Genomic DNA, 127,865 nt, shown 5'->3' on the forward strand with positions numbered 1-127,865 from the left:
ACCCTGTGTTTATACATTGGTGGATGATGTTAAATTCACCTTGTGCTTAGGAGACATGACCCCCCCCCCCCCCTCGCGACCCCAGCTAATGCCAGGAAGCTTAATGATCCTGGTACAAGGATTTACAGTTATCTTTCAGATGGGCTTCTACTTTCAGCTCCATGTAATGTCTCAGCAGTTTATCACATTTCAATTGCAAGCAGACATATCTCCCATCTCATTAAATCTTTTTTATTGATTAATGTGCTCTCTTCAAGAATGATTTACAATTACTGATTGCTTAATACTAGTACCCTGAATAAGTAGGTAACCATTATAAATCAGTGCAATGATCATTAATTAGTAGAGTAGTATACTTGTGTTTATTTTGACAAGCACACATATAAACAAACAAATAAAAAACAATAAACAGTAACAGACAGACACAGTGGAGCAGATGGGTGAATACTGCACACAGTGAGTGTACTGGCAGACGCAATGTCAAAATACATTGTTTATGCTGGAAGGAAATTCATTTCACACCATAAAATGAAAATGATATAGTAAAAGGCCATATGTGACCCTCCAACCAGAAGCTTTCCCGAGCTGCAAAAGAATGCAATATTGAGTCTTAAAAACAGTTCAGAGAAAGGGAAACTGCAGAATAAAACACGGTCAAGCTGCTTTCAGAGTCTGTGACCCGATTTAACCCTCGAATGAGAACAAGAGCTACTAAGGAAAAAGCCCTCTGTAACTGATTGTAGGCTGGGTGCTTTGGTCCTGGCACAACTAAGTAATCAAATGACTGATGGATACCACTAAGTTGTTTAGCAATTTGAATTGCTGCTGAAAGAGTACTAATTCATTTAAATGCAACACATTTCATGTTATCATGAACAAACTTGTGACATTTATTAAGATATCTTTAGGTTGTACCTGTTAAATGCAGCATTTAGACCATTATCCCATGACAACCTCAGAACAGTACCGTGGCTGAACACTGCTGGATCAGGCCGTATGGAAGATATGCACACCCAACAGTGTTTAATGCTCCGTGGATCTCATGCCTTGGCCACATCCTGTGGAGTCCATCATAACCTCAGTTACAAGTCACCATATCACACCCTGTGACTGCAGTCAAAAGTCAAAAATCACCATGTCCAGTCATGTGACATCCTTTCCAGTCCTATGTCTATTCTTGCATGACCTCACAAATTGAAAAATTTAGCACCAAATGTTTGGGGTGCTGTTTCTGTTCTTGGAAGCACTTTGAACAGGGACAACTCCTGCTGAAACTGTGTATGGTAATACTGTCACACCATTAAGGGAAATCTTTACTGTTAAGATATTCAGTGTAATTATGATGTTGTGAAAGAATCTGCCTTTAACCTGGAACAGAAAAATAGGTTGTATAGGTTTATCGCCCAAAAGCCAAAATTAAGAGATCTGTGATGAAGATTCTATGGTGACCATCTCTCATTGTCATTCAAGTGAAAACTGGCTCAAACAGTGCCATAATTTCATTCAGCAGTTCACAGTCTTCCCAGTAGGGAGTGGTCTGAAGTCCAACTAGATCACATGTATGGGGCCAGAAAATAACATTTTGAAAAGTGGCAAAAGCTACGATTTCTAGATTGGACATGATGTGTTCTTGGGTAAACTGGCATACTGACCAGCACTAGATACAAACCTATCACAAGGCAGTACAGGAAAAAAGCATGAGAACTCCCCACTGAAGTGACTGGAAGGAGCAGATTTTCTAGGAAAGATCATGGGGTCATTTCGGCTGTGGTAGCCAGGTATTGCAGATTGTCTCTAGGAGAGACCATGTGGTCATTTCAGTTGTGGTAGCTGGGTATTTCAGGCTGATTCTGGGACAGACCATGGAGTCATTTCAGTTGTGGTAAGTGGGTACTGCAGGTTGATTCTAGAAGAGACCATGGGGTTATTTCAGCTGTGGTAACCGGGTACTGCAAAACGATTCTGAGGGAGACCTTGGGGGAATTTCAGTTGTGATAGGCAGGTACTACAGGCTGATTCTGGGAAAGACCATGGGGTCATTTCACTTATGGTAACTCGGTACTGCAGACTGTTTCTGGGACAGCCGCACCAGCTCCTCTCGGATGGCCTTGATAAGAGAGGCAGAGGAGTGGCTGGATGGGGAAGTCTCCTCGGGGGGCACTGCTGGGTATCCTGGTCTGGTGGGGTCCAGGGGGGCTGGTGGTGCAGAGGGCTCCCTCAGTGAGGTTCTTGGCATCTGAAGAACCCAAGAGGAGGTGTACTCTGGGAAGACCGGGACCTTAGGAACACAATATGTATAGTATGTGAGCTGCCTGTTACATACTATGCATACAGCGAGCAAACAGGTCATGGGACTCATTTGGTGCCGTTTCGCATATGGATAACCACAATGATTAAATAACACCAAGAAAATTACAGGGCTGGGTCTGAAGCATTACTACCAGTGACAAACTCACCTGGTTCTGGGAAAAATCTGGTCTTAGATAGTCATCCTCTGGATGATAGTGTCCCCAGCTGGACACTCCCGTTTGGCTGGAGGAGGTTTGGTCTGTCCCAGGGTACGCGCTGATCTGGCTTGACAGGCCTACCTGTGTCAGGTGGTGAAGCTGGGTACCTTTGCAGACAGATACATTTTTCTGTGTGACTTCCCATCAATTCACTGTAGTACCTAACATAAATACACACATTTTGAAAACACTTGCAGCACAGGGTTTCTGTGAGGCAATGGTACCTGTGGTGCCTCCAACAGGCCGGGGTCTGGCAGATGAAGGCAGTTCTTCGGCATATAGACCCCTGCCTGAGTACAGGGCCAGCGGAGGTAGTGGGTCATCATGGACAGTGTCACTTGGGGGCAGGTAGCTGGAGCCCAGGTCCTGCCTAAGAAAACACACACATAGGCATTTTCCACTAACGTGGCGCTAGTGCCGGTATCAAGTTGATGCCTAATTTGGATCTGGTTCCCTGCTTTTCCATGCCCAAAAAGCTGGCTCCAGCCCTTCTCCACAGAATTGGTGGTTTGAAACTAGGAACCTGTGTACGGGGGAGGGTCTACAATGTGCCATGAACTTCAGCAGAGCCACATTTGCTGAAAACATGACTGTGGACATTGATGCTACCAAGGAAAAATTAAATCAATGATCGAATGATAAGACAAATGCTTTATTGGCAATTTGGTTGTCACCAGAAGTTCAACATAAGTTAGAAAATAGCTTAAGAAAAGTTTATGCAAAAATAGTGCTGAAAAAAGTAGTGCTGAAAAGGCAAGCTACATTTGCAGCATGGAGCATGAAGCATGAACAAATAAAAAAACTAAAAAATGATTGCCAAGACTACAGAAAAAAAAACACTCACAAAGTGGTGAAGGATGGAAAAAAAAGTTTAAAAGTTTCCCACTGTTCTCTATTCATTGTTGGTAGCTGCAAAATTCCACACAGATTTTAAAGTAGGTAACTAATGCTTACTATAAAAGATTGTTTTGACAAATGCTAATTTAAGAACCAGAACTTAAGTTAGCATTAGCCTAAACATTCTTCATCAGTAAACATTAAACTAACTCCTAATGTTACATGCCCGTAGTATGTGTACTCGCCATCTGATATACATATTGTATTTAATCAGTGGAAATATGGGCTAGTTCTCTGGACATGCCACTTCGGCACCACCGGAGAACCAGCTTCCCATCAGCACTGGCAACACCACTGGCATGGTATTAGTGGAAAAGAGGTAGGAGAGCAACACAATGCAAATGGGATGTGAACATGAGTTAATGATAACTGTGGGAGTAAACGGACCCACACGGACACACGTACCTCTGCAGCACACCCTGGACAGTAGGGGGGGACATTCCAGATTCTGCATATCTCTGCAGACACAGGTAGAGCAAAAGTGTGTAAGGGGCTGGGAGGATAGAAAGGAAGTGAAACAGACTGCATGAAGCCAGGTGAATGTCACACACTCAGTCACACACAAACATACACATACTTTGGGCATTGGCGTTTTATGATTTTTTTAGGATGGGGAGCATAAGAAGGGGCAAAATTCATACAGAATGACCAACCTTGTTATTAACCAATGACGTGTTTTAAAACAGTAAGTTTTAAATCAATTAGCGCATGACATTTTTGAAATCAATGAGTAACGGGGCATAGGGGGGGGGTGCCCTGTGGTCCCCACCCCTGTATATTCCCGTTGACCATGAGGCAGCTGTCTGTCTCTTTCTCTCTCGCTCACACACACACACACACATACACACACACACACACACACATAATATGAGCACAGACTATTGTTATTAATCATCATTGTCTGTCCCAGCAAAAAAGCACTGAAAAGAAACTATGCCATGTTAATACAAACCAATAACTCCAGTGGTTTTGTCATGTTAAGGTTATGTGTTGGTTTAATGGCATGTGGTCATTCAGGTAACACTTAGGTCCTGGGAGATGGCGCCCATGTTCAAAGCAGACAATGGCACCCAAGAAAGAACCCAAAGATGGAGCATGAAGTGCCGCTTGTGTCCACACAAAAGGACAACTACCTGCAAGCTCTGGGAAAAGTGGGCCAGAACTAATTAGTTCATCAAGTGAAATCGAGGCAGACAGACGGCTTCTCTGCTAGAGCAAAGAAGCCAGCATGTCCACACTCCACAAAGGCCTGGCAACCCCATGGAAAGGAAAGCTGCAGCTATACAACAGTCACATTTATACACTGGGGATGCTGGGGAGTGCACTACAGCATGCCATCCTGACCATGACTGCTATGCACTCCTGACTTTTGTGTCAAAGCATTTTTATTTTGGGAAACCACATCAATTTTGATATACCTTTCTTTGGAACAGTAGATAGAATGCGCACCCTCTTGGGTCAAAGGTCATGAAGAGAGTACCCACTGAGGAGAGACTGTGAGACAGCACGGGTGTGGCCAAAGCAAAGCTCCTCTCATTTCCTCACTCACCGCAGAGACGGGGCTCAGAGGCAGGGCTGTCGGGTGAGGTGGCGCCCACTGGCCATGGGGGGTCCTGGGTGGGGGGCTGGCATTGGCCACGCTAGCCTCTGAGCTGGGAGACACCAGCGCAAAGGCGTCATCCAGCAGGGAGTGCATCTGCTGCCTGGCCTCCTCGATGGAAGGCTGCGGAGGTACGTAGGGGGGAGGGGCTGTGGCAAACACATCGTCGCTGGGGGAGGGGCTCCGGGGCTCAAGTGCTTGGTCGGGGTCTGACTGTGATGACACAGAACAAGGACATTAAAACATTCCTTATCAGGAGATGCATCTGATGACCTCAGGCACGTTACTCCTCTGTTTCAGTTGGCAGTGTGTTCATTAATGTGCCATTTAACGAACCAGATGTGAAGTAAATGCCAAAATACACAGGGGGCCCAAGCCCCTTAAACTGTTCACTGTAACTAAAATCAGTATTATTGCTCATTTTTCTACCACTTTCTCACTAGTTCATGTTCAGCCCATTATATGGCGTTTAATTAGTGCTAAAACTCGCGCGTGTGGAGCAGAAAACCCATGCTCTCTACGCGCTCGCATTTGCACAGCATTCGCTCACTCGGCGTTAAATTAGTGCCAAAAGTCGAACCATGCGCGTGTGTACGCTCGCGAGCTGAAAACCCATCCTCTCTATGCGCTCGCGTTCGCTGGACCCTATCTATGCGTTCGCATCTGCACAGCACTCGCTCGCTGGACAGGATGAATTTTGATACTTTGGAGGCGGGGACAGTGGCTAATATCTCCGCTCCTTTGATTGGTTTTTTAAAAATATTGACTAGGATTGGCTATTTGCTTTGGTAGAAGATGAAGATAACTTGTCACTGACCGCTAGTCAGAGCCGGCCCAAGGCATAAGCGAACTAAGCGGCTAGTTAGGACCCCGCGGCCACCAGGGGGCCCCCAAGAGTACATGAAATTACATCGTATTTTTATTTTTATTTTTTTCATTTATATATGTGTAATATTTCAGTTGATATCATATTGGTAATGAAATCCATTTTTCAATTAAAAAAAACAACGCAATATTATTTTAACTGGCTGCTGAAGGATGCATGCACAGTTGGAGTATGACAGCCATACGATGCCTGAGGTAAGTTAACTTAAATTCATTGAAGAAGCAGCGTCACTGCAGCAAAACAATTAATAATGTCACAAAAAAGGACATATCTTTCTGGTGCAGAGAAAAGAAAACGGGAGAAATCAGAGGAAGAGAAAAAACAGCAAGATAAAGGTAAGTTAAAAAAAAAATGAGTATAAATGAAACGAGGCTAAATTGCAAGGTAATGTTACTTCTTCCGCTTAAGCGATCACCAGCGGCAGCTAACAGCTCGTCAATTCATGCTCGTGCAAAGGATGAGACGGACAAAAATTACCGATGCATAATAAAAAATAAGCTTCTGTTTTATAACTTTGGTACTGATAACAGTTTAAAGGAAAGTGGAATATTGAGGTGGAATGTAAAGTTGAGTTAGTTTGTCTTTTCATATAAAAATATCCTGTTTGTATTTGACTAATTTGTAGTTCTTTGGTATTTAGCTTTATATTTTATTATTTATTATATTATTTATTTTATTTTTAGTTGATTGTATTGCACTTTTTACATGTTGCAAAATTTTCTGACCAAAAGTAAATAAAGTGGTTAACGTTAGCCTTATATTTTATTATTTATTTTATTTGTGTTGATTGTATTGCACTTTTTACATGTTGCAAAAAAAAATTAAAGTGGTTGAAGTGTTTACAGTAAGAGCATTGTATACTAGTTTATTTTGCCACTTTTCAGTACACTACATTAAGTATGCCAACTGGTACTGCAAAACTTTGAATGTTAAAGTGCAAATTAACACCTGACTACTCCTGTGGGTTTGCTACTGTTACAATTAAAGATCATAGCAAGGGTAAAAACATTGGTATGATGTAAGCAACACAGCTACAAAAAAAAAAAATTATATTGGGTGTGTTAGATTTATAGTGTGCGAATAATAAAGGATTGACAATAATTAGTCATACTGGTGGCACAGAGGGGCCCCCAAATAAAATTCTGCTTAGGGCCCCCTGAAGGCTTGGGCCGGCCCTGCCGCTAGTGATGGGAAGTTCGGCTCAATTAATGATTGACTGTCCGTTGTAATTAATCGATTCTAAAACCGATTCTATGATTCACTTTTTTTTTTCATCTTTTTTTTGTTCAGCTTGACTATTCACAATAAAAAAAACAATATATAAAAAGCAGAAAGGGTGTCGATGCTGAATAAACACGCGTGTATATATAATTCTTGATTAAATAACCCTGATTATTTTCTTTACTTAAGCCAAATTCATGTGCATGAGTATCAAGGACTACATCACATTTAACTGCAATATTACCAATACGATCACACATACACATACAATGAGCATGAGTAAACTTGCATACGTTGTTATGTAAACGTCAAAGTTAATAAATATCTTAGTTTGTTCTTGGATGAAAGACATATAGTTTTATTATACAGAAATGCAATAATTTACTGTTGTGATAAATGATGAAGAGCTGCGTTTATTTTATTCCTTTTAACAGCGTAACTGCATTTCCGCAGTAAACGCCACGAGGGCTCTTGGGATCGGTTCGCGAACCGTTCATTTGAGTCACGTAAGTTCGATTCGTTCATCGAACAGGTTCTTTTGAGTCACCTAGTGTCCGAAAACCCGTAAGTTTAATTTGTTCATCGAACGGGCTCTCAGGGAGTTGCTGAGCGCAAAAATAATCGGTGTGCATCATTGTCTATGTACTGGACATTACTATTCTGTCATTAAAAACTCCCCACCTTACTTCCGTTAAAAGTTATTAAAGCCATAAATATCGAATATGATATATACATATCAGTGACAAGTTATCTTCATCTTCTACCAAATTAGCCACTGTTCCCGCCTCCAAAGTGTCAAAATTCATCCTGTCCAGTGAGCGAGTGCTGTGCAGACGCGAGCGCGTAGATAGGGTCCAGCGAACGCGAGCGTGTAGAGAGGATGGGTTTTCAGCTCGTGAGCGCACACGCGCTTGTGGTTCGACTTTTGGCACTAATTTAACGCCGAGCGAGCGAGTGCTGTGCAGACGCGAGCACGTAGAGAGCATGGGTTTTCTTCTTTTTTATGCGCACGAGTTTTGGCACTAATTAAACGTCATACCATTATTACTGCCAGTTATTCTGAATATTCAGTGATTCTGAATTATACACAGAAAAGTAAATGTGTCTTATCCTGTTCCTGTTATGACCAGGTAAGTTGTTGAAATGTGGATGGGTGAAATGTATGTTGTGTTTTGTATACACCAACAAATCTAAAATATATTAAAATAAAAAAATATATATTGGTAAAAAAAATACATCCTGGTTGTAGGTTCATTACTACATTTCCTGTTTTGGTACTAATGACATCCACATGATTCCATACTGTGTTTCCTGAGAAAATAACAGAACATATGGTAACTGTAATTCAAGAACCAAACATGTTTGTACACACCACATAGGCGATGTTGTTAACCCCTGGAAACTTCCTGTACATGGTGTCGTTGTCCATGGGGATAAGTCTGTCACTGTCGGTATCCACCAGGCTGCCGTTCATTGGGGACCTCTTCCTCTCTTTGGGGGACCGCCTCCCCTTGCTGATGCAGGTCACATGTCATTACCCATGAGCACCGGTTTTTCAGCATGCATCCTAGCAGCTCAGCATACTCCTAAACCCTCTCACATGTCCATCAGGCCCTCCATGACAGGGATTACAGAGGACCATCTACCTGCACACGCTCAGTATGTTACTCATTAATGACACTTTAACAAACAGCACCAAATGAACCAAGACTCCAAATGGGTATTTTATCAGAACAGGAATAAAACGGACCAATATGAATCTCCAGTTAGTAGTCAGGGGCAGACGTGTGTGAATATTCAGCTAAATTATGTCTAAAGCTCATTTTAACATATTATTGCTCAAAACCTGCTCAAAGGGTTTGTCAATAATTTTTGCTTATAGACAAGACCTCAGATTGCTGGAGGCATTTGGATTGTTAACACATCTCTATCAATATAACAGGTTTATTTGATATTGAGAGTGACTCTTACACATGGAAAAGCAGAGATCCCTGACCCACCCGATTCTCATTCAAACCCCGTACTGTAGTTTTGAAAATCACTCTGAAACTAAAAGAAGGATTTAAAGGTCGGTCTGTGACCCTTGACCTCTTCCTGGGCTCCATGTAAACGGAAGGCACATGAACATCTGGGTCCAGGATCCTGTCGAACTGCAGCTGTGCCTTCTGGTAGACATCTTTCGGCTCGAACCCATCCATGAGGTCATCCATGGTGGGAAAGTCGTAGTGTCCTTTCCTCTTGGCCCGAAGGCGGATCTTGTTGCGGTACTGCTCAATCTCAGACTTCTGCCTCAGGGCTACCCTAATCTGAACCGAAGACACTTATGTGTTATGAGACAGAATGACCCCAGTCTGCCAAGGAAATCAGTCAATGTGTTTTTTCAAATTAAATCGCTGCTCATTTCTTATTACTCTACTCTTGGGAGATATGGTAACAGTCTAAGCTGTATGACACAGCTCCAGCCCATGGCAAAGAGGCATGATGGGAGCCGAGCCTTACCTCCCTATTGATACTAGTGCTCTCCAGCACCCTCTCAATGACAGGGGGGCTGTTGGGAGCTGGTGCAGGCATAGGTTGCATGGCGATCAGCTGAATCTTGTTGGCTACCCGCCGGGTGCATTCTGAAGGGCGAGACGCACGGTCCACGTGCTCAAAGATGGAGGCTGAGGATTGCTGATCATTGGCCCCGTTGCCTGCTGAGGGTCCTGTTGTGGGGGAGTCAAAGGAGTCAGTTACGGAGATCACCTACCCACTACTCCCCTGAGAGAAAGGGGATTTGGAACAAAACTCATTTTAAAAAGTGCTTTTGATTTACTTTTTGGATTATTTGAACTGCCTGCTGCAAAATCAATTCTTTAGTTCTGTAACGCTTTATTTCTGTCACCAAGGGGAAAATGTGCCACTTTAATGCCAGTTTCCCATTCAGAATAAGATAAAGAATAATCAGGTCCAAAGTCCAAACTCAGATGACTTGCATTCTTTATTAATGATCCACCACGAGTATGGCACAATGGTTTCAGCACTATGCCTTCATCAGTGTGTGCTTCCATTCACAATAATTAAAATGTAAAGTCAATACATACAATACTTCCAATTCAAACTGGGTCATTAGTTCACCTGAAGCATATAATAATAGATACTTTTTGATCCCCATGGGCGTACAGAGCAGCCATCTGTTGTGGTGCCCAGGGAGCTGGGGGTTAAGGGTCTTGCTCCAGCACCTGCAGACGTGCCGAAGCTGGGTTCGAACTGCCAACATTCTGATTACAGGCTTAGCCCACTAAACCACGTGCTACCCCTACATTTATTAAATTACTCTTACTAATTAACTTATGTTATATTTACCACAGAGGATGATTAATGCTAAAGTAGTGGGCTAAGCACAGTAATATCTAGTCTTCCGATGTCAGAATTATATCCACTGGGACTCAAAATGGACCAAACCCCATCACAAACTACTTGGAGAGTACACAGGTTTCACATAGCTTTCACAGACCAGATGACCAGCGTTCTATCCACCAGTCATGAAGAGGAAATATTTCTTACTGATTTAATTCTCCCCTGAGTGATACAATAAGGCATAGATCAGCAGTAAGAAGAGGGAACTTGACAGAATTATTAATTTTACTGTGCTGATCAGATCCAGACCGTCAGCACTGTGAGCACAGAGCAGCACTGAAGCTCTCTGTACTATAACAGTGCAGACTAGAGGAGCTGTCTGCAAGCTCCAGAGAGCAGGAAGTGCAGAATGAGTGAGGCCCTGGCACAGACCCTCCTGTACAGCTTTACCAGGACAGACTGCTCATTGGGGGACATTCTTTAGGACTAAGTGTCCTCCATTTTTTTTTTTTACATTGTGGGGACCATTTTTCAGGTCCCCACCAAGATTTGTGAATGCAATCAAAAAAGTAAAAATTCCAAAAGTCTTGAATTTTGTTTGGTTATGGTTAAGGTAGGGGTTAAGATCGTCATGTTGTCATTAAAGTTTTCCCCCATTGAAATGAATGGAGAGTCCCTACAAAGACATAATTACAAACCTCTGTGTGTGTGTGAGCGGGTATACCTTACCTTATGGGGACACAATGTCCCCACAACGTGATGAATACCTGTTTTTTTTCTCTTATGGGGACCAGTTTCCTCAATTTAATAAAAATCTGGGACTGCAATGAAAAAACTAAAAATGCAAAAACTGTATTTTGCTTGGTTACTTATGGTTATGATTAGGGCTGGGTAGGGGTTACGGTTCTCATAGTTAGCATTAGAATTTTTCCCATAGAAATGAATGAGCGGTCCTTATAAAGATATGTTTACCCAACATGCATGTGTGTGTGTGTGTGTGTGAGAGAGAGGGGGAGAGAGAGAGAGAGAGAGAGACCCAGGATGGCCTAGTGGCACTTGCCATTTTTGGGGGGCTTCCGCAGCTGCTTCCCCTCACTGGGAGTTTCATGGATGCGGGCGTTCTCTTCGGCTGACTCCCTTCCGCTGGATGGATTGCTGCCCATAGAGTCAGCATCTGATGGGGAGATCCTGCCAAATACCAGACAATTCAAGTCACATCTCTCCAAGGAGTGGCTCCAGTGAAGACTCCATGGCCCATGGAGAGCAGGGCTTGCAGTTTACTGTGCTGGTGAGTTACCTCACAGCACTGGAGCCTGATGCTGTTACATAAGGAAATGCTACTGGCACCTTGTAACAGTATCAGCATTACCATCAACCTGCCTATAGGCTAATTAAGATTTAGGTACATCTAAATATTTAGAAGATTTTATCCAAAGCATCATACAATTCAGAAAGGAGAAATCAGACAATCCCTAGAGCCATTGGGGTTAAAGGCCTTACTCAGGGGCATAATCACAAAATCACTCTGACAAATCTGGGATTCAAATTGGTGACCTTCTGATCACAGGCACAGCATCCTAACCCACAGAGCCCCACACTGGTACACACAGTCTTATTCTCAGCCACGGTTTAGTTGGGAGGGTGCTATGGCAAGGTGCAGTGGCAGCGTTGTATCATCTTTTGTGGCTGTATGGTATTGCCTATTGTGCTGCATGGTGTTGCCAAATGTGGCTGCATCATATTGCGCAATCTGATATCATTGTGTTGATATTGTTCCTATAACATCATTGGGTGTTTCTCAGTATGTGTACTTGGGTTCTTGTGTAACCATTTTACATCATCTTCCATTGCCAAGACCAAATTCCAATACTAAGGTGGCTTAACGGTTAGGGAAGTGCATTCATAATTAAAAGATTGCAGGTTCAAATCCCTGACCAGCAAGGCACCACTGAGGTACCCTGAGAAAGGTACCACCCCCAAGCACTGCTCCCCGGGTGCTGAATTAGCTGCCCCCTGCTATGTCACATTGTCACATATGGGTTAAATGCAGAGAACATACTTGGTTGTCGTGCACTGTGCTGTGTCAAGAATGAGAACTTATCACTAAATTCTAAAATACCTGGATGTTGGTCTTGCACCGCCCCAAATATCAAGGATACATCAGTTGCATCCTCATTGAATGAGACCAATCCCATGATTCATTGCGCCCAATGTTCGTTCTTGGGAGGCGAGTTAAAAAGACCGGTCTTGCCAAGACCACAAGTACGATATTTGTGTTCTTGGTATTGAGAAACACCGATAATTAATGTTGCGGCAACATCACTGCATCGCTGCAACTGACCAAACACATTGTTGTGATGTCACAGCTTTGTGTGTCGAGGAAAAAGACTGGTAAATAGTGGGTGTTTCTCAATAAGTGTCCTTGACCGTTCCAATACTCAAGAAGTACAGAGAATGGTAAAAATCCCCGGATGCCTTTCTTGCCCCATCCCAAGTATCAAGGATAGATCAGCTGCATCCACACCAAACGAGACCAATCCCATTATTTATTTTAACTAGCCTCCCTTGAGAGGCTAGTTAGCAAGACCAGTCTTAAGACCACAAGTACAATCCTTGCATGTTTTATAATAAATTTATTATTCACCCCTCCATGAAACGCCACCTTATCACAGTGGGGTTTGTGTGCCTCTGTGATCCTAGGAGCTATGTTGTCGGGGGCAATTGCCCCCGGTAAGGTCTCCCATGGCAAATTGGTCCTAGGTGAGCAGTTAGACTAAGTGCAAATCAGACCCTCATGATGAAGGAAAATATAATGTATCATGTTATCCCACCTGGATTGGGGACACCGGGGCCTTGCCCTGCAGCCAGGTTTGGAGAGAGCTGGAGGTTGAGTGCCTGCTGGTCGGGCCTCCGCTCATGGGGCCCAGCTAGGCACAACCTGAAGGAGTAATGTGGGTCCACCCTCCTGTGGGCCCATGACCGTCAGGGGAAGCCATGGGCGTCGGGTGCAGTGTAGATCGTTGGCTACCAAAACTGGTTCTCGGTACTGGAACGTAACCTTTCTGGTATGAGAGGAGACGGAACTGGTGCGGGAGGTAGAGAGATACTGACTAGATGGGTGGGTCTGCTGATAGAACCCCTGCTGTGGTGCAAGTTTATCGATGTTCAACGGGTGAACGAGAGGGTCATCTCATTTCAACTTTGAGTTGGAGGTGGCGCTCTGCCTGTTTGTGTGTACATGCCGAACACCTGTCAAGAGAATCCAGCCTTGTTGGAGACCTTGGAAGGGGTGCTAGAAGGGACACCATTGTTCTGCTGGAAGTGGATCCTGAAGCAAGAACTCAGCAGTGGGAGGAATTTGGTGAGGCTACGGAGAAGGACTTTAGGCCTCAAAAAGATTTTAGCAAACCATTGGACGACTCAGAGGGGGAAGCCGGGCTTTGCCTATGCTGTTTGAGAACTGCTGACCTCAACTGGTGATATAGTCAGGTAGTGGAAAGAATATCTTGAGGATCTCCTGATCCACTGATACGCGTTCCATGGAGGAAGTAGAGCTGTAAGGCTCACCAGAGGTCACTGAAGAAGTCAAAAAACTTCGGTAGTAAGGCTCTGGGGGTGGATGAGATTCACCCTGAGTTCTTGAAAGCTCTTGATGTTGTTGCGCTGTCTTTGCTGATACACCTCTTCAACATTCTGTGGACATTGGGGGCAGTGCCTTTGGATTGGCACACAGGGGTGGTGGTCCCAATTTAAAAAAAAGGGCACTGGAGGATGTGTCCCAACTACAAGGGGATCCTCACTCTTCAGCCTCCCTGGTAAGATCTATGTTGGGGTACTGGAGAGGACTGTCTGTTGGTCGAGCTTGGGAAGAGATAACAGCTGGCACAACCTGGAAAAACGGTCCAGCACCATCAGAACCACCATGTGACCTTGGGATCGGGGCACATCCATGATGAAGTTGAGTGCCAGATGGGATCAGGGATGGACGGGTAAAGTCACTTAGCAGTTTTGTGGTACTCCAGTTTCAGTGGTTAGTCAGTACCTGGAAATGGTGAGCTGTGCCTTTGAACTAGTGACACCACTCCTTGAGGGCCAGTATTATGGCCAGCAGTTCCCAGTTGCTCATGTTGTAATTGTGTTCTGTGGGAGACAGTTTACGCGAATAGAAAGCACAAGGGTGGACACTCCCTTCCTCCTTCAGATACTGTGATAACACAGTCTCAGCACCAATCTCTGAGAAATCCACCTCCGCGATATCAGTTTGTGTCGGGCTGGACTGCAAAAGCACAAGCAACGAGCTGAACATAAGAACATAAGAACATAAGAAATATACAAACGAGAGGAGGCCATTCGGCCCATCGAGCTCGCTTGGGGAGAACTTAACTAATAGCTCAGAGTTGTTAAAATCTTATCTAGCTCTGATTTAAAGGAACCCAAGGATTCAGCTTGCACTACGTTATCAGGAAGACTATTCCATACTCTGACTACACGCTGTGTAAAGAAGTGCTTCCTTAAATCCAGTTTGAAATGTTCTCCCGCTAATTTCCACCTATGGCCACGAGTTCTTGTATTTGAACTAATGCTGAAGTAACTATTCGGTTGAACAGCATCCAAACCTGTTAGAATCTTATAGACCTGGATCATGTCCCCCCTCAGTCTCCTTTGCTTGAGGCTGAACAGATTTAGCTCAAATAACCTTTCCTCGTATGACATTCCTCTAAGACCAGGAATCATTCTTGTGGCCCTACGCTGCACCTTTTCTAAGGCCGCTATGTCCTTTTTAAGATATGGTGACCAAACCTGTACACAATATTCTAGGTGAGGTCTCACCAAGGAATTGTATAATCTTAGCATTACCTCCCTTGACTTAAACTCCACACACCTGGAGATATACCCCAACATCCTATTGGCCTTTTTTATTGCTTCCCCGCACTGGCGAGAATGAGACATGGAAGCATCAACATACACACCAAGGTCTTTCTCATAATCAGCTACCTTTATTTCAGTAGGTCCCATAAAATACCTGTACTTTATATTTCTGCTCCCTACATGGAGTACCTTACATTTGTCTATGTTAAATTTCATCTGCCAGGTGTCAGCCCAGTCACTAATTAAATTAAGATCCCGCTGTAGCTGCTGAGCCGCTAGTTCAGTATCTGCTACATCACCCACCTTGGTGTCATCTGCAAATTTCACCAGTTTACTGTATATATTGGTGTCTATATCATTTATGTAAATTAGGAACAAAAGTGGTCCTAAAATTGAACCCTGCGGTACCCCACTATGAACGCAGGCCCACTGTGACATTGAGCCTCTTATAACTACTCGCTGCTTCCTATCCGTTAACCAGTTATCAATCCAGGTCGCTACAGTTCCTAAAATACCTGTCGCTTTGAGTTTAAGTGAAAGCCTCTTGTGGGGAACAACATCAAAAGCCTTTTGGAAATCTAAGTAGATGACATCATAGGCCTTCTTATCATCAACTTCCTGAGTAGCTTCCTCAAAAAACTCCAACAGATTTGTTAAACAGGATCTACCTCTCCTAAATCCATGCTGGCTATCCCTCAAAATGTTATTTGAGTCCAGGTAATCTACCATTTTCTCTTTGATTATAGCCTCCATAACTTTACCAGTTATACAAGTTAGACTGATTGGCCTACAGTTTGACAAATTACTTCTATCCCCTTTTTTGAAAATGGGCGTTATGTTGGCATGCTTCCAATCAGAAGGTACCACACCTTCAGATAAGGATTTTTGAAACAGTAATGTTAAGGGTCGGCAAATAATATACCTCATCTCTTTTAACACTATAGGTAAGATGCCATCAGGGCCCTGTGATTTATTTATTTTGAGTTTAGCTAGGCTTTGCAAAACATCAGCTTCAGTTATATATATATTAGTTATAGACGATGTTGGATTAGTAATAAGAACTGGTAAGTTACTAGTGTCCTCAACAGTGAATACCCGTGCAAAACTATCATTGAACTCATTTACTATGTCAATGTCGTTTTCAATTATAAGACCCTTACTATCCTGCAGATTAGTAATTTCAGCTTTTAGAGCTCTTTTAGAGTTAAAATACTGGAAGAAACTTTTAACGTCATCCTTAGCCTCCAATGCGATCTTCCTTTCGACATTCCTTTTAGCTCATCTAATGTCATTTTTTAATTCAGCCTGTAGATTTAGATACTCTTGCTTTATTATGTCATCATCAGTTATTTTCCATCTCTGGAACAAAGCCCTTTTCCTCCTTACTTTATACTTTATTTCCCTATTAAACCACCTAGGTTGCAATTTCCTAGATTTATTCTTGCTGGAAACAGGTATGAAGTCCTCTTGCACTTGCAATAATGTGCTTTTAAAAAATTCCCATGCCTCTTCAACAGTTTTGTTATTTAACTCCATCCAGTTCACAGTTTCTAGTTTTAATCTCATACAATTGAAGTTAGCCTTCCTAACATTATATATTTTTGATTTGGACTTTGCTCTTCGGGCACTAAACTTAACCTCAAATTTAACCATGTTATGATCGCTACTGTCAAGTGGTTCTAAAACGTCTAATTTACCAATCCTGTCCTGGTTATTAGACAAAACAAGATCAAGAATGGCATCTCCCCTGTTAGGGGTGTTAACAAACTGAGTAAAAAAACAATCCTGTACTAATTCCACCATCTCAAGTTCATTTTCAGAAGAGCCAGCAACAATGTCCCACTGCATCCCCGGTAGATTAAAATCACCCATAACTACCACATCATTTTTATTGCTCATAATCCTAATATCACTGTATAACAATCTGCTTTCCTCAGCAGCTACATTGGGTGCTCTGTAACAAACACCGACAATTAGGCTATTTGAGTTTGTAGCATCTAATTTTACCCATATAGCTTCCGTACTTTTACTTATATCAGTAAGCTCCCTTGCCTGCAAGTTTTCCTTTACATATACTGCAACACCACCTCCCTTCTTACCTATACGCTCTTAATTATTATTTTATTTAAAATTTTAAACCTGATAAATTTACTACTACTTACCAGAAGAACCTCTGCCTGAACCAAGTATGAACTAAAAACAAGGCGAAATCGAAGTTGCTCTTGGGAGGTCGAAAAACCACAAAAACCCCCTCACAGCAGGCTACTGCCGGAGCGGGAAAAAAGTGGAAAATGTCCTCCCGGCCCCGACTGGCGACCGAGCAAAGCTCAGGAGCAACTGTCCTTTTCCGGCGCCGGGTAGCGATACCGACGTTAGATATTATTAGTTATAATCGCCCTGCGGGTGTTTGTTACGGAGTTTAAACGCGGACAGAAAAACGCTGCTCACGCGACACCCGCAGCTCTCTGTCGGTAATAATCGCGCTGTTAATTAACAGACAGGACAGACAAGCACTCACGCCGACCGAAATAAGAACAATAAATAGAAATAAACAGCCACCCACGTAAACAGGTAAAGCACACAAACACTCAAAACACTCCAAAAAACAATCCCAAACAATCGCTGCAGCTCAACACCACTCTCTCGCAGCAATCCCAGCAATCCTCGCAGCAATCCCAGCAATCCTTGTAGCCCTGCGAGCTCTACTACTAAGGAGTCACTAGAAGAGGTCCTTGAGGGTGTGGAGGGCAGTCTCTTCCTCAGCATTCAAATGGATGGTGGTGCGACTTGCCTGGAGGAGGGGTATGAAGGAGGTGGCCATGGAGCTGAAGCCCCGAATGAAGTGCCTGTAGAAGTTTGGAACCATTGTTGCTCCTTGACGGTGTGAGGCTAGTTCCGCACAGCCCACACCGTCTCCTCATCCACCTCTACTCCCCAGGGCTGGATCTGTTATCCTAAGAACTTACTCAATGACACGTGAAACTCACATTTCTCCCCTTTCATGAACAGGTGGTTCTTCCGGAGCCACTGAATAACCCAATGGACATAACTCACATGTTCCTCCGGAAAGCAAGAGTAGACCAGGATTACGTTGATATAGATGATGACAAGACAGTTCAGCATGTCAGAGAGAATGCAGCTCATGAAATTCTGAAAGATGGAGGGACTACTATACAAACTGTAGGGCATCAATAGATACTCAACTGACCAGTATTCGTGATGAAGGTCTTCCACTTGTCGCTGGCCCGGATGCAGTTGTAGGTGCTCCTGAGATCTAGTTTGGTGAAGACACGTGCCTCCCGTAGCTGTTCAAGGGCCAAAGTGAGCGAGGAGGAAGAGATCCTACTGACCTGGGTTTTCAGGATTTCCGGTGTGCCTGAGGACCTACAGTATATCTTAACTGGAGGTCTCGGATAGGTGTAGACAACACAGCTCAGACACAGCTTATACTGATATTAACCATTATAATGCATTATGAAGGTATCAATAGCGCATTATCAATGACAGCTTCATAGAGCATTCATAATGCATAATAAACCTGGCTATAATGCGTTATGCCTTTTTATAAATACAGTAAAACTGGTCTAAGTCGCCGGCTTGTAACTCGTCAATGTGCACAAGTCGACGCTCAAGCAAAAGTCTCGATTTTTCATAATGATGTTTCCTTTAAAATTCTTTGTGTAAATCGCCGCTTGTAATTCGTCAAATTCCCTTAGTCGTCACCTAAATCCCGGTCCCGAACAACACAAATGAATGGATTTTCCTACCTGTAAGTCGACACCCTAATCACTGCATTCCCGCCGCCTGCTTCACACGGCCTGCTTGTCACCACGGCAATGTAGAAACGGGGAAACCCCACCTATCGCACTAGTCGTTCCCTGGTCTTAAGTCTCGCGTGTATAGTGCGGTGTAGTAGAGGTATGGTGTTATATTTACTAGTCGGCAAAACGGCGAGATAGACATAAGTCGCCGAAGTGTCAACTTTATAAGTCGGCAAAACGGCGAGTTATATTTACTAGTCGACAAAACGGCGAGATAGACATAAGTCGCCAAAGTGTCGACTTAGGTGTATCTCGTCAATTCTCTAAGTCGTCACTTTTAAGCTGGTCCCGCGAGTGTCGACTTAGACCGGTTTTACTGTAGTTATATCCATGTTTATGATACTTAATGAACGTTATGATAATTATGAAGGTATCTATACCGAAAATTCTTCTTTTCAGACATTCTTTGAAAAATACAAAAAATACAGCAAACAGGATTATGAAGCTCCACCTACTTATGTTTTTGCTAATTTGCATAATGTGAAAAATCCACTTTTTTGGTCTCTTCCCACACCATTCATCCAGTTCACACAAAATTGAACTGCAGCATCTTGAGCAGACAAAGAGTTGTACGTAGGATTTTGATCAACCAAATCGTTCCGATGCTACAGACCAAGGAATTTCTTGGGCATGGCCTTTTTGCACTTAATGACCAATTTCTCATCAATAGACCATCTGATTCTCACCAAACTTGCTACATGTAGTTGAACCAACATTATAAAGCAATTCTACAAAAAGATGAAAGAGATTACATTTTGTATAACTGTTCTGGGTCAAATGACCCAACTAATTATTTAATAAAACTTTATCTACTCATAAAAATCACTGACAACAGGCAATCAAATTTCAGTAGGCTATAATTACCCATGAATATCCTCCTGAGACCCCACCCATTCATTTATGTCCATTGTAGTGGACATTTTGTTTTTGCATATATCTTTTCACTGATGTAAGGAAACATATTTATTCCTGACATGCTGTGAAATTAAAAATAAAAATACATTTGAAAAAAGATGTCTTATTTCCTCCAAAGACATAGAAATTAACCTAAACTGAAGGACACTTTTTTCCTTGGGTCTCAGGAGGATATCATGACGGGTTGACTAAGAATCATGAAATTTGGTGCCATGGTGCAACATTCCCTCCACTGTCCAGGGCTGCAAAGCAACACTGGTCAACCTAATGGTGGTGTTATAGTGCCATGTTTTACATTTTGGCTGATACAGACACTCCTCTACTTGCGAAAAAGATATGTTCTGAACGGCCATTTGTAACTTGAAATGTTTGTAAGTCGTTATTCAACATAATTTGAAGGGGTTTACGCAAGTAGAAAGAACTAGGATGCTGGGAGTACGCATGCTACGCTGCTGCACGGCGGGAGTAGTGGCCAGAAGTCGTGCTAGGCGGAATTGGCGCACAGAAAAAAAAAATGATGTTCCGGAGAGACAATGGGAGCCCAAGGAACACAATTTTGACTTACAGTCCTCTTCATTCGTATGTCTGAAAGTTCGTAAGTTGAAATTTCATAAGTAGAGGAGCATCTGTATTTTATGAATTGTCAGTCATACAATTTTTTTAGACAGTCATATCTGGTAATAAGATCATCAACCTTTGCCACTTTGATCTGAATTGGTGTAGAAATTTCGACTGCGAGCGGCAGACATTTAAACAGTGATTCATGCTGTACCTGCAAGCCCTCAGACTGGATAGTATACCAGACACATGGTACATTGCACTACTACTAACCTTCGCGGGACCTTAGGCTTTGGAGGTATTCAACACATTTGTCTATGATGACGCAGGCTATATAGACAAGTTTGAGAAGGCTATAGAGCAGTTTGTTGAATACTGTTACCCAAAAAAAAATAAAAAATCGAATAGTACATGTTTCGTTCACACATGCAGCAGCTTGCAGAGAGCTTTGTTGCTTTTGTTACAGACTTGCCTAGAAAGCTAGAATGTCCAATTTTGGAGTGTTGCTTGATTCCGTGATCCGCAATCAAATCGTGTTTGAAATTAATGACAAAAAAGTAAGAGAGAGATGGCTGCAAGAAACTGAGGTTACCTTAGTTGGAGTCATGAAGACATACTATGCTAGTGAATTAGCCCTGCACCATGTGAGAACTTTTGGTGATGGTGCAAAGGACTATGACAGCAAGGCAGAGGCCACAGTGTTCAGATGGAGGCTAAGCTACAAGAGGACTCAGAGAGTTTTACATGTAAAAGATGTGGCATTTGACACGTACATGACAGGGTTCGAAATTAACACCCGCCAACCCGCCAAATGCAGGTTAAAAATAATTTTGGCGGGTATTGATAAAAACTTACCAGCCAGTTTGGCCGGTGATGCATGAACCAATCATGCAAATCATGTCAGAGACGCTCTGGGTCGTTTGTCCCCTCCGTCCTACATTTCACATGAACACTACACTACGGGTGACGTTTTAGATACCTTTGGCAGCAGCACGCAGATACTGTACGCTTCGGTTTGCGGGTCCAATCAACGACGAGAGCGCGAAAACACAAACAAGAAATAGGAAATATCGGATGAGCAAAGAGGACTGAGCTGGACAGCGAAATAAGCTAAAATCAAAATGCTGCGGTGGTTAGGACAGACGTCAGGATCAGGAAGAGGTGAGAAGAGGAAGGAGGCAGAAGATGAAAATGTTGACAGAGCATGCGAAACAAAGAGAAGGAAGTTTAATTGTAAATGGCAGACAGGTCGTCATTGGCTAGTGTTTGATAATACAAATGCGGTCATGTTTTGTCAGATTTGCCGTGAGTACACGAAAGAAAAAAATAAAACTAACAGTTTCGTGGTGGGGATGTATAGTTAAGTTTATAACAGTTTATAACTGTATAGTTTGTTGTGTGTATTGCACTTTCTGTGCGTTTTTCATGCACTGTTAATAAAATGATCAAATTTTCATTCAGTGGCATTCATAATCTCTTATTTTCACCACGTAAAAATTTGTCTAATGGAAATTCTGATTGGCTGGTAACTTCAGAAAGTTACCAGCCACTTTGGCTGGTGATCAAAAAAGTTCATTTCGAACCCTGGTACATGAACAATGCCCAGCCTACGGAAAGGTTTGTAACAAGTGTAAGCAATGAAAATTTAGGCCTAGTAGAAAGGGGGTACTGTATGGCGTCACATTAGAGTCAAAACTCGCACGCGTAAATATGCCACTCGCGAGCGCAAAGTCAAAACTCGCACGCGTAAATATGCCACTCGCGAGCGCAAAGTCAAAACTCACACGCGTAAATATGCCACTCGCGAGCGCTAAAGTGAGACTCGCGAGCACAGGACGAAGAGCTGCGTGCGCATTCATCATAATATCCTATGGTTGCTCTCTGCGCTCGAGGGAAATTTCTGCGCTCACGTTCTGCCGGGGGGAGGTTTTGACAGTTTGGGGGCGGAGTCATGCCGTTTCTGACAGCGAACGCTATTGGCAGATGAAGTCTATCTATGTTATAAATATAATTTCACCGATTCTCATTGCCCCCTTGCCTGTTTCCCCGTCAATATAAAACAGATACAGGTACAGAACGCAGCGACACACGTTATTGGGATGCTGAGGCAGGCATTAGCTTCGGCATCTCCATACGGTAAAGTAACGTTATCATGTGTTACAAGTTTCCATAGACCATACATAATTACTATACCTCGTCATGCAACTACTTACGATGTACTGGGCCAACAATGCCAATACTCAAAACAATGTAGAGTCAGTAGTGGATCAGTATTTAGACATCTTCAAAGGTTTAGTTGTCTTACCATTCACAAATAAGATACAGCTAAAAGATTATGCTCAGCCAGTTGTTCATGCTCCCAAGTGGGTTCCTGCGCCATTACGAGACAAGCTGAAACAAGAACTCAACCACATGACATTACTGGGGGTTATAAAGAAAGCGGAAGAGCCGGAAACAGAATGCCGATATATGTATGTGTATGGATCCAAAAGACTTGAATTCCAACATAAAGAGGGAATATTACTAGATTCCAATCAAAGAGGAAATAACAGGTGAGATGGCCGGTGCACAGTTCCTTGGCAAATTGGATGCATCCCAGGGCTTTTGACAGTTAATATTGTATGTGGATAACACAAAGTACTGTACATTCAATACACTTTTGGGGTGCTACTGTTTCCAAAGGATGCCTTCTGGAATCTCTTCAGCTCCAGAGGTGCTCCATATGACCATGGAGCACATAGAAGGCATTGAAGGAGTGTATGTAGATGTGGATCTACATTAGAGCAGCAAAATGACAGGCTGATCAAAGTGCTACAAAGCATCCAGAAGTATGGATGGACACTGAACAGGGCAAAATGTCAGTTTATGTGAAGGAAATCACCTTTCTAGGTGAAAGGCTTTAAGGAGTATGTGTGGAGCCAGACAACAGCAAGGTGAAAGCAGTTGATCTTTGACAGATGAAACATCACCAAAGTGCATCTTGGGTTAAATGCCATTTTGAGGCATCAGTTCCATAGGCAAATTCATAACAAACTTGTCTGCAAAAACAGTGCATCTGAGAGAGCTGTTGCATGTCAAGTGTGAGTTCAAATGGACTATCACAAAGAAGAATGGGCACGGTTGAAAACCACTCTCAAAACAGAACCGACCCACAACAATAAAGATATCCAGTGACTCATCGAAAAATGGGATTGGGGCTCTTATTACAGATTGATGGAGAAGATTGGAGGCCAGTTGTGTGTGTGTGTCAAGAACAATGACACACACACAAGCACAAATCAGTGCTTAGGACTAGTGTATGGATTTCAGATATTATATGGCTACCAAAGTTCATGGCAGAGAAAGATCACAAGCCATTAATAGCCATTATTAGGAGGAACCTCATTGAGGTGTCACTGTGAATTCAAAGACTAATGATGAAGGTACAATGATGTTTCTGACCTAATATACGCACCAGACAAGCACACTGTGCTCGCTGACACTCTGTCTAGGCCGACAATACACAGTGAAGAACATGGTGAAAATTCCACAGAAACTGATGTGAAACTCCACATGAACCTGATCACCAAATCACTACCAGTGTCTGACATCAAATCAGCAGAAACAAAGCCAGATGTAGGGTTAGAGAGAGTCATCAAGCATCTGAATGAGGGTTAGCCTAGAGGTGAATGACAACAGTATAACAACATGAAAGGAAAGCTCTGAAAGAGTGTCGCTAATGAGCTTCTACAGAATCATCGTTCATTAGTTGCTGAGACCAGAGATGCTGAGAAGATTGCATGAAGGAGACCTAGGTAGGGAAAAATGCTAGAGGAGGGCTAGAATAGCTGTTTATTGGCCAAGAATCAATGCTGACATTGACAGGATGGTCCAAAGCTGTGAGATCTGTCTGAAACAGTAAGCAAAACAGCCAAAAGAACCTATGACAATCACAGACCTACCCAATGAACCATGGCAAAAAGTTGGAACAGACTTGTTTCACTGGGATGGAAAGAATTACCTGGCAATTGACTATTTAATTCCAGAACTTCACCAAAAGGAATGACTTTCAATATGTGACTTCAAGTCCTCTGTATTCCTAGTTAAACAGTAAAGAGAAAGGAGTACACATAGTCAAACAGCTGTTCAAGAAAGCACAAGACAATGGCTCAAATCCATATCTGACTCTTTTGAGTTTCCGAACTACACCACTGGCATGGTCTCCTGCAGAGCTTCTAATGGGACGTAAGCTACACTCCATGATTCCCTACACTACAAAATGAAATTAAAACACACTGAAACAAAGAAAAGTGTCCACAATACATAAACATAAAGCAAACTATGACAAGTCAACAAGAAAATTAGTGCCACTGGCAAGACCTGACACGATGAGAATACAACATTTGGGACAAGAAAGTCACTGTTCTGGAGGAAGTAAATCTGAGATCCTACAAGGGCAGAATGGAGGAAGAATTGAAGGAGCTTGCTGAAAACACAAGAGACGCTCAAAGAACAGACACTTGAAAATTCAAATAAAGATCCACCTTGCAGTACATCAGCTGAACCACCATCACTGCCAGATGACAGAAGAACAGCTGAGCTGACTCCCTTACCTGTGCTGAGAAGGTCTATTCGCAGTGTCAAAGCACCTGACAGGCTGAATCTTAAGAGACATGAATGGAAAAAAATTCATATGTTGGTCCTACTGTATCTGCCTAGAAGCTAAGGTTCACTGTTTTCTGTAAATGATCTAGTTAATGCTAGCTAGAATAAAAACTAGCAAACCAAAAGGACTAAGTTAAATTTAGTTAATAATAGCTAGCTAAACGAGATTTTAATTTTTTTTTATTTTAGTACTTACTTTTTTAATACATGTATGATCAGCAAGCAGCAGAGCTGGAAAAAGCTGCACTTCTAGTATTGTTTCTTTAGCTGATCTTTTTTTCCCCCAAGTTATGACATCACAACAACATGATTGGTCAGTTGCAATTATGGTCCTGATGCAACGATAATTATGATACTGTAGAAACAGCACCAACACTATTGTGTATACCACACTACCATAATAGGGGAAACCATACAGCCAGAATAAGAGATACCATACAGTCAGAATAGGTGATACCATAGAGCTGCAATAGGCGATATGATATGCATGATCTGATATTTCAGTATCGCTTATTCTGGCTGTATGGTTTCCCCTATTATGGCAGTGTGGTATCGCCGATTGTGGCTACATGGTATCACCTATTGTGGCTATATGGTACCACCTGTTTAGTGGCTTGTTTATGGAGAGGAAGTCTACAGTCTATAGAGCAAAGTTTCTCAACCCAGTCCTCGGGGACCACCAGACGGTCCACGTTTTTGCTCTCTCCCAATTGGCAGGGAATTGGGAGAGAGCAAAAACATGGACCGTCTGGTGGTCCCCGAGGACCGGGTTGAGAAACCCTGCTATAGAGGGACCCAGCTGAAGCAGCTCACAGCACAAAGAGCAAGACTCAGACCTGGAACCAGGCTATTCCATTCAGCAGCAGACAAGAAAGAGTCTGCCAGCATGGCTGGGATACAGACACACGGGAATCCATATTAATCACTCAGAGCCATGGAAAAGATTTCAAGATGCTTAAATAAATTTAGATAAGATCAGGGCCATTTGCTACGAGACAAATGTCACCTAGTTTTATTTGATTCTTCATCACCATATTTAGCACTAGAGGCAGTGGCGTAACTATAGCAGGTTCAGCAGGTGCGGTCGCACCGGGGCCCGTGATCTCTGGGGGCCCGTGATCTCTGGGGGCCCGTCACTACCTCAGACCCGCCTCCTTAAAAAAAAAAAAAAAAAAAACCTCAGCATTAAAATCCAACCATCAAATAAAAACAGCTAAATAAAGTTATCATCTTTCATTGTCGCCAAACTGTCATGTCAGAGTATATTTGTTTCTACTGAGATACAGCAAGGGTTTCTGGGAAGGCTAAATGTTTTATTGTGATTTTTTGAATGGATAGCTGCACATTGCAATCATCGTGCTGACCAAAACAAGTAGCATGCCCTTCAAACCCAAGAGCAGCTGCAAGAAGCGCCAGGAACGTAGAGAGCTAGAGGAAAGGGTGGCAAAACTCCCGAAATTAGACCAATTTGGATTTTTAACCAAGAGTGGTCGTGAGGAGGACAGGACACGTAGCAGCAGTAACTGTGAACTGTCATGCAACAGGTAAGCTCTGGACCAGAAGCTAGCCTAACATATAACACAGAACATGTTTGATTTAGACTAGGGCTGGGAATTTAGCTCATTAATTAGATTAATTAATCACAGAAAAAGTATGGATTAAACAGCAGGAGATCCGAGTCCCAGATCGCTGCTGCGTGAGCCAGAGCGCAGTTCGGTTCAGTGAGATTTGGAAGAAAAAAACGCCAAAATGGCTAATAAATGATGTCTTATTAATGTTTTTTGCCGATTATGACGATATTTTCCTTTTGGAAAAGACGCTCGCGCGTCTCCCGGTTCAACTTTGGAGCACAGCTGAGCGGCCATGCAAGGCGAAAGTGGTCACGAAGCACAAGCACACGTTTATTTCAACACTTTGCCCATCGGGAAAGTGTGTGGCATTGGTGAACCTGGTCATAGTGTCTGTAGGAGAGCTGTTGGTCGAGCTAGAGGCAGCAGGAGAGGGAAAATTGGCCTGGAATAGCCGCATTAGCTTTATCCATCCAGACCTCCAGAGGGGCGGCGCTGTGGCCGGAGTGTGTGTGTGTGTGTGAGAGAGAGAGAGCTGGGAGACGTAATGTATCAACATTTACAACTGTCATATACTGTAACCTAATTCATAGGTTTGGTTCAGTCAGTGATAAAAATGCCATGACCATTGTACCCTAAGTTATAGGCTTGTATTCAATAATTAATGGTAAAAAAAACTGCTTCTTGTAACGTCTGTATGTATGTGCGATTAAATGCGATTAATTAGATTAATTTCACAGAAGTCATCAATTCTGCAACTTGCCAAAATGCTAGTGGTAGATTATGACAGCGTAACATCCACATTCGGGGAAGTGTGTACTGCTCTCATGTTGTTTCTGACATTGCCTGTGACTGTGGCAACAGCTGAGCGATCATTTTCCAAGCTCAAACTTATTAAGACCAACCTAAGGAGCAGCATGGGGCAGGAGAGGCTCAGTGGGTTAGCTATCCTGTCCATTGAAAACACAAGAGCCAGAGCATTAAATATTAGGGACATTGTTGATGATTTTGCACAACGTAAGGCTCGTAAGATGGCCTTCTAGTGGCCTAATTCACACATATTGGGGGTTGTATGCATATGAATCATTTTCTTTTTTCTTTTTTTTCTGCACAGTTAAATAAGTTGGATTAAGTTTTGTTTCTGGGCAGTGCAAGTTTAAGCAAGCTTTCTACGCTTGAAGTTTCAGTGTTGAGTGTTTCAGTGCTTTGAGTGTTCCCATATTTCCATGCGAGTTGATGTTAATGCGGTTATATTAGATTACCCTGTAAATTGGTATTAATAACAAACTTTTTTAAAATGTTTTCACATGTAATGGATCCTATGTAGTACAGTATTTTTGTATTTAGAATTAGTAATTCTATATAAACTACCTCTGTGCTTCTGGTTCTTTGCAGAGAGGATTGTAGTCACCCTTAATGTACGTGTATTGCATGTATCAGAGCTAAAACATCCTCGGGATAAATTTGAAAAAGTATAAGGGCCCGGATTGAATTTTCGCACCATGACTATGTTGTTACGCCACTGACTAGAGGAGTGATTTGGTAAATATCACTTCCAGCCTAATTAGCATCCAAGTCTCAATGGAGAAAAATTATTAGTATGTAATTCATATTTCACAGAAATATTCTCATAAAATACTGATATACAGGACAGTGCAGAGACACAGATAAAATACCCTGAGTAAAGATATTTTTCTGAGAAGTCTCCAACCAAAACTGATGGTAACTAAGGATGGTTGCCTTTTATAAATGGATCCTTTTATTGTGTGATCTGTTGAACCGAATTCACAGTACTTGAGGATTGCTGAAAATGTTCAGTAAGGAAGATGCAGAGATTAGGTTCCCATAGAAACTCTTTCACTGCTCAAAGCTCTATTCAATCAGCCCCTTGGTATTGTGCTTTCAGCACCATGTCCTGATTGCTACTCCCCTGCAATGAACATCCAATCACCAACCTGCCCTTGTGGCGGGTAGCCCCTGTCTGCTTGGTAGAGGAGGCCTTTGACTTGGGGGTAAGCACATCTGCGTTCTCCGAGGGAGTCATCTCCTTGACAGGCAGGGGTGGGGGGGGGGGCTCCTGAATCACCGTGATGTCATCCTTGTTGTGCTGACCCAAGTGCAGCTTGGCGAAGTCAAAGCCTTTAACAGTTGGAGGCTGAAGCTGCTTGTGAAGGTTAGGTGGGTGGGGGAGGACATAAGAAAAAAGAAAAAAATGTTAGGCAGGAACAGGGCCGGGCAGAATGGGAGGACAGGGGAGGAAGAGAGAAAGAGAGAGAAGGAAATGTGAGAACAAAGAGAGAAAGAGTGAGCACATCCCTCCAGCCAAGGTGGACAGGTGCTGTAGTGCCGGAGTGAGCCAGGCCGCTCTCCAGTTATCTCGGGGACAGCCAGCCAACAGCCGGCTCCCAACATTCCGTGGCAGGCCTCATTCAGGCGGCCATTAAAAAGTCATGAGAGCGGCTGTCCGTTATGAGGCTTGAAGAGCTGGATGGACCACTGCATTTACCATGAGAGTACTGTGATAGACAGTCCTCAAGGACTAGGAATACCAAGACCCCCTCTCTGCCTCCCGAATCAGGCTTCCTCCTGCCCTCCCCCTCCACATGCTAAACAAGTCCCATCTTTAGAAAGCCACTACACAGGCTATATGGAGGCCCCCTGGTAGTTAGCTGGGGTCAGCTTAGGAGGCTAATGGGCAACTGTAGCACAGCACACAGCCTTACCTTAAATCAGCACTTATTAGATCACTCATGCTACTGAGCTCCTGAATTCAGGAATTCATTTTACCTCTAATGAAGGGCTTTATGAAGTCAGCCCTCCAAAGCTCAGCCAACAAAATTAGCATTTTGGGGGCAAGCAGACAAAATGCATGGAAAACCTACTACCAGAACAAGGATCTCCCCATGGATTTCTAGAGGATCTTCCAGTTAAAACTGGATGACACACTGAAGCAGTGCTCTTCTCACTACCTCTCACTACCTTCTCTCTTTGTGCTTGCCTGCTCCTCTCAGCAACAAAAGGTGGTCGTGAAGTGGCAGCAAGCTGAAGAGCGGAAAGAGAAGAGCAGAACAGGGAAGGCCCATTCGAGGAGCTGGAGTGAAAACATGCAGATGGAACCAAGGACCCGCTGACTAGAGCATTGTGACCTAAAGTAAAGCGGCCCATTGGGGATAAACGATGGGCAGGGCAACACTGCTACTAATAGAAAAAGAGAAGCAGTGTGAGCAAGTCAATTCTGGCATGAGCCAACAGCCAGTGGCACAATATGCCGTGACCACACAGAGATGAAAAGTGGGGCAATTGGAGAGGAGGCAGGTTAGCGGCAGCTGTTGTTAGCCTAAGCACTAAAACATCAGCAAGGTCAGTTTGTGAGGACCCAGCAGTCCCACTGATCTGAAAGCCGTCTGAACGCATTTTGGATACTGGGCTGGAAACCGGGTCAGACCTGCACAATTACTTATTAATCTCAAGCCAGAAACATGGGAGAGATCCACCCCAATGTCAAGGACAAACGGTGTGTTACAGCTGGCACATCACCATGGCATATCCCAGAGCAGTGTCACAATCAGGGAATCTTAAGCAAAATAATGCAATGGAGCACACTGGCTATAATACAACTTTATTTGCAAGGCACGCCCTCCTGACTGACATCACTGGGTCAAAAAGGAAAAGAATGCCTCCTTCAACAACAGCTATGGAAGAAATTACATGCTTATTGATCCAACATTAAATGAATATATGTATAGACCTGCAGAGCTGCACATTATGTGGATGTTATGACACACTCTGTCCTGCAGAGGGTGCACACCCACCTCCTTCATCTTCTGCCTCTGCTGGATGGTGCTCATGGCGTCAGGCTGGAACTCCAGCTTGTCAGAGCGGCACAGCTTCCAGTAGAGGATGGCCACGATGCCCACAGCCAGCACCACGGGGGCCACCACACCCACGATGATCCATGTGTTGTTGGTGTGCGTCTCTGAGGGTGGGACAGTCAGCTTCTCCACCGCTGTAGAATAAAAGGGCATCTGGTTGCACCATGCCAAAACGACTCAGGTTCTGCTTTCGTTCTGGGACCAAACCTCTAAATATGGCATTAAAGCTACTTCATGTTCCCTTCTGATAAGGGAGCAAACATTTGCCATAGGATTCAACAAGCTCAGTATGAAATACCAAGAAAAAATAAATGATTCAGACACATATATACACACAGACATATACAGTATATACTCACGCTGTGCTAGCGTCCCCTGCACCCGGTAGCCCAGGACGATGGCGGCCCTCTGGACATCCACCCGGTTCAATAGACTGGAAGTGGCCACAGCCGGCAGCCTCTCCCCAGTAGGACCCTCCACAAAATACACCATCTCCAGGGGGTAGTCTGAGCCCTCCAGCCTGGAAGTCTTCACAATCTGTGGGAGTGGGGAGGGTGCCGGGATAAGCAATGATCCAGGCCTAATCACATGTGACCTGTCACATGGGACAAACTATACATGGACATGAACAAGGCACAGAAACAGAGGAACAGCGAAAGCATCAGGCACAGGGTCCATTCAGCACACAGTACAAACACACTAAATAGTGTGCCAAACACAGAAGTCATGATGTCACCACAGCAGCCTACAGGCACTGATGCTGCTTTCAGAACTGACACCTGTATCTACTGAGCCACTGACAGCCTTCCACTGCCAGACTCAGTTGTACCCATGTCTCACAAGTAGACCTTTTGGAGCCTAGATTGTACGTTCCCTGACTCGGTTTATTAACTTCTTTGTATAAACTGATTAAAAATAACAAACATGTATTGACTGATTACAGGTAACACACCTCTACTGACTGATTAGAAGTCACCCACATATACTGCAGGATTACATGTAATACACCTGTACAGACTGCTACAGGTGACACATTTGAACAGGCCGCTTACAGGGAACATACCTGTACTAACTGATTACAGGTAACATACCGGTACTAAGTGATTACAGATAACACTCCTTTACTGACCAATTACAGGTGACATACTAATACAGGGGAGTATAGGAAACACCGACTACTTATGGATGACACATTTGTCCAGGCAGATTACTGGTGACATACACTCACCTAAAGGATTATTAGGAACACCATACTAATACGGTGTTTGACCCCCTTTCGCCTTCAGAACTGCCTTAATTCTACGTGGCATTGATTCAACAAGGTGCTGAAAGCATTCTTTAGAAATGTTGGCCCATATTGATAGGATAGCATCTTGCAGTTGATGGAGATTTGTGGGATGCACATCCAGGGTACGAAGCTCCCGTTCCACCACATCCCAAAGATGCTCTATTGGGTTGAGATCTGGTGACTGTGGGGGCCATTTTAGTACAGTGAACTCATTGTCATGTTCAAGAAACCAATTTGAAATGATTCGAGCTTTGTGACATGGTGCATTATCCTGCTGGATGTAGCCATCAGCCATCTTTCCCATTCTGACATTCAGTTTGGAGTTCAGGAGATTGTCTTGACCAGGACCACACCCCTAAATGCATTGAAGCAACTGCCATGTGATTGGTTGATTAGATAATTGCATTAATGAGAAATTGAACAGGTGTTCCTAACAATCCTTTAGGTGAGTGTATATGTACTGACTAATTACAGGTGACACACATGATTTCACAACAGACCCAATGATTTGACAAAAGGAACATTTGTACATAATAAGCTCTGTATTTTCCACTATTTCCTAGTTTTGTTTGAAGGTTCAGTGAGTATCACTGCTGCCTCCCACCCCCCAGGTTGCTGGTTCGATTCCTGGTTGTGGGGTCTACATATCACAGTTCTTGTATTAACCTAAGTTTACCTAACACAGACTAAAGACATGCAGTTAGGTGAACTGGTGTTGCCAAATGGTTCATCATATGTGATGGACTGGCATCCCATATTGGGAGTTCCCTGCCCTGTGCAAACTGGGATCCATTCCAAGGTCATCGTGACCCTCTATGAGATATTTTGGTAGCAGAACATCTCTTCCTTAGAATGCAGAACAGAAAATCCTCCTGCCTCTCAGGGCTCCTGTAAAATAAACCGCAAAACTAGGGCAGACATTTGTTATTTTAATAGCTCCAAATGCCAAGAAGTGGCCGGTAATAATGAGTCTGCCTGTAGCTCTGGCCCTAGGATGCGTGTAACACAGGATGGGAGGGGTGAAAAAAATGTTTCTCAGAAGCTGCAGCCTTGAAATGAATAGGCTGAGTCACCATGGTTACGAAAGGAGAGCAGGTGTCATGAAGAATGAACCTGATTAACAAGGCAATGAGCCTGTGGATATGAGAACACATTCATAGTACACAAAGTTAAAGCTAAAGGAACAGTCATATAGATAACACGCATGTTAATACTGATGTGTATATGTTTGCATGCTACTACTGACTCATTCATGCTAATGTTGCCAGCGCGTATGGTAATGCTGTAGTACCTGCACGCTGTTATTCCCGACACTAGTGGCCCTCTTCCAACGGCGCGAGGCCCCCAGCACCTCCCCCAGCAGCAGAGCCAACCTCCTCTCCATCCGGGCCTGGAAAGTACGCTCGCCCACCCGCTGATCCAGCACGCCCAGCAGCACTGCAAGGCAGAGGCACACAAGCATCATGGCAGGGCCGTACCTGGGCACCAAGATTGGATCATGTGGCAGCCTACCTGTCTTAACCCAGGATGATCGCAGCACCTGGCTGACATTCAGTTCTGGGTAGTGAAATGCTGTAAATGAGAGGGAGATGAGAAAGATTCTCCAGCTAAACAGGGTGCTCAATATGCCAGTCTACCACTGGAACACACAAGATGCAAAGGAGCAGGATTAGCTCCCAGGTAAAGGGCCTGACGTTCAACTGACGTTCAGCAATTTGCAGTACTGGGAAGCCCACATAGAAGCTGAACTCCACCATGGTGAGGAGCCGCAGGTGGCTGCTGACTAATGACCCCTCCAGGTAGCCACTGAAGTCACGCACAGCAAAGGTGATGTCTACTGGCGCTCTCTGCTGGCGCAGGGTTTTGGTGGCACCCATGGTGATGTTGATGATCTGTAACACAGTGTACAGTGTACCTTCATCACACGGTGAAAGAAATGAAGAGCCTTGGGAAACATTTACTTACTTCATTCCATTCCTTAAAGATTTGAATAACTATCTTCTGATTATATTCTTTAGCATCACTTTACTGAGTCTTTTGGGATATATTTCACTTTAAGCTTAAGATTTACCAGAGAAGACTAGCTAATATTCTTTGCCATTTTTGTGGACAAGGATAATCCACTTTGCAGAAAGGCACACAAGTAGATGTGAGCACATGCAGCATTGCTGCCTGTACCTCTACCAGTGCCTCTATAATTTGATTAACCATTCCAACTCCTGTCATTCCTTCTGTGCTTTGTACATTCTGTAGTGCTATGACAATGCATTATACTACGATACATACCAATAAAAGCTACTAAGGTAGACTATCAACAATGGCGTTAAGCTAAAGAGCACTAGATGAAACTTTCAAACTTTGGCTAACAGCTAAGCTACACAAGGACCATGCTGAATCATAATCAGCTTTAGTCTGTTTAAATAGGTCCATTTAAGATGTGCTGAAGTCTGAAATAAAGCAGGAGACGACACGGGAAGGCTCTGGCCTTATCGCAGACCACTTAGCAGTAGACTTCTTTTTCTGGAGTGGCAATGAAAGAATATTTTTCAGCAAGCGTAGGTGTTTACACAAAGTCTCCAGAGGAGAGCAGCTCAGACTGAGAACAGCCAGAACCACCTCCCTACCATGGTTCGAATTACGGGGGGTACTGTACCCCCCGATCAAGACCCAGACCCCCCCAAAGAGACAAAAATAGCAGTTTGGGGGGGTACTACCATTTTTCATTTGTTGTTAAAAAAAAAAAATCAGATCATCACCTTGTAGGAAAATTTTATGTAAAACGATTTCAAACACCCCTAATGTGGACCGTACCATTTTAACCACCTCGGCGCTAAAGGCAGGTTAGCCAGTCGGTTGCGTTATTCATTCTAATTGAGTGACCTGTTCGTTGTGTTCGTCGTGCATTGGTAACTGTAAGTAGCCTGTTGAAAATGAGTTATTTTACAACCTTCATTTATTCATTTAAGTGTTTCATCTACTAATGCAAGCTGACGTCTTTATAAGTAGAATTACTTACCATTGTCCTTCTGAGGCTGGTACAGTAAACGTTAGTTATGTTAACTAGCAAGATAAGTTAAGTTCTCTATTTAAACCAGGCTTATTTGGTGAGGTAAAATCGATCATGATCATTTTCCAAGGAGATGAACTCCCTATGTTTTCATTCTCATTTTATCATGAATAAAGTGTGCCTTTCTGAAATTATTTCGCCACTTAGCCTGTGTGGTTTGTTATTAGGCTAATGTTAATGCATAAGAAGATCTAACGTTATGCTCTGAAATAAACATTACTATCAGTGAAACCTACTGTATAGGGGCAACGTAAAAAAAACTAGCTAGCTAATAATAAGATCTATTATTTGAATTTTAGTGGTATTGGTTCTGCACTCCACAATTTCATATTTATGGACATTTTTAGATGCTTCATCTCATAGCCCAGATACTGTTTTGTTAAACATATATTAGATTATTAACATTATATGTTAAACATATAAAATATATATATATTTTTTTATATTCCCCCCACATCTGGGAGGGTGGCGCCCGAGCGCCCTCTATGGGCCAGTTGCCACTGTGGTCATAGAAGTGTTATGAAGGCAGTACCCCCCAATTATGGAGGGGTAATTCGCACTCTGCGCCCAACCACAGTTCAACTGGGAAATCCAGGTCTGCAGTATAGCTGCTACCCTGCTACTGTGACAGTTCATAGGGTAACTGGCTCAACTGTATGGTCATCTTGCAGCTAAGATGGTAGCCGATGCAAACCCCTCACCTGTATGATGAAGTTGGCAGGGTTATGCATGCGGCGCCGCACCTCAGAGTAGGCCATGGTGAGACCCTTCTCGACATGCTCAGTGAAGCTGCAGACGCGTACGTCCACGTGGGGGGGCACGAACTGCAGCACTACAGGATGAGGAGCACCAGGTTTTCTCAGACAAATGCAAGAAACTCACGCCAACATAGAGTGCATGTGGACCACCCCCTCAGACTCCCACATGAGGACACCACTCACCCGAGTGAACCTGGTACTGGTTACTAGGCATGGGGTAAACGGTCGAGGCGGTGAGGGCAACGGGGGAGTCATGCTGTGACTGCCGCAGGGCATTGATGACTGCTGCTGCCGTGTACAGCACAGATCCCGAGACAACGCGGAACACGAAGTTGGGTGGGGCTTTCAGCACCTTCATGACAAACAGGACATCGCATCACAACAGAGAAGAAATCGCATCCCAACAGAAGGTAACAGTCATCCTTTCTCAGGCCAGCTGAAAAATACAAACCTTGCCCTAAACATTTATACAGAAAGTTAGAGATTCCAGAAGTGTGTGCTATACAAATCATTTATGTCATGACAAATTCTTTCTGATACTAATGTACAGGAATTCATTTAACACAGAAATACTGAGTGGAAGGCAAGGCTAGACCTTTTCATAATCACAAAACTGCTCTGAAAGCCGGGGAAATCCCAACAACCCTGAGATGGCATTTCTCTGAAAGAATGGAAGACTTGAGGTTGGCAGCCTATTTGACCTAGCAGCCTGATACTGCTGCAATTTTGCAGTTGCAATTTGTGGAAACCCAGCTGCCAGAAGAAAAAGTGGAGTAGGATCCCTCCATACATGCAGCTCCACAGAACGGTTGAATTCTCTCTTCAAGATCTCCCGGAGGTGTGATTTGGCATACCCAGTGGTGGACTCCACAGGAAAACCTGAGTATATGGAGATGAGATGAGTTCAGCAAGTGGTTGAACCAGCCTCACTTGTTACTTTGCTATCATTTATTTCCATCTGCTTCACTTTCTCCTTAAACTTATACAAGGGTTACAAGTATTATGCTTAAAAAATAAACATTTTACAATACAGTAGGAGATGAAAGAATGCATTACCGACTCTGATCAGGTAGGAGTCCGCCTTGGAGATGTTGCACAGGTACTGTCGAGGTGTTGTGGAGATGACTGCTCTGGTGGTTGTAACCAATGGGGAAGTAGTAGTAGTCAGTGAGGTGGTGGGGGTATAGGGCTTATTTGGGGTTGTTTTCATGGACATAGTCGATGCCATGGCCGTACTGGCTGTGGGTAGCCACTCATCAGCAGTCACTGCTGGGAACTCTGATGCGATACCCGCTAGAACAAGGGTCTGTTCAGCCATGGCAGTGGGGTTGGACCTGGTATTAGGAGTCTGTCCAGTTGCAGATGCCGTCACCTTTGGTAAATCAGTCAGCATGGGCGTTGGTGCAATACCAGCTGTAGGGGTGAAGACTGCAGCTGAGCTGGGGAAAATCGGGGAATCATTCTGCTTCATTTTGACAGTGAGCTGGACAGTGCTTATATGGGAACTGACAGTGGCAGTATCCAGTGAGGGCAGATTTGAATTCATTTGTACAGCATTGGATTCCAGACCATTCCTAAGAAGGGTAGAGAGAGACAAGTATGGGGCCGGCACAGCCGAAGGCTCTAGCAAATGCTCTGGGCCATTCACTGCTCCGTTTTTTGATCTGTCTGTAGAACTGAGCATTTCTGCCCCCAGCACATCTGTGGAGGACCCCTCTGTAAAAGAGCTTTTGTCTGGGGATGATGACTTGTAGTCCATGTCCATAGCAACAGAGCTGGTAGGGGCAATGTGACTGGCCTCAATGGAAACGTAATGAACCGAGAATGTCAAGTTCCTCCTCTGTTCAGCCAAGCTGCCATTCCCTCTTGTCAGAAGATTGGTGTAATACTCCAGGCTGTTCATGTCAGGTAACAGAATCTCAGTTGGTTCAATAGAGTAGGTATCAGTCCAATCTAAGTCATGAGATAGTTTGACCTCATTGTTTAGGGATGTGTTTGGCAGTTTGTGTGTTGGGTGACTATGAGAGAGTTGGACTGACAATTGATCTGCACTGTGCAAACTGGCACCATAGGCCACCGTGGCTGTATGCGAACTAGAAATGCGGAGTGAAGACAGTGGCAGCACCACCCGGGAAGGGAACAAGGTGTCATAAACCTCAGCACTAGGTGCATCAATGTCATGCGTGCCAAAGGGCAGGCTGGTAGCCAGACGGAATTCATCTTCTGACCCCATGAGAGTCAAAGTCTCCAAGTAGTCCCCTGATCCCCAGTCAGCCTCTACAGTCTTAGATGGGTAGAAGTGCTCAGGTGAAACTAAGGTACGCTCTCCAGGGGCTGAACTGACATGAAGTATATTGAATGGTATGAAACTTGGAGTTACTATCACTGGGGGGGTTAAGAACAGAGGAATGCCTTGGGCAACATTATTATGAGGCAAGCCATGTGGAACCAAGCCTTTTACTGTTGGGGGCCCAGAGAACCATTTTATAGGCATTGAGGAAGTCTCACCTGCTCTAGAACCTCTGTGCTTAATAAAGGTGCTTACTTGTTCTCCAATAGAAGCACCTGAATGGACCGATGGGGTAACTAATCTCAGAGGAAACAAGTGACCTGAAGGAAAGGGGGCAGAGTGTGGGTCTAGGGGGGCAGGAGTAGATAAAGAGGTGTCTTGGGGTCCTGAGTTTTGGGAGGGCAGTAGACCCAGGTCAGAAGCTTGGGGTTGTGGACCAATTAGAAGAGCCATTGCTTTTCCCAGTGGAAGACCTGTTGGTCCTGAGGCTTCAGATGATGAAGATGATAAGGATGATGACGATGACGAAGGAAAGGCAGGGTGAAATTCTTTTCTTCTTGATGGTCCATTCTGCATGCCCATTAGCATGTTAGAATCCAATAAAGATCCATCTGGGTTAAAGAACAAAGGAAAACATCAGCAAAAACCAAGTGTGGCTGATGGTAGCAGAAACCAGCACACATCTGCAAGAAGAGATGAATAACTGGCAGTCCAAATTAAAATAATTTGAGATAATTTGAAATGACTGAATATGCATCAAACACAGCATCCTATGACATCTGACAATGAATAAAAAGTTAGAGCTACCAGAAGGTCATCAATCATTCTGCTGAGAACAAAGACCCAAACAAAGCTATTCAACTGAACGAGGTTATTCACCTTAACAAGACTGTTCCTGACACCCATTTGGTCATTCTGAGGGCAGGCAAAAAAAAACAAAAAAAACTGATCAAACGGATCAATGAGTTTCAATTGAAATAATGTGAGGCTAACATCCCAGGCTGCCAGTCTCAAGCCATTCTGCTTGTATGGTGTACAAATAAAGGAATGGCAACACAGATTATGTGATATGGAGAGCCATGCTCATACATACTGTGAGGTATCCATTTAGAGAGCCTTCTAGGATTTGTCAATAATGGCATTAGTGGGATGTCATCTAGAATCATCAGGGGCTAGATAAGCTACATATTAAGAAGCCAAGATAGCCTGTGAGTATATGAGAATATGAGGTCCTTATACAATGTGCTTGACTGGAATTACTCCAGTAAAATATCCATCTAGACTGCATAAACAGGCATAAAACCCCAATGAAATCCCAAAGTAATTCTAATTTGAACCTTTAGATGGAGCATTCCCACAGAGAAGCTACTAGAACCACCATGAGAAAAACTGCTGTAATATGGTTTTAGATCACAATTTACCAATCATGTGTGCAAACATTTAACCTGAGCAGGCAACACTCATACTAATAACTGTAATACATAAGGTCTGACCCCAATCACAATATTTCAAAACCATCAAGATTTGTCAAAGCTAGACTTCAAGCAGAATTTCAGTTAATTCTTAATTAATATGAAATAATGTACTGAAATATGCCTTCTTGGCCATTCCCTGGGATATAAGGTAGCAAACTCAAACACAGTGGTGAATACCATAAATCTGTAATAGAATATTTAGCTTCACCATTACATTCATTTAATACTTTGTCATTAAAGCTGTCTTAAAGCTGCAGGAATTTTAGGAACTGTGGCAGCTTGGATCAAAAACTGGCTAACTGATAGGAAGCAGCGAGTAGTTATTAGAGGCACTATGTCACAGTGGGCCTCCGTTTATAGTGGGGTACCGCAGGGTTCAATTTTAGGACCACTATTGTTCCTAATTTACATTAATGATATTGACACGAATACATACAGTAAACTGGTTAAATTTGCAGACAACACTAAGGTGGGCGGGGTAGCAGATACTAATCTAGCAGCAGAGAGGCTTCAACGGGATCTGGATTTAATTAGCGAATGGGCTGATACTTGGCAGATGAAATTTAACACAGATAAATGTAAGGTAATCCATGCAGGGAGCAGAAATATACAGTACAGATATTTTATGGGTTCCACTGAAATAAAGGTAGCTGATTACGAGAAAGATCTCGGTATGTATGTTGATGCTTCCATGTCCCACTCTCGCCAATGTGGGGAAGCAATAAAAAAGGCGAACAGAATGTTGGGTTATATCTCTAGATGTGTGGAGTTTAAGTCAAGGGAGGTGATGTTACACTTATATAATTCCTTGGTAAGACCCCACCTAGAATACTGTGTGCAGGTTTGGTCACCATACCTCAAGAAGGACATTGCTGCCTTAGAAAAGGTGCAACGAAGAGCTACAAGAATGATTCCTGGTCTTAGAGGAATGTCTTACGAGGAGAGGTTAGCGGAACTGAATCTGTTCAGCCTTGAGCAAAGGAGACTAAGGGGGGATATGATTCAGGTCTATAAGATTCTAACGGGTCTGGATGCTGTTCAGCCAAATGACTATTTCAATATTAGTCTAAATACTAGAACTCGTGGCCATAAGTGGAAATTAGCGGGAGAACATTTTAAAACAAATTTGAGGAAGCACTTCTTTACACAGCGTGTAGTCAGAGTATGGAATAGTCTTCCTGCTATTGTAGTGAAAGCTAAAACCCTGGGTTCCTTTAAATCAGAGCTAGATAAGATTTTAACAACTCTGAGCTATTAGCTAAGTTCTCCCCAAACGAGCTTGATGGGCCGAATGGCCTCCTCTCGTTTGTAAATTTCTTATGTTCTTATGTTCTTATGCCTGTAATTGTTAAAAATATTTCTCAAATGTAAAGTACATAAATCTCAAAAAATATATTTAAAAAACATTTACAAAAATGCAGACAGACATCATAGTGAAAAAAGTTACAGAGAGGTCAGGGCATCTTAGAGTATACTGTTTAAAAAATTTTCATTTTCCATATTTGATTGCAGATTTTTGCAGTATCTGATTAGTCCTCTGTGCTTAAACCCACATTTAAGAAATATTTCTGCTGGCTTTTATTTCAAAACCACTACTTCTTTCACTATTTCTTTTAAGGCCAAGAGTTGTCTCTTCAAAAACTTGAAAAACTGTATTTTCCCCAGGCGCACAGTGGGTAATTCACTGAGATATACAAGAATGTCGCTACCAAAAAGGCAATGGCACCAGACACCAAAATGATGGATGATCTGGGCCCTTCCAGATCGATCTTTTCCTGACCCAACCTTCACAAAGGACACAGCTGATCACCCAGATGCACAAAACGGACAATAGTGCTGAATAGCGTCTTATAGAACAGTATGGAGCACGTCATACACGTAAGAATGAAAACTGCCATCTTACCATGTTAACGGCTTAACATCTAAAATTGCATACACTGTGGTTTCAGCATTAATCATACCTTCCAAGATCATTTTCAATTCTTTTTAATTACCACTGAACCCTGGACTGAATTCAGTCAATAATATCATTAGCAGTAATTAGCAGTCTAACTTTGCCAGATGTGAAGACTCCACTGCATGTCACAGAGGGGATCAAAAAAGTTAATCTTGCCATTTGCATGAGTATATTGGAATGCTTCTTTCCATATATTAGAACATAAATTTACAAATGAGAGGAGGCCATTCAGCCCATCAAGCTCATTTGGGAAGAACTTAACTAATAGCCCAGCGTTGCTAAAATCATATCTAGCTCTGATTTAAAGGAACACAGGGTTTTAGCTTGCGCTACACTAGCAAGAAAACTATTCCTAAAGTGCTTTCTCATATCCAGTTTAAAATGTTCTCCTGCTAATTTCCACCTATGGCCACCAGTTCTAGTTTTTAAACTAATATTGAAGTAACTATTCAGTTGAACAGCATCCAGACCTATATCATATATTCCATCTTGCTCTCCAACACACACACACACATATATGAATTTTATGATTAATCGCAAGCTTGGTTTTCACGACTCGATATAGATTCACAAAATCCCAAGATTGATCTAGTTAGTTTATGCTGTTTCTCTGTGACAGTGAAAATATTTTTGCTGAATTCTTCTTGTATTAATCTTCTTATCCTATCAGTGATGCTACTTTCTTACCAATATGAGGGTTGCAATAGTACAACAAACAACAAACAAATTTATTTTTGTATAGCGCATTATCACAACATTACATTGTCCGAAAGCGCTTAACAGCATCCCCACCCAAAGCCCCCAGTAAGTAAGCCATAGGCGACAGTGGCAAGGAAAAACTCCCTAGAAGGAAGAAACCTTGGGAGGGACCAGACTCAAAGGGGGAGCCCATCCACCAGGGGCCGGCAGGGAGAGTCAAATACAGTTAAATCTGAAACACAAATGGGGAGCAGGGGGGAGATGACAAGCCGGTGCCACCACTCCCTCCAATCGCCAGGCAGCCAGAAGGCAGGGAGTGGGTCATACAAGGAAGATGACACAGGCAGAACGGCGAGCTGGATGCACGGACGTCATTGGTAGTGGCGATGTCACATGTTGCAGGGTGTGCTGGACATCTTGATAGATTGAGGTATAATAGTATTATGCATCATCACTGTCACGTTCAGCTCCGAACGACCCTCGTCAGGGACGGATTACGGACCGGGCCAGCGGGGCCGCTGCCCAGGGGCCCTTGGGGTGCAGGGGGCCCGTGGGGCCCCTAGCCCAAAACAATTTGCAACGCTTATCAACAATGTATTTTCGTTTGTCTATTTTAGAGGGCCTACATTCTTTGATCCTCTGCCCCCGGCCCTGCTATAGGAACTTTAAAAGGAAATGGGTGCATGGGAGCCTACTTTTATAAGGCCCTCTTAGGCCCTCCTATTATGGTCCTGGCTTCTGGCTACCAGGGGGTCCTAGGGAGGATGGGGGCTTTGGGGGCTTTTAGAGGGCCCTCTGATTATGAGGGCCCTACTAGGAGGCCCTAGGGAGAAGGGTGTAGTGTACCTTTAGAGGGCCATCTGATTACAAGGGCCCCTACCATGGGGCCCCTGGCTTCTGGGGGGAGGGGAGGGGGGCGTGTTAACAGCCTTACAGAAGGCCCTCTGACTAGGGAGCGGTAGCATGGTGGGATGGAGGCGGTTAACCTGCCCGCTGAGTGGCCCCCAGACCAGTGTAGCAGTGTAAGAGTTTGACCAGTGTAATCACTCCCAGGGCTGTAGTGGAGGCTAAACGCAAGTAAACACGGTTTACCCACCTCTGAAATTTCAGAATTAGAGTTTACCCACTTCTCAATTGATCTAAATGCACATCATAGTATAGTTTATGCACAAAATGTGATCACAGAATTCGTAGTTCACCCACCTCTTATTTTACCACTACACCCCTGATCACTCCGTTCTGTAAGGGGATATGGTACACAGGTGGATTCTGGCATGATGGTACGATCTGGTTGTGCTACGCTGCTACCTGTCTCTATAAACAGAGATGGGTAACCTGGTGCTAACATTAACGTGAGGTAATGGCATTAGGCTGTACTGATTATAATTTGAGATCCAACTTACTGTATCAACTTAAGCCACCTTCTTTTCACTTTTTCCGAGGTAAAAAGCGGCAAAAGATAGTTTTGTCAACATCATTCTGCTTTTACAACACGGTACGCCACACTAGTTTGGACCCACAAGTGGCATGATGACGTAGCAACTAGCCATCCCAGACAATGCTGGCGTTTTTTTTTTTTTGTTTTTTTTTTGAGGGGGGGCCCTCGCGAACGTTTTGCCCAGGGGCCCACACAACCCATAATCCGTCCCTGATCCTCGTGTGTGCCACGCCCCCTCATTACCTCATGTCCACTCCTGATTGTCATCACCTGTTGCCTATTCCTTTTGCCTTGTCTCGTGTACTTAGTCCGAGTCTCAGTCAGTCTTCCCCAGATTCGTCATTGTATTGTTATGTTTGTTCGTGGATGTTTGTGCCTGTCAGCCAACCCGTCCTTAATAAACCCCGTATGTCCGTATTTACAGCTCCATTCGCCTGCTTTCCGGCTCGCCTGCCCCGCAAACGTGACAATCACTCACTTTCCCTCTGAGACAATATTTATTGGGAAAAAATTAGTTCAATGGAAATTATCCTCAGGTACAAGAGTGGAAGAGTCATTTTCAGTCGTCATGTGTAATGAAGATTTTTAGACCTCACATCCTGCTGTTCCTTAGCATGATACTGTGTTAGGGTCTGATGGTGCTTATCCATGGAGACTGATCGAGTGGGAGGGAGCTCTGTAGGGCAAACCTGAGACTGAAAACACACTTCCTCCATCACGTCACCCTTCCTCCACTGCAAAAGTGTCAATAATGGATGGAGATCAGGGAGTGCACTTTGGTGTGGGAAAGACTGCATGGAGTGGCGATTAACTGAGCTCAGCACAGCAGACTGTGAGCAGGGATAGTGAGAGCGGGTGGCCATGGGGACAGAAGGCATCCTTGGCACAGTGCCATTGCTGGCTTATCAACACTGTCAGGCATCAGATATCGGACAGCAAACACCCCTGTGGTGGACCCTGCCGTAAGACTGATCTGAAGTAAAGAACATGGGCTTTTTGTGTTTTACTCTCCAGAAATTTCAAATGACCATTTTAAGGGTTCCATCCATCCATCCATCATCTGCCGCTTGTCTGGGGTTCGGGTCGCGGGGGTAGCAGCTTCAGTAGAGGCACCCAGACCTCCCTCTCCCCAGCTAACCCCACCAGCTCCTCGGGGGGGACACCGAGGCGTTCCCAGGCCAGCCGAGAGATATAATCCCTCCAGCGAGTCCTGGGCCTGCCTCGGGGCCTCCTCCCTGTAGGACAGGCACGGAAAACCTCTCCAGGTAGCCGCCCAGGAGGCATCCGCACCAGATGTCCAAACCACCTCAACTGGCTCCTTTCGACGTGAAGAAGCAGCAGTTCTACTCTGAGGCCCTCCCGGATATCCGAACTTCTCACCCTATCCCTAAGGGAAAGCCCAGACACCCTGCGGAGAAACCTCATTTTGGCCGCTTGTATTCGCGATCTCGTTCTTTCGGTCATTACCCATAGCTCATGACCATAGGTGAGGGTAGGGACTAAGATGGACCAATAGATCGAGAGCTTGGCTTTTTGGCTCAGTTCTTTCTTAGCCACGACGGACCGGTTAAGCGCCTGCAGAACTGCAGACGCCGCTCCGATCCGTCTATCCAGCTCCCGATCTCGCCTACCCTCACTCGTGAACAAGACCCCGAGATACTTAAACTCCTCCACTTGAGGCAGTACGTCTTCCCCAACCCGAAGAGGGCAAACCACCCGTTTCCGGCTGAGAACCATGGTCTCGGACTTGGAGGTGCTAATCCTCATCCCCGCCGCTTCGCACTCGGCTGCGAACCGCCCCAGTGCCTGCTGGAGATCCCCAGCAGATGAAGCCAACAGGACGACATCATCTGCAAAAAGCAGCGAGGCAATCCTGAGGTCACCAAACTGAACACCCTCAACGCCTTGGCTGCGCCTAGAAATCCTGTCCATAAATATGATAAACAGGACCAATGACAAAGGGCAGCCCTGGCGGAGCCCAACACGCACCTGGAACACGTCCGACTTATTGCCGGCAATGCGGACCAAGCTTCTGCTCTGTTCGTACAGTGACCGGATCGCCCACAACAGTGGACCCCATACTCTCGAAGCACCCCCCACAGAGCACCTCGGGGAACCCGGTCGTAAGCCTTTTCCAAATCCACAAAACACATGTAGACCAGATAGGCAAACTCCCAGGCCCCCTCCAGTACCCCTGCAAGGGTATAAAGCTGGTCCAGTATTCCACGACCAGGACGAAAACTGCATTGTTCCTCCTGAATCCGAGATTCGACTATCGATCTCACCCTCCTCTCCAGTACCCTGGAATAGACCTTCCCAGGGATGCTGAGAAGTGTGATCCCCCTGTAGTTGGAACACACCCTCCGGTCCCCTTTCTTAAATAAGGGGACAACCACCCCGGTCTGCCAATCCAGCGGCACTGTCCCTGACCTCCACGCACTGTTGAGAAGGCGTGTCAGCCACGACAGCCCCACAACATCTAGAGCCTTCAGGTACTCCGGGCGGATCTCGTCCACCCCCGGGGCCCGGCCACCACGGAGTTGTTTAACCGGCGCGGCCACCTCAGCCTCAGTGATGGGCAAGCCCCCCCCAGCACCCTCGGGCTCTGTGCCCTCAGATGTCTCAAAGGCAGTATGCGTAGATGTATCTGAGGCAGGGTTGAGGAGGTCCTCAAAGTATTCCTTCCACCTCCGGATGATGTCCCCAGGTGAGGTCAACAGCCCCCCCCCCCACTATAAATAGTAGGAACCAGGAGCTGCTTCCCCCTCCTGATACTCCAGATGGTTTGCCAGAACCTTTTTGAGGCCTACCGAAAGTCACTTTCCGTGGCCTCACCGAACTCCTCCCACGCCCGGGTTTTTGCTTCTGCGACCGCCCGAGCCGCGTTCCGCCTGGCCCGCCGGTACCCGTCAGCTGCCTGCGGAGACCCCCGGGATAATAATTCCCGGTAAGCCTCCTTCTTCAGCTTCACGGCCCCCCTCACCTCTGGTGTCCACCATCGGGTACGGGGGTTACCGCCACGACAGGCACCGACCACCCTGCAGCCACAGCTCCGTACGGCCGCTTCCACAATGGAGGTCCGGAACAGTGTCCATTCGGACTCAATGTCCCCTACCTCCCCCGGCATGCAGTCGGAATTCTGCCAGAGGCACGAGTTAAAGCTCCAGTGAACAGGAGCCTCTGCCAGACGTTCCCAGTAGACCCTCACTATGCGCTTGGGCCTACCAGGTCTGACCGGCTTCCTCCCCCGCCACCTGAGCCAACTGATCAGTTGACAGCTCTGCCCCTCTCTTTACCCGAGTGTCCAAGACGGAGGGCCGCAGATCAGTTGATACGATTATAAAATCGATCATCGACCTGTAGCCCCGGGCATGTCCACTTATGGACACCCTTATGCTCGAACATGGTGTTCGTTATGGACAAACCATGCATTGCACAGAAGTCCAATAACAGAACACCACTCGGATTCAGATCAGGGAGGCCGTTCCTCCCAATCACCCCCTTCCAGGTCACACTGTCATTGCCTACGTGAGCGTTGAAGTCCCCCAGCAAAACGATGGAATCCCCCCGCGGCACGCCAAATAACATACCGCTAAGGGAATCCAAGAAGGCCGGGTACTCCGAACTGACATTCGGCGCATAAGCGCAGATGACAGTCAGAGACCTATCCCCGACCCGAAGGCGCAGGGAAACAGCCCTCTCGTTCACCGGGGTAAACTCCGATGTTAATGCACCGAGCTGTGGGGCCACCAATAGCCCTACCCCAGCCCGGCGTTGCTCACCCGCCGCAACTCCAGAGTAAAAGAGCATCCAGCCCCTCTCCAGGAGATTGGTTCCAGAACCCAAGCTATGCGTTGAGGTGAGCCCGACTATATCTAGTCGATACCTCTCAACCTCACGCACAAGCTCAGGCTCCTTCCCCACCAGAGAGGTGACATTCTATGTCCCGAAAGCCAGTTTTGTCAGCCGGGGATCGGACCGCCAGGGCCTCCCTTGGCCGCCACCCGATCCACAACGCACCGAACCCCTGACATTCCCCTTCCGGGTGGTGGGCCCACCTGGGGACAGTCCCGCGTGCCTCTTTCGGGCTGTGCCCGGCCGGGCCCCACGGGCCAAGGCCCGGCCACCAGGCGCTCGCCAACGGGCCCCTCCCCCAGGCCTGGCTCCAGGGTGGGGCCCCGGTGACCCTAGTCCGGGCGAGGGAAACGGGACTTTGATTTTTAACTTTTTCATGGGGTTCTTTCGGATTGCTCTTTGTCTGGCCCCTCCCCTGGGACCTTTTTGCCTTGGGAGACCCTACCAGGGGCTATTTCCCCCAACAACCTAGCCCCCAGGTTCACGGAGGCACGCAAACCCCTCCACCACGATAAGGTGGCAATCCAAGGAGGTTTTAAGGGTTATTTATGGGTTATTTACTGGTTATTTGCTGTGGCCTGGTGTGTCTACAATGATAACAGCAAACAGCAAAAAATGCTTTTTATATTCTGCTTGATATAAGAGCAGCTCATAAAAATACACTGAAATAAAAGTCAACAACTGAATTAAATCAGTCCAAAGATCCAAAGGCAGAGCAGATTTGTGAAACGACAAAGTTCGTCAATACAGTAGGTAAAGTACAATCATTATGCCATATGACAGCTTAGGGTCAGGTGCACCTGAGCCTGCATTAGTAATCCAAATTATGGGGCCAATACACCAAGCAAAAGTGTATAAAAACAAAAGAGGCAAATAGAATGGGGAGTGCCACAGGTCCAGGAGAGACAGCAAACGACCTCACAAAGCACTTAGAACACTGAGAACCTTTATACACCTCTTCATTAGCAACGGGGCTGCCGTATCTGCTCAGGATTCAGGGAGGCAGAGCGAGGTCTCACTGTGAGACACCAAAGGGAGCACAAGTATCATCAAACAAACCACTTCTTTATAAATAAAAGACAAAGAACAATAACGACTGTCAGAACAACTATTATCACTCCTCTCATTTTTATATTATAATACAAATAATTTTTATGTGCTTTCTGTGACCCAGGGCTAGATAAGTTATTGGAAAATGAATGATGGATATTTTTATTTTTGTAGTATTTAGTTGCTTGACAAATCTCACAATTGTAAAAGGTATGATTAGGCAGCACAGTAGGTGGCGCCATCATCTTATGCCACCTGGGTTACAGTTAGTATGTGTGGGGTTATGCATGTTTTTCCCATATTGCAACACATGCCTGTACACGGACTGTTGTCTCTGAATGGAACTCAGCCTGTGCATTATGTTGCTGGAATAAGCAGATTGGAACAACGACAGATGGGCATGTTATGACTGCTGTAATCAGCAAAAAATTTTATGGGTTTTTTTTGTGGGGTTTTTTCTATCAGCCAAATTTTGATAAATTCAACGTGAATTAATTACAGCATTCATCACACTCTCATTAGTGATGTGAGTATATACACTCACCTGAAGGATTATTAGGAACACCTGTTCAATTTCTCATTAATGCAATTATCTAATCAACCAATCACATGGCAGTTGCTTCAATGCATTTAGGGGTGTGGTCCTGGTCAAGACAATCTCCTGAACTCCAAACTGAATGTCAGAATGGGAAAGAAAGGTGATTTAAGCAATTTTGAGCGTGGCATGGTTGTTGGTGCCAGACGGGCCGGTCTGAGTATTTCACAATCTGCTCAGTTACTGGGATTTTCACGCACAACCATTTCTAGGGTTTACAAAGAATGGTGTGCAAAGGGAAAAACATCCAGTATGCGGCAGTCCTGTGGGCGAAAATGCCTTGTTGATGCTAGAGTAGGGTGACCAGATAATCCATGTCAGGGAGGACACTCTGAGCTAGGACAGGAATTGTAAATTACCATTTCAATTAAACGGACCTGGATTTCACTTGAGCACCGAGTTCTTGCTGTGTGTTGATTGGTCAGTTTCCTACAAGCATGCATGTGTCACTAATGCTAATGTGAAACAGCTGGATGAGTCTTTCAGTCAAGGAAACAAACCAGTCAAAGCACAAGAAGCGCTGAACTCTTTAGCCGAGCACAGGAGCCTTTTAATTTGGAAGTAGTTTGTAAAACCCGAAGTAGCTCAAAGTGTCCTCCCTGACATGGATTATCTGGTCACCCTATGCTAGAGGTCAGAGGAGAATGGGCCGACTGATTCAAGCTGATAGAAGAGCAACTTTGACTGAAATAACCACTCGTTACAACCGAGGTATGCAGCAAAGCATTTGTGAAGCCACAACACGCACAACCTTGAGGCGGATGGGCTACAACAGCAGAAGACCCCACCGGGTACCACTCATCTCCACTACAAATAGGAAAAAGAGGCTACAATTTGCACGAGCTCACCAAAATTGGACAGTTGAAGACTGGAAAAATGTTGCCTGGTCTGATGAGTCTCGATTTCTGTTGAGACATTCAAATGGTAGAGTCAGAATTTGGCGTAAACAGAATGAGAACATGGATCCATCATGCCTTGTTACCACTGTGCAGGCTGGTGGTGGTGGTGTAATGGTGTGGGGGATGTTTTCTTGGCACACTTTAGGCCCCTTAGTGCCAATTGGGCATCGTTTAAATGCCACGGCCTACCTGAGCATTGTTTCTGACCATGTCCATCCCTTTATGACCACCATGTACCCATCCTCTGATGGCTACTTCCAGCAGGATAATGCACCATGTCACAAAGCTCGAATCATTTCAAATTGGTTTCTTGAACATGACAATGAGTTCACTGTACTACAATGGCCCCCACAGTCACCAGATCTCAACCCAATAGAGCATCTTTGGGATGTGGTGGAACGGGAGCTTCGTGCCCTGGATGTGCATCCCACAAATCTCCATCAACTGCAAGATGCTATCCTATCAATATGAGCCAACATTTCTAAAGAATGCATTCAGCACCTTGTTGAATCAATGCCACATAGAATTAAGGCAGTTCTGAAGGCGAAAGGGGGTCAAACACCGTATTAGTATGGTGTTCCTAATAATCCTTTAGGTGAGTGTATGTTAAATAAAGGCTGTAAGCATGGCCTGGTGACACACATTAAGTGCGGCCTTTGACACCATTTGTCACACCACCCTCCTTAATAGACTATCATCCATTGGTATTGTTCAGACTCCACTAAAATGGTTAAAATCTTATCTCTCTGGCCGCACTCAGTTCATTCAGCTTAAATCATTTAAATCCGTTCTCTCCTCTGTCACTACAGGTGTACCCCAGGGCTCTGTCCTGGGGCCCCTTCTTTTTATCATTTACCTTCTTCCCCTCGGTAATATTTTACGTAAATTCAGTGTTAATTTCCACTGCTATGCGGATGACACCTAACTCTATCTCACTACAAAGCCTTCAGCCACTTTACCACCCACTACTCTCACTGAATGTATTGCTGAAATAAAATCCTGGTTTACTCTTAACTTTCTTAAACTTAACAGTGATAAAACTGAGGTTATCCTCATTGGTAGCAAATCCACATTATCCAAAACTAACAGTTTCTCTATTATAGTGGATAATTCCTCTATCTCACCATCCCTGCAGGTTAGGAGTCTGGGTGTCATCCTTGATAGCACACTATCATTTCAATCACACATTAATAACATTACCCGGTCAGCTTACTTTCACTTAAGAAATATTAATCGTCTCCGTCCATCTCTTACCCCCTATTCTGCAGCCATTCTTGTTCACAGTCTAGTGACTTCCCGTCTAGACTACTGCAATTCACTTCTTTTTGGTCTCTCTCACAAGTCCCTCCGTAAACTTCAGCAAGTCCAGAATTCAGCTGCCCGAATTATTACCCGAACCCCATCGGTCCACCACATCACTCCTGTTCTTCAGCAGTTACACTGGCTCCCTATTCAGTTCCGTATCCAGTTTAAAGTCCTCTTGCTGACATTTAAAGCTATCCACAACCTCTCCCCCCCCTATTTATCTGACCTCCTTCATGTTTCTATTCCATCTCGTTCTCTCAGATCCTCTTCCTCATTATATTTGTCTGTTCCACCTGTCCGTCTTACCACAATGGGGAGCAGAGCATTTAGCCGCTCTGCACCCCGCCTTTGGAATTCCCTCCCATCTCATCTTAGAAACATGGACTCATTTTCTCATTTCAAATCTGGACTCAAAACCTATCTGTTCAAGCGAGCCTATTCATTGTAAAATCCATTTATTTGTCATTTATATTTATTTTTTTTGCATTTTATCCTTTGTAGTGTGTATAAATTTTATGTATGCCTGTACGGTGACCTTGAGTGTCAGAAAGGCGCCTTTTAAATAAAATGTATTAATATTATTATTATTATTATTTATTCCTAAATCCATTATCTCACTGTACCGCTGCTGTCCTGACTGCAGGCATATTAGACACACAGTACCAGGGAGCAGGTGATAAGTGTGTGATTGACCACGGACAAGCCCTTTTCACACCAAGACCCCCCCCCCCCCCCTTCTCTGCAGCCAAACAGTCTCCACGACATCGCTGTTTCCATGACAACTGCTCAGGAGACCAGGGTCTCATCTACCCCAACAGCCCTCATATCTGCAAGTTATTTATAACATAGCACTGTAGTATTTTCAACAATGTTTATACCCAAAAAAAATGAACAAAAGTGATTTTGATTTTCTTTTAAGATCAACATTAAAGAAGCAGAGAGTACTTTAATTGTGGTCTCTATAAAATTAAGATGAGAAATAAGGCAGGGGTAAAATGCAAGTGCAAAACGTGTTAAATATCAAAACATCATTTTCTTACATCACATCTTTTGAAATACATCCTTTCTGGCCCTGGTGCCCTTAAGTCACTGCCTACAATGCATAAAACAGATGAAAAAAAGCAGTTCTTATATCAGCAATACTATGTTAAAATTCACTTTGCTGGAAAATCCATAAAAACCCATTCATTTTCACTCCATCATCCCTCCATCAGTCTCCATCATCCCTTCTGCTTTCATCATCCCTCCTCCAACTTCCATCATCATTCCTTCAGAATTCATCATCACTCCAGATTTCATTCAAGCCAGTAGCGAGACTTACAGTCTATGATTTTCAGAAATAAATCTACTAATTGTGACACAGAGAACCAGAACAAAGATTGTGAGCCAGGCCTTCACGTCCAACATCAGTTGCTGACCTCACAAATGCTCTTCTGGATGAATGGGCAAAAACTCCCACAGACACACTCCAAAATCTTGTGGAAAACTTTCAGAGAAGAGTGGCAGCCATTATTGCTGCAATGGGGGGACCAACTCCATAATAATGCCTATAGATTTAGAATGGGATGTCATAAAAGGTCCTGTGGGTGTGATGGTCTGGTGTTGCAATACTTTCGTCCATATACTGTAGTGCACATTTTCATAAAACAATGTGACTCGCTTCAGGCTTTCCCAGAATCCTCTCAGTACGGTTTGGACTTCAGATGACTTTATGCTTCATTTTAAGGTCATGAAAAGGTCATTTAAGGTTATGAGAAGTTTGACAGATCAAAGTGTCACACCTTCAATAAATACATACCATCTAACATAAATCATGTCTTCTGCATGAATAGATAGACATCCCACTTGGTGGCATATAATAGGGTTCCAACTTTTTGATCAGAGCTGACTGGGGGGGGACCACTATGCTGAACAGAACCCAAAGGCTCTAGATCCTCAGAATGACTTGTAATTCACAGCAGCACCACGACGGTTATTAGATGGATGTTGCAGCGCCACCTTCACTACCCTAACTGGTACAAGGTGATTACCTGACTCTATTCATCACTCCTATAATTCATTACTTGCACCCGACCCACAGGACCTTCATTTTCCTTTCTCCATCCACAACGTGACTTATGCATACCGTCTTCTCCTTGTATAGCCAACAAAGCATTCCAACTTATCAGGTGGATTTTCAGGGATATTTTGAATATTTTTTGAGAAATATTTCACAGACAGATATAAAGTGCTGCGTTGTGTTGGCGACTGCCCAGGGTTGGTTCCTGCCTGTGTCTGTTGTTCCTGGAATAGGCTATGGTCCCCCCAGCAACCCCGGTTGGGATTAAGCAGTTATGGTGATGGATGGATGGATGGATGGATATAAAGTGACCAATGGGTTACGCCATCCAGCAAATATAGCAATTAACTTTAAGTAGCTAACGAAGTCCGCATATTACACCCCCACCCCCAAATAAGTTAATTTAAAAATAAATTAAAAAATTAAAAAAACAATCACCACAAGATTCTTCAAATCCCATCTATTCCATCACATATCTGCACCCTCACTATGTATGCCGACAAAGTAATAACTTGGTGGCACTAATCAATGTTTAATTACTACTGGAGGTCATAAAGCAGGGTATGGAGTCACTCCTCATCCATAATTGTGAAGCGTGGGCATTCCCTGTATAACCACCATCACATAACCACAGCCTCTGTCCAGCTAACTACAGGGTACAGCCAATATGTAACCGCTGAGTAGAATCGAATTGGGGGTCATGTCCAATACAAGAATTTTGCAAGGGAACTAATGTTATAGTCCCCTGCCGATGACTCCTGGGCCTGAACACAGTGTGAGCATAGAAGATGGGCCCATGGGGACGAGGGGGTGCAGGGGTGAAGGTGCTCATGAGGGAGTGCAAGGGGGAACACAAGGGCTGCACGATTCTGGAAAAAATGTCAATCGTGATTTATTTTTTTGCTTAGAATTGAGATCAGGATTCTCTGTAACGATTTTTCCTTCTTAAATTTAAAAGTTTATTACACTCATTAAACTGCAAAAGGAAAACACGACAAAACAGGACTGTGCCAAACATATGCTTGATCCTGGACCGGCATATCAACTTCTATAACAGAAAGGAAACTCTGAATGGGCCATTCAATTAGGGTAACCAAAACAGCCATACCAAAAGTTCCAGTACCAAAAGTGCCGGGGGGTATCTTTTTGGTACTTAGCGGTGGGACTTGAAATGCTTTCTTTGAGGATTGGTTATACAAATATCCTGTTTTTGAAATGCAATACAACTGCTGTCTTGGAAACGGTTGTGAACTCAGAAATAATGATAAATGAGGTAAAGAAAATCATCATAAAAATGATAATGATGGATGCATGGACAAATGAAGTGACCCAAGCTTTAACTGCGATCTGGTCAGAAGAACCAGAGATCAGAATAGCATAAAAAGAAATAAAGTATTTCGTATAATGTACTAGGACGGCACGGTACTTGAAAAATTCAAAGTACTGCAATGTCGTAAAAAATTATTAAAATAAAAATTAATTATTTTGTTGAAAAAATACATATTGGGGTATTTATAAAACGAAAAAGGAGTTCAACATAAATTTCTCACAAACCTGTCTAGCAGTGATTTTAACAGCAAGGATGAAAATGATTTTGACTTGAATTATGACTGTCTCAGAGAGACTGATTTTTAAACATATACTAGTTAAAAGAAATAATAATTTAAATTGCAAAACTTGATACATTTTTTTCCCTATGACAGAGTACAAATGTTTTAGATAAAACTTCAACTCCCTGCACTATAATGTCCATATACAGAATCAAAAGTAAGAAAAAGTCTGATCTTAAACTAGTTTACTAGCGATGTAAGTACTGCATGTGCATAAGATGCGATGTTGGTATAAATATGGAATGTCGTTGAAGTACTAAAGGTAAGGTAACTAGGGAGGTGGAGAAGCACCGCTTAAAGACAATGTGGAACTATGGGATGCCTGAGACTCTTCGCAGAAAAGTAGGAGTACTTGTTTTGATCCAGCTGATGTAATACTATGCAGAAGAACCGTTGCAATTTAGAAATAAGATTGCAAAAAGGTGTGAATCGAGATCACATTTTTTTTACGATTAATTGTGCAGCCCTAGGGGGCACTGACTAAATAATGATGTGCTGAATGCTGCTGGAAGAAGGAGGGGGAGGGGAAGCGGGGCCTCAGTACCACTGTCACATCACACATGTGTGACAGAAACAGCTGTGTGACAGGTAGACATGGGCTTGAGAGTGTGAGCACAGTGGCTCCCACAGCAATGACCTAATTTCCTTAACGGCCCGGCCTCTTAAAATTGGATCTCGCATTTAACAGCTAAGAACATAAGAACATAAGAACTATACAAACGAGAGGAGGCCATTCGGCCCATCGAGCTCGCTTGGGGAGAACTTAACTAATAGCTCAGAGTTGTTAAAATCTTATCTAGCTCTGATTTAAAGGAACCCAAGGATTCAGCTTGCACTACGTTATCAGGAAGACTATTCCATACTCTGACTACACGCTGTGTAAAGAAGTGCTTCCTTAAATCCAGTTTGAAATGTTCTCCCGCTAATTTCCACCTATGGCCACGAGTTCTTGTATTTGAACTAATGCTGAAGTAACTATTCGGTTGAACAGCATCCAAACCTGTTAGAATCTTATAGACCTGGATCATGTCCCCCCTCAGTCTCCTTTGCTTGAGGCTGAACAGATTTAGCTCAAATAACCTTTCCTCGTATGACATTCCTCTAAGACCAGGAATCATTCTTGTGGCCCTACGCTGCACCTTTTCTAAGGCCGCTATGTCCTTTTTAAGATATGGTGACCAAACCTGTACACAATATTCTAGGTGAGGTCTCACCAAGGAATTGTATAATCTTAGCATTACCTCCCTTGACTTAAACTCCACACACCTGGAGATGTACCCCAACATCCTATTGGCCTTTTTTATTGCTTCCCCACACTGGCGAGAATGAGACATGGAAGCATCAACATACACACCAAGGTCTTTCTCATAATCAGCTACCTTTATTTCAGTAGGTCCCATAAAATACCTGTACTTTATATTTCTGCTCCCTACATGGAGTACCTTACATTTGTCTATGTTAAATTTCATCTGCCAGGTGTCAGCCCAGTCACTAATTAAATTAAGATCCCGCTGTAGCTGCTGAGCCGCTAGTTCAGTATCTGCTACACCACCCACCTTGGTGTCATCTGCAAATTTCACCAGTTTACTGTATATATTGGTGTCTATATCATTTATGTAAATTAGGAACAAAAGTGGTCCTAAAATTGAACCCTGCGGTACCCCACTATGAACGCAGGCCCACTGTGACATCGAGCCTCTTATAACTACTCGCTGCTTCCTATCCGTTAACCAGTTATCAATCCAAGTCGCTACAGTTCCTAAAATACCTGTCGCTTTGAGTTTAAGTGAGAGCCTCTTGTGGGGAACAACATCAAAAGCCTTTTGGAAATCTAAATAGATGACATCATAGGCCTTCTTATCATCAACTTCCTGAGTAGCTTCCTCAAAAAACTCCAACAGATTTGTTAAACAGGATCTACCTCTCCTAAATCCATGCTGGCTATCCCTCAAAATGTTATTTGAGTCCAGGTAATCTACCATTTTCTCTTTGATTATAGCCTCCATAACTTTACCAGTTATACAAGTTAGACTGATTGGCCTATAGTTTGACAAATTACTTCTATCCCCTGTACAATTCAAGGGGGTTAGAAGAAGAAAGGACCTTCATCAAACAGAGCTGGCTGCTGCAATCACACACGGTTCTGCCTTTGGCCATTTAGGTTACTGCGTGACTGCTGCTAGAGCCGGCAACAAGGCCATGTTTTGGGCCTGGCCCAAACGTCATTATGAGCCGAGTCCATGGTGCTGTTACTTCGAGCGACTGACAATTCCCTAAAATCCACTTTATCCCACAGCCGGATAGAAAGTCATAGGAAAACATCAAATAAAAGCAAGAGTAATTATTTAATAGCCCACACTTTCCAGACTTGAGCGACACTCCAAGGCAACACACATTAATTTTGGAGCACAGACCTTGCAGATAGAGTAGCATGGTGACTCAGTGGGTCGCACTGTGTTTGAACCCTGCTAGCCCCTCTCTGTGTGTGAGGAGTCTGCATGTGTGCCTCATGTTCACGTATAGTTTTAATAGATTAGTCTCTCTAAACCTGCCCTTTATGTGTAACTCTGAGTATGCAGGTGCTTTGATGGACTGGCATTATGTCCAAGATGTGCCCTTCCCTGGGCTATGTTCTGAACCATGTCCTTGACCTAGGGCTGGGCGATATAACTTCAAATCAATATCATTTTGCCTTGATTAATGAAGGATTGTTTTTTTTTTTGCCCTTGCCCTAACAAGGTTTGTACTGTAAATATGCTCAACTATAAAAGCTGGGATATTTTTCCTAACAAAAGACGGTATATCTTTAAGATTTTTAAAAAACTGAAGGAAACACACACAGATGTATATTGTGAACAAATGAAAGCACAAATCGCTTGAAATGAAAATGTCTTGTGAAAATTTTAGTTTTAATGTAAAAAGAAATTAAGTCCCCCCCCCCCCCAAAAAAAAAAAAAAAAAAAGAAAATAGTTTGCATTTCTTGCAAACAAAAGAAACCATTTACAGTATAGTCTGTCTGGGTGAAATCAATCACTATAACGGATGATTATAAGAACCATTTTTTTTACTTTTTCTTTATGTCTCAGACAGATTAACATCCAATTGACATTTGTATATCTATTACACATACAGTATAAGGTAATAAAACGGACAGCGTCGCTCTTTACTGAATTTTATTGACTTTTTTGACAGTATGCCTGTTTCAAACGCTTTTCAAATTACAGTACTGTACAAATTAAATTACTGAACTGTATATATATTCAAACACAGTACTGTACATAAAATATAGCTTGCTGCAGTTTCAGTGCTGAATCTCATAGGGTCGTTTTTGGCAGTTTATCAAACTTTTCTGAGTCTATATTCGTAATTCGATATGAAAATGACTTTCTTTTTCCAGTCATGTAACCAGAAGTAGACGGTTACCGCAAGGCAAAGTAGGCAATTAAAAAAAGTTACCGCAGTTTTAATTTTTCCCATATGTTATGTATAAAAAGATCCAAAATGAACATTGTAAGCAGACTACTTGATTACTATAAGAAAATTATTTAAACAGTATTTGTACAGGAATGATCGTGTTTTTCCGCAGTGTTTACATTTGACCTGTTTTTGTTCGGTGCCGTCTTCACTAAAGTATGGTGGCCCAGACAGGTCAATGCAACGCAAAAGCCACAACAAAAATGCAAAAAACACAACACAAATACAAAAGCCACAACATAATTGAACCACAACAGAAATAAGCCATAACGGAAATGCAGCAGCCACTCCAAGTTATTGGTCCGGGTTGCTGGGGACTATTATTGCTGGCAGACAGGCAGGGTGCAGGGGAAGTTTTCGAAGAGGTTTGATAAGAAAGTAAAATGTTGTTATCACTTGTTAGGCGTTATTTTCCATGTTTGATTTGAGCACAAAACTGGAAATGGATAAACAAGTTATCCGTTTTGTGCTCAAATAAAAAATGGGAAAACGGATAACAAGGGCTCACTTCTGTTTTGTTTTTTTTTCATCTGACACAAGTGCCGCGACTCTTGGAAGTGGCAGGTTACTTTAGAAAAACAGTCAAAACCATAAAAACAAATAGCTACCCAGCAAACATAGAATGTTCAGTTAAGGTTCCCTAAAGGTTCTCCGAAGGTACCGACCTTTAGAGAACGTTCTAAAAGGTTCCACAAAATGTGACCTTTTATGAACATTCATAGAAGGTATTAAGGTTACGTTTTTGTAGCCTTTTAAGAACGTTCCAAGAACATTCTCTAAAGGGCACGTTTTGTGGAACCTTCGGAGAACCTTTAGGGAACGTTTCCTGAAGGTTCTATTAAGGTTATGTTTTTGTAGCCTTTTAAGAACGTTCCATGAACATTCTCTAAAAAGCACATTTTGTGGAACCTTGGGAGAACCATTAGGAAACTTAGTAAAATGTTTTTATATCCTTTTACGAACGTTCTGTGAACGTTCTCTTGAGGTTATTTTTATAGAACCATAAAATAACCTTTAGGACATGTGGATTAAATGCAGAAGACACATTTCGTTGTTGTGCACTGTGTGCTGTGGTGTGTCTATCAACACTGATCTCTAAATTTGAATGCCCATTAAAATTGTCTCCAGTGTGTACTCTATTCAATCCAATAAACGAGAGCACATCCAGGTGTAACTGTCAGGTTGCGTGTCCGGGCGATCCGGGAAGCAGGCAAGTGAGCCGTGAACACGGTCAAAAAGGATTTATTAAAGGAAACAAAGCAGCCAGGGGAGCTTCACAACAAACGACATCAATGACAGACCTGGGGAAGCTAACTCAGACGCGGACTAAATACACAAGACAAGCAGGAAAGAATGGGTAACAGGTGATAACAATCGGTAATCACACGAGGTAACGAGGTGGGCGTGGCACACATCAGGATCGAACGGAGCGGATCGTGACAGTAACCCCAACCAGAGAGGGAAAGAGAGGCAGTAAAAATGCCTCACAGGTCCAAGGGTTCACCAAATGAACAATGAAATGGAGACTGTACAAAACATAAAACTCACTTTAATGAAATAAACCAAAGCAGAAACTTAACCCCACCTAGAATACACTAATACAACTCAAACACACAATGAAATCGAAATGAAACAGCAAAGCAATCAAAGGGAAAAAAACAACCCATCCACCCTCATACAATTAACACAATTCAAACAAGGGCGAGAAAACTCGCAACCAGGACTAACCCTCCCCCAAGAGGTAGGACTACCCAGGCTTACACCGGCCTAGCTGACAATGCAGGTATGCACACACACAAAAACCCAATACACTACAAACTAGGGATGCAACGGTACTCGGTAAAATACCGGACCGTTCGGTACGCGCTGCACAGTCCGGTACGCCCTTGTGAACCGCGGTATTTCGGTTTTGCACTTCCTTTTGAAAATGGTGCTTAATGCTTATCCGGCTACTGTTAAGCAGTAAGCGCAAATGAGTGAAAGCCCTCCACCGTGAGTTATTGTCCGTTCGTTTTTCTCTCGGAACTCGGAAATTCCGAGTTGAGTGACATCATGTCCATCGAGCTACCCACATCTCGGAACAAACATGGCTGCCTCCATGAACACGCTGCTGTGTGTTGTTGCGTTATATTTTAGCAGATTTGGAGTGAGATTATTTTTTCTGAGAAACACAAACTAGTCAAACCACATTAAAAGCTTTAAAAAATATTTTGTACATTCATAGCGATATTCTTTTTTCGAGAAGCAAACTACAAACAAACCAAAGACAAGTCCGGTAAAAATCTGATATTGCATGCTAGGATACTGTTTACGGTCATGATATGGTATTCTCTACACATGCAATTACATTTATAACTATATTAATACATTTAACAAAATAAACATTTTTAAAGATTTATAAAATAGAATTACTGTTGAGTGTGTAAGCCGCCAGTCCGACATCAACGTCCGACGGAAAGTGACCATTAATGTCCAATCACTGTTGTGGCTCCACCCACTCGCCCTCTCTCACACTGACGTAACTGGAGCCGAGCTAGCAGCTCGATCGGTACACAAAAGCGGAAAAAAGAAAAACAAACAAGCATGGCCAGCACTAGCAGAATAGTTGAGAGGCAGAAGTTTGAAGAAGCACCGGCTTCGTACAAATCTCCAGTATGGTTTTTTTTTCGGGTTCACTGTAGAATACAACGACCAGGGAGTTGAAACAGTTAATAGAAATGCCACTGTTTGTAAACATTGCCTAACACGTGTCCCATACGCTAATGGAAACACGAGTAATATGGCTAAGCATCTCAAACGTAGTCATGCTGATATAACGGTTCCTGAACGGAGGACAGACGAAAAGGTAACTGCAGGTAAACAAGTGTCTATCGAAAAAGCTTTTCAATTAACAGACATACCCTGCCACATCCGATAAACATAAGAAAATAACCCGTGCAGTGGGAACATTCATTGCTAAAAATTTGCAACCCTTTTCTGTTGTCGAAGATGCGGGGTTTCGCCACTTAATTAAAACGCTCGACCCACGTTATGTTGTGCCCTGCTGTACACATTTCAGCGACGTTATAATTCCCAACCTCTGTGACAAAGGCCGCAAAGCCATCGAAAACGATTTGGCTCAAGCACAGAGCCTCGAGTGGAATATACAGTGTTTAGAGCACTTTAACATTTTTAAAAGTGTTTTTGTTTACATTATGTAAGTTTGAATGTTATACATGTATACATATTTCTGAAAGTATGTTTACTCTGACTACTGTGTTGTGTTTAGAGCACTTTAAGAGGCATTTTAACATTTTTTTAAAGTGTTTTTGTTTACATTTTGTAAGTTTGAATTTTATACATGTATACATATTTTATACATAAATAAGAGATAGTTTATTATTTGTTTTGTTGTATTATTATTTGTAGTGTTGTGTTTAAACCGAACCGAAACCGTGGCCCAAATACCGAGGTACGTACCGTACCGTGGGATACCTGTACTGTTGCACCCCTACTACAAACGATCCCCAAAGACCAGAACACTGCACACCCACAACATAGCACACTCCCCGAAGGTCAATCCTGACATCAGAATCCCCACTCAAAGAAAAAGAAACAAACTAAAAATACAAATAAAACACCATGCTAAATCAAACAATACACATGGAGGTGGTCTGACAACTTCGTATCCTTCGCCTATCCATACTACTGTACATACAGGGCAAACAATGTCATGAAGCCATTAATTGGGGGAAAAACAGCGGTTACCTAAACCACCTTAGCCGCATTACCCAGCCAAATGGACCTCACGTGGCGGCTTGTAGCCTGTACGAAAGCATCGCCCGTCCCAGACAACGGCGCTTGATCCAAGGTAGCCTCTCTTCAGGTACCCTTGCCAACTGGGATGTTGCTTGCCTATTAATAGCCAGGCAACCTTCTGCCTATACTGCTGTTTTGCCGCTGTCGCCAAACTTATGCAAAGCACGGACGCTTTCCACGTCGCATGAACGGCCTTTAAAGAAGGGAGCCGGAAACGGTGAACCACGTAACTGACACCACTACGTCATGCCACGTCACCTGGGTATCTCCTGGTATCCTTCCGCCCCAACACTGCCGGAAACCACTCCCACCTGTCACATCTTCCCCCCACTTTAGAAGGCCACCGTCCCGGTGCCTACGAATCCCATGGTCTAAAATAGGGATGTGGGGTAGCTAAATGAATGGCGCTTTGCTGGCCCTCCATAGATCGAATGGCCGATTGTGGCAACCGAAAGGGGTTCGAATGCTTTCCTGCCCGTGTTCGCCTTGGTCGACTGTCTGGGTCTCCCTGTGGACTACTTAAGCTTGAGGACCCTCCTAGATCCCCATCAGAGAGAACCTGATCGCCACCACGCTTACCTACAAGTGGCACTGGGACCTCTGGGGTGCCTTTAGCCCCATAGTGAGGAGGGGAAATTTATAACTGATCCCGAATCTCCCCTCGCTCTACTGCACCAGTAGGCCACACCCCAGCCTGCTGCTTAGGATGTACTTAGACCCACGCCACTCCTCCTCACCACCATCTCCCAGCCCCTCACTCTCATCCCTCACCTGACCTGCTGAGAGCTCTACGGGCCTCTCCATGGATGGCTCACCTTGGACGGGCAGCACTTTCAGCTCGGAACGATGGATATTCTTATCAGGACCTAGACCATCTTCAGGGGTAATATGATAAACTAATCCTTTATCATCACAACACTTCACGACCTGATATACCCTCAATTCCCAGTGATCCTGTATCTTATGTCGGCCTGACGGATGGCTTCTTTGGTATACTTTCGTCCCTGCCAAAAGAAGCGACCACAAGATTCCCTACAGGCAGCTACAGCCTCTAGGCGTCTCCTTGCACTGGCATACACATCAGCAAGATGTTCTGCATGGTCCGCCATAGTCTTCTGGAGACCCGCTTTCTGGGTCTTCTCCCACTAGGCCCAACATAAAGTCTACTGGAAGTTGAGGCTTCTGTCCAAACATTAACTCATAGGGGGAGTGGCCTGTGGACTGGTGAACTGAGGTATTATAGGCAAACAACAAATGCGGTGCCTTAGGCCACCTTCTTTTCTGGTCCGGTGGAAGTGTCCGCAAAAGATCGTGAAGCATCCTATTAAAACATTCACATTGCCCATTCCCCTCTAGATGGTACGGGGTAGTCCTGCTTTTCTGTATCCCATTCATTCTACACAGTCGCTTCAGCAGCTCCCCCTCAAAGGCCCGTCCCTGATCGGCATGAATACGCTTCGGCATTCTGAAGGCATAAAACAACTTTTCGGTAAGAATCTTAACTACAGTCTCTGCACGCTGATTCGTTGTAGGAAAAGCTTGCGTATGCTTTGAGAAAATATCTGTTATTATGAGGATATTCTCATGACCGTCGCTTGCTTTATCCATCAATCCACCAAAAGATGACTGGAAAATGTGTGAACCGTCGGCACCACTCCCTTGGCTAAGACACAGCGGTCACACTGCCTACACCACTGCTCAATGTCATGCCGCATCTTCGGCCAATAACACCATTGTTCTCTCAACCCCTTGGTGACCATGATCATCATGTAAGCTAGTTAATACCTCTTAATGCAATGCCTGGGCAGTAACAACTGCAGCTTTACTTCCCGGGCTGGTGGCAATTGGACCCCAAAACACCATCCTTTTCCCGTATCCTACGCCATTGTCGAGCCAACTCCAACACCACTCCCAGTTCTTGGGACCTTTCCTGACGAGTTGGCGGTAGTGCCCTTCTCCAATAGGCTAAGAAAGCCCCGATAACGGGATCCTTAGCCTGCAGGCCGTGCAAATTGACTGGCTGGCGGATAGGGACCGAGTCCACTGCCGAAGCCACAGCTACCGGTCTAGATGGTTCTACCTCTGCTACAGACAGGCACACCTCTGGGGGAACCATGATACCAGAGGGCATAGCTGCTACAAGCTGAGAGGGTAAAGCAGGGGCCTGACGAGACAGCGCATCTGCGTTTTGATTGACGGCTCAACGCCGATATCTCAGCTCAAAATCAAAAGCGGCCAACTGAGAAGCCCAACGCTGTTTTACCGCAGCTAATTTTGCCGTCTGCAAATGACGGAGTGGGTTATTATCTGTGTACACCACAAACTTAGTCCCTAGCAAATATTCTCTGAAGCATTCAGTCACTGCCCACTTTAGGGCCAAGAACTCAAGCTTCATTGAACTGTTATTGGTCATATTCTGCTCTGAGGGCCGTAGAGCTCTGCTAGCAAATGCGACTGGTTGTCATTTCCCTTCCACCTCTTGTGATAATACAGCACCCAGCCCCTGATGACTAGCATCAATTTTGAGCACAAAAGGCTGTGAGATATCGGCATACTTCAGGACGGGGGCACTCGCAAGTTCCCTGTTCAGGGTCTGGAAAGCGTTCTCACACTGGTCATCCCAACGACCCCCTAGCTTGGCATTGGAAATCCGACCCGCTTTCTTACCTTTCCCTTGCACCTCTGCCACTAGATGGTGTAGTGGAACCCAGCAAAACCCAGGAACGACTGAAGCTCTGTAAGCGTGTCCGGGCGTTTTCACTCCAGCACAGTCTGTATCTTTTCTGGGTCGGTTGCGATACCCTTCACTGAGATCGCATGGCAAAGCCTTAAAGAGACTGCATTTACTCAGCTTCAGCTTTAGGTTATGATCCTTAAGCCGCCTGAAGACCAGTTTCAACCATTACAGATGTTGCGAGAAGGATGACGAAAAGACGATAATATCATACAAATACAAAAGCAATGAAGTGAAACTCTGGTCCCCAAAAATACGCTCCATCAAACGTTGGAACGTACTCGGAGCATTACATAGCCCAAAAGGCATATAGTTAAACTCAAAGAGCCCAAACAAGTACAAAAGGCCGTCTTCTCATTATCTTTCTCTGCCATGGGGACCTGATTATAACCCGATGCCAGGTCAAGCATTGAGAACAATGTCGCCCCAGGTAATGCATCCAAAGACTCTTCAATTCGTGGAAGAGGATATGCATCCTTTCTGGTCTTAAGGTTAAGCTGCCGATGATCTACGTAGAGACGGATATAACCGTCCTTCTTTTGAACCATGACAATTGGAGAGGCATAAGGACTGCAACTGGGTCAAGCTACCCCTCTATCCACTAACTCCTGAATATGAGCCTTAACTAAGGCAAGCTGCGTTGGTGGTAAGCGGCGATAATGCTGGTGCATGGGAACTTTGTCCAATAAAGAAATCTCATGCTGAACAAAAGAAGTACAACCTAAGTCCCCCTCATACTGGCTAAACACCTCACAGTACTTCTCTAACAGTGCCTTTGCTCCCAATTGTTCTGAAGGGGCCAGGTTTGACCACTGCAACTCAGTCAAATCCAAAGAGGCCGTACAACCAGCCTCAATTGCCTGCGCAACTGCTCCCTGATCAAAGTCTATGTCCTGCAAGGCCGGGGAATCGGCCACATATACGGCCTAATACCGTACGGGGGTAAAGTCACTGGTCTTCCCACCCAACATTACTGTAACTACTGGAATGGCAACCTTCCCTTGGGTGATTGACAAGAGAGCCGAGGAAATCAGAAAGTTCACTGGTAAATGACCCTGGCCATAAGGCAAGGGCTCCAAAAAACAAGTAGTAAGGGAGTCTTTTATCATGTCATAATATTTTTTCCAGTATTATAACATTAACATAATAATACATTTATCAATGGTCATGTATGACTAAATGTAAGTGCAGAAAACATGTTGAAGTTTATTGCTCCTAGTTAATTAGAGTTTCGGGGTATAACATATAATTCTCTCAGGTTAGCATAGCTATCATACGTTGAAAGTTAAATATGTGAATCAAATAGTAAAAAAAAATCGTAGAAATCCTGTCAGATCCATGCGTGTAATGGTAAAAATGTTACATGAAATCTTCTCAGAAATCATTTCATATAATATGACATACATAGTTAGGCATTTTATATTCAATTCAATTTTATTTATATAGCGCATTATCACAACATTACATTGTCTCAATGCGCTTTACATTTCTGCCTCGTAAGGACCCCCATTGAGTAAGCCAAAGGCAACGGTGGCAAGGAAAAACTCCCTAAGAGGAAGAAACCTTGGGAGGAACCAGACCCAAAGGGGGAGCCCATCCTCCAGGGGCCGGCAGATGAGTCAAACAAACAAGATGAAATGACTAAGCTAATACAGGGGTTGAAATATATGTCTCAATGCAGCGGCCGACCGGTGCAGGCACGTGGTGCTTGATGCACGATGGCAGGATTAATAGAGGCACAGCCGCAGGGAAGGATGGCGAGGCATAGTGTTGAGCCAAGGGCAGGCAGGTTGGAGGGTAGTTGCCGGTGGTGGAGGTAGTTGTCTTGTAGGCAGCAGAGGCATAAATTCTTCAACGACATTGTGCTCCAGGGAGCACACCCCAGAAGGGGTGAGGGAGGAAGTAAGAAGAATTATGTATTAGCCAGAGTTGAGGAAACCAGAGGTAGTGCAAGCAAAATGATCGAGTGCAATATTCGTCTAGGCTCCGGCAGATCTGGGTATAGCAGCATGAGAAAGAGGGAGAGACAGGCGGGAACACAGGCATGGGGACTCCCTGAACATCAGCACTCTAGTGTAAAGCTAGAGTGACAGCACTGACGCCTCAGTTTATCCAAAGCCAATGACACCGATCCCCACCCAGCTCATCACCTCATACTGTTAGTCTGACTGGGAGTGAGGGACTAGCTGGAACCAGAACTAGGTTTCCTATACGCTAAGCTATATAAGTGCATTTTTAATCTAGACTTGAAAAGCGAGAGTGTGCCTGAATCCCGCACATCCGCCGGGAGACCATTCCACAGCTGCGGCGCTCTGTAAGAGAATGCTCTGCAGCCTGCCGTAGCCCTGTCTACTTTAGGAACTAATAGATATCCTGCTCCTTGTGAACGAAGCAGGCGAGAAGGGTTGTAAGGGACCAGAAGATCATTAAGATATTGTGGTGCAAGGCCATTCAGAGTTTTGTAGGTCAATAGCAATAATTTGTAGTCAATCCTAAACTTGACCGGTAGCCAGTGCAGGGAAGACAGGATAGGGCTAATATGATCAAATTTTTTAGTTTTTGTGAGAACTCTGGCAGCTGCATTTTGTACTAACTGAAGTTTATGTAGGGATCCAGATGGACAACCCGAAAGGAGGGCATTGCAGTAGTCCAATCTAAAAGTTATAAAGGCATGTATTAGTTTTTCTGCATCTTGAAAGGAAAGCAACTTCCGAAGCTTGGCTATGTTCCGTAGATGGTAAAATGCCGTACTGGTAATGCTATTTATGTGAGCACTGAAGCAGAGGTCGGAGTCTACCAGGACACCAAGATTTCTGACCACTGTTTTAAATTGAGTAGGGAGGCCGCTAGGGTTGGGGTTTACAAACTTATTGCGAGCCTCCTTAGGACCGATTAAAAGAACCTCAGTTTTTTCAGTATTTAACATGAGGAAATTCCTTGCCATCCAACAACGGATGTCTAGCAGACAGTCGGCTAAAGAAGAGAGCTGGGAAGCGTCACTAGGTTTGACAGATAGATACAATTGTGTATCATCAGCATAACAATGAAAATTAACACTGTAATTTCTAATTATGTTACCAAGCGGTAGCATATATAGATTGAACAGTAGTGGGCCCAACACTGATCCCTGCGGGACACCATATCTTACTTTAGTGGCTAATGATGACTCATTGTTTACATGGACAAACTGGTAACGATCAGTTAAATACGAACGAAACCACAGTAGTGCTGTCCCTTTAATGCCAATCAATGTTTCCAACCGGTCCAAAAGAATATTATGGTCTACAGTATCGAATGCTGCAGTTAGATCCAGTAAGAATAATAGCGATATACAGCCACGGTCGGAAGCCATAAGCAAGTCGTTTATCACTTTGACTAAGGCCGTTTCTGTGCTATGATTGGGTCTGAAACCAGACTGATATAGCTCATTAGCATTATTATCTTGGAGAAAGGAAGACAGCTGGTGAGCAACAACTTTCTCTAGAATTTTAGAAATGAAGGGAAGATTTGAGATGGGTCTATAGTTTCCTAAGTCACTAGGTTCAAGATTTGGTTTCTTTAAGATAGGTCTAATAACAGCCATTTTAAAAGATTTAGGAACATATCCAAGACTAAGAGATGAGTTTAACAAATTTAACAATGTAGTGCTAATCAGTGGTGCAATTTCCTTAAGTAGATTGGTGGGTATTGGGTCAACAAGGCTAGTAGTGGGTTTGCAAGAGGAAATTAACTGAAGGAGTTCTGTCTGCACTACAGGAGTGAAACATTCAAAGGTGTTATCATTAGTACTAATAACACTAGCGCTAGCAGAGGATTGGTGGTTGTGTGTAACCGTGGGCGTGCTCGTGATGGTATGTCTAATCGTGGTTATTTTATTATTAAAAAACGCAATAAAGGCATCACTACCAAGAGCTTCTGGGACTTGTGAGTTTAACATCGAACGATTCTTTGTTAACCTAGATACAGATTCAAATAGGAATTTAGGATTGGTTTTGTTATTTTCTATTAGTTTAGAGAGATACATAGACCTAGCAGTCATTAGTGCATGTCTATACTTAGACAGGCTCTCTTTCCAGGCAAATCTAAAAACTTCTAATTTTGTTGACCGCCATTTGCGTTCTAGCTTTCGTGAAGCTTGTTTAAGTTCACGTGTACGGTTAGAGTACCAGGGGGCAGGTTTCTTATCTCTATGTTTTATTTTCTTGAGTGGTGCTACATGATCAAGAGTGGTACGAAATGATTCTACCATGTTCACGGTTACCTGTTCAAGTTCATTTACGCATGACACTTCAGAGGTTAGGTTAAAGGACTGTGGGAGCTGTTCCAGAAAAGTTGCAGCGGATAATGAGGCTATGGAACGTCTAGCATCGTACCTCTGGCCTGGGGCCTTAGGGGAGTTATGTTGTATTTGAAATGTTAAAAGGTAATGATCTGAAAGTAGAGGATTCTGAGGGATAATTGATATGTGTTCCACCAGGACACCATGACTAAGAATCAGGTCTAGGGTGTGGTTACAGGCATGAGTTGGCCCAGTTACATTCTGATGTACACCGACAGAGTCAAGAATGGTAGTAAATGCTTTTGTTACTGGATCACTTTCATTTTCCATATGAATATTAAAATCACCAACAATCAAGGCCTTGTTGGTAGTAACCACCAAGCTTGTTAAGAAATCTGCAAATTCCTTAAGGAAATTGCTATAGGGGCCTGGCGGTCTATACACAATGGCAATGGTGATTGGAGGTGTAGAACTACACTTAGATGTGCTAGCAAGACTTAGAATAATAAATTCAAACGTACTAAAGCTATAACCAGTATTTTCACGCACTCCTAGGTCGGTCTTAAATATTGCAGCAACTCCGCCACCTTTGCGATCGGGTCGAGGATTATACCTATAGCTATATTCAGCTGGAGTGGATTCATTTAGTGCCATGAACTCATTCGGTTTTAGCCAAGTCTCAGTAAGACATAGGGCACTAAGATTAGAATCAGTAATGATTTCATTTACGAGCAATGTCTTAGGAGCCAGCGATCTAATGTTCAGGAGTCCAAGTTTTAGGTTTGCATTACACCTACTATCCAGAGTTGAAATAGGTCTAATTTCTCTAAGGTTTGTAAGACACGAACTACAATGGAATGACCCCCCACGATTAAAACCGCGGGGAACAGACACAGTCTCAATAATATGAAGCCTGGGTGACGACTCTAAGCGACTAGCAGGCGGTCGGTTAAGCCGTTTTGCCTGCCGCCTTGGCTTGGCTCTGGTTAGTCAGCAATCTGCCCTAAGACTGTGAGCTATGCTTTTTGACAGGAGATCGGCACCAGCCCACGTGGGGTGAATACCGTCCTTCTTCAAAAGCCAAGGCCTACCCCAGAATGTCCGCCAATGGTCTATATAACCCACACCATTTATCGGGCACCATTCCGACAGCCAGCGATGCAGCGACGATAATCTGCTGTACATTTCGTCGCCACGTCTAGCAGGGATGGGGCCAGAGCATGTTACTGACGCGGACATCTTCTTCGCAAGGCTGCACACCGCTATGAAATTTGCTTTAGTGATCTCCGATTGCCTCAATCGGACATCATTTGTGCCGACGTGGACAGGGTTCCCGCTGCCGCTCGTCACTTTCGTCATTGACGAAAACGCAACCCATGGTGATGAAGAAAAACGTAGCAAATGTTATCGATCGGTGTGGGGACATTTTAAAACGCTTAATGTGAAAACGCTTAATGTGGTTTAATGTACCAAAATAGCGACCAATAATCACCAAATTTCGCACACACACATCTGGTAATAAAGACTTTCACTTGACAAAAAATCAAAACCGAAATACAAGGAATATGGACTTTATTTTACATTAAGCGTTTTCCCCTCCATTGACGCCCATTATAAGGAAAAGGCTTAATGTAACTTAAAGTACCAAGACAGCCACCAAAAATCACTATATTTCTCACACATATATCTGGTCATAAACACTTTCACCTGACAAGAAATCTAAACCGAAATGCTAAGAATAAGGACTTTATACTCATGGGCGTAAATCCCGGTCCGAGCAGGGTTGTCCCCCCAAAAGAAATTAAAAAAAAAAAAAAATCGCACTATCTATTGTGAAAAATATATGTATGTATACCTAAAATAATTCTGTAAGTAGAAAAAAAAAACAAACGCAAAAAATGCATTTAGAAACAGTTGAGTTCCCCCTCCCCTTCCTCACAGTGGTTTGGCCAACTGCCTGCTTTCCCAGGTCATCTCACCTCTCTACACACACGAATCAGGTGTGTGGCTGCGGCTCAGTTAATGTTGAACTCCAGTAAGTAGGGTATTTTATTCACTTTAAATAAAGCGATTCTCTTTAATGTAGTTGATGCAGACTCATTCATAAATTAGTTGCGGCAAAAATGCTGATTACCGATGTAATTTTCCACGAATCTGCTATATTAGCGATTAAAATATTACTTATCTAGTTAACGTTAGCTTGTTTACAATAGCTTGTTGCATAGTGCACTGCAACTAACACGCCAAAGCCGTTTCCCATGCATTGTTTTATTTGTGACGACTTGGCATAATGTTAACTTAACATTAACGGCCACAATTAGCATATTGTTTAGCTGTGCATTTACTAAATGAGCACTGTGCTACGTCCGAACTGACCCCACTGTATTTTTTTTGTTTAATCAATATCTATTATGCATTTAAACAGTCATGTTTAAATTTTATTGTATGTTGATGGCTTGACTGTAAACAACATAACAAACAATGCAATAAATAGTTTTGAAGAAAAATCTGCTTTGTCATTGAACCTGAGAAAAACTTTGAAAATAACCATAATGACACAGTCTCCATGCTACAATAATAATGATAGAAGCAAAGTTTTTCATTGTGGGGATATGGGGCGCCGTTTGTAAAGTTACGAAACATTTTTGTACTTGCCACTTTTTCAACATTTAGTGCAATTTTCTGACATTTAGCTAGAAGTCAATGGTGTTGTGGATCATCATATTTTTTGCTGTGTAGATTATTTGCACAATTGTTCATCATATGTAAATATAAATGGTATGTCTATATATAAATATTAAATGTAAATGTCAAATATAAATGTTAAATGTAAACGTAAATATAAAAGTTAAATGTAAATATAAATGTTAAATATAAATGTTAAATGTAAAAGTTAAATGTAAATATAAATCTAAATGTTAAATGTAAAAGTTCAATGCAAATATAAATCTAAATGTAAATGTTAAATATAAATATAAATGTTAAATATAAATGTTAACATATCTAAATGTTAAATATAAATGTAAATCTAAATGTTAAATGTAAATGTTAAATGTTAAATATAAATGTTAAATGTAGACTCTAAATGTTGAGAACATATGCAAATTCGCCACGCCCATCTGCATAGAAATGGGCGGTAACGACAAAATTAGCCCGCTAAGTGGTTGCAGGTTAGGGGCGATTGAGGACAATATGGCGAATTCGGCTCACTTAGATGCTATAGAACGCTGCATTACATGGTGTTGCTTCACAGCCGGGAGCAACATCATCTGCACTTTCCACTGTAACATCGATAAATTATGAATGTTTGATGGGCCGAGAAGGGGATCAGTAGTATCGTATAAATTGGCCTTAAATATTTCCCGCCATGCTTTAGCTGATGGCGGCAGTTCGTAAGATGCTGCTGCTGAACATTTTGTTCGGAAATGGCAAGAAATCGCTTGCAAAACGGCAGGTCCAATCGCGAGGACCGTAATCCATTGAGATTATCGTCACTGCTACGCGTCGCTCGTTCGCATGTCGGTAAATAATGATGGGCGAACGTGCGATATGTTTCATGTGATGTGTTTAATGATGTTCATCTGGCAAACAGAAAACGGAAGTAAGCAGCAATGAAATATACTTTTTTTTGTTCTACCCGTTCAGTTAATAACCCAACAAGCTATAACGGGGCTGGTTTGGCACATTCTGCTGAGCTGCTCAGTGATTTTTAGCTCTTGCTAGCTGAGTTCTGGTTATATGCTGAAGACCTTGCAAGTGTTGCCTGTGATGATACACTGTGGGTTTATACAGACCATAAGAAATGTGTGAAAGACGTGTTACCCCATCTGGCCTGCTGTATGTGTAACCATGACCCCCTTCCTCTCTGAGCTGGACAAGAATTCAAATTCATTTGTGAGGGTCAGATTTCTTTTAAGTATGATCCCTCATTTAGGGTGTCCAGCTGCATACCTGTCTGGACACCATATGTAATGAAGAAGCATCCCCCACCCTGGAAAAGTCATTCGAGGGGGGGGGGACACCTTACAGTTTCACTGTCCTTAAAAGTGATAACACATCACATGAAACATATCGCACGTTCGCGCGTCAGTATTTACCGACATGCGAACGAGCGACGCGTAGCAGTGACGATAATCTCAATGGATTACGGTCCTCGCGATTGGACCTGCCGTTTTGCAAGCGAACCACTTAGCAAGCTAATTCGTCGTTACCGCCCATTTCTATGCAGATGGGCGTGGCGAATTTGCATATGTTCTCAACATTTAGAGTTTACATTTAACATTTATATTTAACATTTACATTTAACATTTAGATTTACATTTACATTTAACATTTAGATATGTTAACATTTATATTTATATTTAACATTTACATTTAACATTTAGATTTATATTGGCATTGAACTTTTACATTTAACATTTAGATTTATATTTACATTTAACTTTTACATTTAACATTTAGATATAAGTTAACATTTAACATTTATATTTAACATTTATATTTACATTTAACTTTTATATTTACGTTTACATTTAACATTTATATTTGACATTTACATTTAATATTTATATATAGACATACCATTTATATTTACATATGATGAACAATTGTGCAAATAATCTACACAGCAAAAAATATGATGATCCACAACACCATTGACTTCTAGCTAAATGTCAGAAAATTGCACTAAATGTTGAAAAAGTGGCAAGTACAAAAATGTTTCGTAACTTTACAAACGGCACCCCATATGGGGACATATATTTATAAGTACAATTTGACTGTATTATTTGTGTCCCCTTCAAAAATTGCTCATGAGAAAAAGGCATTTATTGTCCCCCCCTACTGTTGAATGAAATTTACGCCCATATGTTTATACTACGTTAAGCGTTTTCCCCTCCATTGACGCCGATTATAAGGAAAAGGCTTAATGTAAAATAAAGTCCATATTCCTTGTATTTCGGTTTTGATTTTTTGTCAGGTGAAAGTGTTTATAACCAGATATACACTCACCTAAAGGATTATTAGGAACACCTGTTCAATTTCTCATTAATGCAATTATCTAATCAACCAATCACATGGCAGTTGCTTCAATGCATTTAGGGGTGTGGTCCTGGTCAAGACAATCTCCTGAACTCCAAACTGAATGTCAGAATGGGAAAGAAAGGTGATTTAAGCAATTTTGAGCGTGGCATGGTTGTTGGTGCCAGATGGGCCGGCCTGAGTATTTCACAATCTGCTCAGTTACTGGGATTTTCACGCACAACCATTTCTAGGGTTTACAAAGAATGGTGTGCAAAGGGAAAAACATCCAGTATGCGGCAGTCCTGTGGGCGAAAATGCCTTGTTGATGCTAGAGGTCAGAGGAGAATGGGCCGACTGATTCAAGCTGATAGAAGAGCAACTTTGACTGAAATAACCACTCGTTAAAACCGAGGTATGCAGAGCATTTGTGAAGCCACAACACGCACAACCTTGAGGCGGATGGGCTACAACAGCAGAAGACCCCACCGGGTACCACTCATCTCCACTACAAATAGGAAAAAGAGGCTACAATTTGCACGAGCTCACCAAAATTGGACAGTTGAAGACTGGAAAAATGTTGCCTGGTCTGATGAGTCTCGATTTCTGTTGAGACATTCAAATGGTAGAGTCAGAATTAGGCGTAAACAGAATGAGAACATGGATCCATCATGCCTTGCTACCACTGTGCAGGCTGGTGGTGGTGGTGTAATGGTGTGGGGGTTGTTTTCTTGGCACACTTTAGGCCCCTTAGTGCTAATTGGGCATCGTTTAAATGCCACGGCCTACCTGAGCATTGTTTCTGACCATGTCCATCCCATTATGACCACCATGTACCCATCCTCTGATGGCTACTTCCAGCAGGATAATGCACCATGTCACAAAGCTCGAATCATTTCAAATTGGTTTCTTGAACATGACAATGAGTTCACTGTACTAAAATGGCCCCCACAGTCTCCAGATCTCAACCCAATAGAGCATCTTTGGGATGTGGTGGAACGGGAGCTTCGTGCCCTGGATGTGCATCCCACAAATCTCCATCAACTGCAAGATGCTATCCTATCAATATGGGCCAACATTTCTAAAGAATGCTTTCAGCACCTTGTTGAATCAATGCCACGTAGAATTAAGGCAGTTCTGAAGGCGAAAGGGGGTCAAACACCGTATTAGTATGGTGTTCCTAATAATCCTTTAGGTGAGTGTATGTGTGAGAAATTTGGTGATTTTTGGTGGCTGTCTTGGTACTTTAAGTTACATTAAGCCTTTTCCTTATAATGGGCGTCAATGGAGGGGAAAACGCTTAACGTAAAATAAAGTCCATATTCCTTGTATTTCGGTTTTGATTTTTTGTCAGGTGAAAGTCTTTATGACCAGATGTGTGTGTGCGAAATTTGGTGATCACATTAAGCGTTTTAGAATGTCCCTCTCAAAGGTACTATGAAACACCGGTATTAGCTTACCTTATATATATAGTAATTATAACATCATTTCCGAAATGCGTACTATACATTATGTTTTCAGCACGCAAATTTTTACACAGTATTCACGATTCTCCCAACCTTATCAAGTAGACTCGTGACTCGCCCATGCCGTTAGTTGACCAATCACAGTGTGATTGTCAGAAGAGATGTATATTCAGTGAGTTTAATGATTAATTTATTAAGAAGCGGCGAGAGAGTGACTAAAAAAAACGGATGCTGAAAAAAAGTGAAGAATTTGATTAGTAGAAGCAAAAATACAAAGAAAATTGAAGAATTGAAATCAAACTCCAGGGGGAACCCTGCGTGGATAACAATATGCGAATACTTACGTTTACTCTTAGCCAACACTTTTAAGTTTGATAAGATGTCGGTCGCTCTGGCACCAGGGAGACAATTAACTACGGCCGCTGGAGTCGCTACTCTCACGTTTCTTAGCATAGAATCGCCGATTACCAGAGCGCTTTCAACAGGCGGCTCAGTGGGTGATTCACTGAGTGGGGAGAACCTGTTGGAAATGCGAATGGGTGAATGGTGCCGGTGTGAGTCCTGTTTGGACTTACGGCTATGCCGCCGGGTCGTCACCCACTCGCCTTGCTGCGAAGGCCCTGCTGCCGGAGCGGGGGGAGACTGGCTCACTATACAACATTTACATCACCCATCTCTAAGCCGCTGCTTCCCCCAACGACAAGAAACGTCCGCGAGCGCATGTCGTCTTTTTCAAATCTGGTGCCCTAGGCTCTAGGTGCGAGTTCTGTATCGAGAACCAATCGGTTTAGTTGTGGTGTAGCAGATACTGAACTAGCGGCTCAGCAGCTACAGCGGGATCTTAATTTAATTAGTGACTGGGCTGACACCTGGCAGATGAAATTTAACATAGACAAATGTAAGGTACTCCATGTAGGGAGCAGAAATATAAAGTACAGGTATTTTATGGGACCTGCTGAAATAAAGGTAGCTGATTATGAGAAAGACCTTGGTGTGTATGTTGATGCTTCCATGTCTCATTCTCGCCAGTAATAAAGGAAGCAATAAAAAGGCCAATAGGATGTTGGGGTATATCTCCAGGTGTGTGGAGTTTAAGTCAAGGGAGGTAATGCTAAGATTATACAATTCCTTGGTGAGACCTCACCTAGAATATTGTGTACAGGTTTGGTCACCATATCTTAAAAAGGACATAGCGGCCTTAGAAAATGTGCAGCGTAGGGCCACAAGAATGATTCCTGGTCTTAGAGGAATGTCATACGAGGAAAGGTTATTTGAGCTAAATCTGTTCAGCCTCAAGCAAAGGAGACTGAGGGGGGACATGATCCAGGTCTATAAGATTCTAACAGGTTTGGATGCTGTTCAACCGAATAGTTACTTCAGCATTAGTTCAAATACAAGAACTCGTGGCCATAGGTGGAAATTAGCGGGAAAACATTTCAAACTGGATTTAAGGAAGCACTTCTTTACACAGCGTGTAGTCAGAGTATGGAATAGTCTTCCTGATAACGTAGTGCAAGCTGAATCCTTGGGTTCCTTTAAATCAGAGCTAGATAAGATTTTAAAAACTCTGAGCTATTAGTTAAGTTCTCCCCAAGCGAGCTCGATGGGCCAAATGGCCTCCTCTCGTTTGTATAGTTCTTATGTTCTTATGTGTCAAGTACTGATGGAATACCCGGATGGGTTCTCGTTTTTTGGATTTAATACAGTACACACTGGAGACGATTTTAATGGGCATTCAAATTTAGAGATCAGTGTTGATAGACACACCACAGCATACAGTGCACAAAAAAATGTGTCTTCTGCATTTAACCCATATGCCCAAAAGGTTATTTTATGGTTCTATAAAAAATAAGCTCAAGGGAACATTCACAGAACGTTCGTAAAAGGAAATAAAAACGTAACCTTAGTAGAACCTTCAGGAAATGTTTCCTAAAGGTTCTCCCAAGGTTCCACAAAATGTGCCCTTTAGAGAATGTTTGTAAAAGGTTACAAAAACGTAATCTTAATAGAACCTTCAGGAAACGTTCCCTAAAGGTTCTCCCAAGTTTCCACAAAATGTGACCTTTAGATAACGTTCTAGGAACACTCGCAATAAGTCACATTTCGTGGAACCTTTTTAGAACGTTCCAAGAACGTTCTCTAAAGGTTGGAACCTTTGGAGAACCTTTAGGGAATGTTTCCTGGACATTCTGTGTTTGCTGGGAGGCCTCTTGTGTCATGAAAAAAACAAAATACAGTGGTGCCTGTGGTTCACGAACGCTGTGGCCTACGAATAATTTGGTTCGCAACTAAAAATTTCACGAAAAAAATGCATTGTTTTGCGTACAAAATTTGTTCAACTAACAGATTCCTCGACCAGATTCCTTTTTTTATACTAGTGTAGCACTGGTGGGGCGCATGTCCCAGCATGCCACACGTGCAATTGGAAATTTCCACAACAGGTACCCAACAAGCATCAAACAACTTTGTGGGAAACACAAAGTTGTCAGATGTCGAACTGCAAGATGCACACACGGTGAAAGATTTACACAAAACAGATGATGACTCGTTTTCCATTTCAAATTTTGTGCTCATATCAAACACATAACTGATAACATTTCACTTCCTTCTCAAACCTCTTCAAAAGCGCCTGTCCGCCAGCAATAATAGTTCCCAGTAACCTGGACCAATAATTTAGACAGGCCACTGCATTTCCGTTGTGGTCTACTTCTGTTGTGGCCTTTGCATTCGTGTTTTGGCCTTTGCATTCGTGTTGTGGCCTTTGCATTCACATTGCGGCTTTTGCATTGGATTGACCTATCTGGGCCACTGAACTAAAGCCAGCTTAAGGAACTGTGTCTTTCAGCATACAGCTTGGCATGGCTCACTTTAGCTTTGGGCTGATGCATTTCCAGGCACCCAGAAAGTCTGAACAACCAAAGGGCAGTTTCCTTACTGAAAATTCAGATTTTACAGTCTGAAAGTTTGCAGGCTTCACTGAAAACAATCCACCACACAATTTCAATGATCAGAGTCAGTTTCTGAAAGTGTGAGAGAGCTGAGATCTTTGCCAGGTGGAGGACATCCTGACAGCATGTGTAACAACATAGGAGAGGCCACGAGCAAGCTCTCCATTTCAGAGGCCTCGCTCTGCCCAAGTGTGACAAGGTCCAGTAAACGAAATGACAGACACTCTTAAGCCTCTTAAAAGGATGAATGCTACACATTGGAATAATATAACCAGCTAGAATCAGAATCAGCTTTATTCGCCAAGTGTTCTGAGGCACACAAGGAATTTGCTTCCGGCTGCTTGAGACTCCCTAGTACACAGAAATAAATGACACTATACAAACAATAAGTTACACTATGCAAGAAATCAAATTTGAAATACACACATGGGTAACCCACTGTACAAAGTATTAGGTGCGAGGTTGAGTGCAAACAGAGTTTAAGGGGGGGAAATTGACAGAAGGCAGGTGACAAAGCTTAGCTGTTTACGAGGGTGATGGCCTGAGGGAAGAAATTGCTCTTATGTCTGGTGGTTTTTGTGTACAGAGTTCTGTAGCACCTGACAGGGGGGAGGAGCTGGAAAAGATTGTATCCAGGGTGTGACGGATCTGCAATGATTTTCTCTGCCCATTTCCTAGTCCTTGAGTAGTATAAGTCCTGGATGGAGGGCAGGGGGGCACCGATGATTTTTTCCGCTGCCCTCACTATTCGCTGCAGTCTCCTTTGGTCCTGTTTAGTGGTTGCTCCAAACCACACTGTGATTTGGAGCAACCACTAAATAGGACCAAAGGAGAAGGTGAAGGTAATTACTGACTGTGAGAGGCTACTTCAGAACAGGCAAATTATATTTTATGGATTATATGCTTCAGGAAACCGAGATTCACCTGGGAATGCAGTTCCAGTTTGAAAAGGCTTATTTGTACTATTCTTTACATTTTAGCATAATTATAAATCCATCAAAACTAGGTTAACATATATGGAATTACGTACTGATCAAAAAAGTAGCAAAAATAATAATTTGTTGGGGGGGGGGGTCTGTGGGTTGAGACTCAAGGTTGCCGGTTCAAAACCCATGGTCGGCTGAATGATGCCATCATTGGTCCCTTGAACAAGGCCTTTAACCCCAATTCTTCCAGAGACTGGAAGACTATCTCCTCTACTCCAACTTCATGAGGTGGTCTCTCAGGATGCTTTTCCAGCTCTCCTGAAGGAGTTCCACATATGCTGAGCACTCATTGGCTGCTTTTCAATCTCCTCCAAAACCTTTCCAGTGGGTTTATGTAGGTGGCCAGGTCATGTAATGCAACACTATCACCATCCTTTGTAAGTGGCATGGTGTGTCCAAACTATTGACTGGCACCCTATAGGTAATATGAGAACTAGAAATGACAAATATCTGTGCTCCAACCACTTTTCTAGGACAGGGTCACAGGGAGTCGGGAGCCTCTCACAGAAAACACAAGGCAGAGGAACAGCATGAATTCCAGTCTATCAAGGGCACTCACATTAAATTAAAGATATCTGCCTATATGATGAACTTTTATTCATTAAATAAGCCGGAATGAGAGTGATGAGTAGGTTCACTCAAAGCAGTCATTAAAGAGCTTATAGTGAGTATTGAAAAAGTAGGTGTGGTGACTGTAGGGCCCTGCTTGAATTCCCATTGAAAAAACACCTAATCACCCCCTACCAACTACGTAATTCCATACCTCTTCATGGGGAAAGCTGGTTTGTTATGGGAACTCTGGGTACAAAATGGCTGCCGGTGGTGTGGGGCACCTGAGGATGTTTAAATTTGCCATACAACAGATTTTGGAATGAGAAAACGCTATAAATAAATTCTGTAATTCTCACACATCAGCCTCATCTGTAAGATCAACACGAAAAAGGGATTTATTAAATAAAACAGAAAACACTACAAACACAATGAAACCAAAAGGACCACGAGGGGTCAAAAACTAAAAGGGGATTAACAAACACTAAATAACAAAATCTAAATACACATCTAATACTGGGAATCATAAAAACCATCAAACGCAATTAATACAAACCAACAACAACAATGAACCACTGAGGAACTAAACAGAAGCAGGAACTAAAATACTAAGGGGTAACGAGACTAACACAGGACAGGTGAGGCTAATTAACAAAGACCAGGGAAACGGGGCACAGGTGAAACTAATAAACTCAAAGGAACTAAAAACAGGGAAACTAAGAACTAACCAAGGACACAGGGAAACAGAAACCAACACTAGGGAATTAAACAGGTAAAGACAGAAGCAGGGGCACAAGGAACAAAACCAAAACCAACTACAAAATCAGACACAAGAACTAAAGAAACTCAAATGAAACACTAGGGAGCAAAATACAAAAACAGAGGAGGCAGGATTCAAACACAGGACAGAAGGGTACGCAGACAACCAAATGCTCAACACATTGAGCCACATGACCAGACAGGTAACAGGGGAGAACAAAGACTAACATAAAGAACGGGATGACCAGCAAACGCCTGCTGGCCAAATGGGAAGGGACACAGAAGGACCACAACAGGGGCTGACCCTGACAGACTGAGACCAGGAGGGAACCCTTCCTGCCACATGACTTCAAGATGGCATTTCTGCAGACTCTACTTAAAGCTGGAGTGCATGTCACCTCCAACACTATCCCAGCAGGGGGCGCTGTCATTTGAGGGTCTACACAGAGTGAGCACAGGCACTTGATCATTTGCCCTGCATGATAAAACAAAAAACAGGCCCCTTGCTGGAGGTTCGGAAAAACAGCACCACCTACACAGGGAATTATGATGTTTCCTTGTGTTTAAATGAATAGCAGGCTGACAGACTCTCTGAGCAACACGGCCTCAGTGTGGCAGCCAGTTCTGCCTACTAAAGCAATAACAAAAACCAATCCATCCAGCTGTATAAGCATGTAAAAGCTGCAACTTGATGAAACTGACAGGCAGTCAGGAAAATAAAAGTATAGAACTCAGTAAGACAATAAATGAAACAAAGTTGTTTTCCTTTTGGGTGAGATGGTGCCCCATCAAGAAACACAATTCCACCCCTCCACTCCTCACACTTCCCCCTATGTGTCCCAAGTGTTGCCTTAAACTGTCCACCATCTGGAAAATGAGGGTGGTAATCTAGCCAACACCTAAAAACCAAAACAGTAAAAGATTGACCCTCCCCCCCGCTACGGTCCATGCACTCAATGAGTGGATCCTCTCTTCAGCTTGTCCGGTAAAATGGAGTAGACCTGACATACACCAAAAACGTCAACTTGTGGTCAGCCAGCTAAGGCAAGTGGCTATAGACCAATTATCAGGCTACGTCACACATACGTCACGCAGGTTCAACTGCGCATGTCGGTTGCAAAAGACGACCGGAACCGCTATAGAACACGAAAGAAAATTAGAAGAACAAGAGACGACGACAGTGAAAATGTCGTGTTGTGCAGTGGGATGCCAGAATCGGAAATCTGTAAACAGGGATCTTAAGTTTTACCGAATACCATCAACACACACTCCTTTTAATGCCAACCGCAGACGTCTTTGGTTACAAGCCCTCAGAAGAGCTAATTGGAAAGAGGACCAAATAAAAAATGCCCGACTCTGCAGTTCACACTTTATATCAGGTAATAAATGAAAAAAAGGTTGTAAAAATATAATTAATAGCTGCTTGTTATATGTACATGACCTGCACATGATCTGATCTACATTCAGATTGTATCTACCTTTTACATTGTTCTTTCTATGCTTTACTCTGACTGGCTGCAGTTGGGTGTCTGTCCTTTTAGGCTTTCTAAAGCTGATCTCACTCAGTCTGGCTGGTTTCACCTCTCTCTTGGATGGCTGGATCCACATATTTGTCCCTGAAGTACAACACCTCTCCGTCTTCCCTATCCTGACCCATAGCTCAACTTTAAACATAAGTGCAGCTGCATGGCTGCAGCACGACCCTAACCTGCACAAAATGTTATAGTGTATAAAACACATTGGTTTAAATCGTGCTTTAGGATATACATACACATGATTTTAGCAAAATAAGCAGATACATTTTGCTTGAATAAATTGCTGACACTGAATGAAAATTTAAGATAGTACATTTTGGTTACATACCCAGCCATACAGGTGCAGTTCGCAGTGAGAATACAGTTGTTTGTCTTGTTGACGATAACCCAGGCCTTGTACAATTCCGTCTTCTTACCCTGTCTTTGGCTAGGCAGAACCTCCGTCTTCAGCACTACAAAGTTTTCAACTTGGTAATCATGAAACTGTATGTCTTGGACATGACCACACAGAACAAAGTTGTACGCATCAAGAGACTTGTACGCTTTTAACTTCTCCCGGGTATATACACTTGGAGTGTCGATGAGGTAATTATATATCTCTGGCCACTGGATTCTTGGCCATTTCGTTTCATCGTTTACCCACTGGCAAGGTGGTATGGCAAACGGATCTGTCAGACGTATCCCACTCACTAACGTTAATTTCGTTGAATAACTGTTCTTATCGCTGGGTGACAAGCTGTTGTAATATGCGGTAAACATTTTTAAAATAACATTTAATCAAAATAATTTATAATAATTTAGCTTTTAGAATCGAACTGTTTTGTACCGTATCCGTGTAATTTCCTATCCGTAAAAGCGAAGTCTCACGTGTTTTCTGCAACCAAGATGCGCGCGCATCCCGGATGTTTACAAACAGATAATTGGTCTATATTTAGAGTTGCATGAGGAGAGACTCTCAGACTGTTGTGGAAAATCACAGTGTTAGTAGAGGAAAAGAGAGCAGCTAGTGAGAATTACAAGCAGATGTGGCGTACTACACGTTGCTGCACACTGGGACCTGGCTTTTCCCATCTATACAGGTTTGCTTCAGAAAGGTCATTACAGAAAGAAAACACAACATGCCTAGAGCTGAGTAATATTCCATACAGTACTGTCACCTGCATGCATCATTTTCACACTAGGTCATCAGATTACTCATGATGCATACTCTATTCTCTAAACATGTTCATTTACTGTGGTGCTTGAGGGAAACTTTTTACCAGAGATAAAAATTTAAGTTATTCAACCTATTGATTTCTGACTTAACTGTGTTTTAAAAAGCCCCCAGGCTTCTCTTCCCGCTTCATGTAGCCATTCTTCGAACCAGACCAATTTTACCCATAGGCCAAACATATTTTTCCCATTTTACCCACCCTCTTCACATAATTTTGGAGAAGATTGCGTGGTTCAGCTTCAAAGCAGGAGGCCCAACATACTCCAGAGCTTGGTGGTGAGGCTTAATTTGGACATGTGGTGAGGTCAAAACCAGCTTCTGATGGAGCCAACAAGCTGAGAATAAACAGCCTTGTCTTCCGAGATGGATGTGAAGGGATGGGACTAGACTAACCCCAAACAAGCAATCAGCTCGAAGAGTGGAACCAGTCCAGAAAAGAGCCAAAATGAAAACAGAATCACAATACAGGTGTGATGGACACCTGTGTGTCGAGGTGTTTCATGGGGAACAGGGCCTTTCACGCCCATGATCACAGACCAAATTGTCTCTTCAGTCATACCAGCCGTGTGGGTACCTCTGGGGGGAGGGTGGTCCTGACACAGCCTAGCATATGCAGCTGGGACATCATGCAAGCTCCCCCAGAGGTGCGTGCCAGAACTGTCTCTTAAGTATCTCCCTCTGCAGGTTCTCTCACCCCCATCACATGTTGGGAATACCAGATATACCAGACAAAATACATATTTTTTTACAAGAAGGGGGACTTAGAGTGTATAGAATGAGGATCATGGGTATAACGCTGCATCTTTGTCTCCTGAATAGAATGAGAGGAACCTGGACCTAATAGCCTACACCCACACACCACCTGTATTCTACAATACAGATCCCCTAGGATTCCAAATAAATTATTATTCTAGTTTCAAAATTATACTCTTCCCAAATTAAAAAAAAATTATTAATGCAATACTTCCAGCTGCATTTAGGTTTCACATCTCATGAATATAGATTCATAATTCTTTGCCCAAGTTATAAAATCTTCAACGGCGATAGAGCTGTGACAGCCATAGCATGTGATCAAAGTTTATTGTAGTTTCTCCATTGAATTAAGAATGAACTAAGAAAACCCCTTCAGCAATGGCCAGCATTCAGTCTAATTACAGCTAACCTATATTCATGTAGTTGAGGAAGGGAGCCAAACATCTATTACACAAAAGATCATGTAACATGAATGACAGATAAATCCACAAAAAGTCAAATTCCTCTCATCCTGCTTCTGCTAATACTGCATTTTCTGACATGACCTTCAGGCCTAAACAAGCCTCAGTATAGTTATAAAAATACATCTTAAACTAATGACTAGTAGAGGTTCCCTTTCAGCCTAGAACCAGAAAACACTGCATCTCCTCATGACAACTCAGTGGCCTACAAGTTGCTTCCACAGGGATTCAGAAACAACCAACTGGAGAGTGAAATGTAAAGCAATGTAACAAACACAATCAGATTAAATAGAGCTAAAATACGAAAAAATAGGGAAAAATGTTTCCAAAAAAGTTCCCCAAAACCTAAATATCAAGTTTCAAGTTCAAGTTTATTGCCATATGTATTAAAAATACAGAAATACTTGTGCTCTTGTTCTCTCTCTACCTTACGTATCATTAGATTCAAACTGATTACCCTGTTCATTATGATTTTTTTTCATGCCACATCACATGCATTGACAACAGAAAATCCTATATGCACATATTAATTTTATTATTTAGCATAAACACCACTATTAAGGACAGGTAGACACCAAACCTCAGGGGCAAATGTGCAATGCATAGTGTCAGGTCGCTTGGAGTATAAAAAGCAGTGTCTTATTAACTAGTGAACCTAACACCATGGAATCCCCCTCCAAATGTAGTCGACAGTGGTGTTGTGCCAATCAATTTAGGAAGGCACGTGCTTATCTAATATTTTGTAAAAATGTAATGTATAAATTACTCAGTCAACCAATAACGTGCCTACATTGACCATGAACAACATCATTAAACTTGCAGTAAATCTGAAGTCAAAGTTATCTGCCAATAAGCGAGCTTCCTCTGTCCAATTGCATCTAATCCCCTGCCCCAACCCTCATCATTCCCATCTTCTAAGAAAGAACCCACTTAGGAAATCTTGTTAGAGTGCCAGAGAAGCTTTTTGGGCATTAGCTGATAGGAGATAAGCAGTGGTGGGCAGTAACGAAGTAAATGTAATTCGTTACTGTACTTAAGTAGCTTTTTCACGTATCTGTACTTTACTGAAATATCTTAATTTGGGGAGACTTTTTACTTTAACTTCACTACATTTCAAAGTCAAATATCTTACTTTTTACTCAACTACATTTTGCAAAATCAGTCGTTCCTTTTTATTTATGAGTGGATAAAAAACTTAATTGGTCAAGCATGCGCGAGCCACCAATCAGGGTACAGCGCGCGCTCTGTTTTGAATTGTTTTGGTTGCTGCTTGGTGGTGAATGCAGTTCAGTGTCAGTTCAACAGCAGCATTTTGAGAGCACCAGTGCCTTCATAAAAGATGGAAGAAACTCCCGATTCTCAATTGCCACAACACCCATGGCCTTATCTGTGTGATTTTTTTGAAGTCCTTGAAAAGAAGAAAGACTTCTTCATTTTCAATTGCCTTCTCTGTCTGCCCCGGCCCTGCAAAATTTCTTCTTACAAGAATTCTCCTTCCAATCTACGGAAACACGTAGATGTAAGCGATTTTCATTCTGGTGGTCATTTTTAATTAAGTAATCTTACAGTAGATTGTAGAAAACGGTTTCATTGTGTATGTTAGGTTAGTTGCTTTCACCGAAGTTTGTAGTTTAAGCTAAGTGCTCCGATATTTTGTTAAATGACCAGTGTTGGGGGTAACGCGTTACAAGTAACGTGCGTTATGTAATAATATTACTTTTCTTAAGTAACGAGTAATATAACACATTACTTTATAAATTTACACATTAATATTTGAGTTACTTTTTTAAAAAAGTAGCGCGAGTTACTTTTCTATTTTAATTAATTTGCTTAAAAAATATTTAATTAAAATGAATGTAGTCACGTAGAATCACGCACTCAGTGCTGCTTTGAAAATGCATTCCGAGCTGACCACGCCCACCCTACGGCAATCATTGCGTCAAGGCGGGGATTGGCGGAAGTGCGTTACGTTTAGATCATTTGAAACATGGCGGCTGGAGATCTGATAAGATCGTTGAATTCATTGGCAGATGAAGCGGAGCGTGAACAGAGTGGCACCCAGGGAGCTGAGAGTCTTGCTCAAGGACCTGCAGATGTACTAAGGCTGGGCTTGAACCAGTGACCTTGTGATTACAGGCACATGGCTTAGCCCACTGAGCCACATGCTACCCCTTAAGGTGAGGTTATAAAGGCTGTTGTTGAATGCCGAATTTCTTAGTCAAAAAAACACATCTAAGGCCTGAACAACAAACTTTAGCCAGGTAAGAAATAAGTAACGCAAAAGTAACTCAAAAGTAATATAACGCATTACTTTCCATAAAAAGTAACTAAGTAATGCAATTAGTTACTTTTTGGGGGGAGTAACTCAGTATTGTAATATATTACATTTAAAAGTAACTTTCCCCAATGTCACGCCCCGCTCCGTCCGCTCCCAATGTGTGCCACGCCCACCTCATTACCTCCTGTTTCGCCCTGATTGTTCTCACATGTGGCTCGTTATCCCTGGCTTGTCTTTTGTATTTAGTCCTCGTCTGTGTCCGTCTTCCCCAGACTCGTCAATAATGTTGCCTGTTGTAATTCCCCGGTCCCGTCTTCCTCGAATAAACCCCGTTTACCCGACTTCCTGGCTCCCGATCGCCTGCTTTCCAGCTCGCCTCTCCGCAACCGTGACACCCAACACTGGTCACCTTGTTTTTTTTTGTTTTGTTTTTTAATTTTATTTTATTTATCACCAGGTTTTATGTGAAGCAGTATAGGAATTAATGCCAAATGTTTCTTCTGATACAAAAATTAGTTTCTGTTACGGTAATCTGATATGGCCAGGTTATATTTAAGCACACAGACATTTAGGTACAATATACAGTATAGTAAAAGAAAACTCATGTGAACCTGTGTTTAATAGTTTAAACATTAAAAAGGTTTTTTTATTAAACTTAAACTTGCAACTATGTTAAAAAATAAACCTTAAATTGAAATGGCCTGCTCTGAAATCGTGTTATTTCATTTGGTTCTAAAGGAAATTTAGATTCAAGGTTTTGAGCTCATGATCATTTAAATAGGCATAAGTGTCAATAAAGTCTTTTCACATATTGTTTATTAAGCAAGAGTCTTGTGACAAAAATGATAATGGTATATTATAGCCATAATAAATCATAGTACTTTGGATACTTATGTACATTTTAAGGAAAATACTTTTGTACTTTTACTCAAGTGAAATTGTGAAGGGAGCACTTTTACTTTTACTGGAGTAATATTTTACCTAGTGTATCTCTACTTTAACTCAAGTACTTGGTTTGTGTACTTTGTCCACCACTGGAGATAAGTAAGCCTAGTAGTTGTAATTTTGCTGGACATGCTTGAATGTGTAATAATTCAAAGAACATTGATATCTGTGTATATGTATTTTTTATCTCTTGTGTGTGGTTTTGAAATGGTGACTACCCACAAATTTGGTTTGCACAATGTCTCTGGTAGTCGAAGCATTAGTATATGTTTCTTCTGCAATGCTTAGCAACAATGGGTCCTTCATGGACCTGTCTCTAGTTTATTGCTGTTTTGTAATGCAGGAAGATACCAACAACAGGGGAATAGGTCACTCCTGAACTTGCTGTTTTAGTGGTTTATCTGTGTCTTTAGATGTTACCCTGAGATAGAGGTGGGCGATAAATTGATTTTATTGATTAATTCGAACAGTTCAGGATGATGTGTTTTTATGAAAATCGATTTTATTATTTATTTTACACGCGAGCGCCAAAAGCGGAACTAATGCGACGCACCGTTGTTCACTAGCGCGGCGCACCCAAACACTAGCGGATTCACAAACAACATGGCTCGGTTTTGCGCCGTCGGACACAGACCAAACAAGTTCTCGTTGTAAAGTCTGTTTAAAAACTGTTGCAACCAAAGGAAGCAGCAAGACCAATTTATTCCAGCTAAAGCAGAGGCACACAGCGGAGTGGGAGAAGTGCAGCTCCCAGCGAAATGAAAAAACCCGCAGCACCAGCACAAAATGCAAAGTTAAGCAAGCAACCGTCCCTAACACGTTTTTGAACTGTGTGCAATATGATAAGAATGGGGCACGGTGGAAGGCGATAAACGCTGTTGCGATGTATATTGTAAAAGACATGGTGCCATACATACTGTGGAAAAGCCGGGATTAATTAACATGCCAAAAGTTTTTACAAGTTTCTAAAAGTGTTTACAATGGCGTGGTCTGCCATCTCACAAGCATCTTTTTTGCACTTTAACTCTAAAGGGTCTAAATTGCACTTTAACTCTAAAGTAAAATAATGATAATAAAGTTAAAACTTGTTTTGAACCATTTATTTGTCATCTGTAGTTTGATTTTGAGTAGGGGAGGGGAAAATCGATTAAGATCGGAAATCGGATTTATTGTGAAAAATGAGATTTTATTTTTAGGCCATATCGCCCAGCTCTACCCCGAGACAGCATTCCCTCGGATTCCTGTGCTAGACAGTGCTGTGAAACACCACCAGCTCTCAGAGAAGCAACACAGCCCCTGTCATTTAGGGATTCCACCAGCCTTCTGACAGACTGGTACCCCCTCCAACATGCACCACAAATGATACACTGTCCTTTCGTGGCCAGGGCCTCAGGTGCTATAAATGGATGCTACTTGGAAAGATAGATGAGCTGAGAGATGGATGCAAATAATGCCTTCAACTCAAGTTAACGTAGCATATGATGGGACACAAGGAAGGTTACAGAAGGATCAGTTCAAGGTGGATTATACCTCTACTCATATGAGCAGGGAGAAGTGTAACAGGAAGGTGTCAGTACTTATCTGATATTTTTGAAGAGACCCTGTGCTGTTCAGGTCAAAAGCTAAGAGGAGCTTGTACCACAGCTCATAAATATAGTAAAGACTTATTTTTATATGCAAATTTTAAGTTGGTACAACATACACCCCACCTCTCCTGCAAGTTCCAGAAGTCTCCTGCAGCTCTCTGATACCCACAAATGATGCACAATGTCCTGGAAATCTGTCGTTCCGTTATTCAGCAGTAGTACTGTTGGCCGGCAAAAACTTTTAGCTCCGAACCCAACCCCATCCGATAATACTGCCAAGCCAGCAGCCCACTCCAACTCTCTGAAATCAGTTTGCCTAAGGTGGGATGTCTAACATAGTCAAGATCATCAGCCAAGTTACACAAAGAACCAATGCGCAAGAAGCCATCAACCAGCATGCTAGCAGTTTACAGCACAGACTATGCACTACACAACATTTGTGCACCGTGCTTAGGAATAAATAATGCTACAGCAAGCATTCCTCTCAAGCATTCCACATTCACTCAAGAAAACATTGACCAGTCTTTTTATTTGTTGTCAAATGACAATGAAATGAGTCTATTAAGCCTTGTGTTTTGACATCACTTCCCCAGGATTAAATCATTGTCAGTAAACTGTGCTTTTGGAGCCCTGCTGAGGAGGGAACAGAGCCCTGTTCACTGTGGGTTTGAGGTGGACATTACACATCATATGATCAGCATGTGAAGTCCAGCGGTCAGCTGCTCTCCTGAGTTTGAACAGAAAGGAAATGGGTGTGCTTCTACATACAAACACTCTCTAAAGATACGTTTTGTCACGTTGCCAGCTTAATTTTTCTTTTTGTATGAAAAGCAAGTGGATTGGTATGAATCAGTTACATTGAAATATGACTACCAGTTACATTAAAACAGAAAAAGATGACAGTTGAGTGGGTTTAATGCCATTTTTGGAGAAAATATGCAAATAAGCAAAAATCTGACTCAAATAAACAGGATAAATTCTCAACAACAGCAAGAGTTCCTCCAAGTTCAAGCTGGCATGTTAACCCAAACCCATGTCCTTGACCACTATGCCACTCACTGCCTTTCAGTCACAGTGAGGTCTCCAGTGCTGCAGGTCATGTGATCTTCAGAAGCTTGAGACCTGGACACCCTGGGATGCAGAGCAGTAACCCCGAGATCAGAGACATCTGATGCTGAGCTCGTCTGAAGGTAATTATCCACAGATGAAGAGCCCAGGAAAGTATGAGAGGGACGCTGCTATTATCAGTGTGTCATAATCATAACCACTCATATTCATACTCATACTGACCTGACACACTGAGCCATTTGCCTTAGCCCAGTGAGGTGAGTCTTTGGGGCACTGAGGCGCAGATGGAGCTCATAATATGTTTTAATGATGAAAACAAAGACAACAAAATGATCTATATGAAAAAAATAAACATATGCAGTCATACATTTAGTCTGCGCTTTGGTTTAACTAAAATTAGAGACCTTCCTCCTGACTCTAATTTTACTGTAATTAATGACTCTTAAGGCTGTTCCAACAAAATTCAAAAGCATATGATATTTTACCACAAATGAGTTTCGGCACTTTCTTTTATTTTGAAGTGTGTATTTATTCTAATAACACCATAACATCTGCTTTTCAGATCTTGCTAAGCCTCCATCAGATGGCTAACCCTGTACACACCCCAAAACATCGAACAGACATCAAGCACCCTGTTCCTACCAAGACTGTGTTTCCATTAGGCTTTTGTCATATGGGCGACTCCCAGCTCCTGGCTCTTCATACGCAGGTACTGCACATCTTCTTCCAGTCACTATGACCCATTACAATCCTAAACTTTACATCTGCTGTAAACGCATGAACAAATCAACTTGTAAATCTTTAAAGTTTAAACTTTATTCAACTGGATGTTTACTGAGAAGCGGTACGGGGAGAACACAATTTAGTTAAATAAATTCCAGTTAATTATTTTAAAGCAAAACTCAGCATTCCATCGCCCATCATCCCCAGCTGGAACACAACTGTGTCTGGTACTTTAATACCACACCCCCTACTGGCCACTGACATGCTTTTCCTGTAGTACACAGGAGGACAGTTCAGGGTCTCAGGGCAAATGAAGCAGCAGAAAGAAGCAAATGGCATGGAGCATCTCCAGTATATATGGCAGGCTACTACAATGGTTACTGTTATTATTGATAACGACATCACAGAACATTCTCACAGTATGCTGTAAAAGCAATGAAATACATGCTTTTAGACATAGAATGCCTTATTAATGCATTAACCAATAATACTGGGCATCTAGTATTCTGCATTCAACCTTTGTTCGAAACACAGTTTACTTGTAAACATCATTGAAAAATGGAGCGGAGCGTGAGCGAGGAGAGGAGCGGAGCGGGCGAAATTTGGTCAGAGCGCGGAGCGGTTTTTTAATTAAGGCTGGAGCGGTCGCTCTGTCTCTCTCCAATTTCGCTCCGATACTGCTCACACTACGACTCTGAGGCGTGCGCAAATCTTCCCGGAATTTATCTATACAATTATCAAGATTTAGATCCGCTTTGGAATTTAAAAAGACCTTTCTCGGAAACATTAATGTACTACGCGAACACGCGGAGGCCAGATCAAAACGTGAGCAAGTTTTATATGGTTATAGCATATCCAGTCTATAAAGTAAATAAAAGTATAAAAGCCTATGATTTGGTAATCAAATAAATTAGTTTGTCATTCAAATTAGGTCTAATAGATTTTTAATTCATGTAACGCTGTCAGTGAAATTTTATTTTATAGAGAGAAACGCAGCAGCAGCATCAACAGAAAATAACTCAGGAATTTAAAATGTGGATGCGCTTAACCTTCATATTCTTTAGGCTATTAAGCCCACTGATTCCTTTATTTTTAAGCCTATTTTGTGTGGAATGCCATTGTCAAACCTGTCCGTTGTTGCCTATATGTTGTTTAAAAATAAATATTTTCTGTTCTGAGTGCCGTTGCTCACATTTCCTTATGATATAAGGCATCGGTTTAAGGTGACATTTGTTAGACATGCAGATTATTTGTCCCTCTTTTAATTGGAGCGAGCGTGGAGCGATTTGACTGGAGCGGGAGGAAATTTTAGTGGAGCGAGGAGCGGGCGGAGCCAATAGCCTCGTGAGCGAGGAGCGGAAATTCTCACCGCTCCACTCCGCTCACATGCTCTGCTATAGACAACCAAGAGATACACCAAGATGAAAAGATAAAGTAAGGCAAAGTAGAAGAAATACAGAGCATGCTTGTTTCCAGAGCACAATCAGAGCTCCACCATCACTCTTACCATGTATTAAGTATCCCTGTTGCAAATGATTCTGTACAGGGTAATTCTACTATTACTCAAAGTCTTAGGGCATTTTTGTTATATTTTACTGTGGATCCGAGTAAGAGACAGACTGGGACATGCTACAGGAAGATGAAATATGGCATAAACACTAGACAGCCATGTGGCACAAAAAGCACGGTCTAACACAGGAGTCGGCAACCTGCGGCTCGCAAGCCACGCGAGTACAGTGGCCTCTACTACGAAGCGGGTTTACTAGCTTATTGGGGTAACTTTGGGATTAACTTGATGACGTGTGGTGTAACTTCGCTATTAACCCGTACTACGAAAGGTGGGTAGGTTTTAGTCGAGGCATGCTGCCATGGCAATTTACCATAAGTCTCAAAACTGCTCCGAGCAGTTTTTGTTCTTGGTTAAGTCGAGGTTTCTGCGTAAGCCAGCCCTATATGAGCACCACCCCTCCAATTACAATTTCTTCAAAGACAATGCCGGCGTACTTGGATGATCCGTACGACATTGGTGCGCGAATCGTGAGGGGCTCTCTCTGTTAATATGTATGAAATGGAGCAATGGCATATAATATGCATACAATCTATTAATTAATAACTGTTATAGAGAAAGTCATTCTGAAAACCCAAGGGGTGTGCATTGTTCCCTGTTGTCCACTGATCAAAGCACACTTCACTAGATGTGCCTGTCTTGTCTAGTTTTAAAGTTATTAACCCATTCATGTATTGTCGACTGCACAGTATACAGATACATTCGAACATTCAAAAATGAATTGAAATTCGTATGTAAAGCAATCTGGGAAACAAAGGGGTGTGCAACAGTCACCATGAGCCCAAAATACTAAACCACCGGCCATGTCATTACAGCTGAAAGGACCTATTATATTAGCTATTAACATGATTTGGCACAAATCACGAAATTGTTTGAAGCGGAAAAATAATCGGTGTGCATTGATGTCTGTGTACTGGATATCACAATTCTGTCATTAAAAACGCCCCACCTTAATTATTAGCTTCCGTTAAAAGTTATTAAAGTTACTGAATATCGAATATGAGGCTAACTTAACTGCGGTGACAGGTTCCTAGTCATTTTCTCACTACACATATGCTTCTGTTTTGTCCTGTTGTAAATCATTGTTAAACAATGGCTCACCTATTAAGTGTCATATGAACAGACACCTTTTTATGTTTGCTGTAAAACATAAACACACTATTAAGTAGAGGCTAGACACAACAAATCTTTCATAATTAGCAGAAATACAAATACATAGCCCTACCACTTGACATGATGTTTTTATATTTCATCTTGTCTTGCTGCCATGCATGCTTTCCACTATAATTGCATTTGAAATCAAATTGAAATCAGTTAAGTTCTTGTTAACATTAGGTTTACATTATGAGTAACATCACAGTAATGGAACTTTAGGGAGCATAACATTACTTAACAGCAAATAATAGGTGACTTCTGAATTGTGTCGCATCTGTTAGCCTCTGTATTGATTTAAACTCCTCATAACCCTGCATAATTAGCATGCAGTCTTCCTCCGTGAAATATGGAGATCCTGCCATGAGTCAAACGGTGACCACTGCCAAACGTGCTCCAGTTAACACTGATGTAACAAATTAACTTCTTAACTGGTGTTGTAGTACTGATTAGCACCAATTGAGACAACCCGACTTTGTCAACCCCGAGTTCGCAAATTGACTCCAGGTTAAGTCTGATTTGGTTAAACCCCCTTCATAGTACAGGCCACAGGCCCGGGGGTATTCCACAAAGCAGGATTAAGGGAAAGTCTGACTTTCTTTAGCTATTTTCATGGAATACTCCCCAGGTTCCTTAACTTAGGTGTGAAAGCGCCTTACATAAGGTAATGTTACGATTTAATTTAGGCCACTAGACATCTGCATGTGCTGGTATAAGAACGGAGTTAGTTTAACAACAACAAATTTATTTTTGTATAGCGCATTATCACAACATTACATTGTCCCAAAGCGCTTTACAGCATCCCCACCCAAAGCCCCCAGTGAGTAAGCCATAGGCGACAGTGGCAAGGAAAAACTCCCTAGAAGGAAGAAACCTTGGGAGGGACCAGACTCAAAGGGGGAACCCATCCTCCAGGGGCCGGCAGGGAGAGTCAAATACAGTTAAATCTGAAACACAAACGGGGAGCAGGGAGGAGATGACAAGCCGGTGCCACCACTCCCTCCAATCGCCAGGCAGCCAGAAGGCAGGGAGCGGGTCATACAAGGAAGATGACACAGGCAGAACGGCGAGCTGGATGCACGGTCGTCATTGGTAGTGGCGATGTCACATGTTGCAGGGTGTGCTGGACATCTTGATAGATTGAGGGCTCCAGGCAGCACCCCCCAGGAGAAGGTGGTGGAAATAAATGCAATTAGTCAAAGTAAGGGAGACTATAGGCAGTGCTAAAAGTTAGATGAGTGCAATATGAAGTGCAATGCTCCGGCAGATATGGCTATGGCAGCATAAGTAGGAGGGAGAGGCAGGTGGGAATGCAGGCATGGGGAGTCCCTGAAATGTCAGCACTCCAATCCCACAAGCAATTGTGAAGCTAGAGTGACAGCACTGTCAATTCAGTTTATCCAAAGCCAATGGCACCGGTCCCCACCGAGCTCTACACCTCACACTATAGGTTTAACTGGGAGTGAGAAGCTAGCTAGAGCTAGAACTAGTGTCCCTATAAGCTAAACTAAATAGGTGTGTTTTTAGTCTAGACTTGAATATTGAAAGTGAGCCTGAAACCCGCACATCTGGTGGAAGACCGTTCCACAGCTGAGGAGCTCTATAGGAGAAAGCTCTGCAGCCTGCCGTAGATCTTTCTACCTTAAACTTAACCAAGTTTAGTTTTAAGGTTGAAATAGAGCTGCCACCCATCCTGTATTTTACCGGATTGTCCAGTATTTAAAAATGAAATGCTGTGTCCCAACTTGAACCAATGTGGGCCAATTTGTCCTGTATTCGTGGTTTGACCCCTCCCCCTCACAAATTTTATACTTTATCGTGAAGGAAGTCCAGTATTTCTTCAGACGTAAAATGGCAACAACCATAGGATGGAATGACCTACAAACACTAAAAGTCTTGCATTGCAAGTAATTATTAGCCAGCAACACTTCTGTTGAATATTATTGTAAGCCAGGACGCTTTACTAAACTAGACTCAAGATTGAAGAAGTTTTATGTGTCACATGCATAGTTACATGTAAATCATGCAGTGAGATGTAACAATGAATCACTCCCGAGACTGTGCATTTGATTTAAATAGGAAAAGATAACTAAACATGGTGATATGGTACATAAGTTTTAGTATTGTTCCTTCTCGATCATGTTAAGTCAATGGAGGTGTTATATACTTGGTATACATACAGATACATTAATGACAAGCAGTACATACACAAGTAAGGAATATGTACTCATATAATTCAAAATTTAAATTGGCAAATGACAAGGACACGAGGCAGACTGACACGAAGTTGTTCTTTATGTTAATCCTTTAAGGGACCCATAACAAGTAACAACACGAAAGCCATGTGTCACGCCCCGCTCCGTCCGATCCTAATGTGTGCCACGCCCACCTCGATACCTCCTGTTTCTGCCTGATTGTTCCCACCTGTGGCTCGTTACCCTTAGCTTGTCTTTTGTATTTAGTCCTCGTCTGAGTCAGTCTTCCCCAGACTTCCCCAGGCGTCAGACGGCGGCTTCCCCCTTCTGCCTGCCTGCACCGGTGTCCCCTCCTGCTCCCTCCGTGTCCCCTCCTTCACTCCCTCGACCCGACCCCTTGGCCCCTGTGTGGTTCCCTCCAGCTCCCTTCTTCCTCTTGCCTGTGGCCCCTCCGGCCGCTGCCCGTCGCCCGCCTGGGCTCCCTCGGGCTCCCCTTTGTCCCCCTTCCGTTCCGGTCTGGTCTCCCCTGTCTGCTCCTCCTCTCTTCGTCCCACCTGTGTCTGTTCCTCGTCCCACTGTTCCTCCTCTGTTCACTCCTGGCCCCTTCGTGTCGCCTGTGGGTGTTCCCTCCGTGTCGCCCTTTTCTGTCTGCCTGTCTGCGTTCCCCGTTCTCTGTCAGATCTTGTCGTTTTTCTGGTCCCTGTTCCGTGTCTCCGTCCTGTTTCCTGTTCCCCGTTGATGTCTTGGTTTTTGTCTTCCAGGTCCTGTTCCCCGGTCTGGTCTCGTCCGTCGCCTCCTTTCGGGCGCGCCCGGTGTGCGCGCCTTTGGGGGGGGTTATGTCACGCCCCGCTCCGTCCGATCCTAATGTGTGCCACGCCCACCTCGTTACCTCCTGTTTCTGCCTGATTGTTCTCACCTGTGGCTCGTTACCCTTAGCTTGTCTTTTGTATTTAGTCCTCGTCTGAGTCAGTCTTCCCCAGACTTGTCATTGATGTTACCCTTCGTTCTTCCCCGTCTTGTGGATCCTGCCCAAATAAACCCCATTTACCCTTCTTCCTGGCTCCGTTTCCCTGCTTCTTGGATCGCCTCCCCAGCGAACGTGACACCACGAATGACAGGAAAACATGATAAGTCATGATAACTAATCGGATCAGGCGAGAACCGAGTACAACCACAGTTAAAGGCACACGCGACAACCAGATACAGAGCACAAGTACCTACACTAAAAAAATATACAGGATATACACAGGGCTATATCCCTTGCAAGTATGCCAGGGCATGCAGATGCCGTCGGCGATACAGTATTATACTGCATTGAATTATACATAGTTCAATAATTTTATTTGTACGGTATTATAATTTGAAAAGCGGTTGAAAAGGCTGTACTGTATTTTGAAAGAGTCAATGAAATTCTGTAAATGTTAATCTGTCTGAGACATAAAGAAAAGGGAAGAAAGTTGGCTATAAGGATCATCCACTTATATTGATCAATTTCTCCCACACAGACGTGATCACTACAAGCAGATTCCATTGTATTTTCTCATCTTTATCAATTACTTAGCATTCAATACAAAAGGTATTTGTATAAAACCATTCCAGTTAGAGATGATCTGATTCCGATACACAGCTGCTGATACAGATACAGATTCCAATACAAGGGCTCTTTTACCTATTTTTTTTTATATAAAATTGTTGTTAATGGTTGCATTCCATGTCAAACCATCACACTTTCGGACCTCATCGTCACGGATTTTAATTAAACTTGGCATGCTGATTTGATCACATGAGTAACTCATGAAAATGAAATTGGGCGTGTCTGAGATCGATATTGAGGGAGATTTACGCAAACAAAGTTTTAACTTTTTTTGGGGGGGGCTAAGACTTTGGCTATACAGTGGTACCTCAGTTCTCGAACTCATTAGAACTCAAATTTCTTAAAAGTCGAACCAACCAGTTCGAAAAAAAAAATACCTAGAACTCGATCTGAATCTCAGAAGTCAAACCGTGAACGCCGACCTAAGATAACTTATACGCGCGGGGAAATGAGTCACGCTGCTCGTCTCTCAGCTGAAACAAAGGGTAACGCTTCAGTCTAAGCCTCGCATGCGCTGTGATAGCATCATGCATGTTTACACTAGCTGAATACATACATTTAGACGATAGACATTAACAGTAATTATTATTATATAATAAAATACATTTAAAAATAAAAATATATATATTTTTTATTTTAATATTAATAATAAACCATTAATACATTTAATTATAATAATATTGTCATGCCGAGTGGGGACAGAATGGAGACAAAGGCGCAGACGTCAGGGGGCGTGGCACACGGAAGGAGCAGACGATCGGGGCAGGACACATTGGGTTTTTTTTTTTTTTACTGTACACATTGTTTGGATACATTTATTTTCTTACTTTACAAATACCTGTTTTGATAAATATGCTTAGATGTGTTTAGTATAGTATATGCTCTTCTTGTTTTATCTGCTTCATTTTCTGTTTAAATGCTAAAAATTAAACATATTTAGGTGTAATTTTTTGGCGCCGAGAACCAATTAATTGGTTTTCCATTATTTCTTATGGGGAAAATTCGATAACAACTCGAACTTTTTAGGATTCGATCCAGAGTTCTGAATGGATTAAATTCGAGTTCTGAGGTACCACTGTATTTACCTTTATAAGGACCACTTCTGTGCAGTTTACATTTTGTTTTAAAGCTATTTTCCAGCTCTATAGATTGAACAAATATTATGCCATCCCCGTATGAATAATTATTATGTAATAACCAATTAAAATATATTTTTTTAAAAACTATATTTCAAAATTGATCAATTTTTTTTTACTAAAGCTAGATCATAATGTCCTGAACATCTCCAGGAAATTTGGGCTTTGGCCAAGCACAGGTGTAAGTAATAACATTAAGGTTACAAATATGCTACACTGATGTAGGAATTATTAGCTCAGGTAAATTTTAATATCTATATGTTTTGAAATTAATAAAATTTTAATTAATTATTTAATGATGATTATTAACTAATTGTTATGCTGAATGGTTTGTTCCTCCAAACTCTATTGCGAATCCTCATGAGTCTGTTAATGTGAGACTTACATGGGATTCACTAATTACGAGTATCGCTTAGTAACCTGGGTTAGAATGCTCGTCCAGCGAGCTGCATCACCAGGTAATGTAAATGATTGTTAGCGAAGCTCCCCTCACGGCCGTTGTGAGAGAGTCTCGCAATATTTCAGGTGAGTTTGAGGTTTCAGAGCATAGTAGCCACTAGCCAGAAGTTGTGTAAGAGACATGCATTTATTCCTAACACTACAACTAACATAAGACTGACATTACACTTAACATAAACAACAAACATGAAATAATGGAATATTGGAAATGTAATGACCAGATTTAAATGAGTAACCTTAAAAGGGAAATACTGTTCTGCAAAGCAAGCACAGTTTGTGGAAACACGACCCTAAAGTTGTATAGCAGTTTAACAGAACAGCTTAGGTTGTTAGAATGGAAGGAAGTTGGTTTACTTGATTGCAGGGGGGCAGGGACGGATTATGGGTTGTGTTGGCCCCTGGGCAAAACGTTCGCGAGGGCCCCCCCTCAAAAAAAAAACAAACAAAAAAAAAAACGCCAGCATTGTCTGGGATGGCTAGTTGCTACGTCATCATGCCACTTGTGGGTCCAAACTAGTGCGCCGTACCGTGTTGTAAAAGCAGAATGATGTTGACAAAACTATCTTTTGCCGCTTTTTACCTCGGAAAAAGTGAAAAGAAGGTGGCTTAAGTTGATACAGTAAGTTGGATCTCAAATTATAATCAGTACAGCCTAATGCCATTACCTCACGTTAATGTTAGCACCAGGTTACCCATCTCTGTTTATAGAGACAGGTAGCAACGTAGCACAACCAGATCGTACCATCATGCCAGAATCCACCTGTGTACCATATCCCCTTACAGAACGGAGTGATCAGGGGTGTAGTGGTAAAATAAGAGGTGGGTGAACTACGAATTCTGTGATCACATTTTGTGCATAAACTATACTATGATGTGCATTTAGATCAATTGAGAAGTGGGTAAACTCTAATTCTGAAGTTTCAGAGGTGGGTAAACCGTGTTTACTTGCGTTTAGCCTCCACTACAGCCCTGGGAGTGATTACACTGGTCAAACTCTTACACTGCTACACTGGTCTGGGGGCCACTCAGCGGGCAGGTTAACCGCCTCCATCCCACCATGCTACCGCTCCCTAGTCAGAGGGCCTTCTGTAAGGCTGTTAACACGCCCTCAAGAAGGTGTGGTGTTTGCAGCAGTTGTTGGAGTGGAGCCCCTTGGATTATCTCTCCTTGTGAAGCTTTAAGGTGAAAGGCTTTGTCTTGGTTGCAGTTCTCTCTTTGGTAGCAGGCCTTCCCTGGCAGGCTTCAGGAGGGCTTCTTGCGGGCTTCTCTTCTCTTGGACTGATGTTCTCTGCCTCTCTCTTCGGGCTCTCCTTTCTCCTGAGGCTTTGTTCTGAGGTGCCAGGTTTTATGGTCTAAAGTTCATGAATAGGGATAACCAGGAATTTGACACCTGAAGCAATGACTGACTATCCAGTTGACGGGCTTTCGGAGGGGTGTCTGTGGCAGTCCTTTTGGGTTTATGACCAGACCGATTCCCCTTGACTGATGATTTTCATGAAACTGGCGTAACTTTTGATACATACCTGTACAGTTTTATAGTAACCACTGACCAGATTTGAAATCAGGAGTGATTTTCCATCAGTTTGACACCAAACATGCCACACAAGCCTGGTGGTTTACATCTCATACCATTAATTAATTAATTATATTATATTATGTATGTTACTGACTCGCATTAGTATACGGTATAGGTGTTTTGGGTTGCACCTCAACAGACGTTACACTTTGGGTAAATTGTACAGACATTACATTACCGTATTTTTCGGACCATAAGACGAACCTTTTCCTCCCCCAAAAGAGGGGAGAAAAAGTCACTGCGTCTTATGGTCCGAATATTGCTCTGCTCACATGCTTTAACCCTCTGGGGTCGAATGCATAGTTGGCGACGCAGCGTACTTCTCGCGTCTATTTCAGTTTATCTCTCGCTGAAATCTTAATGTAGAATCATGAAAAAACGCTGGCTAAATCCGTAATCTGTCTTCTTTTCAAAACGTCCATTGTCGGAAGTATTACAGTTTTTTAAAATTAGGTTAAATCGGCAAAAAATTAAACTATGTCCCCTTACTTTGTTTTACCTGCATCGGGGGCGTGTAGTACCGCTGTCACCCGAAGATCGCTATTCACATTCAAATCGCATTCGCATGGTAATTTGGTGAACAACGCAACGGTGAAACACTATCCAAATACATCCCCATCAGCGCCATAAAAGGGGGGAGGGATGTGGCCAGGTGTCAATGGATCATTCATACACATGAAAGTTTTTTGTTACTGAAGTGTCTCCTTGTTTCTTTGTACTTTTATTGTTTTTTACTGACTTTATTTGTTAATAACAGTGATAATGGTTCTTAATGCTGCTGTTGACTACTGTTCACTGTACATGGTTGACGTAAAATATTGTAGGACACTATTTGGTTCAGAATCTTTTTTTTCTTCATTTCCCTCCCCTACAACTAGGTGCGTCTTATGGTCCAAAAAATACGGTACATATTCACATTCAAACAGCACATCTTACCCTTAGATAGGCATGGCCGTTAGTTTGTGACAATACCAATTTAAACTAGAACAAAAATTCCTGAAGAAATTTTGAGTTGGGCTTATTTGGCTGACAGTGGAAGAGCTGGTGCTCCTAATAAAGTGGCTGGTATGTGTCTTGCTAGGGTGATTGCTATGGTGTCACTAGGCATTGCTAGGTGGTTGCTATGGTGTTGCTAGGTATAACTAGGTGGTTGGTGGGGTGGTAGGTGATTGCTAGGTGGTTGCTATGATGTCGGTAGGCGTTGCTATGGTGCTTCTAGGTGGTTGCTATGGTGTCGGTAGATGTTGCTAGGTGGTTGATAGGGTGTCGCTAGGCATAACTAGGTGGTTGCTAAGGTGTTGGTAGGTGGTTGCTATGGTTTTGGTAGGCATTGCTATGGTATTGCTAGGTGGTTGGTAGGCTGTCGGTAGGTGTTGCTAGGTGGTTGCTAGGGTGTCGGTAGGCACTGCTAGTGTGTTGGTAGGTGGTTGCTATAGTTCAGAATCAGAATCGAGTTTATCGCCAAGTACGTTCACACATACAAGGAATTTGCTTTGGTGGTTGGTGCCAGACTTCGAGAAATGAGGTGGTTAATATATAAATAGTTATACATGGAGTATGTTCAGGTACTAATATAAATATAAATAGATAGTGTATGTGGACTATGATACAGCAGTGGAAATATATACATATTTAAGACATGCTTGTGCTAGGATGGAGAAATAGAATTTGAGTGAGTGTTCCTGGCCTTATTGATGAGGTGGGCCGCAGTGGGGAAGAAACTGTTCCTATGACGTGATGTTTTGGTTCCAATGGACCGCAACCTTCTGCCAGAGGGGAGAGTCCGAAGGAGTTTGTGACCAGGGTGAGAGGAGTCAGCCATAATCCATCCTGCTCTTTTCAGAGCCCTGGACTTGTAAAGGTGGAAGGTTGCAGCCGATTGTCTTCCCAGCAGAGTGGATGATGGGCTGTAGTCTGCTCTTGTCCTTAGCAGTGGCAGCAGGGTACCAGACGGTGATGGAGGTGGACTCAATGATGGCAGTGTAGAAGTGCACCATCAAAGTCTTTGGCAGACTGAACTTCCTCAGTTGCCTCAGGAAGAACATTCTCTGTTGGGCTTTTTTTGTGAGAGAACAGATGTTCATCTCCCACTTAAGGTCCTTGCTGATCGTGGTGCCCAGGAAGCAGAAGTACTCCACAGCGGTGACTGGTGAGCCGAGCAGGAAGACGGGTAGAGGTGGGGCAGAGCTTTTCCTGAAGTCCACAGTCATCTCCACTGTCTTCAGGGCGTTGAGCTCAAGGTTATTCCCATTGCACCAGGATACCAGGTGATCAATCTCCTGTCTGTAGGCAGACTCGTCCCCATCAGAGATGAGTCCGATGAGGGTGGTGTCATCTGCAAATTTCAGGAGCTTGACAGATGGGTGGGTGGAGGTGCAGCTGTTTGTGTAGAGGGAGAATAGGAGTGGAGAATGGATGCAGCCTTGCGGCGATCTGGTGTTGATGGTCTGGGAGATAGAAATATGCTTTCCCATCTTCACGTGTTGCTTCCTGTTGGTCAGGAAGTCTCTGATCCATCTGCAGGTGGAGTCGGGTACATGAAGGTCGGAGAGCTTGTCATGCAGAAGGTTTGGGATGATGGTGTTGAAGGCGGAGCTAAAATCCATGAAAAGGATTCTTACGTATGTTCCTGGGGAGTCGAGGTGCTGGAGGATGAAGTGCAGGGCCATGTTGACAGCATCGTCTACAGATCTGTTGGCTCTGTAGGCAAACTGCATGGAGTCCAGCAGGTGGTCAGTGGTGGCTTTGAGGTGGCAGAGTACGAGGCGCTCAAAGGACTTCATAACTACAGGCGTCAAAGCAATGGGTCTGTAGTCATTTAGTCCTGTTATCTTTTGGTACAGGGAAGATGGTAGATGTCTTAAAGCATGCTGGCACATGGCATGACTCCAGTGTGGTGTTGAAGATTTCTGTGAACACAGGAGTCAGCTGGTCAGCACAGTGTTTTAAGGTGAACGGGGAGATTGAGTCTGGACCTGCAGCTTTGCGGGGGTTCAGTTTCTTGAAGACCTTGTTAACGTCCTCCTCTGGGGTGTGAGGCTTCAAAGATGCCACACCAGCAGTTGGTGTGGGGGAGGTGGTCAGTGGACGATGTGAGGAGCTGTGGGGGATGGTGAAGTGTGAACTGTCCAGTTGTCTTTCAAAGCAGCAGTAGAAGTCGTTTAGTTGATTTGCAAGGCGCAGGTCATTGACAGAGTGGGGGGCTGTGGGTTTGTAGTTAGTAATCTGTCTGAGACCCTTCCAGACAGACGCGGAGTTTCTTAAAGTACAGTCGTTTAGAATTTCTCACCGCCTTGCTAAACCTGTTCCTCAGTTTCTTGTACCTGTCCTTGTTCCCACTTATGAATGCTTCTTCCTTCTGCAACCTTAGCTGTCTGAGCTTAGCTGTGAACAAGGGCTTGTCATTATTGTAACTCACCCTGGTGCGTGTTGGTACACAGCAGTCCTCACAGAATCTGATGTAGGATGTTACAGTCTCTGTGTACTCATCCAGGCTATTGGGAGCAGTCCTGAACACATCCCGGTCAGTACAGTCCAGTAGATGGACTGTACCACGTCGCGGTCTGCGCGTAGAAGTTGGAAGCCTGCGAGCTGCAGCGTGCAGTCCGGTATGAGTCCACACAGCCATGTCTCAGTGAAGCACAGGACGGAAGATGCAGAAGAGTCACGGTTTCTCACCACCAGTAGCTGCAGCTCGTCCAGTTTGTTGCACAGTGATCGTACGTTGGAGAGGAATATCGCAGGGAGCGGTGTGCGGAGCCCCCGCCGGCATAGACGCACAAGCGGCGCGTTTGCCTCTCCTCCGGCATCTTGCAGCGTGAGATAAGGTAAGAGCACCTTTAACCAGAATGTCCAAGATTTCGACTGGAGATAACAGAAAAGCTGGTAATAAGTCAGCTGAGGTAGTTTTTCTGAAGTTCAAGAGCTCTTCTCTTGTGAAAGTGCAGCAGGAGACTGAATTAACAAACAAAATAAAGCAAAACAGTGCGCACCAACACACCGAAGCAACCATCCGCGTCTTGAATCAATTGTTTTGGTAGGCGTTTCTATGGTGCTTCTACAGGGTTTATGCAGGAATCCTAGAGTTGAATTTACTACCTTTTACACTACCTCTACAATATTTTTTACTACCAACAATCGGGCAGCAGCCTTTTTTTTTTGGGGGGGGGGGGTAAATCTTCATACCCATCATAAATATTAGGTAAATTAATGTTTAACTGTCTTTAAGTATCGTCATTAAATATTTGTTTTTTTGTAGTGTCAAGTTGAGTTTCGTTTGTCCTTACCTTAACTCTAGCCCTTGGGTTATCCTAACCATAACCCTTAACCCCACCTTATAAAGTCAACTTGACTTCTTAAAACAAATGACACTTGACAACAGCCATAAACATTAATACAATTTTATAAGTGTGTCATGTGACACACACACACACACTATACCAGTGTATAAGATGGGGAAGATGGTGGCACAGGAGGTAGTACTATCGTTCGGCAACTGGAAGGTTGCAGGTTCGAGCCATGGTTCTTCCTGACCCCATCAAAGTGTCCTTGAGCAAGACACTGAACCCCAAATTGCTCCTAGTGTGCAGGTTGGCACCTTGCATGGCAGCCACCACCACTGGTGTATGAATGTGAGTGTGGATGGGTGAATGTGAGGCATAAATTGTAAAGCGCTTTGAGTACTTGTAGGAGTAGAAAAGCGCTATATAAATGCAGTCCATTTACAATAAGACAGACACACATTCTCATACACACAGACTAAAGTAGTGAATTATTTTATCACGAGGTAACTTGTAACAATAACTTACACTGTGAATTAAAAAACTGTCCAAAGAGTCCATGGAATGGTAATGGGTGGTAACCACTGGTATTTACTGGTTGATGCAACGTGAGATAAAAGTTTGAACATGTCCCAAAATAAATCTTAAGAGAAAAGTTTAACAATTTTACCTGTATATACACAATACCTGTATTGTTTATAAGTAATTACTTAAAATGTGGCGCAATACCGAACCGAATCATGTATGCAGTCTTATCCTTGCAACACATGTGAAACTTTTAGCCATATCGGAGTCAGTGAACATGCTTCCAAATAGTTCCCCAATACCCTCGTTCGAATGGCACCTAGTGCTAGTTCAGGCACCAGAGAACTTCAGCTGTGAGAGCCGACGTTGGTGACAGTAAGGTCTGCTGTCTGTCTGCTGCAGCTATTGTAGTGCTAGTCACACTAGTTTGCTGCTGAGGTGGTATGATGGCAAGGTTTGTGCTCGTAGCTGACCTTACGTTTGTATTTGCCCTGGTACATGTAGCATCACCAAACAACGAAATGGGGAACTGCTTCCCCCGATCGTGAATCCGCTGCTGATGACAAGCGGATTCTCTGTAAGATTTGATCGCGGTAACGCTGTTCCAGGTTAGATTTAGATTTTTTTTTTTTTCTCCATATACTGCAGAATGCTTTCCGGTCATTCCCCATGACCGACTTAAGCCAGTTGTAGGATCACACATGCACATATCACAGGACCTAAATTCCAGGTGGCCTGAGACAGGGCCGAGCCTGGTACGAGAGGCACCAAAGGGGGGTTACACACATGAACACACACACACAGATAACAAGAGAGGCCAGTACTCCAACTTTTATTGCCCTTGGCTTGGCACACAACCCCCCTCCACATACACTCTGCCTTACATCTCACTCACCCAACAGACGAACACCCTAAAGGAAATTTCATTTAAGTTTGGCTTTTGTATACCCTGTATATTGTATATTGATTTACTCACCACTACTAGTCTCAATAGACAGATACGTTATGTTTGTATGTGTCCTTAGACAATCTTAGTGTTTTGTGTGCCACCCTTATAACCATGTTCACGAAGTATCACCTATTTTACCCCTTTGCACTTGAACACATATAAATTTAAATAAATAGATAGGCATAGCTACCATTGTATATATGTTCTCATGGTGTACCAGAAGAATCTGGAAAATTAGTGTAACCAATGTGTCCTAACTTTTAGAGAGTCTTCTTTGTTAACAACCCCCCTTCTCTTCCAACATTCCTTTGTGGTCCTTATCTGATCTTGGTGGACTGTTACAAAGTTTCTTTGTTCTACCATGCTATATTAAAAAGAACCGAATTAAGGTGTACATTATCCATTTTGGAGAAGATCAATTAGAATAAGCCACACCAACCAAGATATGTTGTGTCCAGATGTGCAACTTATATTGATATTACCACAAACTAATGGCCACGCCTATCTATGTATAAGATGTGCTGTTTGTAATATGAATATTTGATGTAATGTCTGCACAAAGTGTAACATCTGTTGAGGTGCAACCCAAAACACCTGTATCCCATACTGATGTGAATGAGTCACATAGATAAAATAATTAATTGTTTAATCAATTAATGCAGATGGTATGAGGTATGTACCTGTGAAGCTGGTATGGCATATTTGGTGTCAAACTGATGGAAAATCACTCCTGATTCCAACTCTGGTCAGTGATTACCATAAAAGTGGATGTATCAAAAGTTATAACAGCTTAATGAAAATCATCAGTAAAGGGAGAATCAGTCAGGCCATAAATCCCAAAAGGACTGATACAGACCCCCTTCCGAAAGCCCGCCAAATGGATGGCCAGCCATTGGGCCAGGAGTCGAATTCCTGGTCATCCCTATTCATGAACTTTAGACCATAAAAACCTGGACCTCAGAACAAAGCAGCGAAGAGAACACCCAGCAGCAGTACAGAAAAGACCATCAGCCCGGGAGACGAGAAGCCCACAAGAAACCCTTCGGTGAAGGTCCAGCTGAACAGAGAACAGCACCCAAGACAAAGCTTCACCAGGAGAGAGAATCCAAAGGGGCTCCACTCCGCTGCTCCAAACGCCGTGCCTTCCTGAGTGCCATCGGCTCAGCAGCTCTGCCATCAACTGCCAAGACCCCCCCCCCCCACTCTTCAACCAAGTAAACCAACTTCCTTTCATTCTAACAACTTAAGCTGTGGCCTGTACTACGAAGCGGGGTTACTGGCTTATCGGGGTAACTTGTCGGATTTAAGGTACCACAGTTTAATGGACTTTATATTCGTTCACTTACATTTTGCCCAGGCTACCTTAAATCCAACAAGTTACCCCAGTTAGCCAGTAACCCTGCTTCGTAGTACAGGCCACTGTTCTGTTAACCTGCTATAAGACTTTAGGGTCGTGTTTCCACAAACTGTGCTTGCTTTGCAGAACAGTATTTCCCATTTAAGGTTACTCATTCAAATCCGGTCATTGCATTTTCATAATTACATTGTTTGTTTTATTCCGTTATTTCGTGTTTGTTGTTTGTGTTAGGTGTAATGTCTGTCTTATGTTAGTTGTAGTGTTAGCTAGGAATAAATGCATGTCTTTTACACAACTTTAGCCTCCGTCATTGAGTGTTCCACAATAAGTTCCTGCCTTTGTGCGATCTTGCTACACGCTCTGAACCTCAAACTCGCCTGAAACATCACGAGACTCTCTCTCATCGGCCGTGAGGGGGGCTTCGCTACCAATTGTTTACATTACCTGGTGACACAGCTCGGTGGACGGGCCTTCTAACCCAGGTTACTAAGTGATACTGGTAATTAGTGAATCCCATTTAAGTCTCACATTAACAGACTCACGGGGATACCGCAATTGAGTTTGAAGGAGCCGACCATTCGGCATAACAATTGATTAATAATCAGCATTAAATAATAATTAATTAAACTTTAATTAATTCAAACATATTGGTGGAGATATTAAAATTTACCTGAGCTAATAATTCCTACACAGTCTTTAAATGACGGGTTATCAAGCCAACTTTTAGAAAACTTACATTTCCCCATTTCACTGCCAAATGGCTACTAGCTAATTTCAGAGGCTCTGCTAATATCAACACGTTAGATCACCCTGGCTCAACAGAGGTAAAAGGCGGAGAAATGGCATCAGCGTCACTCTGATAGGCTATTAATTCCAACTCAGGTCCTGCTAGCACGTATATTATATATTTTTTAATTAGATAAAGTTAAAACACATAGACAAATGGAAAACTCATAATATATTGAGGTGGATGATGAAAAATTTACTACCTTTTAATACCTTTCAAGGGCCTTAATTTTGCCTGATTTCATTTACTTTTACTACTGCGCAGACACCCTGTTCTAGGTGGTTGTTATGGTGTTGCTAGGTGGTTGCTAGGGTGTCGGTAGCTGGTTGCCAGGTGGTTGCTAGGCATTGCTGGGTGGTTGCTAGGTAGGGTGTCGGTAGCTGGTTGCCAGGTGGTTGCTAGGGTGTTGCTATGCAATTCTAGGTGGTTGCTAGGGTGTTGGTAGCTGGTTGCTGTGCGTTGCCAGGTGGTTGCTAGAGTGTTCCTATGTGGTTGCTAGGCTGTCGGTAGGCATTGCTAGGGTGTTACTAGCTGGTTTCTAGGTGGTTGCTAGGGTGTTGCTAGGAGTTACTATGTGGTTGCTAGTGTGTTCCTAGGTGGATGCTAGGTTGTGCTAGGTAGTTTCACATGTGTGTGAGTCGTGGTGTTTGTGTTGGGCAGCAGCTTTGCTCCTACTTATTTTCAATGGGAATGCCATAAGAAGTTACTGAAGTTAGGTATAGGCTAACCATGCTAAATGTAGCATTCAATGCATTCCAATGGGATTTTTAATGTGTTTGATCGCAAATAACGTCACCATGGTAACGCGAAATGCCAACAAAAGTAACAGCACACCTCACACCATATAGGACTAACTTTTTATATATAGATTGTGCGGGTACATACTACGGTATAAGCCGCATTAATTGCCAAAATTTATGGAAGAATAATAAAGTTAAAGTTTTTTTTTGACTTTGCGATAGAATTGTATGCGATCCATAAGGTGTACCGAAGCAACCGATATGTCAATCCGTTCGGCTCGGCAAGACCTACGCCTGGGCACTGAAGTCTCCTCCTTTTTTTTTTCTCAATGGGTAAGCACAAATTCAGAAAGTATCATTTACTAGGTTAAGAGTAATATGGGCCTTTTCATTGAAATGAATAGGCCCATAATTCAACATCTGGGAACGACATATTCTGGTTGGTGTGGCTTATCCCAATTAATCTGCTCTCAAGAATTGATAATGTACACCTTAATTCAGCTCTTTTAATGCAGAATAGTAGGACAAAGAAATGCTAACGGACCACAAAGATCAGATAAGGGCCACAGAGGAATGTAGAAGAAAAAGGGGGGGGGGGGCGTTAAAGAATGAACCTCATAGTTAGGACACACTAAGATGCCTGGTTACACTATTTAATTTTCAAGATTCTTCTGGGATAACCATGAGAACATATGTGCAGTGGTAGCTATAAATATTTATTTATCCATATTTATATAAGTGTTCGAGTAAAAAGGGTAAAATAGGTGATACTCTGTGAAACACAGTTATAACAGTGGCACACAAAACACTAAAACCGTAAAACTAAAAACTATGACCCCATTTTGACATCACAAATTTCTGGCGACCCCCATAGACATTGTTTGTACCTCGTACCTCATTTGTACGTCTTGTTTTAAGCGTTTTTGAGGCATTTGCAGTTCAATATGAATATCTTCAAAATAAGTATACACAAGCGGCGAATGCTTAAAATTTTAACACAATTTTTCTCCCATTGGCGTCAGCTCAGTTACAGTTTGTTGCGAAGGCAGCCCCTCTTGTATCACAAGCGGCAGCGAGTTCGCAAGACAGTCCAGGTTAGCGACTCCCAAATCATCTGTTGCTTTTTTTTTGTCTCGCAGTTGCGTGCACTTTAAGTGGGATTGTCCATTAAACGCTATTCCTACCTCTCAAAACTTTTTTACAAAGATTGCACATCGCTGTGCTACTGGTTTCTGTTAAAAGCGTACAATATTCCCAGATCATCACGTCTTATCTTATGGTCCTCGTACTGCGAAGGGTATGCGCATGACTTCACAGCAGGCGGAAGTCACTGTACTCACACCCACCGAGTAGCAAAAAAGACTGAGGGGCAGCGTTAGCATTCAATTTGAATGCCGCAAAAAAACACATGTAAAATGGGAAAGAGCTGTCGTGCGATTGATTGTACAAATAGATTTAACACGAAATAGAGATTGCCAAAAACTAAAAAAGTAAGTATAGGATGTGGATCGGTCACGCATGGCCGATACCCGATCCGTCAAATAGGTCTGGACTGGCACCGATCCGATATTCGGATCGGTGCATCTCTAGTTAAAACCGTAAAAGACTTCCACAAGATCACTCTCTTATCTGATGTTCTCACACTCCTAGTACTGCGAAGGGTATGCGCATGATGTCACAGCAGGCGGAAGTCACTGCGCAGGACACACTGAGTAGCAAAAAACCGTCAAATGGGTCTGCATCAGCGCCGATACTAGGGGTGTAACAATACATTGATTTGTTTCGATATATCGATTCAACGGCAAACGTTGTTAATCTACATCCATCCAAATAAATTTTCGGACTGTTCATAAAAACTACAACATTAACTACCTCCGAAAAGCAAGCTGAGAAATAGAAAGGTGAAGGAACTAAAATCCCAGTTCAATTCGAAAATACTTTATTCATCCCAAAGGGAAATTAATAGTAATAATAATACTACATAGTTGGGCAGGTGACATAGGACGCTATGCTCAGAGCACACAATCTCCTAAACACGTTGACCATTTAATTTTTCTTTAAAAAAAAAAAAAAAACCTCTCAAAGAAGAATACTGACATACTTGTTTCACCGCAGAAGTCAGTCATGTTGATCTTCCTCATTCTACATGTCTGTCCATGCAATGTTTTTTATTTGAGTTTACTGCACTTTATTTCACTTGTTATTGTTGTATCCCAGCGTAGGGCGAGCGAGCAGGGAGCAAGGAATCAGGGTTAGGCAGATGGAAATCCAACAAACGGGGGGGTGGGGGGGTTATTGCAAGCACAGCACACAACATGGGGAAAACTTCAAAGACAGATCTGGGTGACAGACTCTGACGTGGACTTAAATACACAGGACTAGACGAAACAATAAGAAACAGCTGGGAACAATCGGGATTACACGCAAAGTTAATGAGGGGCTTATCACATGAGAGGGTCATACGAGTAGGTCATGACAGTTATGGACATACTTTTGGTTACACTTTTGTATTTGTCTGGAGAAGACGATTAAAAAAAAAAAAAAAATTGTCACCATGTTAATCTACATCCATCCAAAGTTTTTATTTTTACCTTATTGCACTTTATTTTGCTTGATTTATGGGACATACTTGACTACACTAGATTTTGTTTACAGTTCCCAATAAAATATGATAAAATGCAAAATTTCATCATTTTGACTACTATCTCCAGTATCGAACTGAATCGTATCATATCATGGTTATTTCTGAGGTATCAAAAAAAAAAAATGGAACCGTTGGCTTAAGGAATCGATATTGTATTGTATCGCGAGGAAAGCTGTGATCTACACCCCTAGCCGATACTGATCCAAATATTGTATTGGTGCATCTCTAATTTCAGTTAATATGGCAAACTACAGGTATCTGCATTTAGTCTTGTAGAAGCATTGTTTGAGTATGCTAAGAGTAGGAAAAAATCTATGCCACTAATCTACAGGCAACATGATTTACTCAAATCTGCTTCACTGTTTTATTCAGTGACAACTTTCACAAAAAAATGAGCAGAAATATTTTTTTAAGTGAAAATTGTACAAGCTGTTGCCAAATTAAATATAAAGAAATCAATCAAGTAATCATGCCCCAACTAACCGTTTCTAGTCAAAAAGTACACAGAAGTCTCCAGTACAAAATACATAATTTAAAACTTCTAAGTAGTAATTAACCAAACTTTAGAAAGAATACAAATCTAAAGACATTTAGTTTGTATATACTTTACTGTATTTAGACTTTCGAAAAATCAGCACTAGCCTTACATACATTGCGGTCTGCAATGTTTTCATCTTTAAGGTTAATGTAGGCATACAGTAACTGTATTTCCACACAGCAAGATGACAGCCCTGATGCACATGCATTGCTGAACAACTAGCCATCACATGACCCTCACTTCTTTCAGTTCATGATATGCCACGATAAGGCTACAAGCGTTTTCACAATTTTTCATGCTAGACCTCTCTCTGAACTTTTAACCACCCCCCATATCTGATTCAACATTTTGTGCCGGTATTCGACCAATACCAATAGTGGGTATCGGAATGGTGCCATCTCTAAATAAAACATCCTTGCAAAACCCAGCTCACAAAATCCCCCCCCCCCCCCAAAAAAAAAAAAACTCACAAACGCATCCAAGCCCATCTCACAAAACCCACCAAAACTCTCCACCAAATTTCAGGCCCTCTTCTGATACAATGAAAGGGGTAATGGTCTTCAAAAAATACCCCCAGCTAACACTTTGGTATAATCAAACACTCTACTGCGCCAGACTCAAGCCTGTAGCAACAGATAATCATGTATCTGTCCGTCCACACTCAAAAATCTCTCATACAGTCGTGCTAATGGTGATGTGAAGCCTGTCTAAGGACATACATTTCATGAGCTGGACTAACCCTGGACAAATTGTCTGTCTCTTAAAAACATGCTGAAGGAAATTTATATACAGATTCACCTGAAATAAAAGGTTCCAGATTGTTTCAAGGAGCTGGAGTATCCAGCAGAAACCCGGACACATAAGGGAGGGAAAGGTATTACATTCAGGTGTTGCTATTTTGTGGAGGTTCATGGTTAACAGCTGTCTTTGTCTCAGTAGCTGTATAAAAACTCTGAAAATTCACCCAAAAATCAAATACCTAAGAACAAAATTCTACAGTAAATAACTAATGTATTTTTTTCAGTCTGTGACTACAGTGAGTACAAAAGCTATGCCTGCATGACTTGCTTTACAGCTCCAACTGGCTGGGGTGTTGGTGGGGTCCTCTTCAGCCCTGCCTAGCAAGAGCCATGGGGACTAACTGTGAGGGTGCAGCTTAGCTTAGTAAACCATAAACCTACACATTTAAATGGCACATAATAATTGTGCCAGTAATCTGAATGACTGGATTACAACAAGCAAGCAAGCAAACAAATACATTTAAAAATAACTGCATTTATAGTAACACACATATCTCACAAATAATTAATATTTGTGGACAGAGGCCATGTCTTCTTCTCAATCAGAAGTGTGAGTTCAGGGGTAGAGAGATGACAGAGAGGAACCTGCATCACTTACCTGTGACAGGTGAACCCACTGCGGCCCCGGGTGCTAGCATCATCATCCATGCTATAATAAGGGCACAAAACCCAAGAGGGTGACACGAGATCCTGGGGGATAGGTCTGAAGCTAAGATTAAAGTCCCCATTTCCTACGGCTCATGGTTTGCTGTATCCAGAGGAAATAGTGGGATCCCTCCCATCAGGCAGCATGCAGGGGACGCTGCTCGTGCAGGTTTTCTTTTTGCTTCGCCTGCGTATTTCAGACCCCAAAAGCTTCTGCCGGTCTGACGCCTTTTAAACAACTTCTATCAGTCCGCTAAATGTGCTTTTATGAAGACGAAGCAGCTAGGCGAAGATACACATTTTAACGCTATTCTTTTTGGTAATTGCAACCATTAGCAAATCAGCGCAGCGGAAAAAAGACACAAAGCCTGCAAACGTGGGTTAAGATAAAGATCAACAAACCGGCTGCCCATCCTATCATATGTGCAAGAAAATGAATCCGGCCCGTCTTCAGAGGTTTGAAAAATGTGTCCGGATTTCACGACGCATCCTCTTCATTTAAAGCTTAATTTAAAACGATTATATATTATAGTCTTTTCAACCAGCGACGGGGTTGTTATAATACAGCTTAATACGGGGTTGTTATAATACAGCTTATTTAGAAAACCAGCTGCGTTATATCGCACATTTTACTATGAGTAAAACTGTGTCAACCGGCTGGGGTGAATGAGCAGTAACGTTAACCACTGCTTGATGAAATCTGGAGGATCGCAGGTCCAGCAGACGCCAAGAGCCCGCACCTCCGTCCCTCGTAGGACGCTACAGACACGCAGCTGACCGAAAGCACGCCCTTATAACCTGATCCGGATGCAAAAATAAAATACCAAATAGTAATAAAACCTAAATGACAATAAAACAAAGCGAGGAAATAGACCTCAAGGAAAGTGTTAAGGAAAGTCCCGGGGTACGAACGCAATATAAGGCTACGGCTGTGAACAGTTTTACTGAATAGTAACGTCCCCCAGCACAGCGCCCCGCTCATCAATCTGCCTGCCTCTTCACCGGGCGATAGCTTCTCATCCCTCTGCTTCCGTACCGTCAGCTCCTCCACCGCGACGCAGTATTTATATTTGATGAAATCGCAGGCTGTGGTCATGGACCGAGGGGGCGTTCCGTTCAGGTAGGGGGTTAGGCTGTTTCCCCCGCCTCTTCCCGGCCTGAACCATACAGTGATCACATAGTCTGGACGCACCCGTCTTTGTTCCCACCCTATCCAGATAAACCCTCTGGATCTTTTCCGTATTTCTTTTTCATTCGACAACTCATTTAGGAGGACCCATGTCCGACGCCTTTCTGTCACATGACGCAATGAAACTCATCGCATAAAGGAAAATGTACCCTATTCTTAAATCCCCCACCTCTGATGGCCGTTATTAGGTGGTGGGGACATAAGGCAATGGACCATACAGCCCGGCCCGTACTCTCATTACTTTTACTGATAAATAGCCCGAATGGCACTGCATCCGCTCATCGGGGCTTTGTGGCTGTTCTCAGAAGTGATACAGTATGCATGTTAAATAAAAAAGGACCTCCACGAAAAAAGAAAGTCGGGTGTTCTGTCAAACCGTCCTACTTTATCAAAACATCCTACCGTAGTGCTAATCGATAGCCCTAACCCTTACCCTAACCTCCCCAAAATCCCTAAAACCCTTACTTTAACCCTAACCCTAACCCCTAAAACCTAACCCTAATCCCAAAACGGTGGAACTGCACATGCGCAGAAAGGCTCGCTAGCACGTCTCGATAGCAGAGCATGTGAGCGGAGTGGAGCGGTGAGAATTTACGCTCCTCGCTCACTAGGCTGTTGGCTCCGCCCGCTCCTCCGCTCTAATTCGCACTACGCCTCTCCGCTCAACACCGCTCCTCGCTCTACTAAAATTTCCTCCCGCTCCAGTGAAATCGCTCCACGCTCGCTCCAATTTAAAAGAGGGACAAATAATCTGCATGCATAACAAGTGTCACCTTAAACCGAAGCCTTATATCATAAAGAAATATGAGCAACGGCAACATTGCCACTCAGAAAATATTTATTTTTAAGCAACATACACTCACCTAAAGGATTATTAGGAACACCTGTTCAATTTCTCATTAATGCAATTATCTAATCAACCAATCACATGGCAGTTGCTTCAATGCATTTAGGGGTGTGGTCCTGGTCAAGACAATCTCCTGAACTCCAAACTGAATGTCAGAATGGGAAAGAAAGGTGATTTAAGCAATTTTGAGCGTGGCATGGTTGTTGGTGCCAGACGGGCCGGTCTGAGTATTTCACAATCTGCTCAGTTACTGGGATTTTCACGCACAACCATTTCTAGGGTTTACAAAGAATGGTGTGCAAAGGGAAAAACATCCAGTATGCGGCAGTCCTGTGGGCGAAAATGCCTTGTTGATGCTAGAGGTCAGAGGAGAATGGGCCGACTGATTCAAGCTGATAGAAGAGCAACTTTGACTGAAATAACCACTCGTTACAACCGAGGTATGCAGCAAAGCATTTGTGAAGCCACAACACGCACAACCTTGAGGCGGATGGGCTACAACAGCAGAAGACCCCACCGGGTACCACTCATCTCCACTACAAATAGGAAAAAGAGGCTACAATTTGCACGAGCTCACCAAAATTGGACAGTTGAAGACTGGAAAAATGTTGCCTGGTCGGATGAGTCTCGATTTCTGTTGAGACATTCAAATGGTAGAGTCAGAATTTGGCGTAAACAGAATGAGAACATGGATCCATCATGCTTTGTTACCACTGTGCAGGCTGGTGGTGGTGGTGTAATGGTGTGGGGGATGTTTTCTTGGCACACTTTAGGCCCCTTAGTGCCAATTGGGCATCGTTTAAATGCCACGGCCTACCTGAGCATTGTTTCTGACCATGTCCATCCCTTTATGACCACCATGTACCCATCCTCTGATGGCTACTTCCAGCAGGATAATGCACCATGCCACAAAGCTCGAATCATTTCAAATTGATTTCTTGAACATGACAATGAGTTCACTGTACTACAATGGCCCCCACAGTCACCAGATCTCAACCCAATAGAGCATCTTTGGGATGTGGTGGAACGGGAGCTTCGTGCCCTGGATGTGCATCCCACAAATCTCCATCAACTGCAAGATGCTATCCTATCAATATGGGCCAACATTTCTAAAGAATGCTTTCAGCACCTTGTTGAATCAATGCCACGTAGAATTAAGGCAGTTCTGAAGGTGAAAGGGGGTCAAACACCGTATTAGAATGGTGTTCCTAATAATCCTTTAGGTGAGTGTATATGTAGCATACACACACGTGATCCTACCCTTATACATGTATATTTCAATTCCTATGTCTATAACACACGCTAAAAAGTAACAATAATAATGATATTGATCGCTCAACCATTCTTATATGTATGTGTAAGTGTAGGTGTGAACTGATTTGTCATTGGATGTGCTGGCATATGATGCCCCACCCCCCCCCCCCACAAGGCCGAAGGCGAAGGCAGGAGAAACCAGGCAACCGAGGCCAACCTGCCGCCCCCCCGGCACAAGGGCCCACGGCCATGTGTCCCGGAGACAACCACCCGCCCAACCCAGGAGGCAGGAGGCGGCGAGCCCCCCAGCCCCACCCGCAACCCCCCCACCGAGGCAGGCGGGTCCAGGGCCGAAGGGCCCCACCAACCGGAACCACTACCCCCCCCCCCCGGCAGACGGCCCCCCTCACACCGGGGGGGCCCAGCACCCCCAGCCCGTCCCCCAGCAGGATGGACCGCCGCCCATGCAGCGACCCGGCACACCTCCCCCCCGACACTGCAGGATGATCCAAGGGGGGCCCATACAAAGAGGCGACCGGGGAGCGACAGACCCCCCGCCCAGCCCAAACCGAACCCCCCAATCCGCCTAGCAGGGCCCAGAGTGTCCCAAGATTCCCCGGACTGCCCGCCAGGGCCCCACCACGGCGCCGCAGAGCCAAGCACCACCCGGCCCGCGGCCCAAGAGAGGAGGCCGCCCATACCCGCCAGGGCCACCCGAACCCCCCCATGATGGGTCTTCCCCCCGGCGGGCCACCCCACCCGCACAGGGCCAGAGACAGAGAGTTAGGGGGGGCCCCTCAGCCCCCATCCCCTCCCCGACCCATGTTGGTGTGAAGTGTGCATGTACATGTGTGAGAGAGTTGTGTGTTTATGTCTACAATGCATTAAAATTAGTGGGTGCAGTTCGGGTATGAGGACCCCACCACTGGCAGATGGCAGTGGTCCCCCATCCCCCTCCCCGCACCCCCAAGGCCCTAATGTAATATGGACTCAAATTTTGATTCAAACAAGAAGTCTCTAAAAAATAAGGACTAGTCTAAATCCAGACTCTTTCCAATGCTTTGCACATTGATCTCTGGATCACATACACCATCCTGACACACCAGAGGCATGCCACAGTACAGGATAGCAGACCATTGCCTGGGGTCCTGAGCTGGGAGAGGGCCCTGATGGTGGCCAATTATATATTGCACTGCAATGACAAATGTGCTGTATTTTTGTATTCTGTTTTTCACAAGTGAAAATGACGTGTGTTAATTAAATTGTCTTTGTTGATATTATTAATTTAGAATTTAATCTAAAATATTGGTAATATCAGGGGAGAGTGTGTTGGAAGTCCTGCAGAGTCCCTAGAATCACCTGTGTGATCCATTAAAAGTTATAAAAGACCTTCATGTGTGCTTGATGTGTATGACAACATAACGCCCATTTTCAAAAAAGGGGATAGAAGTAATTTGTCAAACTATAGGCCAATCAGTCTAACTTGTATAACTGGTAAAGTTATGGAGGCTATAATCAAAGAGAAAATGGTAGATTACCTGGACTCAAATAACATTTTGAGGGATAGCCAGCATGGATTTAGGAGAGGTAGATCCTGTTTAACAAATCTGTTGGAGGTTTTTGAGGAAGCTACTCAGGAAGTTGATGATAAGAAGGCCTATGATGTCATCTATTTAGATTTCCAAAAAGGCTTTTGATGTTGTTCCCCACAAGAGGCTCTCACTTAAACTCAAAGCGACAGGTATTTTAGGAACTGTAGCGACTTGGATTGATAACTGGTTAACGGATAGGAAGCAGCGAGTAGTTATAAGACGCTCGATGTCACAGTGGGCCTGCGTTCATAGTGGGGTACCGCAGGGTTCAATTTTAGGACCACTTTTGTTCCTTATTTACATAAATGATATAGACACCAATATATACAGTAAACTGGTGAAATTTGCAGATGACACCAAGGTGGGTGGTGTAGCAGATACTGAACTAGCGGCTCAGCAGCTACAGCGGGATCTTAATTTAATTAGTGACTGGGCTGACACCTGGCAGATGAAATTTAACATAGACAAATGTAAGGTACTCCATGTAGGGAGCAGAAATATAAAGTACAGGTATTTTATGGGACCTACTGAAATAAAGGTAGCTGATTATGAGAAAGACCTTGGTGTGTATGTTGATGCTTCCATGTCTCATTCTCGCCAGTGCGGGGAAGCAATAAAAAAGGCCAATAGGATGTTGGGGTATATCTCCAGGTGTGTGGAGTTTAAGTCAAGGGAGGTAATGTTAAGATTATACAATTCCTTGGTGAGACCTCACCTAGAATATTGTGTACAGGTTTGGTCACCATATCTTAAAAAGGACATAGCGGCCTTAGAAAAGGTGCAGTGTAGGGCCACAAGAATGATTCCTGGTCTTAGAGGAATGTCATACGAGGAAAGGTTATTTGAGCTAAATCTGTTCAGCCTCAAGCAAAGGAGACTGAGGGGGGACATGATCCAGGTCTATAAGATTCTAACAGGTTTGGATGCTGTTCAACCGAATAGTTACTTCAGCATTAGTTCAAATACAAGAACTCGTGGCCATAGGTGGAAATTAGCGGGAGAACATTTCAAACTGGATTTAAGGAAGCACTTCTTTACACAGCGTGTAGTCAGAGTATGGAATAGTCTTCCTGATAACGTAGTGCAAGCTGAATCCTTGGGTTCCTTTAAATCAGAGCTAGATAAAATTTTAACAACTCTGAGCTATTAGTTAAGTTCTCCCCAAGCGAGCTCGATGGGCCGAATGGCCTCCTCTCGTTTGTATATTTCTTATGTTCTTATGTTCTTATGAGTGTGGTCTACAGTGTGCACAATACGCCCCCCCCCCCCCCCCCCCCCAAGTATTAACTGAATCATCCTGTTCACAAGGTGCGCAATGATCTGGCTTTATATATACAAACAGCAACAAACAAACAAATTAATTTTTGTATAGCGCATTATCACAACATTACATTGTCCCAAAGCGCTTTACAGCATCCCCACCCAAAGCCCCCAGTGAGTAAGCCATAGGTGACAGTGGCAAGGAAAAACTTCCTAGAAGGAAGAAACCTTGGGAGGGACCAGACTCAAAGGGGGAGCCCATCCTCCAGGGGCCGGCAGGGAGAGTCAAATACAGTTAAATCTGAAACACAAACGGGGAGCAGGGGGGAGATGACAAGCCGGTGCCACCGCTCCCTCCAATCGCCAGGCAGCCAGAAGGCAGGGAGCGTTTCATACAAGGAAGATGACACAGGCAGAACGGCGAGCTGGATGCACGGACGTCATTGGTAGTGGCGACGTCACATGTTGCAGGGTGTGCTGGACATATTGATAGATTGAGATCTCCAGGCAGCTCCCCCCAGGAGAAGTAGGGGAAATAAATGCAATTAGTCAAAGTAGGGGAGACTATAGGCAGTGCTATAAGGTAGTTGAGTGCAATATGAAGTGCAATGCTCCGGCAGATATGGCTATGGCAGCATAAGTAGGAGGGAGAGGCAGGTGGGAATGCAGGCATGGGGAGTCCCTGAAATGTCAGCACTCCAATCCCACAAGCAATTGTGAAGCTAGAGTGACAGCACTGTCAATTCAGTTTATCCAAAGCCAATGGCACCGATCCCCACCCAGCTCTACACCTCACACTATAGGTTTAACTGGGAGTGAGAAACTAGCTAGAGCTAGAACCAGTGTCCCTATAAGCTAAACTAAATAGGTGTGTTTTTAGTCTAGACTTGAATATTGAGAGTGAGCCTGAAACCCGCACATCCGGTGGAAGACCGTTCCACAGCTGAAGAGCTCTATAGGAGAAAGCTCTGCAGCCTGCCATAGCTCTTTCTACGCTAGGTACTAACAGATATCCCGCACCTTGAGATCAAAGCAAGCGTGGGGGATTGTATGTGGTCAGCAGATCACTAAGGTATTCTGGTGCAAGGCCATTCAGTGCTTTATAGGTTAACAGTAGTATTTTATATATATGGCAGTAGTTTTGCAAGGCCACTGTGAAGATGGTTGTAGTGATGCAGTCAAGACCACCTAAACCAAAACCAAATCATTACCAAGACCAGAGCGTATTGTGACTGAGACAAGACCAAGGCAGGGCTAGACCAAGGGCTAGACCAAGTCAAGATCAGAAACAGACTAATGTTTGAGTCTATGTAACAGAACACACTATAGAATTTGGAGCACAGGCACTATCATGGGGCATTATGGCCTAAAATTTGTTTTCAGAGTATAATTTGAACCATGGACTTTTTTTTCCATAAAAATTGCAATATGAATGTATCTGTGCTGATGTCATATTTTTTCAAATAAGACGCACCTTATCGGTTGCATTTGAACTTTGAAGCAGGATGTTTTACACCCAGTCACAGTATTGTTAACAAACAGATGAATATTAAGCTGCTGTGATAAATATTTTGGTATTTTGGTGAGTGGTCTTGACTGGTCTTAAAATAAAACCTCAAGTCTTCTATTGTCTCAAGACCGAGACAAGACCAAGTCAAAATAAACTACATTCCGAGACGAGACCAAGACTGCAAAAAAGTGGACACGAGGTTTTGAGTACTTCAACACTAGATAGTTGCTCCCTGGCTGCTTGTGAAAACCCTAAATCACATGTGTCAGGTAAGATTAGAGTTCTGAGATCCTACTGCGTGCTGCTTTGAGTGATTTCTTAGTGAGAAACCCAAGCTACATCTCCCCCTACAGATAGCAGACAGGAATGTATTATGGATGGAGTTTACCTAGTTCTGAATAGGGTACTAGTCCAGGAGCCACACCCAAAGTACCCCCCAAAATGGGTTTATTTAACATGGGAGGTGCAGACTTCGTTCCATCTCAGTAGTCAGAAAAATGACCTTAAGAACAAAAATGATGGTGGAAAGACCCCTTAAGAAGGGCCACACCTAGCACCAGCTCCAAAAATGGATTTATTTAACATGGGAAGTGCAGACTTTATTTCAGTGCCAGTTGATGTGGGACTGTTCACTGAATGGAAAAACACAAGTTGAGAACATTTATTTAATTATAAATGTTTGATATATACCTACTACTACATTTCAACAGTTCAAAGAAACTGGGGTTTCTAAACGGGTAAACGGGGTTTTTAATGGTGAAGAGAGGCAGACATCCACGAACATACTAACAATAACTTACACACCAAAGTTCAGTAGATCTGATTCATTGTTTGGCCTCTTCATGAAAAGCAAGACTTTCTCTCTATCTTTAGCATATACATGTGTGTAAATGAATCTACCTCTCTTCTTTTGGAAAAGAAAGTTGAAAATCATTCGAGACCCACTGTAGTAGATGTTTGCATCATTGATGGAAACTTCCTTCTTCACAATCTTCCACCCAACCTGCCACCAACATATGGGGGACTAGCAAGTGGTGTTCTGCAACAGGCAGCAAAGCTCTCTACACAAAGGATTGATATCATCTTTGATGCCTACCCTGTACAATCAATCAAAGAAGTTGAGAGAAATCAAAGAGGCTTGGATGAAAAGGAGGCCAGGTTATATGCAATCACTGGACCTGAACAACGCCGCCCTAAGGATATCAAAGACCTGATGAAGTCAAGGTCCTTCAAAGAAGAGTTTCCCAAATTCCTGGCCACTGAGTGGAAATCACAGCATTATGCGTATCTGATTGAAAAGAGGCATGTCTACCTCTCCTACTTAGGTTCATGCTTTCACTTCTATGTCAGCAATGGACAGGTCATGAGAGAAGAAGTTGAGAACTTGAAAACTAATCATGAGGAGGCAGGCACACTGATCGCAGCCCATGCCAAGTTCATAGATGGTGAAGGAGGTGCCAACAACATTGTAGTCAGAGGATCAGACACTGACATTGCAGTGATCCTCTTATACCACCGCTGGGAAATAAAAACCCACATTTGGATGGATGTTGGTAATTCATCAAAAAACAACAGACGGTACCTGAGCATCACATCAATTGCCAATACAATCGGACATCAGGTTTGCAGTGCACTCCTTGGGTTCCATGCATTAACAGGGTGTGATTACACCTCGGCATTCCATCGAAAAGGCAAAGTCAGACCATTTGCACAGATGTTGAAAGATACTTCAGCTCAGAAGGCTCTCTCATCCATGTCTACAGGACAGCTTACAGAAAGAGACTTTCTGTAAAAAAAGCTTTGGAGACCTTTACAGCAGAGATGTATGGAGCAAAGGGCAAATCGGCTACTTCATTAAATGGGTATCGTTACAAGGTGTTCGAGAAGGCCTATGGACCAAAGGCAAGGTGCAAGAATGCTTTAGAAAAATTGAAGAGCATAGATGGTAGTATGCTTCCTCCTTGTGAATCTGAGTTATCTCAACATATTAAACGAGCATCGTTTGTAGCAAGGATGTGGGCCACTGCTACTGCAACGAATATAATACAGCATCCTTCGCCAGATGATGGATGGGACCTGAAGGACGGACATTATGAAGTCATTTGGTTTGAAGGTCCTGAACTACCAGAATCATTGATTCCAGCAGAAGGTGACCTTCCCGAAGAAGACTCTGATGAAAACTTTGAGATTTCATCCTCTGATGAAGAAAGCTGCCTATCGTCAGATGAAGAGTAAGAATGTCTTCAGCTGCATTATGGGAAAACGAACATTCACCAGACAGGGTACTGTGCAGAAAACTGTATAGAAAGCTAGTATACTTAATACCATATGCTAAGGCAGTATAATATTGATTGGCTGATTTATTATATCCTTTTGGCAGTTTTCCGCATTATATCAGGGTTATTTGTACTGTACCTGTCTACATGTATTTTGACCCTTGCTGCTGGTGTATGTTTGACATTCAGTATTGAGGATGGCTGTATATCTTCACCCTTTCTCACTATGAAAATCATTCTGAAATGGTCATGTCACTAAGTGGATTTGCTTGATGATATCAAATTAATGCATTTTACACTTTATATAGATGTATTCAAACTTTGAAAAGTGGTTACAAAACTAAAACTGTGTTTTTCAATCTTGATCATTAGGTAAAAGTGCAATTTACTACAGGTGTTCAATAATTTGTTGTCCTAGTAAGTAAATGCTGTAATCAGAATGGAGCAAACCAAAAACACAACTTTTTTTCTAACTAATTTTGATTGTGATTATGTTGTTGAGACTCAGAGACCCCATTCTAAAGGGGTCTTTCTGCCATCATTTTTGTTCTTAAGTTCATTTTTCTGACTACTGAGATGTGACACTATGTAATGAAGTTGGTTTCAACTGCACACCTTTTATGTAAAATAAAACTGTAATTAGCGCTAATTAACTATGTTCTTAATTAGTGCTTCCACCAAAATAAATGTTCTTAAGTAGGCTTTTTCCATTCAGTGAACAGTCCCGCATCAATTGGCACTGAAATAAAGTCTGCACTTCCCATGTTGAATAAATCCATTTTTGGGGGGTGTGGCAGGGTGTGGCCCTTCTTAAGGGGTCTTTCCACCATCATTTTTCTTCTTAAGTTTATTTTTCTAACTACTGAGATGTGACACTATGTAATGAAGTTGGTTTCAACTGCGCACCTTTTATGTTAAATAAAACTCCAATTAGCACTAATTAATTGTGTTCTTAATTAGTGCTTCCACCAAAAAAAATCTTCTTAAGTTGGATTTTTCCATTCAGTAAATACACCTGCTTCAACTGGCATTGGAACGAAGTCGGCACCTCCCATGTTAAATAAACTCATTTTTGGGGGGTACTTTGGGTGTGGCCCCTAGCGACACCCACCACTTGCGAAACTTAAGAATCACATTTCCCGGCACATTTTAGCCTCATAAGCATTTCTGATACTACAGACCTTCCGCACCTTTCATGTTGAATAAATGTCACCTAGCTCCTGCACTATACCATCAGAGTATCAAAGAAAATGTAACATTTCTTCAAATCCTCCTGATCCCATATACACTCACCTAAAGGATTATTAGGTACACCATACTAATACGGTGTTTGACCCCCTTTCGCCTTCAGAACTGCCTTAATTCTATGTGGCATTGATTCAACAAGGTGCTGAAAGCATTCTTTAGAAATGTTGGCCCATATTGATAGGATAGCATCTTGCAGTTGATGGAGATTTGTGGGATGCACATCCAGGGCACGAAGCTCCCATTCCACCACATCCCAAAGATGCTCTATTGGGTTGAGATCTGGTGACTGTGGGGGCCATTTTAGTACAGTGAACTCATTGTCATGTTCAAGAAACCAATTTGAAATTATTCGAGCTTTGTGACATGGTGCATTATCCTGCTGGAAGTAGCCATCAGAGGATGGGTACATGGTGGTCATAAAGGGATGGACAATGCCCAATTGGCACTAAGGGGCCTAAAGTGTGCCAAGAAAACATCCCCCACACCATTACACCACCACCACCAGCCTGCACAGTGGTAACAAGGCATGATGGATCCATGTTCTTATTCTGTTTACGCCAAATTCTGACTCTACCATTTGAATGTCTCAACAGAAATCGAGACTCATCAGACCAGGCAACATTTTTCCAGTCTTCAACTGTCCAATTTTGGTGAGCTTGGTAGCCTTTTTTTCCTATTTGTAGTGGAGATGAGTGGTACCTGGTGGGGTCTTCTGCTGTTGTAGCCCATCTGCCTCAAGGTTGTGCATGTTGTGGCTTCACAAATGCTTTGCTGCATACCTCGGTTGTAACGAGTGGTTATTTCAGTCAAAGTTGCTTTTCTATCAGCTTGAATCAGTCGGCCCATTCTCTTCTGACCTCTAGCATCAACAAGGCATTTTCGCCCACAGGACTGCCGCATACTGGATGTTTTTCCCTTTGCACACCATTCTTTGTAAACCCTAGAAATGGTTGTGCGTGAAAATCCCAGTAACTGAGCAGATTGTGAAATACTCAGACCGGCCCGTCTGGCACCAACAACCATGCCACGCTTAAAATTGCTTAAATCACCTTTCTTTCCCATTCTGACATTCAGTTTGGAGTTCAGGAGATTGTCTTGACCAGGACCACACCCCTAAATGCATTGAAGCAACTGCCATGTGATTGGTTGATTAGATAATTGCATTAATGAGAAATTGAACAGGTGTTCCTAATAATCCTTTAGGTGAGTGTAGAAAACAATATTAGAATTCAGAAACACAGTAAAAGTAAATATACATGGGAGTATTGCAGCATACATAGAGCCTCTATGTATGCTGCAATAATAAAACATAGATTTCACCAAAGCAACCATTCCTCAGAGTACTAAAGTGGGAGTCAAGGGACGGCGCCATCTTGTTTTGAATGTGGATTACTGAGCAATGTAATGCTGTTTATTATTATTATTAATTATTATTAGTAGTAGAGGTGGCACAGTGGTGCAGTGGTTAGTACTGTTGCCTCACACCACTGGGACCAGGATTTGAGTCACTACCATAGCTCCATGTGTGTGGAGTTTGGATGTGTCATTGAGGGGTTTCTTCCAGGTAGTCTGATTTCCCCCCACAGTCCGAAAACATGCTGAGACTAATTGGAGCTACCAAATTGCCCATAGGTATGCATGTATGAATGTGCTCTGTGATGCGTTGGTGCCCCATCCTGGGCTGTTCCCTGCCTTGTGCCCATAGCTTCCAGCACAGGCTCCGGACCCCTTGCAACCCTGAACAGGATAAGTGTTTTTAGAAAATGGATTATTATTATTATTATTATTTACCTGCACAAGGGGTGCAGGTAAATAGTCCTTGAGGGGTGAGGCTACTTCAGAAAAACAGGGGTAAATACACACAAAAAAGTTACTATTGATGAAAGGCCTTTGCACACCAAGTTGGGGGGGGGGTAGTCGGGAGGTAGCAGTCCCTTCAGGGCAATCATGCTCTAAGCTTCTAACGTGGGCTTTAGGCCTTGCAAGAGAGGGCTGTCCTACCGCTGGCACTCCTTGCGGACAACCATGAAGAAACCACAAGCAAACTCACAGCGATGTACCATCTCTGTCAATAGATCACAAAGCCAACAGACGCTTAACAGTCCTCTTGATGCATGTGTATGAAAGA

General features: G+C 43.1%; 1 protein-coding gene and 1 long non-coding RNA gene across 4 annotated transcripts; one reads left to right on the top strand and one right to left on the bottom strand.

The window, feature by feature from the left end:
• Window positions 1-217: 217 nt before the first annotated feature.
• On the bottom strand, window positions 218-115,801 carry LOC111860962 (UPF0606 protein KIAA1549-like). Of its 3 annotated transcripts, none has more exons than XM_072710324.1 (21): window positions 114,515-115,801; window positions 38,980-39,015; window positions 36,867-38,711; window positions 36,601-36,689; window positions 35,994-36,162; window positions 35,754-35,884; window positions 33,691-33,877; window positions 33,498-33,557; window positions 33,277-33,422; window positions 31,057-31,234; window positions 30,638-30,831; window positions 28,781-28,986; window positions 11,511-11,638; window positions 9,611-9,816; window positions 9,200-9,417; window positions 8,484-8,625; window positions 4,954-5,217; window positions 3,810-3,862; window positions 2,732-2,877; window positions 2,457-2,614; window positions 218-2,278 (listed from the first exon to the last, which is right to left on the bottom strand). In XM_072710324.1, exons 3-21 carry the CDS (start codon window positions 38,686-38,688, stop codon window positions 2,042-2,044), a joined length of 4,734 nt encoding a protein of 1,577 aa, XP_072566425.1. In that variant the 5' UTR covers window positions 38,689-38,711; window positions 38,980-39,015; window positions 114,515-115,801; the 3' UTR covers window positions 218-2,041. The 3 variants fall into 3 exon arrangements, with proteins under 3 accessions (XP_072566425.1, XP_072566427.1, XP_072566424.1); XM_072710326.1 differs by lacking the exon at window positions 114,515-115,801 and adding an exon at window positions 94,286-94,317; XM_072710323.1 differs by lacking the exon at window positions 38,980-39,015.
• LOC140588395 (uncharacterized) lies at window positions 90,473-92,754 on the top strand. The gene is made up of 3 exons (XR_011989745.1): window positions 90,473-91,016; window positions 91,457-91,603; window positions 91,895-92,754. It is a non-coding gene; the product is annotated as an uncharacterized lncRNA (long non-coding RNA).
• Window positions 115,802-127,865: the final 12,064 nt, after the last annotated feature.

Source organism: Paramormyrops kingsleyae, chromosome 3, assembly GCF_048594095.1.
Source record: "Paramormyrops kingsleyae isolate MSU_618 chromosome 3, PKINGS_0.4, whole genome shotgun sequence".
Classification (NCBI taxonomy): domain Eukaryota; kingdom Metazoa; phylum Chordata; class Actinopteri; order Osteoglossiformes; family Mormyridae; genus Paramormyrops; species Paramormyrops kingsleyae.

What these genes read in the sequence shown, in the direction of transcription:
- LOC111860962 (XM_072710323.1), bottom strand. Translation starts at nt 114,644, where the DNA reads ATGGGGACTTTAATCTTAGCTTCAGACCTATCCCCCAGGATCTCGTGT. An exon ending in GCACTAGTATCAATAGGGAG is followed by an intron (nt 9,418 to 9,610) that starts GTAAGGCTCGGC and finishes TCTTCGGTTCAG; the next exon opens with ATTAGGGTAGCCCTGAGGCA. An exon ending in CTCTGAGCCCCGTCTCTGCG is followed by an intron (nt 3,863 to 4,953) that starts GTGAGTGAGGAA and finishes CTGTGTCTGCAG; the next exon opens with AGATATGCAGAATCTGGAAT.